The sequence below is a fragment of the Giraffa tippelskirchi genome, chromosome X, assembly GCF_054371585.1.
Source record: "Giraffa tippelskirchi isolate mGirTip1 chromosome X, T2T-mGirTip1v1.2.pri, whole genome shotgun sequence".
Lineage (NCBI taxonomy): Eukaryota > Metazoa > Chordata > Mammalia > Artiodactyla > Giraffidae > Giraffa > Giraffa tippelskirchi.
The window spans coordinates 133,554,053-133,698,231 of record NC_137289.1 but is presented as its reverse complement, the minus strand read 5'-3'; the positions used below and the strand labels follow the sequence as shown (position 1 = coordinate 133,698,231).

General features: G+C 41.4%; 3 protein-coding genes, 1 long non-coding RNA gene and 1 other non-coding gene across 10 annotated transcripts; 3 read left to right on the top strand and 2 right to left on the bottom strand.

Moving 5' to 3' along the window:
* Positions 1-40,850: 40,850 nt before the first annotated feature.
* On the bottom strand, positions 40,851-50,557 carry LOC145537168 (uncharacterized). The gene is made up of 5 exons (XR_014076246.1): positions 50,332-50,557; positions 49,854-49,921; positions 48,584-48,762; positions 45,868-45,937; positions 40,851-42,799 (listed from the first exon to the last, which is right to left on the bottom strand). It is a non-coding gene; the product is annotated as an uncharacterized LOC145537168 (long non-coding RNA).
* On the top strand, positions 47,543-61,719 carry PRDX4 (peroxiredoxin 4). 4 transcript variants are annotated; one of them, XM_081567964.1, is made up of 8 exons: positions 47,543-47,987; positions 54,456-54,573; positions 56,837-56,953; positions 57,648-57,770; positions 59,588-59,718; positions 60,683-60,717; positions 61,345-61,395; positions 61,612-61,719. In XM_081567964.1, the coding sequence occupies exons 1-7, from the start codon at positions 47,780-47,782 to the stop codon at positions 61,393-61,395; spliced, it is 783 nt and encodes a 260-aa protein (XP_081424090.1). In that variant the 5' UTR covers positions 47,543-47,779; the 3' UTR covers positions 61,612-61,719. The 4 variants fall into 4 exon arrangements, with proteins under 4 accessions (XP_081424090.1, XP_081424089.1, XP_081424088.1 ...); XM_081567962.1 differs by lacking the exon at positions 47,543-47,987 and adding an exon at positions 50,691-51,044; XM_081567963.1 differs by lacking the exon at positions 61,345-61,395.
* Positions 61,720-73,672: 11,953 nt separating this feature from the next.
* On the bottom strand, positions 73,673-104,638 carry ACOT9 (acyl-CoA thioesterase 9). 3 transcript variants are annotated; one of them, XM_081567950.1, is made up of 16 exons: positions 104,471-104,638; positions 99,839-99,930; positions 98,662-98,688; positions 97,689-97,734; positions 95,720-95,890; positions 95,438-95,475; positions 90,486-90,569; positions 88,927-89,030; positions 82,649-82,722; positions 76,569-76,636; positions 75,997-76,108; positions 75,754-75,844; positions 75,494-75,579; positions 74,714-74,801; positions 74,412-74,562; positions 73,673-73,976 (listed from the first exon to the last, which is right to left on the bottom strand). In XM_081567950.1, the coding sequence occupies exons 1-16, from the start codon at positions 104,488-104,490 to the stop codon at positions 73,888-73,890; spliced, it is 1,341 nt and encodes a 446-aa protein (XP_081424076.1). In that variant the 5' UTR covers positions 104,491-104,638; the 3' UTR covers positions 73,673-73,887. The 3 variants fall into 3 exon arrangements, with proteins under 3 accessions (XP_081424076.1, XP_081424075.1, XP_081424077.1); XM_081567949.1 differs by lacking the exon at positions 98,662-98,688 and adding an exon at positions 96,306-96,350; XM_081567951.1 differs by lacking the exon at positions 98,662-98,688.
* A 10,906-nt stretch (positions 104,639-115,544) lies between these two features.
* Positions 115,545-115,617, top strand: TRNAE-UUC (transfer RNA glutamic acid (anticodon UUC)). Its single transcript has one exon. It is a non-coding gene; the product is annotated as a tRNA-Glu (tRNA).
* A 24,295-nt stretch (positions 115,618-139,912) lies between these two features.
* Positions 139,913-142,968, top strand: SAT1 (spermidine/spermine N1-acetyltransferase 1). Its single transcript, XM_081567948.1, has 6 exons — positions 139,913-140,156; positions 140,383-140,434; positions 140,527-140,610; positions 142,089-142,190; positions 142,282-142,322; positions 142,449-142,968. Exons 1-6 carry the CDS (start codon positions 140,091-140,093, stop codon positions 142,617-142,619), a joined length of 516 nt encoding a protein of 171 aa, XP_081424074.1. The 5' UTR covers positions 139,913-140,090; the 3' UTR covers positions 142,620-142,968.
* The last annotated feature ends 1,211 nt before the right edge of the window (positions 142,969-144,179 follow it).

Genomic DNA, 144,179 nt, shown 5'->3' with positions numbered 1-144,179 from the left:
CCAGCAGTGGGATTGCTGGGTCATATGGCAGTTCTATTCCCAGTTTTTTAAGGAATCTCCACACTGTTCTCCATAGTGGCTGTACTAGTTTGCATTCCCACCAACAGTGTAAGAGGGTTCCCTTTTCTCCACACCCTCTCCAGCATTTATTGCTTGTAGACTTTTGGATAGCAGCCATTCTCACTGGTGTGAAATGATACCTCATTGTGGTTTTGATTTGCATTTCTCTAATAATGAGTGATGTTGAGCATCTTTTCATGTGTTTGTTAGCCATCTGTATGTCTTCTTTGGAGAAATGTCTGTTTAGTTCTTTGGCCCATTTTTTGATTGGGTCCTTTATTTTTCGGGAATTCAGCTGCAGAAGTTGCTTGTATATTTTTGAGATTAATTGTTTGTCTGTTGCTTCATTTGCTATTATTTTCTCCCATTCTGAAGGCTGTCTTTTCACCTTGTTTATAGTTTCCTTTGTTGTGCAAAAGCTTTTAATTTTAATTAGGTCCCATTTGTTTATTTTTGCTTTTATTTCCAATATTCTAGGAGGTGGGTCATGGAGGATCCTGCTGTGATTTATGTCGGAGAGTGTTTTGCCTATGTTTTCCTCTAGGAGTTTTATTGTTTCTGGTCTTACATTTAGATCTTTAATCCATTTTGAGTTTATTTTTGTGTATGGTGTTAGGAAATGTTCTAGTTTCATTCTTTTACAAGTGGTTGACCAGTTTTCCCAGCACCACTTGTTAAAGAGATTGTCTTTTCTCCATTGAATATTCTTGCCTCCTTTGTCGAAGATAAGGTGTCCATAGGTGCGTGGGTTTATCTCTGGGCTTTCTATTTTGTTCCATTGATCTATATTTCTATCTTTGTGCCAGTACCATACTGTCTTGATGACTGTGGCTTTGTAGTAGAGCCTGAAGTCAGGCAGGTTGATTCCTCCAGTTCCATTCTTCTTCCTCAAGATTGCTTTGGCTATTCGAGGTTTCTTATATTTCCATACAAATTGTGAGATGATTTGTTCTAGTTCTGTGAAAAATACCATTGGTAGCTTGATAGGGATTGCATTGAATCTATAGATTGCTTTGGGTAGTATACTCATTTTCACTATATTAATTCTTCCAATCCATGAACACGGTATATTTCTCCATCTGTTTGTGTCCTCTTTGATTTCTTTCATCAGTGTTTTATAGTTTTCTATATATAAGTCTTTTGTTTCTTTAGGTAGATATATTCCTAAGTATTTTATTCTTTTTGATGCAATGGTGAATGGTATTGGGAAACACAAATTTTATTGGAACTTTCTTTTATAGATTTGAACTCAACTGTGTCCTACCATTTCCAAAGGAAGTAGTATTTCAGACAGAATTTTCCTTTTTGAGAATTGTCTTTCTCATTTTAGAAAACTGAGCATTTTATAAATAACACAAGCGTTGTGGAGGTATAAACTGTAACCATTTGCTACCATCTAGTGGAAATACTAAGTTTTGCATGGAAACATTTTTCATTTTAACAGTCATTCTGTTCTACTTCGGTACTTTCCTCTGATTATTGGTTACATGAATTTGTAATGAATAACTTCTTGATATTTGATCCAAAATTCTTAACATACAAGGAACAAGTGTAAGGGACAATATAGAAAGAGATGAAATGTCTTCTGAAAACACATCACTGCACTTCTTCTCATTTAAAATAAATATAAACTATTTTGATAATCATTCATAAAGTGATCAGAGGGATGGGTCAAGGATCATACACCACCTAAATTTACACTCAAAAGACTTGGTTTTCATGCAAATCAGCATTGTATCTTCAGTTCCAGCTTACTCCTACTCTACATAAAATGTATTTTATTGCCAGACTTTTCCTCGAGTTGTGTCTATGTCATGTAGAGCACGACAAGTATGTATGATCAGATCATGAGCTCTTTACTGCAAAATTCAGGCTTAAATTGAAGAAAGTAGGGAAAAGTATTAGGTCATTCAGTTACCTGCTGTGTTATGTTAAGTCACTTCAGTCACGTCTGCCTCTTTGCAACCCTACAGACTATAGCCCACCAGGTTCAGGCAAGAATACTGGAGTGGGTTGCCATTTCCTCCTCCAGGGGATCTTCCTGATGACCTAAATCAAATGCCTTATGATTATACAGTGAAAGCGACAAATAAAATTCTAGGGATTAGATCTAATAGAGTCCCTGTAAGATAAGAATATACTTAGTTTTGTAAGAAACTACCAACCTGTCTTTCAGAGTGGCTATACCATTTTACACTCCCACCATTAGTGAATCAGAGTTCCTACTGCCCCATATCCTCATCAGCATTTTGTGCTGTCCCATATCCTCATCAGCATTTCGTGCTGTTAGTGTTTCAGCTTTTGGCCATTCTAATAGACGTGCAGTATTACGATATGTGATGCTGAACATCTTTTCAAATGCTTACTTGCTGTTTGTAAATCTTTCTTGGTGAAGTATCTTTTCAGATCTTTTACCAACTTTTTAATAGTGTTGTTTATTTTCCTATCAATGAGGTTTAAGAATTTTTGTATGTATTTCTTAATTTTTTTTTTATTGGAGTATAACTGCTTTACAATGTTGTATTAGTTTCTGTTGTACAACATGGATCAACTATATATACACATACATATATATTCCCCCCCCTTTTGAGCCTCCCTCCTACCCATTCCAATCCCATCCCTCCAGGTCATCACAGAGCACTGAGCCTCTCTGTGCTATACAGCAGCTTCACACTAGCTATCTATTTTACATATGGTAGTGTATAATATGTCAATGCTACTCTCTCAATTTATCTCACCCTCCCCTTCCTGCACTGTATCCACAAGTACATTCCCTACGTTTGCGTTTCTATTCCTGCTCTGCAAATAGGTTCATAAGTAACATTTGTCTAGATTCCATATATATGTGTTAATATATGATGTTTGTTTTTTTTTCTTACTTACTTCACTCTGTATGTCAGACTCCAGGTACATCCACATCACTACAAATGACCAGATTTTGTTCATTTTTATGACTGAATAATACTCCATTGTGTATATGTACCACATCTTCTTCATCCATTCATCTGTTGATGATAATAGTCTTTTATCCAATGTGTCTTTCACAAATATTTTCTCCCACTCTGTGACTTATTTTCTTATTCTCTTGACATTGTCTTTCACAGAGCAGAAGTTTCTAATTTTACTTAAGTCTAGCTTACCAATTACTTCTTTCATGAATCATGCCTTTGTTCTTGTACAAAGACACCATCATATCCAAGGTCATTTAGGTTTTCTTCTATATTGTATTATATACAATTACAAATGTTTTGTATTACATTTAGGTCTGTGATTCATTTTAAGTTAATTTTTCTATGGCATATAAAGTCTGTGTCTAGATTCATTTTTTTCATGTGAATGTCCAGTTTTACCAGCACCATTTATGGGAAAGACCATCTCTTCTCCATTCTTTGCTCCTCTGTCAAAGAACAGTTCACAAATATTTATGTGGCTTATTTGAGTTCTCTGCTACATTGCAATGATCTATCTGCCTATTCTTTGACCAATACCCCACTATTTTGATTATTATAGCTTTACAGCAAGTGAACTTCCAGATGTTCAAGCTGGTTTTAGAAAAGGCAGAGGAACCAGAGATCAAATTGCCAACATCTGCTGGATCATCAGAAAAGCAAGAGAGTTCCAGAAAAACATGTATTTCTGCTTTATTGACTATGCCAAAGCCTTTGACTGTGTGGATCACAAGAAACTGTGGAAAATTCTGAAAGAGATGGGAATACCAGACCATCTGACCTGTCTCTTGAGAAACCTGTATGCAGGTCAGGAAGCAACAGTTAGAACTGGACATGGAACAACAGACTGGTTCCAAATAGGAAAAGGAGTACGTCAAGGCTGTATATTGTCACCCTGCTTATTTAACTTATATGCAGAGTACATCATGAGAAATGCTGGGCTGGAAGAAACACAAGCTGGAATCAAGATTGCTGGGAGAAATATCAATAACCTCAGATATGCAGATGACACCACCCTTATGGCAGAAAGTGAAGAAGAACTAAAGAGCCTCTTGATGAAAGTGAAAGAGGAGAGTGAAAAAGTTGGCTTAAGGCTCAACATTCAGAAAACTAAGATCATGGCATCTGGTCCCATCACTTCATGGGAAATAGATGGGGAAACAGTGCAAACAGTGTCAGACTTTATTTTCTTGGGCTCCAAAATCACTGCTGATGATGATTGCAGCCATGAAATTAGAAGACGCTTACTCCTTGGAAGGAAGGTTATGACCAACCTAGATAGCATATTGAAAAGCAGAGACACTACTTTGCCAACAAAGGTCCGTCTAGTCAAGGCTATAGTTTTTCCAGTGGTCATGTATGGATGTGAGAGTTGGACGGTGAAGAAAGCTGAGCGCTGAAGAATTGATGCTTTTGAACTGTGGTGTTGGAGAAGACTCTTGAGAGTCCCTTGGACTGCAAGGAGATCCAACCAGTCCATCCTAAAGGAGATCAGTCCTGGGTGTTCATTGGAAGGACTGATGTTGAAGCTGAAACTCCAATCCTTTGGCCACCTCATGCGAAGAGTTGAGTCATTGGAAAAGACCCTAATGCTGGGAAGGATTGGGGGCAGGAGAAGGGGACGACAGAGGATGAGATGGTTGGATGGCATCACTGACTCGATGGACATGGGTTTGGGTAGACTCCGGGAATTGGTGATGGACAGGGAGGCCTGGCGTGCTGTGATTCATGGGGTCACAAAGAGTCGGACACAACTGAGCGACTGACCTGACCTGATAGCAAGTGTTGAAGTCAGGTCGTATCAGGTTTTTGACATTGCTATAATCTTGCTATAAACTCTTATTAGTTCCAGGAGCTTTTTTGCCAATTATTTTGGATTTTCTTCACAGAAAAAAATCCACTCAAGTGGGAAGAGAAGCTGGGGATAGAGTTGTCCTGCAGAAGCATCAACTGTGTTTTCCAAGACTGACACAAGCTTGACTTGTATCTTCTGCAGTTATTGAGATATAGGAAATAATGTCTGACTCATGCAAATAAAGTCAAGAATCTAAGGTTGAAAATGACAGGCCAGAATGTACAATGAGAGAGGTGACTTGAAACTGAAGTGCACTTTCACCACATACAGAAAAAAAGGTCTGTATCTTTCATGGTTGACATGAGAACCCCATGAAAGTGAGTGTACTCAGATTCCCTTAAAAAGAAAGCAGTGAGTAAGAGCACCCAGAGAGGCAGATGACTCCAATAGGCAATCTGAGGTCATTTTAAAAAAAAACTCTAAGGTGCCTGTAAGCACATTAGTTAAGGATTTCTTCCATATTGCAGAGCTCTAAAGCCTCATTACAACATGACATACCATGTGAGCATACGCTGTTCACTTTCCCCTCTCGAGAGAGAGACCATCGAGGGCATTTACCAGGAGGATGTGTAGATGAAGACAGGAAAGGCAAAAGAGATAAACTGTGTCAATCTTGCATGTATACACCATCTACTATATTTAAAAAACTCAAGCAGACATCAGCTTGGAGGAGGCAGAACTTCCCAGTATTCAGGAATGTAGCATTTTAATTATTATACTACACTTGGCCTCTAAGACTTTGGAAGCAACCACAAGATGTTTGGTGACTGAAGAATAACCACCCAGTTATAGTCATTGTCTAGAGGTTTCCCACCAAAGATGGTAAGTGCCGAACTCCAAGACAGTTCTCAGTATAAGGAGAAGGAGAAGAAAGTAACTTTCTCTTTGCTCTTATCAAAGGAAGCTGCACAAAGTGTGGGTTATGACCTATTCCAAAAAGAAATCTTCTTTTTTGGATATTATAGAAAGTGCCTGGCTTCCATTTACCTCTAAATGTTGCAGAGTGACAATATCAAAAAATTTTACAAAAAGATGGCTTTCTTGGAACAGGCTGTGTAAACAAGGACAGATAGCTTAGGAGGTCACCTTATCTGTGATACAGGAGATGGTAATGCTGATTTCAGAGTTCTGATGTTCAAACGAGAGCCGAGAATAACAATCAGTTCAGTTCAGTCACTCAGTTGTGTCCAACTCTTTGCGACCCCGTGGACTGCGGCATGCCAGGCTTCCCTGTCCTTCACCAACTCGCTTGCTCAGACTCATGTCCATCAAGTCAGTGATGCCATCCAGCCATCTCATCCTCTGTCATCCCCTTCTCCTCCTGCCTTCAATCTTTCCCAGCATCAGGTTCTTTTCCACTGAGTTAGTTCTTCGCCTCAGTTGGCCAAAGTATTGGAGCTTCAGCTTCAGCATCACTCCTTCCAATGAATATTCAGGACTGATTTCCTTTAGGATGGACTGGTTTGATATCCTTGCAGTCCAAGGGACTCTCAAGAGTCTTCTCTAACACCACAGTTCAAAAGCATCAATTCTTCAGTGCTCAGCTTTCTTTATGGTTCAACTCTCACATCCATACATGACCAATGGAAAAACCATAGCTTTGACTAGATGGACTTTGTTGGCAAAGTAATGTCTCTGCTTTTTAATATGCTGTCTAGTTTTGTCATAGCTTTTCTTTCAAGGAGCAAACATCTTTCAGTTTCACTGCAGTCACCATCTGCAGTGATTCTGTAGCCCAAGAAGATAAAGTTTCTCACTGTTTCCATTGTTTCCCCATCTATTTGTCATGAAGTGATGGGACCAAGATCCCATGATCTTAGTTTCAGAATGATGTTGTTCACTCTTGTGATAAGTCCGTGATGATAACATCTCCCAAGAGTGACCTTGGAGCACATCCAGCATCTCCTCCCTCCCCTCACTGGCTACTTGGCCTAATTTGACCTTCAGGTTCTTACCTATGTTTCTCTAAAAGGGCAGTGTAATCTTATCAGTTTCCAAGTAAAGGAGATAAAAAGTCACATGGAATAAGTTTGTCAAAGGAAACTAAGTTGCTAATAGCTCACACCATATGGGTAAAACAAGGGGATGGGGCTCCCTGAGGTACCACCACCAGCACACACTAGAGTTGAGATCACGCTTCCTGCTTTGGTGTCTGGAGACCTAATATCACAATCCAAATGGCAGAAGCAGTACAAAAGCAGGGAACTCAGATTTCCTAAACTGAAAAGCTCCACTCATTGGTTGCCAGGATTGAATTAATACCCTTGGCTATTAAAATCAATAACCAAGAGGACTTCCCTGGTGGTCCAGTGGTTAAGAATCTGCCTTCCAATGCAGGGGATGTGGGTTTGATTCCTGGTCAGGCAACTGAGAACCCACATGCCACGAGGCAACTAAAGCCGTGTGCTGCAACTGAGGAGACCCAATGCAGCCAAATAAACAAACAGTTTAAAAAAAATCAAAAGCCAACAAATAATCAAGCCTTTTGGGGGGGCCTTTGAAAATACAAAAGAGGCTCCTAGAGAACACCAAGAGAATCTACGTACTCCCCACGTGACAGGTGTGGGATAAGTTTGGACAGATTATCCATATGAAATTCTCTTTGAGAGTAACAAGGAAGCACTGATTCCAGAGAGAACCAAAATATTCACATATGCAGCAGAGTCTTCATGCACCCTGACCATAAAAGAATGAGAGGAAATGAAGGGATACTGGCTTCCTCCCACTTTTGAGGTAAGTAAACTGGATGAAGAAGTGCTCTTGAGTGTCTCCAATGAAGGTTCTAGTGGGTGAAGGTACCCCAGGTCTGATATGTCTCTGAAAGCCTCTCTTCCTAGGATGATCTAAGTGACACGTCCACAAACATAAAGTCAAAACAAGAAACACCAAGTATCTGATACTCTACAGCAAGGTTCTAAGGTGCCTTACCCAAAATTTCACCACAAATGGTTCAGCTGCCATTAGCCCACTGCACATACTTCTTGGATATAAAGACTTGAGCTGAAAGGAGGAAAAGCGTTTGGAGGCAGTTGTCAGTGTAGTAGATATTTTCTTCCAAATGCTGACTCTAGGCCTCCTCCCTTTGCCTAACTTTGTAATTAAACACTCTATTTATTTAATAAATAGGAGGTACCAGCTGAGGAGAAGTGGACAACAGAGGATGAGATAGTTGGATGACATCACCGACTCAGTAGACATGAGTATGAGCAAACTCCAGGAGATAGTGAAGGACAGGGAAGCCTGGCATGCTACAGTCCATGGGCTTGCAAATAGTCGGACACGACTTAGTAACTAAACAACAAAGAAGCTGGGGATTAGCCACGTTTAGAGCCCAAATTTATTTTCTAAATTGTGTGCTCCACCGGGTCTGAAATACTGGTTGTCTATTTACCTTACTCAGTCATCTCTGAGAATCTGTGCAATATGGAATGATATGGGGTGTGAATAATCCAGGAAAAGTCTCATGAAGCTGCCAACTACTGATTTTGTTTTCCTTTGATGGTGACACCATTGTCTGCTTGCACATATAAACCATAGTCCTAGTAGGAATCCTTGACTATTGTTCCATTTGTAACACAGGTGAGGATGTCAGTGCCACTCTTTGTAAAAGTATCTATGGACAGAGGGACACTTGAGAAGAGGTTAGGGTATCAGGTCTAGTTTTCCTGGCTATGAGATATGGAGATCTCTTTTGTATTTGTGTGTGGCTGTCACTCTGGGAACATTTAGCCAGCCTCCCTGATCTTACATTCTGGAATTACTACATCTTATTTTGGGGCCAGATTCTGAATTGAAGATGAATGACCATGCCCTGTGTGGTGGTCTATCCAGGTGACCATGGTGCGTTGGCAGGTCAGGTCTGTTGAGCTTGAGGATCTTACTGATTTTCATCTTGGGAAGGTCCTTATCCATGTACTTCCACATGGAGCACAAAAACAGGTGTGCATCTTGTTGTTCAGTCACTCAGTTGTGTCCAACTCTTTGCAACCCCATGGACTGCAGCATGCCAGGCTTCCCTGTCTTTCACCATCTCATGGAGCTTGCTCAAACTCATGTTCATTGAGTCGGTGATGCCATCCAACTACCTCGTCCTTTGTGGTCCCCTTCTCCTCCTGCCCTCAATCTCTCCCAGCATCAGGGTGTTTTCTAAGACATGCATCTTGGGTCATGTGCAAATTACTTTTATCTCCAGGGGGGCTGAGACCAAACTGAAAACTCATAGGAGACTGCCCATGAGTGATTCAAAATATAAAAAGGTGCATTTGGGGGGATACTTTTCCAGGGCAAGCACAATGGCCTGCATCTCCACTTTTCTTTGGGGTTAGACAGCTTCCTCACTACAGCCCGTCTGCCTTAAACTTGGCTGATAAGTCAGTGAATCTGACCAAGCATCCCCAGGGACCTCGGTGCAACAAAGTCACCAAAGGCTAAGGTGCTGCCACGGTATCTGCATCTGAGGCAGCTCCCTCTGGAGAGTGACTGGGTAGTTTTTCCTGCATGTCTGAGACACTATTAGAGCCCAGTTGGCTTCTTTCCTAAACAGACCACTTTCACATAACATGGACATTACAGTACAATACCTATTGCATTGGTCTTCTCATTTGACACCAATGCCACAATATGGGAGACACTGTGTAACAATCTTTGTCCTTGTTTTGTTACTTTCTAGATGTACACTAGCACCCACTAACAAGCCAGCCACCACCTCGCAAATAGGGTTTATCATGTGGCAGTTCAGACCAGGACCATGAACAAACCCCCAAAACTGCCACTGCCTAATGGACCCAGATGTTTGCCACAAGTTCCATTCTGCATAAATGTCAGGCACTGACAATTTCCGTAAAGATATGCTCCATGGATGACAAGCCCGAGTGGAAAGGTGGTCTGTACAGCCTGATGGGTAGTTTCTAATGCAGGATGTTGATCAACTCCAGTGCTTGTTAGGTAATTGTATGTAATGGGCTGAGCTGGATCCTCATGTAAAACATGACGTGCACCCAATATTGAATGAGGTTATCATATGGCCTGCCCCCTTTCGGTTTCCTGAAGCTTTTAAGGCCATTTGTTTTTCAAGAATAGACTTGGGGATTCCTTCTAGACACCAATCACATGCTTTCCATGAAGTTATTGGTGGCTTTCCAATAATACTTGCCAGATTAACAATCCAGCTCTGGTTACTGGGATGTTGCTCCATCTCTCTGAGGCAGATGGTAGGCTACCCTTAGTCCTTTAAATCAGAATAATATCATCAGGTAAGGGTACTAAGACCCCTGATGAGGTTTCAGTCTTCCCAAGGTCTCAGTCTATCCTCTGATAAGAAATCATTAGAAGACTAAGGTTGTCATGGAGCTGCAGAGTAAACAAGCATTGTCCTCTCACCAGACAAAAAAGCTTCAGTCTTCAGCTTGCAGTGGCATCTGAAGAAAGCATTGGCATGTCTACCACTGCATACCCTTCAGCCTATGCACTAGACTCTCTGACACCATGGTATCTGCAAGGGTAAGGAAGACTACCACTACAGTGTACTTAGAGTAATCCACAGTGAGGAGTCAAGAACCACTGGCTAGACACAGGATGATTATTGAACAGTCTAGATTATTTAAGCACCTTCATTGCTAATAGTTCCTTAAAACTATTGAGAACTTCGTTTAATCAGCCCCAAATCCCACTGTTCTAATTGTGGCAATTATCCATTGGGAGCATTCCTTACAATTCAAGAGAAGAGTTATACATTCTTAATATAGTTCTTTCTAGAATCCATTCAGCAGTATCAGTTATAGCATCTTGTGTACACTGGCCCAAAACAACCTTCCCATAAACTCACATCAGTCCACAGTGCAATCTTAGACTTAATTATACATCCAAAGTAAACTTCTGACTGAGCCTGTGGAGGGTTGTAGGCACCTAGGCACCACAGTGACTTGTGCCTCAGTGTCCATAAGGGTTGAAAAATGTGACAACTTCAAGTGCCATCAAGTCCCCAAAACACTTTGACCAGTGCTTTATGCCTTCAGTTCCAATTAGAGAAGGAGAACCCACAACCTTGCATTAGACCTGTTTGTCCTTGAAAACAGAGCAGTCTGAGTAGAAAGGTGGTGCTGAATGTGTTAGATGAATGTCAGGCAGAATAGCAGAGATATCAGAATAAGGCCTAAGTCCTCTTGACCCTTCTCCTATTAAGAGCAATGCAGTCATGGCCAAACTGGCTTGCAACATGGGGTCGGTCATAGAGAATGAGATGATCACCCACTGTCCTCCAGATAATTGGCAAGGTCCCTCATCTGCTAGTCAAAAAGGAAATCTCTATAATCTCACTGGGCTTTTACCCAAATTCGTCCTTAACATCACTTCTTTCCAATTCACTTTAGGAACAGACCTTAGCACATTTTGACACAACCAACTACCTCCCATCACCAAATACATTATCAATGAGGCTGGCTACTGTCCCTCAGATCCTGTTCCATCCTTGGACACACAACCTTCTGAGTCTCGCCTGTATTTTTGCAAAAGGATTTTGTGTCCTTATCAGCCTCCAGGAGGAGGGAGTTTAAAATTGATAAAGTCAATTTGGCAAAATCAAAAACCCATGTAGTGTTGCGTCTTGTAGAGAGAGAATTTCACATAGTAGACACAACTTTTTATGTAGTAGACACAACTCCTGTCTCAGGAGCACAGAACATGCAAATGCATAGAAAACAGAAGCTGTTCTCTAAATACTTGGGAAATTCTGTGTGTGAAATCACGTGGCCCTCAATTTGGTTAGAAATTGTAAGTCTCCCTCTGGTAGGCAGTCAAGGCCATAAAGAATGACACCTTCCACTTCCAATCAACTATACATCATGAACAGTGAAAACTCTGGACACCAGAGGAATTTTTTCTGATACACTACAAACATTCAAAATTCAAAAATATAAATTTCAATGCCAGTGACACATTATTACAGAGTGGAAATGGTAAGTAGCTTGCAGATATCTTAGTGAGATAGTAACTTTTAATTTTTTACCTTTTCACTGTAACTTCTCTCAGCTGCATTCAGACACATTTTTCAGAAACGCATGTCATAGATATTGTCACACAGACACTACAACACAAGCTTATAATAGGACATCTACTTTCCTCAGTTAGAAGCCCAAGGGAAAGAGAGGAAGAAACAGAGGGGAAACAACTGACACTCAGAAGGCCAGGTTGCTCATACTTTAGTTCACTCCATGGTACAAAGACACTTTTCTCAAGAACCAGGTACCACTTAGCCAGGTTATTTCAATCCTAACTCTTGCTCAACCAAACCCCCCCAGCTTTATTCAAGAAGCAGCATACATAGATACAAGAGAATCTATCTTACTGCCAACCTAGCCCACACACCTTGGAAAAGGTTGGACGGTGGGAGGACCCTGATGCTCTGCCCTCACCCACCCTATAGATAAGGGTGTGCTGCCAGCTCCAAGAGAGCTGGGCCTCTCAGAAACTGGCCTGCACTGCTCTATGAGCCAGGAAGGTCGTTATTCCTCCTAAGCCACTGCTGCTCTGACACCAGGTCAGGAGAGTTTCATCTCAACCATTGACTCGGCCAGGGTATTCTTAGGTGCCATGGATACACAGAGGCCTTATCCATCCTAACGTGGAATATACGTACAGTCCCCTAGCGGGGGAACTCTGTCACCCCTTTCATCCACCACGCAGGTGACACTATGTGCTAATAGATGCTGGGGAATCTAATTAGGCACTAACCAGGCCAGTATGGCCTCTTGTCTAAAGGCGGGGCAGGTTGGGTGGGGGTGGGGGGGCTTTGTAATTTTATTAACCACACATTCAGTGCCAAAGTTGTCACTGAAAGCACCAAGACCAAGACCACAGAAAAGGCTCAACTTATTTAAAACACAAAAATACAAAAAGCTTTTGTTTATATTTTGACACTTCAATACTTAAAAGGATAGCAAAAATAAGAAGGAAGCAAAAATTCTAGCTCTCCATGATCCACGCCCTACCCACAAAAAAACGACTAACAGGGTAACCAAAGTGGATGAATGACCTCAATGCAGGTCGCAGGACACCAACTTGGGGAGGAGATACCTCTAGACTGCAGCGGCAGATATGTGAATGCATGGCTTGCAAGTGAACTGTGCTTCTGCCACGTGCAGAGAAGTTCTGTGGTTTCCATGACCAACGTGAGAACCCAATGAAAGTGAGAGTATTGAGATTTCCTTAGAAGAAAACGCACAGAGGAGAGGCATAGGAGGGGTGGAACCACCACCAAAGTGTGAGTCTAAACAATTGAGGGGCTCAAGGGGACACGAGCGGCAGTTCAGAAGAAAGGCACAGGGCAGCATCCCGCAGCCCGAGGTGCCTGGAGGAAGTTCAGAATGTGCCCATGAGTGCAGCCCCTCAGGTTCAGCATTGTTCAGTTGGTGGCAAACTGCACCCCATAAGCAAAAGGCTGTGTTCTCCACAGTCGACACGGAGACCTGCAGAAAAGTGTGTGTGGGCACCCCTCCACTCTTGGGAGACACAGGAAGGCTACCTGAGTTCTGATCCAAGCAAATGACAAGCAGCTTCAGAAAGCTGGTCTTATCGCCCCTGGTGCTGGGAAACCTAGGAACCAGTGTCTGACTTGAGCAAGTGAATGCCACACCTGGGGCTGGAGCTGCCCCAAGACCACACAGAAGAGCGGGTCTGGGAGAGCAGACAGACATGGCCTCACGGTGCCCAACACGCAAACCTGGGCACCTACCAGGCCTGTGGCCAAGACTGGGGCAGCTGTAAGCCCGTCATGTCACATCAGAACAAAAAAACTGAGTGAGAAATGGGAAACTTTTGTTTGCCAAAATAGATGACCACCCACGCTTGCAAGCTGGGACTAACCAGCCTCCTGAGCTACTGTGTGTTCAAAAGGCAATGAATGCCAAGTCTTTTTAAGGGGCCTATAAATACACCAGGAAAGCCACATGCCTATACACCCAGGTGTGAATGCTAAGGGATAGATTTGCACTGGAGCTGATAATGTGATATAAAAATCCTTTCTGAGAACAACCCAGGATAGAGCACAAGGGGGTCAAAATACTGCATGAACTCTGACAAGTCACAGAACAATGGAGTGAAGGGACACTGGCTTTTCCTCATCCTGAAATGTTTAGAGTGGGTAAGAAACAGCCACCATTCCTCTAGTTAAGAGTGCAGTGAGAGAAGGTGCTCCAGATCAAACATGGCCCTGCCGGCCTGCCTTGTAAAAGATTTTGAATGCAAAATGATGTCAGTAGAAATGTTTGGAGAAGCTCCAAAGGCCAATATGATAAATACCAAGAACCCCATATTCTCAGGTGAGTACTTCAACATCTTACTAAGTTCTTAGCAAACTGGTTTGGCTGGCACAGATGCGCTAACATCCTCAGGAAATGAAAAGTGAAGTGGAAGAAGGAAGAAAGATATTTTGGACAGAACTGACAGAGTGGTAAGCATTTCCTACCTGCCTATAATCCATGTTTCCTTCCTTTTTATTCAACCTTATAATTATACTTTCTATTTTAATGAGAGCTATCTGCAAGGGAACTGCCACATTTAGAGCCCAGTCTGACTTTCTTGAGTGTGTGCTCCACTGGGAGCTGAGCATGGCTTTTCCACTTCATGTTTTTTCTTTAACAATCCAAACCATCCTTCAATGGCACTTGCTGTCTGGAAATGACATGGGGTATGAATAGTCAATAAACTGTCTCATGGAAGTCCCCATTACTGAGTAGTTTTTGTCATAAAAGTGGCATCATTTGTTTGATGAGATCTCACTGGCACATGCAAGAAAAAGGAAAAACACGTACAGTCCACTTAGCACTCCTTGTATAGATGCCCCATCTGGTGTGCATGGGGTTGTTGGGTAATAGTCATCAAAGGGATCCACCACAGTCTACGCCAATGGAAATCCTCCAAGAGTGCAGGGCCCTGGCCTGTACACTCTCCATGGGAAGTGGAAATCACCTTCCACTCAACTGTGCAGCTGGCGCTCTGGGCACATTTGCCAGGCTTCCTTGGCCTCATGTGCTGGAATCACAAGGAATTGATTTGGGGACAGGGCCTAATTTGTATATGAATTACCGTTGTTTGTGCAAAGTTTATCTGGGTGGGTGTGGTCTTAATCTGGGCAGTGCAGATTTGATGAGCTTGTTGATTCCACTGATTTTCATCTTCAAGCTGTCCTTATCTATGTGATGGGGCATGAGAAGGAGGCACACATCTTGTGCAGTCTGCTGATAGTGTTCACTATGACAGAGGCAGAGACTGGAACTGGGCATCGCCCTGCCAGGCACCAGTGCCACTGTCCACACATGGGCACATACCCAAGAACCAGTCACAAATGGATGATGTACATTTGGGGAAGGAGGATGTGCTCAGACAAGCACCACAGCCCAGGCCCACCCCCTGAGCAGCATTCACTCTTGTTCATGAACACGCGCAAGCAGTATTCCCTGGGGTCATGTGACTTCCACTTCCAAGCACACCCCACTTGCCAATAACTCAGTGGATGTGACCAGGAAGCCCGTGGAGGCAGACAAGGCGACACACACATGGCATCTTACCCAGCCCCATCAGGTGGGTGGATGGGTACTTTTTCTCATTATCTCTTAGACACCATCACTGCCTGCTTTATTTCTTTGTGGATGTACTACTTTCACTTTAAAATGGATGTTTCTTGGGCAATCCTTATATTGTTTGCATTCTCATTTGCATCACATCACATTGTCATGAATTTAAATTGTAACAGCTTGCTCTTGCTTTGTGCCACTCTCAATGTCTACCCACGTGCACTAAAAAGGCAGCACTAGTCTGTCAAATAGGATGTATCAAGTGGGTAGTTTGAAGGCACCACCAGGAACCAATTCCACAGGGTGCCATTGCCTGATTGTTTCACACAGGTTCTAGTCTGTGTAAAAATCAGACTAGAAAAAAGTGACTAAAAATTTACATGTTCTCAAAAAATGCTCTGCCAGGTGACTCTGCTGTGTGGAAAGGTGGTCCATACAGTTGGTTGGAGAGTTTCTCGGGCATGTTGTTGGCCAACATGCCTGACTTTAGAATAATCTTATGTCATGTGCCAGGAAACATCCCCATATGGTATATGAATTGCATGCAGGAGGAAACAAGGTTATCATGTGCACTACCAGACTTCATTTCTAGATATATTAAGGACATCTGCCTCATTTGAAAGAAACCAAGGATTATTCTCTGGGTATAAACCCACATGTTTTGCTAGAGTTAGACATATGTGGGAAATCAATGGCAGTGTTTATGTCATCTTAGGGCAAATGATGAACATGGGTTTTAATCTGAGTCCAGTGAGGTAAACTGGCTCTTATCCCAAGGAGGAAGAGGGCTCTCAGGAAAGCAGTGGCATGTACACCACCATGTACATGGCCTCCAGTCTACAGAATGAACACTGTGATTGTTATGATTTCTGGAAATTCAGGTTCAAGGAGGATTACTGCCCCTTGAGTGGCACAGTGGATATATGTAAGTCTCATGATGGCAAATATGCCTTGAATCTCTGATCATGGTAGGATCTGAAGAAAGCATTAATACATCTACCACTGCACACCAGGTCCTTCAGTCTGGACAGTGGACTCCATGACTGTTATGATGTCTGGAAGACCAGGGTGGGTACAAGGAGGATGGCTGCCTCCCTGCTCTTGTGGTATGACACAGCGAGATGTCATGTACCATTGGCTTGTTTCACTGGTCATTCAAGGCTACTGAAGGTTGGGATCGTCTTTCAAGCACCTCTGCCTACATCAGTTCTTTGATCAGTGTAGGAACTTCCTTTCACCAGGATACCCCATAACCCGGTATCCCTACTTTGCTTACTTATACTTCCTTGGCTGTGCCAAGAAATCCTGGAGGACTCCAAGTTGTCTACTTGTCCCACTGCCATGGTTCTATTGTGGCATGTCCCCACTGGGACTGTCCCTTACACAGCTCTTCCTGCAGTACACTCAGCATTACCAGTTATAACATCTTATGTGTGTACTGACCTGAAAAGGTGCAACTATAAACACATATCAGTCCATTATCCAGGGTGAAGAGTATTTCTAAATCCAGTCAAAGTGAAATTTTGACTTCACTTTGGGACAAAGCACAGTGACTTGTGACCAACTGTCCAACAGAGTTGTAAAGGTTTGGTAACCTGGGTGCCCTCGTTTTATACATTTTAACCAGTGCCTGAAACTTCTGATTCCAGTGAGAGAGGGGCCTTGACTTTATCAGAGGCCACTTTGTTTTCAAAAGAACAAAGGTCTAGCTAGAAGGGTGGTCCTGAAAGATTTAGATGAACAAAAGTCTAAACAGATGAGATTTCAGGAGATTTTAATCAAAACACCTGCTTCTGTAAACATTTTTTGTAAACAAGTAGCAGAAGCTACCAGATCTGTAATATCTACCTTCACACGATGCTGGGATGAAGTCCTACAGGGTCACACCCACATGACATGCACCTTGTCTTCCTGGATAGCTCAGAACTCATTCTCTTTACTCCTTGCTTCCCCCTTTCTGATTGTGTCTAGTTTTCTCTGGATCTTCTGTTTTCACTCATTATGCTGAGTGATATCTATAAATAATACAGTGGCTCTTGAACTGAGGAAGGACCCCAATCATTGAATGAGATGAAGGAGAGCTGGGCAAGGAGAATCCTCATCCCATTTCCACATATTCATCTTCCATCTGTCTGGTTTCTGAAATTATATCTGCCTATGAATGGCCATGGAGAATTTGCAGAATCTCTTCCCTCCCTTTTCACAAGAGACTTGACCTGTATTGATCTATAGGGTCTCACAGTAATTTTCCAAAAGAGCATTGGCAACTTGGCAGCTTCTAGGTGAGGTGGCTAAAAACACCATAGAGTAAATTTTTCTAAGAAGTTGGGATCCAAATGGCCCAGGTCATGGGGAGCACAATCCAGGTCAACATGGAGACAGGATCCCTAAATGCTACCACTCCACATGCTTCCAGGCAGGGTGCCTAGTGACCCAACATGCAATCCATGGAAGACAGAGAATAAATGCAGGGACCTGATATGTGCCATGCTGAAGGATTAGATGTACCATCAGCCTAGAAGAGATAGAAAGAATACACAAAGAACTGTACAAAAAAGATCTAAATTAACTGGATTACTACGATGGTGTGGTCAGCCACCCAGAGCCAGACATTCTGGAGAGTGAAGTCAAGTGGGTCTTAGGAAGCACTGCTGTTAATAAAACTAGAGGATGCAACAGAGTTTCAGTAGAACTATCCAAAACCCTAAAGGAAGATGCCATCAAGGTGTTACATTCAATATGGGAGCAAATCTGGAAGACCCAGCAGCAGCCACAGGACTGGAAAAGGCCAATCCTCATCCCAATTCCCAAGAAGGGTAGCACTAAAGAATGTGCTAATCATCTGACAACTGCACTCATCTCCCATGCTAGTAAGGTCGTACTTAAAATCTTGCATGCTAGGCTTCAGCATAATGTGAACCAAGAACTTCCAGATGTCCAAGCTGGGTTTAGAAAAGGAAGAGGAAACAGAGATCATATTGCTACATTCGCTAGATCATAGAGAAAGCTAGGAAATTCCAGAAAAACATCTACCTCTGTTTCTTCGACTACATCAAAGCCTTTGACTGTGTGGATCATAATAAACTATAGAAAGCTCTTAAAGAGATGGGAATATCAGACCATCTTACCTGTCTCCTGAGAAACCTACTATATGCAGGTCAAAAAGCAACAGTTAGAACCCTGTATAGTACAACTGATTGGTTCAAGATTGAAAAAGGAGTACAACAGGGCTGTCTGCTGTCACCCTGATTTGTTTAATCTATACCCTGAGCACATCATAAGAAATGCCAGGCTGGATGAGCTACAAGCTGGAATCAAGATAGGCGGGAGAAACATCAACAACCTCAGATACGCAGATGATACCACTCTAATGGCAGAAACTGAAGAGGAACTAAAGAGCCTCTTGATGAGGATGAAGAATGAGAGTGAAAGAGCTGGCTTAAAACTAAATATTTAAAAAACTAAGATCATGGCATCCAGCCCCATTACTTCATGGCAAATAGAAGGGGAAAAGGTGGAAGTAGTGACAAATTTCCTCTTCTTGGGCTGTAAATCACTGCAGATGGTGACTGCAGCCATGAAATCAGAAGACAGTTGCTTCTTGGCAGGCAAGCTATGACAAACCTAGACAGTGTGTGAAAAGCAGAGACGTCACTCTGCCAACAGAGGTCCAGATAGTCAAGGCTATGGTCTTCCCAGTGGTCACATACGGTTGTAAGAGCTGGACTGTAAAGAAGGCAGAACGCCAAAGAATTGATACCTTCGAAATGTGGTGCTAGAAAATACTCCTGAGAGGCCCTTGGACGTCAAGGAGATCAAACCAGTCAATCTAACGGAAATCAACCCTGAATATTCACTGGAAGGACTGATGCTCCAGTATTTTGGTCACCTGATGTGAATAGCTGACTCATTGGAAAAGACCCTGATGCTGGGAAAGATTGAAGGCAGGAGGAGAAGGGGACAACAGAGGGTGAGATGGTTAGATGGCATCACCAACTTGATGGACATGAGTTTGAGCAAACTCTGGGAGATAGTGAAAGATGGGGAAGCCTGGCATGCTCCAGTCCATGGGGTCGCAAAGAGTCAGACACAACTTAGCAACTGAACAACGAACATGCTGGGTCTCACCTATGCTTTTCCAAAAAGATAAACATCCACCAGAGGAAGAAGTTTAAAATCCATGGAGTCAATCTGCCAAAAGAAGGTGGTATGAATCCCTAGTGTAGCATTTGTCCCTAGAGAGACAAACAGGCAATTTTTGCAGCAGTTTTGAAGAAGCAACAACTGTTCTCTCAGGAATATAGGATCTTGGAGTGTGTGAAGGACAGCAATTGTTTGTTTTCTTTTGTTTTGTTTTTGACTACACATGGGATTCTGTGTGTGAATCCATTTAAATAATTTCCAGTATTATATCTGACAAATATGCCCTCAAATCTGTTGTGACCTGTACCTCTTCCCTCTGGTGGGCATTCAAGGACATTGAGAATGACACTGGTAACCTGCCAATCAACAAGACACCATTATACACTGAAAACTTTGGACATCCAAGGAACCATCCTCTGATACCACAGGAACACTCAATAGTTCAACATGCAACACAATCCAATTACACATTAGTACATGCTGCATACAATGAATTGGCTGGCAGGCTTCTTAAGAACAAAATCACTTTTAACTTTCTATCTTTTCACTAGTAGTTCTATAGCTCCATTCAGACACTTTTCACAGAAAAACAAATCATGTATACATTTTACATACATATAACATACCAGGTTATAGAAGAGCATCTACTCTCCTTGGACGTCCAGGAGGTAGGGTAGGGAAAGTAGGGGGCGCAACTGGTAATCTCTGGCTTGCACATACTATCAGCCACTCTTTGGCCACAACAGATGGACTTTTAATAGCTAAGCACCAATTGAACAGGTGATTCCAACTTACAGCCTGCTGCCTAAATCTCCAAAATTTTTTCCAACAGACAGCATCCACTATTGGGTTCCAGAGAAATCTATTTTAACCCTATCCTGGCCCACACATCCTGACCATGGTTGGACAAGGGGAGGACCATTACGATCACACCTTACACACCATGTAGACAGGAATGTGCTACCAGCTCCTGGGAGCCACACTCCTCATAACTTGGCCTGTACTGTTCAAACCTTGGCCAGATCCAGAGGAGCCCTGAGCTCTCCTAATCTGCTTTTGCTGTGCTGTTAGCTCAGTGGAGCCTCATGTCATCCACAGGCTCAGCCGGGATCATCATAGGGACCATAGATGCCTGATGCCCAATTTCTTGTCCATTCTTACATGGAGCAAACTGTCTGCTAGTGTAGGGACCCTCTTATCCCTCTCACAGCCACTTAAGTGAGAGGATGTGATCCCAGACTCTGGGGAATCTATCTCAGCCATTGACCTGACCAGCATGGCCTTCCGTCTAATACAAGAGTACCATAACTTTGTCAGACACACAATCGGTGCCACATTCAGGATCTCACTCACAGAGACACGCAAAGCCACAGAAGAGTCACACTTACTCCACTAAAAACATTTTTAAAGGTCCTTTTATATTCTGACACTTAAATATTCACAAACACAACAAAAGAGAATGAGGTAAAATTCCAACTCCCCGTAATCCTTAAGCCAAACAACAACAACAAAAAAAAACACACAGTAAGAAAATGAACAGAAGGACCTTGGTACAAGTTGTAGCACACCCACTTGTGGAGGGCTTCCTTATACACTGCAACTAGGTGGTTTTCCACTCTACCACTCTGTACCCAAATGAGGGCAGGGCAGACATTCCCGTGGGAAATTGCCAAGGGAAGATGAGAAAACTGCCACATGAGGGTAAGAGCTAGAATCACTGATCCAAGTGCAAGAGCTTCAGAAGGCTTCACTGGTGTTCTCTGGTGACACAGGTTTGGAATCTAATCATGGAGAGAGAAAAACTGGGGCTGCTCCACCAGTAGGGACAAAGCGGGCTGCCATGGGAATGAACTGGAGATGAGAGTGTCCCACGTCACAGCTATGGTGCTCAATTGACAGCATTCTGTGTAGACCTACGGTGTCTCTTCAGTATCGTTAAGAGAACTCTGTGGCCTTAGCAGCCTCTAGGAGAAATGGGTCAAAATCTCATGGAGTCAATCTATCCTAAGTAGGTGGAGCTGTGAGTAGTCTGTGCTTGTGAGAGTTCAAGAGCTCCAGCCAAGGGCCAACATGAAGACAGGTCACTCAAAGAGCAGTCACTGACAACTGCACAGGCATGGCCTGGGGTTTCCCAGCTTGGTGGTGAGGCTGCACGTGTGGAGCACTGACATATCACTACACAGAAGACAGAAGGAGCATGTTGTGAAGAACTGGTATTCACCACAATAAAGTGCTAGCCCACACTGGTTTGGCAATCTGGGCTGTGGCAAGTCTTTTATGATGCTTTAACCAGTAAACAGAGGAAAACAACAGAATGGGAAAGACTAGAGATCTCTTCAAGAAAATTAGAGATACCAAGGGAACATTTCATGCAAAGATGGGCTCGATAAAGGACAGAAATGGTATGGACATAACAGAAGCAGAAGATATTAAGAAAAGGTGGCAAGAATACACAGAAGAACTGTACAAAAAAGATCTTCACGACCCAGATAATCACGATGGTGTGATCACTCACCTAGAGCCAGACATCCTGGAATGTGAGGTCAAGCGGGCCTTAGAAAGCAAACAAAGCTAGTGGAGGTGATGGAATTCCAGTTGAGATATTTCAAATCCTCAAAGATGATGCTGTGAAAGTGCTGCACTCAATATGGCAGCAAATTTGGAAAACTCAGCAGTGGCCACAGGACTGGAAAAGGTCAGTTTTCATTCCTATCCCAAAGAAAGGCAATGCCAAAGAATGCTCGAACTACTGCACAATTGCACTCATCTCACATGCTAGTAAAGTAATGCTCAAAATTCTCCAAGCCAGGCTTCAGCAATACGTAAACTGTGAACTTCCAGATGTTCAAGCTGGTTTTAGAAAAGGCAGAGGAACCAGAGATCAAATTGCCAACATCCGCTGGATCATCGAAAAAGCAAGAGAGTTCCAGAAAAACATGTATTTCTGCTTTATTGGCTATGCCAAAGCCTTTGACTGTGTGGATCACAAGAAACTGTGAAAATTCTTAAAGAGATGGGAATACCAGACCACCTGACCTGCCTCTTGAGATATCTGTATGCATGTCAGGAAGCAACAGTTAGAACAGGACATGGAACAACAGACTGGTTTCAAATAGGAAAAGGAGTACGTCAAGGCTGTATATTGTCACCCTACTTATTTAACATCTATGCAGAGTACATCATGAGAAACGTTGGGCTGGAAGAAACACAAGCTGGAATCAAGATTGCCGGGAGAAATATCAATAACCTCAGATATGCAGATGACATCACCCTTATGGCAGAAAGTGAAGAAGAACTAAAGAGCCTCTTGATGAAAGTGATTTTGGGCTCCAAAATCAATGCTGATGGTGATTGCAGCCATGAAATTAAAAGACACTTACTCCTTGGAAGGAAAGTTATGACCAACATAGACAGCATATTAAAAAGCAGAGACATCACTTTGCCAACAAAGGTCCGTCTAGTCAAGGCTATGGTTTTTCCAGTGGTCACGTATGGATGTGAGAATTGGACAGTGAAGAAAGCTGAGCGCCGAAGAATTGATGCTTTTGAACTGTGGTGTTGGAGAAGACTCTTGAGAGTCCCTTGGACTGCAAGGAGATCCAACCAGTCCATCCTAAAGGAGATCAGCCCTGGGTGTTCATTGGAAGGAGTGATGTTGAAGCTGAAACTCCATTACTTTGGCCACCTCACGCGAAGAGTTGACTCATTGGAAAAGACCCTAATTCTGGGAAGGATTGGGGGCAGGAGGAGAAGGGGACAACAGAGGATGAGATGGCTGGATGGCATCACCGACTCGATGGACATGGATTTGGGTGGACTCTGGGAGTTGGTGATGGACAGGGAGGCCTGGTGTGCTGCAATTCACGGGGTCGCAAAGAGTCGGACACAACTGAGCGACTGAACTGAACTGAACTGAACCAGCACATGAACTTGCCAGGTCTTTTTAGAGAGAGGGGCCTTAATTTCAACCACAGTCTCCTTTGCTCTTGGATAGAAGAAGGTCTGTCTAGAAAGGTAGTTTGAAAGCTTCAGCTTAACAAAAGTCCAAATAGCCAAGCTGTCAGATTTTGGAGAAGGCAATGGCGCCCCACTCCAGTACTCTTGCCTGGAAAATCCCATGGATGGAGGAGCCTGGTAGGCTGCTGTCCATGGGGTCACGAAGAGTCGGACACGACTGAGCGACTTCACTTTCATTTTTCACTTTCATGCATTGGAGAAGGCAATGGCACCCCACTCCAGTACTCTTGCCCAGAAAATCCCATGGACGGAGGAGCCTGGTAGGCTGCAGTCCCTGGGGTCACGAAGAGTCAGACATGACTGAGCGACTTCACTTTCATTTTTCACTTTCATGCATTGGAGAAGGAAATGGCAACCCACTCCAGCGTTCTTGCCTGGAGAATCCCAGGGACGGCAGAGCCTGGTGGGCTGCCGTCTATGGGGTCACACAGGGTTGGACACGACTGAAGTGACTTAGCAGCAGCAGCAGCAGGAGATTTTAATTATAACATTTGCTGCCTAAAGCTACAAAGATTTTCAACAGGTTGCCTACACTATCAAATCTGGAAAATCTATCTTCAGAGGATGCTGAGATGAAGGTATACTTGATTATACCCACAATAATGTGCCCTATCTTCCTGGCTCTCTCTCAATTCACCCCCTTTCTCCTGTCTTCCTCCTTTTCTGTTTTCATCAAGTATTCCCAGAATCTCCCCATTCTCACTCATTAGGTTTACTGATATCTATAAAGGATGCAAGGGCTCTAGCAACCAAGATAAGATCTCAACCATTTAAGGAGATTTTTAGGGAAGCTGGACAGGGAGAATACTAATGGAATCCATTTCCACATACTCATCCTCTACACATATGCTTTCTTCCTAAATTAGTTCTGAGAGCAATGACCATGGAACACTTCTAGAAGCTCAGCCATCCCTTTCCAGCATCAACTTGTCCTATAAGAAAGGCAAGGTCTCACAAGTATTTTTCAAAAGGACATTCTAACTTAGCTGACTTCTAACTAGAGAAGGAGGCAACAGCATCATGGGAACAATTTGTCTAAGAAGCTGGGACCACACTGTCCTGTCCAAGGGGAGGTTGGACCCAGAGCCAGCACTGAGACAGGAACTGTGTCTGGTGGTCTAAGGTGCCACCACCCCCTCACCTGCAAACTTGGGATGGGGATTCCTCACCTGATACCAGCTGGCATTAGTCCATTTCCTACTAGAATTATGAAAAGGAGATATCCTTGGCAGTCCACTGGTTAAGATTCTGTGCTTCTAGTGCAACGGACATGGTTTCAATCCCTGGTCTGGGAACTAAGATCCCACATGCCTCATGGTGTAGCCAAAAAACATATTTAAAAAAGAATTATGAAAAGCTGAGGTAGAGGAAGGGGGAAAAAACTTGGAGGGAGTTATCCATGTAGTAGGCCTTTTCTTCCCCAACCAGAATCTGGGCCTCCTCCCCACATCCTCAATCCCATTAAACATTCAATTTAAATGGGAGGTACCTCCTGGAGGAATGCCACATTTAGACCTCAAACTGACTTTCTTAAGTGTGTGATCCACTGGGAGCTGAGCATCTGTTGTCCATTCTTTTTTTTTCCTTAAGAATTCAAGCCATCTTTCAATGGCATCTGCTGCCTGGTGATGACACAGAAAATAAATTCTCCACCGAATGTCACATGATTAGTCCACTGTTGAGTATGTTTTACTATAAAAGGGACCCCAATGTCTGACTGCATATGGTCAATGAATCCAAATAAAACCATAATTCAACCATAAGTCCCTGTATAAAATTCCCCCGTCTCCTGTGCACATACAAAAAGTTGGCAGAAACATTGTCAGAAAAGGGGCTGACTGCAGTCTGTGCCCAGTGGTAATCTTGAAAGGAGAGTATAAAAATTCAGGTCCAGTACCTCTGTGTATGGGACCTGGAGATGCTCTTTCCACTTGACCGTACAGCTGGTACTCCAGCACACTTCCAGACTTACTTGGCCTCAGGTGCTGGAATTGCAGGGTCGTGTTTTGGGGCCAGGTCTCAATTTGTAGATGGATTACCATTTCTAGTGCATACTCTATCCAGGTGACCAGGGTGCCAACCTGGATGGGAAGCATCTGATCAGCTTGTTTACTCCAACCAATTTCATTCTCAAAGTGATTCACGCACATCACATACGGCACAAATAGGAGATAAACATCCTGTGAGACTGGCTGATGATATCTGCTACCACAGAAACTAAGATTTGATCATCCAGTCACCATGCTGTCAGGTGCATGTCCACACTGTCAGCCCACGGGCTCCTGCTCAGAAGTTAGTCACATGTAACAAGGTACGTTTGGGGAGCTATTTTCCTGGGTGAGCCCCACAGCCTGCAGGCCATGCAGGCAAGCTCTACCAGTTGAGCAGACTGCCCTTTTCCAGGCTCAGGAGCAAGTGGTTTTCTTTGAGGTTGTACAGTTTCCACAGCCCACCTTGGTCTACCTGCCTTTAGTTTAGTGGATACGTCCGTGTATCAGACCAGGCATCCTCAGGAGCCTGGGTGTACAGAAGCCATCAGAAAAGTGGGGTGCTGGCACCAGCTCTGCATCTCAGTCACTCACATTTAAAGAGATTTCTGGACACTTTTTCCTGGCCCTCCAAGGTACCATGAATGTGTGGCTTTACTTCTTCTACAGATAGACCACTTTCCCATAAAAACAGGTATTTCTTGAGCAATACCCATTCTGCTGGAGTTCTCATTTGGGACTCATTTCTTCATGAGAGGTGAGCTATGGCATATCAACTCCTGCTCATGCAGTGTCACTCTCTCAGTGTCCATCAGAACGTACTAACAAGTCTGTCAAATGGGGTATATCTAGTAATGGTGTCAGGGAAGTACCACAAACAAATCCCAGAGGGGGGCATTCCCTAGTAGCCACATCTTTTGCCACAGGTTCCAGTCCACATAAATGTCAGTCTCTGACATCTTCTCTCAAAACACACTGCACAAGTGATTTGCCCAGATACAAAGGTTGGTCTGTATACCATTTTAGAGTTTCTACAACAAACTGGTTCAAAATGGCTTCAGGTAATTTTTATAATGGAAGGAACAGGATCCCTATATGGGATATGCGTGTGTGCTTAGTCACTCAGTTGTGTCCAACTCTTTGCAACCCCATGGACTATGGCCTGCCAGGCTCCTTTGTACATGGAATTCTCCAGGCAAGAATACTGGGGTGGGTTGCCATTTCCTTCTCCAAGGGATCTTCCCAATCCAGGGATAGAACATACGTCTCCTGCATTGCAAGCAGATTCTTTACCATTTGAGCCATCAGAGAAACCCATATGGGGCATGAAGTTCATCTAAAACCGATCAGTTTATCATATGCTCTATCAAACTTGGTATTTCAGAGGTTTTTAGGCCATCAGTTTTTCTTGAATAAGCTCAGAGAGAATGTTATCTGGGTACCAGTGTACATGGTTCCCCAGAACTATATCTAGGTGACTAGCCACTGATTCTTCTCTCAGAGTCAAACTTCCCACACTGGTTACCCAGATACTAGATTGTCCATATAATGAAGACAATACATTGGCTTTAGCCCTTCCATCAGAATAAATATCATCATTTAACCATACCAGGACTGCTCTGGTAAGAATTCAGTTTTTTGTAGGTCTCAACCAATCAACGGTAAGAAATCATGAAGTGCCCCAGGGTACCTTGTGACAGACTGGAAAACATATATTACATTCTGAGCTCTGTAAAGGCACGTTGCCTCTGATCATCCAATTGCAATGTAATTTGCAAAAAGCATTAAAATGGCCAGTGCTATATACGACTGGCACAGTGAACTCTGTGACCATCATAATAACTGGAACTACAGGAGCAAGAAGAACTGCTGCGGAATTGTGCTTGTAGTGATCCACATTGTGGCATGAGATACTACTGGCTTTTCTCATGGGTCACACAGGGGTATTATCATGTGGTATGTTCTCTTTAAGCACCTCTCTCTTCATTAGTTTCTTGATCAGTGTGTAGAGACCTCCTTTCACCACTCTCCCCCCAAGGCTTTACTGATATCTCGTGGCTGAACTGGGGAAACCTGGTGGGCTCCACACTGTCCATTCATCCCACTACCATTGTCCTAATCGTGGCATTTTCCCTATTGGGAATATCCCTTGCAATCAAGAGAACAACTACGTATATTTAACATACATCTTCCCACAATACACTCAGCAGTAACAGCTATAATATCTTGTGCGTGCATTGGTCTGTAAGGGCCCACCCTTAAACTCATATCAGTCCATGCCTAATCTGAGAGTTATTTCCTCAAAGTAAATTTTGACAGTGTCCATGGGAGCTTCAAGGCACCACAGTGATTTATGCCTCTGTGTGCATAATGACTGAAAGCAAACTGAAAAACAGGAGTACAGTTAAGTCCCCAACACACTCTGACTTGTGGATAAAGCCTCTGATTCCAGTTAGATAAGGTCTGGGGTTTCAGTCCTTACTCTAGACCTGTTTGTTCTTGAAAGAAGAAGGGTCTAGGTAGAAAGTTGGTGCTGATTTTGTTAAACAACCATGTGAACAAGACAAATCTAAGCGCGGTTTTCAATTGCTCTTCCTGTCAATACCCAGAGACCCGTGATTAGACAGGCCTGGCACGTGGAGTTGGTTGTTAGGTGAACAGGTGATTTCCACTCCTTTCCCTCCAGCACAGCCGGTAGGGCTCCCTCATCTACTACCTGAGGAGGAAGTCTCTACCATCTCACTGGGTATTTTCCCAAACCAATCCTTCATGTGCCTGCCTTCCTGCTCTGTGTAGGAGAGAGTTCAGTACCATATAATGGATCACCCTTGAACAATGGGGAGGATTTTATCAGTAGTCATAGCCATACAGAAGCAGTTTCAATTTCCCAGGAACACAAGTAAGTGGACAATAACTAAGGAATATTTTTCTTAGATTTATGGGGTTCTCCATGTTTTACATCTAACTCAAATCACTTACATGATACAGCAGGGGTCTCAGGAAACAGGTGAAGAATCACACGCCCCTCAGTCACTAAAGAATTTAGCAAAACGATCTTTGCACACCAATGCTGTGGACACTATGATGTTAGTTATTCTGCTGACCTATTTTGAAAGGGTAGAGGATGGGCCAAAAAGCCCCACATCTGAAAAGACTGTGGAATGGATTCGAATTTGCCTCACGATGACCTTGAAAGGGAGACAGGAAGGTGAGTGGGACACAGCAAGGTGATCTGTACATTCAGGTGAGCTATGCTTCAGGTTTTTCGCTATGTGATCTCAGGAATGTTTACAGAGTCATCAGGGCAAAAATGCAGAGCCAATGCCCTACACACAGATAACACCAAGGAGCTTCTCCACCTGGGACACCTGTGAGTCATAAGATCACTAAATTCTTGGAGGAAGCCTGGACTGTTCTTCACCCACCATGTGTTTCTCTGTAATACTCAGATTGTATGACTGGAGACCCACAATGGGTTATAAGGTGAGGAATGATGCAATGGAATGAATGTATGTGTACCTCTACCCTCTCCCCAAATCTGTAAGTTGAAACTCTAACCTCTAATGTGATGGTATTTGGAAATGGAGGTTTTAGAAAGAAATTAGGTTTAGATGAGATCAGGAGGGAGCTGCTTCATGGGATTTGTGCCCTCTGAAAAAGAGGAAGAGATGCCACAGCTCACTCTGCACCATGTGAGGACACAGTGAGAAGGCAGAGGAGCCTCACCAGGAACCAAATCTGCCAGAACCTTGATTTTGAACTTCCCAGCTTCTATAAGCATGAGAAATAAATTTTGTTGTTGAAGCCACCCATTCTATGATATTTTGTTATAGCAGCCCAAGCCAACTAAGATGAATAGATGGATGATCTTAGTAGAGCAGCTTCAGGAGGCTTCACTCATGATCCTGGGGTTCAAAGGACAGAGGAACAAGTGTGTGACTCACACAGGAAATAAGCTGGAGCTGGGGCTGCCCTTGCCAGGAGGTTCAATAAGAAGGCTGACTTTGGCACACCCGTTTATCTCCACCTCCTACAGAAGAGAGGTTTTTGTTCTCCATGGTGGACATGTGGACCCTGAGACAGGAAATGTGATAGGATTTTTCTCTACCCTCATAAGGGAGGGATGGCATATAATGCAGATCACCAGAAAGCTTTTCTTATGTCCTGTGGAGTTTTTGAAACTCAGGGATAGTGTCTGAACTACACAAGTAAAGTCAAGAACCTGGGTCTGGAGCAGCCGCTGCCTGCTCCAGTCTTATTTGGCCAGTGCCCAAATCTATCCTTTAATACCCTTTCTTCCTGGTCCTGGAGGAGCAGACCTCCCTTCATCTCTGCGTAATTGGCCATCTCTGATCAGGAGGGAGTATTTTATCTGTGGTCATGGCCACCCGTCAGATGGAAGCAGGCTCAATTTACTGGTGAAACAGATATGTGGGCAACAACTATGAAATGCTTTTCTTAGACTCATGGGCTTCCCTCCCTTTAAAGCATCTACTCAAGTCAGCAGAGATCCCAGAGACAAAAGTCAAGGATCACATGCCTCCTTATCACCAAAGGACTGAACAATATGGTCCATGTGGACACTACAGTGTTTTCTATTCTGTAGCTATGACCAGGGACATGGCAGGGGGCAGGCAGCAGAAAGGGCCAGATCTAAAAAGATTGTAGAGCAGAAGAGAAAATGCCCCATTAACAACCTTTCAAAGGAGATAGGAAGACGAGTGGGACACCGCCTCAGAGGAATTTCTCACAGGCCTCCCATCCTCTTACATTCCAGGATTATCTCCAGGGATTTTGTTGTACTCAGATGAGCTGTACTTTAAGTTTGCCCTTGTATGGCCCATATGGATATGTGCAAGGTCACAAGGGCAAATTCAGAGCTGATGTCCTACACATGGATAATGCTGTGGGGCTCATTCTCCTGGGACACTCCTAAGTCCTAAGATCACCCTATTCTGCAAGGAAGCTGGTTCCAGCCGTCACCCAAAACGTGTTTCTGTATAGAACTCTGACTTACATAACTAGACACCCACAGTGGACATGAGGGGTTGGACGACTGACAAAAAGAGCAAGAGCATCATTCAATAAGCTTCACTTGTTTATGAATGCTTCATAATAAGCATTGTTCATTTCACTACAGTGGGAGGAATACGGGGACTAGGATCTGACTCATGGAGGAAGAGAAGTTAGGGCTGGAGGTGCCCCTGCAAGAAAGTTTAAAGGTGAGCTGATTAGCCAGTGAACTGCGATTCTACCTCCTGTGTGTGCTCCATGGAGGACATGTGGGCTCTGAGGGAGAGAGGAGTGTGATGAGCTTTTGCTCCATCTGAAGCAAATGACACCCACCTCCTCTTCAGGAGCTCACACATCACATCCTCAGGAAAGCCTTCCTTGACCGACACTGCACTGGGCCAAGTCCTGTGTCCTGTACTAGAAACCCTTACAGCAGTCTGCATGTGTCCTTCAGAAAATACAGACTCCATATCACTACACAGTTACCTACTTCAATGAGCATTCCTGAAGTTTCGAATGACGCAACTAGAATTTTAAGCTACTCAAAGGCAGAAATATGTCTCTTTGATCAATGTGGCCTTCCAAATAATAGTACCTGAGATATAACAGGCATTCAAAAGTGTTCCCAAAATTAAGTAGTTAAGATAATATGCATTTTCAATGTCTTGATTTCTATGATCATGAATAAGACACAGCATGAAAACCTAGAAACATATAAAAAATAAATGCAATAGTGCCACAATTCTGGACTGTGGGACACAAGACAGAGGAAGACCCTTGGGGAGGAATGTGGTTCCTGGGGCTCCCTGCAGAAGGTCTTGCATGTGCTCCCACAAGCCCTTAGGCAGGCCAACCTCTTCTGTGAGGGTATCTGTGATTTCTAGCAGTATACAGGCTCCATCACCAGGGGAGATCATCAGATATCTGACGAGACCAGGGCGCATGATTCAAATACATAAACAACATCTGGATATGCACCCACTGGGCAAAAATTGGGGCCACAATGAGTGAAGGTGCTGGGGTCAGCCACATCCCTGAAAGCCTGTATTGAGTAAGACACTGAACGTACACCCTCTCAGGGAAGACCACAGAAAAAGCTCCTAAGGCCAAGACAAAAAAAAGACAAACAGTCCCAGAACCTAAAGTGAGTGTTAAGCTACCTTGTAAGGAAATAAGTCCACATGAATTCAGTTCTGTTTAATTCAGTCGCTCAGTCGTGTCCAACTCTTTGCGACCCCATGGACTGCAACACACCAGGCCTCCCTATCCATCACCAACTCTTGGAACTTACTCAAACTCATGTCCATTGAGTCGGCGATGCCATCCAACCATCTCATCCTCTGTCGTCCCCCTCTCCTCCTGCCTTCAATCTTTCCCAGCATCAGGGTCTTTTCAAATGAGTCGGTTCTTCGCATCAGGTGGCCCAAGTATTGGAGTTTCAACTTCAACATCAGTCCTTCCAATGAATATTCAGGACTGATTTCCTTTAGGATGGACTGGCTGGATCTCCTTGCAGTCCAAGGGACTCTCAAGAGTCTTATCCAACACCACAGTTCAAAAGCATCAATTCTTTGGCACTCACCTTTCTTTATAGTCCAACTCTCACATCCATACATGACTACTGGAAAAAGCACAGCTTTGACTAGACAGACCTTTGTTGGCAAAGTAATGTCTCTGCTTTTTAATATGCTGTCTAGGTTGGTCATAACTTTTCTCCCAAGAAGCAAGCGTCTTTTAATTTCATGGCTGCAGTCACCATCTGCAATGATTTTGGAGCCCAAGAAAATAAAGTCTGTCACTGTTTCCCCATCTATTTACCATGAAGATGCAGATGCCATGATCTTAGTTTTCTGAATGTTGAGCTTTAAGCCAACTTTTTCACTCTCCTCTTTCACTTTCATCAAGAGGTTCTTTAGCTCTTCTTCGCTTTCTGCCACATGAATTACCTATCACTCAAGTCAGGTATATGAAATGGTCTAGTTGGGAAGAGGAAAGAAATTTTAGAAAGAGTTGTCAGCATGCTGGAAATTTCCTCCACACTCATGCAGGAAGAGCAAGCAACATTTACTGCTTGCCGCAAGGCCATTGACAGAGTGCTTTGGAGAGATTGACTAATATTAATGTAGGTTAAGAGGAACTGGGCAAGCTGATAAGAACAAAGGCTCTGGACCCAGAAGACCCACACTGGGGAGCTGGCTCTGACACTTTCTAGCACAGTGTTCTTCCCTAAGCTGAATCCCCTGATCACTAAACTAGGTGGGTAAGTTAAACTACACCCTTTCTGGGTCTCTCTAAGGTCCTGTGGTTCACATCAGCCATTCCAGCATTGAGACCTTCCACATCGTTGTCTTCTGGACCTCTGGGATGCTCATTCCTGACTTTTGACTCTGCCCTCTAACTAGAGGGCTCAGTTGCCCCATGGCATATGGGGTCTTCCTGGACCAGGGATCAAACTCGTGTCTCCTATATTGGAAGGCATGACACCAACACAGTCTTCAAGGCTTCAAAATTACCCTCTTAGGGAAGTGTTCCTTGATGACTTACTCACCCACTCTGAACCCACTGGAGAATAAATCCTATATTCTTGCTATGGACCCTCACAGTAGTCCACAGTTTTCTTTCATAAAAAAGCATTTTAGTTTTATAATTATATAATATTCCTATAAATTATTAACAATACCCCCAAAATTTGTTCTTTAAAAGAAACATATCTCTTTTGTTAGTGCTGCCTCCTAATAATAGTGCCTGGTACAAAATAAGTACCAAAAAGTATTCTGGAAATTACATACTGAATATAAGATTGAGTCTTGGTAGATTAATGTGTATGATTGTGATCAGGACAGAACAATCAAATATAAAGACACAATACAAAGAACAAATGGTTCAGGAATTCCTGGTGGTCCAGTGGTTATGACTCAGTGCACTCACTGCTGGGGCCTAGGTTCCGTTCTTGGTCGAGGAACTAAGATCCTGCAAGGCGAGCGACCGCGGTCAAAAAAAAAAAAGAATAAATGGATAAGTGAGAAAATAGCCCACTGTGGACCAGGTAATGGAGAAAGGTTTGGAGACATATGGAGTTCACAGAATCATATTCCCTAAGTGTCTGTCTTCATAGGGATTAAGGTCTGCTCCACAAGTCATATTTCAACTTTGATTTTTTAAGAATGTCATAGAAAAACACATGTGCCTGACCAATAAGGAACACTAGACAGTAGATTCTCACAAGTGGGAGCTCTCACTCTTGCTCTTTCCCCTAAATGTAAATGAAAATTTTGTTTGGAATCTGCCCTTCGCCCTTTGTTCCACCCCTCCCAATCTTGACCACAGATACAAACAACAGACCATCAGAAGTTGTCCATATTCAACTAGAGGCTACTTTCAGAGTTCAAATGGCCCACAGCACACAAGTTTAAGACAAACACTTGTGAATCCCAGCTTCATGAGCCTTACCCCACATTCTTTTGAACTCCTACATTTTTACTGAATCTAACACTTGAATTCTATAATTAACAGAGCTTCAGAATTGTATTAAGATTTTATATTTACCATTTATTTCACCTTCAATATGCAGAGAAGTTATTAAAATACCTCCCATATAAAAGTAAAGCAACTGAGGCACAGAGAGATTTAATGTCTCTCCCAAGGCCACCAGCAAAACAAGCAGAACCTAAAACATCTGACTCCAAAAGCAAGAGGAAGGGAAGGTCTCACATCAGATAGAGTTGCCATCCCATGTCCTAAGCAGATAAAACTCCCCTTTTCCAGTTATTCTGAGAATACAGCAATACACAGGCACTACCACTTTACCTAAAAGAAGTAAAATGCAGAAGGAAATGCACTTATTGTACCTACAATTAATGGTGTAGCAAGGGAAGGAGGTGTGAGGCAGCCATGTTCGTAAGTGTGTACTGAAGAAGATGTAGAAAGCAACATGTCCTCAGGGCTTCCCTGGTGGCTGAGCAGTTAAGAACCCACCCTCCAATACAGGGGACACTGGTTTAATCTCTGATCTGGGAAGATCTCACATACCTCAGAGAAACTGAGCCCATGCACCACAACTACTGAGCCCATGCTCTAGAGCCTGTGTTCTGCAACAAGAGAAACCTGCCTGCCACAACTAGAGAGAAGAGCATGCACACCAAAATGATGACTCAGCACAGCCAAAAGAAAAAAGAAAGCAACATGTCCTCTACTATAAGAGATATAGAAGAGACTCCAAAGGACAAAACATTTAATGTCTAATATAACCTTTAAAGTGAAGTGCTGGGCATCGTGCCCCAAAATGATCAAAACTGGTTCTGCTGGCATTATGCCATGACCAAATGAAAAGATATAAAATAGTTTAGTTGGAAGAATTATAAAATTTTCAATGAGTTGTCAATGTGGTAGTTACATTTTGCACCATCATGACTCTAGGCCTCCTTACTCTGCTTCTAAAAGACATAATTCAACATTCTATGTAAATGGAGGTTCCCTCCTGGGGAACTGCAACATTTAGAACTCAAACTGAGTTTCTTAAGCATGTGTTCCACTGAAAACTGACCAGCAGTCATCTCTTTTGCTTCTTCAGTTTCTTCTATGAGAATCCAAGCCATCCTTCAGTGGAACCTACTACCTGGCTATTCAACAGAGCATCAAAAATCCAGCAAACATCCCAAGATAACTCAAAATGCTGAGAATTTCTTCCTTTAAATCAGGCATCCTTGTCTGACTGTATGCAGTCAATGAATCCCAAAATAAAGCAAAGCCTATTACAGAAATTCCGAGTCTGCTCTGAGAATGGGTTTGACAATGCCATACTCAGAAAAGGTACCTACTATGACCCGTGACCAATGATACACTTGAAAAGAGAGTAGGAACACCAGCTCTAGCATTTCTGGCTATGGGATCCAGAGATCCCTTTTACTCAACTGTGCAGTTGGCACCCTGTACATTTCTAGGATTCCATGGATTCATGTGATGAAATCTTGTTTGGGGCCAGCTCCCAAATTGTACATGGATTACCGTGCAGTGGGCACTGGTCCCAACCTGCAGAGGACATGTCTGATGAGCTTGTTGATTCCACTGACTTTCCCTCAAAGGGTCCTTATCCACGGGTATGCATATAACACATGAACAGATGGTAGGCATCTTTAGCATTCTGCTTATAATGTTCACTCCAACAAAGGCTAAAAATTGATTATCCTGTCTTTCAGCTGCCAGCCACCAGGTGGTGGGCTGGACATTACCAGGACATTAACTTCTACCAGCAGTCAGGAAAAATGTAGCAAGATGTATTTGGGAGCTTATTGTCCAGGAAAAGCACTGCACCTCCAAACTCTACTAATTGAGCAGAATTCTCATTGCAGTTACAGCTGTAAATGGTTTTCTTTGGTACTGTGCAGCTACAAGGGTTCACAATACCCACTAGACTTTAATTTAGTGGATAAGCCCATCAACTAGACCCAAGCATCCATAAGAAACTTGGTATCCCAAAGCCACCAAGTAGCCTGAGTGGTGACCTAAATCCGTCCATCTAAGAGGGCCACACCTGGACGGTGACTGGATACATTGTCCTGCAGCTATGAGATACCACCAAAGCCCACAGTTAACTTCTTTCCTTGATGTGCCACTTCCACATAAACGTAAAGGCGCATTGGGTTCTATGAGATTCTCATCTTACCAATCCCTTGACAGGGATATGAGCATTTAAAAACCCCTGCTATTGCTTGTTGCTCTCTTGATGTACATCATCACTCACTAACAAGCCAGTTGGTCTTTCAAATGGAGCATGTCCAGTTGCAGTGTCAGACTAGCCACAAAAACAAAAGCCCAAGTGGCAACATCACCTTGACCTCCTCAAAGAGAGTGAGCTGCCAATATTAGATTTTATATTTATGACAATTTCGGGAATACTTCTGAGTGCTGCTGGTGGCATTAATAGACCATAAGCTTAATAGCTTCACAGATGGATGAATGTGAACAATGACGTACTAGGAAGGGAAGACAAATGCATTATTTCCTCATCTGAGTGGCTGCTTCTTAATATGTAACTGGCTAATCTAGTACCAATTACTAAGAAGTTGGACCAGCTCTCTAAGGCAGACCATCTGCCGCTCTTGTCCCTTCTAATCTAAATAATGTCATCCATGTAATGGTACCAAGACACCTGTGATGAGGTTTCAGCCTTCGGTGCTTTTTGACCTATCTAATAATGAAAACCTTCAGGTCTCATCACATTACCACATTCATGTATAATGTGGTCTGACCCATGAAGCAGACTCCAATCGCATAGGTTCAGTGGTATTTGAAAAAATCATTAGCATCTCCATCACTGCACACAAGAGCCTTCAGTATGCACAATGGAGTTCTAGAATGTAATGATATCAGAACTACAGAGACAAGGAGACTGCTGCCACAGAACTTGTAGTCACCTATTGAAACAATGAGGCATCAAGTACCCTTCACTGTTTTCTCTGGCTATTTAGGGATACTGTAGGTAGTACAGCCTCTTTAAACACATCTACATTAGTTCCTTGGCCAATGTAGAGACCTCCTTTGACACACCTCTCAAATCAGAAGCCTAACTTGCTTTATGGAAACCTCATGGCCAGGCTGGGGCAGCCAGTGGGGGCCCCAAGTTGTCCACCTGTCCCATTACTACTGTTTTACTGTGGTACTTCCCCAGTGGGAACACCTCTACAATGAAGAAAAGAATTACACATACTTAACACAACTCTCCTCCATCCAAGCAGTACTGGTTACAATAACGTGTGTGTGTGTGTGTTGATCAGCTGTGCATGTAGAGCTGGACTGGGCATGCCTTGCACTTCCACCACGTGCACAAGAAAGGCCCTTGTTTTTTCCTGTCCACATGTAGGTTCTAGAGCAGTGAGTGATTTGAGCATGCATTAAAATGAAAGCACCAAAGAGGAGCCTTTAAGGGGAATAAAGAGAGCACAAGTGGTGAGTCACAAAATTCATGGGTCAGGCACGAGTCTAGTGCCCAGTAAGAGGACAGGCACATTCCTGAAGGCCTGTACTGAACGGGGTGTTGAACACATGCCCTCTCAGATAAAACATTTGACAGAGGCTCACTTATGCATTAAACTGTGTTCTCAAAACTCACATGTTAAAGGTCTAAGCCCCCTGGTACCTCAATGTAAGGCCGGATTTGGAGACAGGGTCATTACTGAGATAACCCAGTGAAAATGAGGCCAGTAGACTGGCTCTAATCCAATGTGTCCTAAGAAGAAGAAATGTAGACACAGGCACAAGTCCAGGGAGAACACCACATGAACATGAAGACAGCCATCTGCAAGCTGAGGGCTTGGTCCTGGAAAACCCCTTCCCCTCACATCTCTCAGAAGGAATGAACTTTGCCAAAACCTTGGACTTGACTTCCAGCCTTCAAATGATACAGTACATTGCTGTTGTTTAAGCCACTCAGTTGTAGCACTTTATTATGGTGGCCCTACAAACAATTACAGACTCCAAAATGAAAGTCACTCAGTCATGTCCAACTCTTTGTGACCCCATGGACTGTACAGTCCATCGAATTCTCCAGGCCAGAATACTGGAGTGGGTAGCCTTGCCCTTCTCCAGGGGATCTTCCCAACCCAGGGATCGAACCCAGGTCTCCCTCACTGCAGGTGGATTCTTTACCAGCTGAGCCACAAGGGAAGCCCACAGACTCCAAAGACCAACACAATAAACAACAAACACCTCCATATTCTAAAGTGAGGTACTTTTCTAAGAATTTATCCATTTCTTTCAAGTTGTCCATTTTATTTGCATATAGTTGCTGATAATAGTCTCTTATGATCGTTTGTATTTCTATGTTGTCTTTTGTGATCTCTCCATTTCCATTTCTAACTTTGTTGATTTGATTTTTCTCCCTTTGTTTCTTGATGAGTCTGGCTAATGGCTTGTCAATTTTATTTATCTTCTCAAAGAATCAGCTTTTGGCTTTGTTGATTTTTGCTATGGTCTCTTTTCTTTCTTTTGCATTTATTTCTGCCCTAATTTTTAAGATTTCTTTCCTTCTACTAACCCTGGGGTTCTTCATTTCTTTCTTTTCTAGTTGCTTTAGGAGAACAGTGTAGAGATTCCTCAAAAAATTGGAAAAAGAACTGCCATATGACCCAGCAATCCCACTGCTGGGCATACACACTGAGGAAACCAGAATTGAAAGAGACACGTGTACCCCAATGTTCATCGCAGCACTGTTTATAATAGCCAGGACATGGAAGCCACCTAGATGTCCATCAGCAGACGAATGGATAAGGAATCTGTGGTACATACACACAATGGAATATTACTCAGCCATTAAAAAGAATACATTCATATCAGTTCTAATGAGGTGGATGAAACTGGAGCCTATTATACAGAGTGAAGTAAGCCAGAAAGAAAAACACCAATACAGTATACTAATGCATATATATGGAATTTAGTAAATCAGTAAAGATAACCCTGTATGTGAGACAGCAAAAGAGACACAGATATATAGAACTGTATTTTGGACTCTATGGGAGAGGGCCAGGGCAGGATGATATGGGAGAATGGCATTGAAGCATGTAAATTATCATATGTGAAACGAATCGCCAGTCCAGGTTCAATGCATGATACAGGGTGCTCGGGGCTGGTGCACCAGGATGACCCAGAGGGATGGGATGGGGAGGGAGGTGGGAGGGGGGTTCTAGAAGGGGAACACATGTACACCCATGGTGGATTCATGTCAATGTATGAAAAAACCAATACAATATTGTAAAGTAAAAAATAAAATAAAATAAAAATAAAGCGAGGTACTGGCCAGCTTGCTAAATAATGGACTCAAATGGGTTCTGTCACCACTAGCCCACTACCCAACACAGAGATATAAAAGAGTTGAGGTAGAAGAGGGAGAAACGTTACAGAGTTGTCAATAGAGCAAATGTTCATGTCGACACTTTGGTTGTTGTTCAGTCGCTAACCTGTGTCCGACTCTCTGTGACACCAGGACTGCAGCACACTGCCACACTTCTGAGGGGAGGACAAATACTATTCTCCCCTAGCTGCAAACTGGTGACAAAAGCTACATAAAAGCTAACTGATGCCCATGGGGGTTGAGAAACACAGGAACTAGCATCTGGCTCACACAAGTAAAACCAAGTGGGCAGGTCTGGATGTCCTTGGGAGAAAAGACAATAAGCATGCCCCTGGGAGTGAGCAGCATTTCCACCATTTACAGAAGAAAGATCTTTGACTTGCTCTTCTCCCTAAGCTCTTCTCTATCTGGGGACTGCGCTGGTGGTGGCCAGGGATGGTAACAATGAGCAAGTTGGTCAACTGGGTAATAGATGGAAGATAAAAAGGCAGAAGTGATTTCAAAATATGAGAGAAAAAGAGGCCCCCTGAGAAAACCTACTAATGCAAAGTTCAGTTCAGTTCAGTCACTCAATCGTGTCCGACTCTTTGTGACCCCATGAATTGCAGCATGCTAGGCCTCTCTGTCCATCACCAACTCCCAGAGTCTACACAAACCCATGTCCATCGAAGTTGGTGATGCCATCCAGCCATCTCATCCTCTGTCATCCCCTTCTCCTCCCGCCCCCAATCCTACCCAGCATTAGGGTCTTTTCCAATGAGTCAACCCTTCGCATGAGGTGGCCAAAGTATTGGAGTTTCAGCTTCAACATCACTCCTTCCAATGAACACCCAGGATTGATCTCCTTTAGGATGGATTGATTGGATCTCCCTGCAGTCCAAGGGACTCTCAAGAGTCTTCTCCAACACCACAGTTCAAAAGAATCAATTCTTCGGTGCTCAGCCTTCTTCACCGTCCAACTCTCACATCCATACATGACCACTGGAAAAACCATAGCCTTGACTAGACGGACTTTTGTTGGCAAAGTAATGTCTCTGCTTTTAAATATGCTATCTAGGTTCGCCATAACCTTCCTTCCAAGGAGTAAGCGTCTTTTAATTTCATGGCTGCAGTCACCATCAGCAGTGATTCTGGAGCCCAAAAAAATAAAGTCTGACACTGTTTCCACTAATGCAAAGAACCCTGCATAAATGGTGGTAAAGAAATTCACAGAGGAGATGATTCTGCAAGAATAACAAGAAGGTTACTAAAGAAGACAGCTGAAAGCCATCACATCAGTGGCAGGGTCTGTATGCACCCTGACCATTCAGAGAAGGATGAAAGGATACTGGATTACATGCACATTATACCCCATGTTATACTCCTTAATTACTCCCAAGTTATCCCACTTTTCTCACTTTTTTCCCCTTTGTCTGCTTTCTCTACTTCTCCCCAAGTCTCCCATGTCCCCATTCATTATGACAAGTAATAGCTACACAGAATGCAGCAATTCTCTAACTGAAGACAAGCCCTCAATAATTCAAGGAGAACTTCCTAGGGGTAGTTGGGCAAGGAGAATTACAACAGAATCCATTTCCACACGCTTATTCTATATGAATGGTTTTCTAAGTTAGATCTGTCCACCAGTGAACATCAAGTACATCCAGAATTTTCTTCCTCCTCAGAATCATCTTGTCCCACCTTGACCTACAGGATCTCATCTATATTTTCCCGATACAACACTGACATTATCACACTTCAGGAAAGGGAGTCGAAAATTTCAAGAAGTAAAATGTCAAAAGCATCTGGGGTCCTAATCACTTAGTCCACATGAGAGCTCAGGTTAAAATCAACATGGAGACAAGACGCCCTTGGAGGTACTGGCATGCCATGGTTCAGCCACTGTGGAAACACATTCTGACTGGTCCTCAGTCAAACACACAGTTGATAACCAGCAAGTCTAGTACAGGTACATATCCAAGAGAATTGAAAATACATGTTCACACAAAAATTTATCCTCAAATGTTCAAAGCAGCATTATTCATAATAGCCAAAAAGTGGAAATACCCCTAATATGCATCAGCTGATGAATAGATAAACAAAATACAGCATATATTTGCAATGAAATATTATTCACCCATAAAAAAGAGTGAAGGCAGAATACAGAGAATTTTTATAGTAGTAAAAATACTCTGAATGGTATCTTAACAATGAATATATGTCATTATACATTTCTTAAAAGCCATAGAATGTATGACACCAAGAGTGAACCCTAAGATAAATTATGGACCTTGAGAGACTATGATGTGTCAATGTAGGTTCATCTTTGGTAAAAAAAAAAAAAAAAAAAATTAAAAAGGTACCACTCTGGTGAGTGATGTTGATAATCAGTTCAGTTCAGTCGCTCAGTCGTGTCTGACTCTTTGCGACCCCATGAATTGCAGCAAGCCAGGCCTCTCTGTCCATCACCAACTCCCGGAGTCTACCCAAACCCATGTCCATCGAGTCAGTGATGCCATCCAATCATCTCATCCTCTGTCGTCCCCTTCTCCTCCTGCCCCCAATCCTACGCAGCATTAGGGTCTTTTCCAATGAGTCAACTCTTCGCATGAGGTGGCCAAAGTATTGGAGTTTCAGTTACATGGGGGAAAGTACATGGGAAATCTCTGTACTTTACTCCCAATTATTTTGTAAACCTAAATGCTCTAAAAAAATTAAGTTTTTAGAAAATAAGGAATAAATAACTAACTTGTGCCCCATATGGACAAACCTTGAAAACATTATGATACATGAAAGAAGTCATTCACAAAAGACCAAATATCATATGATTCCTTTTACAGCAAATGTCCACAACAAGCAAATCCTTAGAGTCAAACAGTAGATTAGTGGTTGTCAGGTGATGGGGAGCAGGGGGAACAAAGAGTGACTGCCAAGAGGTGTGGGGTATCATTTGGAGGTGATGGAAATATTCTGGAATGAGATAGTGGCAATGGTTGCATAACAATAAATGTACTAAAAACCACTAAACAGTATACTTTAAAATGCTGATGTTTACGTATGTGAATTTTATTTCCAACAAAATCTGCAAAAATAATGATAAAGAAAATTTATCAATGCCATTGTCACTCACTGTTTATGTGGGTCATGAATCCAGGAACTGCTAAGCTAGATTCTTCTAGCCCAGTACATCCCATGAGGCTGCAGCTGAGATGCCACCATAGCTGCAGTCATCAGAAGTGACTGGAGCTGGAAGATCTGCTTCCAAGCTGGTGCTGTCACAGGCTGGCAAGGTGGTGCTGGGAAGTCCTGGGAGGCCTCAGTTTCTTCCCACATGAGCCTCTTCAGAGGTCACTGGAATGTCCTCATGACTGTGAATGACTTTCCTAGAATGAGAGAGGGACAATTTTGCTACCTCAGGCAAATGACAAAAAAGTTGCAAAAAAGTTGTGTCTCCTATAGGCTGAGGATCACAGGAACTAGTGTCTGCCTCACACAAGTAAATTCAAGAGGCTGGAACTAAACTGTCCCTAGCAGAAGAAACAATAAAATGGCAGCCTGAGATGAAACTACACTGCCCACAAATGCAGAGAAATTTGTGTTACCAGGGAACATACGTGGATCCCACAAAAAGACAGCAGCGTGAAACTATCATAAAAGGAAAAGCAGCGGGGGAGGGGGCACCCAGGGGAAAAGAAGGATCCCAACACAGGGGTGGGTCACAAAAGCCAAGGGACTGACCGAGAGTCTAAGTGGCTATTTAGAGGGAAAACACTGGATGTGGCAGAGACTGCATTCTGAGGTCCCTTAAGGAACCTGCCAATGTCCCTGGGACAGTCACACAGGGATTTCCTCCATATCACAGAGCCCCAGGTCAGGCTACAAATTTGTCAACCATGAAAGGGTGCACCCTTCCCCCACAATCCTCACACTAAGCTCCATTATAGATCCAAAAGAGTGTGTGGTCAAATTTACATGTAGACATTTATGTTACCAAGGACTAGTTATCTGAGTGCCCTTGGAATTTCAGCTTGATAATAGCAGGACTTTATTTTCTTGGACTCCAAAATCACTGGAGATGGTGACTGCAGCCATGAAATTAAAAGACGCTTGCTCCTTGGAAGAAAAGCTATGACAAACCTAGATAATATTTTATAAAGCAGAGCCATTACTTTGCCAACAAAGGTCCGTCTAGTCAAAGCTATGGTTTTTCCAGTAGTCATGTATGGATGTGAGAGTTGGACTATAAAGAAAGGTGAGCACCAAAGAATTGATGCTTTTGAACTGTGGTGTTGGAGAAGACTCTTGAGAGTCCCTTGGACAGCAAGGAGATCCAACCAGTCCATCCTAAAAGAGATCAGTCCTGAATATTCATTGGAAGGACTGATGCTGAAGCTGAAACTCCAATACTTTGGCCACCTGATGCGAAGAACTGACTCATTTGAAAAGACCCTGATGCTGGGCAAGATTGAGGGCAGGAGAAGAAGGGGACGACAGAGGATGAGATGGTTGGATAGCATTACCAATTCAATGGACATGAGTTTGAACAAGCTCTGGGAGTTGGTGATGGACAAGGAAGCCTGGCATGCTGCAGTCCATGAGGTCGCAAAGAGTCGGACACGACTGAGCGACTGAACTGAACTGAATAGCAGGACATATCTCCTTTGTTATTGCTTTCTCCTAACTACAGTGTCTGGCACAAAGTGGGAACTTAAAAAGAATTCCTGATCCCTACTTCACACCGTATACAAAAATTAACTCAAAGAGGATCAAATACATAAATGTAAAAGCTGTAACTATAATAAAACAGGAAAAAAAACATGGGTTTATATCTTTATGACCTTGAATTAGGCAACAGCTTCTTAATATGATGCCAAAACAAAAGCAAGGAAAAATTATAAAGTAGATTTCATCAAAATTAAAACCTTTTGCCTCAAAAGACACTATCAAGTAAGTGAGAAGAAAACCCAGAGAATGGGAGAAAATATTTGTAAATCATACATCTGATAAGGGTTCAGTATCCAGGCTATATAAAAATCCTTACAACTCAACAAGAGAAAGAAAATACAACCCAATTATAAAATGAACAAGAGATTTAAATAGACATTTCTCCAAAGGTGATATACATGAAAAGATGTTCAACATCATTAATCAAAAACATGGTACAATACCACTTCACATCCACTAAGATGACTATGACCAAAAAAAGAACCAGTGTTGAAGAAGGTGTGGGGAAACTGAACCCCTCATACACTGCTGGTGTAAATGTAAAATAGAATGGCTGCTGTGGAAAACACTTTGGCAGGTCCTCAAAATGTTAAACATAAAGTTATATAGCCCAGCAACTCCAGTCTTAGATAGATATCCAAGAGAACTGAAAACATAAGTTCACATAAAAACTTGTACATGAATTTCATAGCATCATTATTCATTTTAGTCTAAAAGTATCAACAATCTGAATATCAATTTGTGAGTGGGCAAACAAAATAGATATAACCATACAATGTAATATCATTCAGCCATAAAAAGGAACAGAATATAATACATGCTAAAACATGGATGAACCTTAAAGCTATTAAGCCAAAGTGAAAGAAGCCAGATACAAAAGGACAAATATTGTATCATTACTTATATGAGGTATCCAGAGTAGTCCCATTCAGAGATAGAAAATAGAATGGTGGTTTCCAGGAGCTGAAGGGAGGGTAGAATGAGGAGTTACTGCTTAATGGGTACAGTTTCAGTTCAGGAAGATGAAAAATCCTGGAGAAGATGGTGGTGAGGAGTATACAACAATGTAAATGTACTTAATGTAACTGTGAAGGAGGAAACAGAACAGGCTCTGTCTTGAAAGTAGGACTCCATCTTGGGCCAGACTGTGGACTTTGAGCTGTATGCCCAGTATCTATGGAAACGACAAACCAACTGGAAAACCAGGCCCCCAGAAGGAAGAGCCCCAGGGCTCGCACCTAGACTCTCTGAAGCCTAAAAGAACACCCTAATTATCTGTGTAACCAAATAGAATCATACATTCTATTATGCTTATTGGGGGATGACCACAGGCCTATTGATAATTGTCCACTGTTAACTACCTAGGCTTAAGGCGTATGAATCATGAGTTAACTTTGATTGTATCTTTCTTTTTCCTTTATTCAGACTAGTTTCAGGGAACCTTATACACTTAGGATATATAAGGTTTTCACAAAAACTGGTCGGGGTCCTTGGCTAAGAGGAGACTCTGCCTTGGACTGGCGGGTGTAATAATAAACTGCACTCCACTATCTGCATTGTCCTTCTGAGTGAGTTTGTTTCCCAGAACGTGTGGCTACAACAACTGAACCACATATACATTTAAAAAGGTTAAAACAGTATTATGCTATGTATATTTCATTACAAGAAAAAATGAATGAAGTACCAATAAAGCTACAACAGAGATGAACCCTACAAACATACTTACATGAAAGAAGCCAGACACAAAAGGACACATGCAAGATTCCATTTATATGAAATGTCCAGAATAGGCAAACCTATAGAGAGAGAAAATTAGTCATAACCAGGACCTAGGGGGAAGGGAGAAATTAACTAACAGGAATGAGGCTTCTTTTTTGGGGTGATGGAAATGTTTTCAAATTAGATAGTCATGAGCACAAAGTACAACACTGTGTCAATACTAACAACCACTGAATTTATTATGCATTTTTAAAGGATAAATTATATGTTTAGCGAATTTTATCTCAAAAAAATTTTTGGACAGTAAGTCTTCCCCCAGACTGAGGAATGTAAATCCAAGATAGAAACCATCCTTTTTATGACCTTGACTCAGAAGTCATAAAGCATTCCTCCTGTTGTATGCATTAGAAGTGAGTCCCTAAAAAAAAAGAGTCGCTAAACAAATATCATATAGTAATGCATATATATGGAATCTAGAAAAATGGTACTGATGAATCTATCTGAACCTATCTGCAATGCAGGAATAGACACAGAGAGAATGAACTTGTTGATATAGGCGGGGGGTGGGGAGGGAGGGAGGAGAGGGAGGGATGAATTGAGAGTGTAACATTGACATATATACACTACCATGTGTAAAATAGATAGCCAGATAGCAGGAAGCTGCTGTGTGACATGGGGCACTCAGCTCAGTGCTCTGTGATGACCTAGAAGGGTGGGGTGGGGGGATGGGGTGGGACGCTCAAGAAGGAGGGGACATAGGTATACTCATAGCTGATTCACACTGTTGTACAGCAGAAACCAACAAAACATTGTAAAGCAATTATCCTCCAATTAAAAATAAATAAATGTTTCTGAGACAAAAAAAAGAAAGAAATGAGCCCCTAAGTCTGACTGATGTTCCAAGTCAGGTTTTACACTTATATCATGAAACTCCTATCATTTCAGTTTCAAAACATGGGGAAGGTATTAACAACTCCCATCTACAGATGAAACTTAGGCTCCCCAAGGTTAAGTTCATTTCCCCAGGCCACAAGGCCAATAGGTGGCAAAGCTCAGATTGGAACCTAAATACAGCTAAGTCCACTACTTGTGCTCTTAACCTCCATTACTGGTGGTTCTTAACCAGACACATCATTTGTGAAACCATACATGGTTGAGAACCAGCCCCCTCAACATCACTTAAAGCAGCAGTCCCCAACCTTTTTGGCACCAGGGACCAGTTTTGTGGAAGATAATTTTTCCATAGACCAGGTGTTGGGGATGGTTTCAAAATGATTCAAGCACATTACATTTATTGTTCACTTTATTTCTATTACTATTACATCAGCTCCACCTCAGATTATCAGGCATTAGATTCCCAAGGTTGGGGACCCCTGATTTAAATCATTATTTCTGGGGCTTGGTTGTACATTCAAATGTCTTTAATCTCCCCAGGTGTTTCTCTATACACAGAACCACCTCACTGTCTGATGGTTTTGTATTATTAACACGGGCAGCTGATGCCAGCTGGATGGTGAGCGCCTTGGGGCGGGGCCAAGGCCCCACCCCCCACCCCAAGCCTCCTTGTGACTGCCACTGTGACAGCACAATGTCTGCCTACAGGTGGCAGGTCATCATTGGACAGGATTCAGAGCAACTGCCACCCAGAATGTTAGCTACCAGGGGATTCCAGTGAGTGGAGCACAGTTTGTGGCTGGGAGCTGGCCTACCTGGCCACTCTCACCAGTGGGCAGGAGGTTCACTGGGGCCCCCTTTGGTGGGCAGCCCTTGTTGCCAACTTGGGCACCTCAGCTCAGGCCATAACAGAGGTGTCAGGGAATAACTATCCCCAAGCTTTCTCTCCCAGTTCCTAAATTAAGAGAGCCAGCTCAAGGCCTAGAATTCACTAAGGCTTTGTGGCTGTTTGTCCAACGATCAGCATGGAACACCGAAGCCGACCTCGGGGCGCTGGTCTGAACAGAGTCCCTGGAACTCAGCCCCGAATTCCCCGGGCCCCAGTCCCCTTCCATGTGGAACAGGAGGCCAGAGGAGAAGATGAATGGGAGGTTCGAGAGCTACCTCGTCCAAGAACGCCTACTCCTATCGACAGGCCACTACAAAGTGAAGAAATGACAGACAACGTTATGGGTAAGGACATGCTCCCCCCTAACCCCCTCTACCACCCTCAGGAAAAGAGAGGTTACTTTCTCCTTTGCCCACAGGAAACAGGTCAGGAAACAAAAAGCAGAGCATAAAATGGGTGGGACTGGGGAGAGGGATGAGTTTGTTTCCTATTTGCCTCAAAGGGTTGTCTGGAGGAGTAAGAATACAACATGTGAAAGCAACCTTAAACTATGACAGGCTATCAGGAACAGTAGATGCTATTTACAAAATCGAGTGTATACAATAGCAAATGCTCAGCTGCTCCAGGTGCCTTGGGAATCCAGGTAGATTTTGACCCCAGGGAGCTGACAGTCTGAAGAAACAGAAACTGCTGGAAGGCTTTTGTGGGAATCAGGAAGATGACAAGAGCTCACAGGAAAATAGAATGAGGACATAAAAGCTACTGATGGCTTACCTCTTTCTGGTGTGCGCATTGTGGGTCTCCCCTCAGTTCTCATCTGCCATCTTAGCTAATAGGTGAGTGATGGGGTTACTTGTCAGAAGATGGAACAATACCATGCCTGGGAGAAAGGGTTTTGTGGGAACTTAGCAAGTCTTGATTTTAAAAGAGTAATACACACCTTGAGACAGTCTCAAATCACCAAACTGTGACTTTTTCTGCTTGAGCTTCTTCTTTCCCACTGAAAGATGATAATTGATCTCAAGATACTGCTTTTCAGGTTAGACCTTTCTTCTCCAAACTCTCCCAGGACTTAAGAGGGCTTACAACTGGAGTCATGGTGCTGGTTCACCCAGCTCACTGCAGGAAAAGGAGAATAAGTATCTGTTGTGAAGTGAAAGTTGCTCAGTAGTGTCTGACTCTTTGCGACCCCGTGGACTATACAGTCCATGGAATTCTCCAGGCCAGAATACTGGAGTGGGTAGCCTTTCCCTTCTCCAGGGGATCTTCCCAACCCAGGGATCGAACCCAGGTCTGCCACATTGCAGGCGGATTCTATACCAGCTGAGCCACCAGGGAAGCCCTAAGTATCTGTTAGAGGTATAAAATCAGCTTCCCAGTTGGCTCAGTGATAAAGAATCTGCCTGGCAATGCAGGAGACATGGGTCCTATCCCTAGGTCGGGAATATTCCCTAGAGGAGGAAATGGCAGCCCATTCCAATATTCTTGCCTGGGACAAGAATTCTGTCCATGGACAGAGGAGCCTAGCAGGCAACAGTCCATAGGGTCACAAAGAGTCTGACACGACTGTGCAACTGAGCGCATGCGAGCACGCACACACACACACACCAAGGCATAAAATTTCAGAGGCAGAAAGGTTACTTTGGGGAGGGGGTGACGGATGGTAGTGAGGCTCCCGTAGGAGAGATGTGCGCAGAAGAATAAGAGGGTCTAAAACAGTGCTGACCAGTCACCTGCTATGTCGGGAGCGCAGTCTCCCTCAAAGCTTTGTGGAAGAGATGGGCCTGGAAAGATGAGGAGCACCTAAAACACTGCTGAGGGTGAACAGGAATGGCTGGGAGAGGGGAGGGTGGTCTAGGAGGGCAGGAGACCCGCCACACAAAATCACAAACTCACAAAATCACAAACTAAGTTGGGCTTCGCTGTGCGGCTTCGCTGAGCACCCTGGGCTTGCCCCCCAGGGCGCAGGCGCAAATGCTTTCAGGTGAGAGTGGAGAGTGGCGAGGAGGGGCTGACAGACTGTAGGGGCCAAGGGCCTTTAGCACCTAGCCCGTTGTTCTTTCTGGGTCCTATAATAGGCAGAACTAGTTTGGAAAGGGTTGTCACAGGGAATAAGGATATAACATGTGAAAGCAACTTAAAACTGACTGGCAGCTGGGAACATTAGGTGTTATTCACAAAATCAAAAGCTTACAATGGCAAATGCTCACCTTGTGCCAGGTGCCTTGGGAAACAAAGCTGAATTCCACATCGATTTTGATCCCAGGGAGCTGACAGTCTAACAGAGGAAAAGAGAAACTGTCGGATGGCTTCTGTGGGATTCAGAAAGATGACAAGAGCTCGCAGGAGGCTAGAAGGCACGCCGAGGGGCGGGGTGGGGGTGGGGGGCATAAAGAGTGCGGAAGACTCCTGTAAAATGATGGGGTAATTGTCAGACGATGGAACTATACTGCGCTGGAAGAAAGTTTGGTTTTCTGGGAACTTTTCAAGTTAAAAAATAAGACACTTTTGAGGCAGGCTTAAGTCACCAACTGCCTGTTTGCCTTGCCTGCTGGAGAAGAGTAAATGGTTAGGCCTTTCTTCTCCAAGTTTTCCCAGGATTTACAAACTTACAAGGGCTTCAACTAGGGGCGGAGGTGGGGGGAGTCGTGGTGTTGTTGGCAGACCACTTTAAGGAAAAAACGGTACCTGTTAGAAGTATAAAGTGCATGCCGTTCAGAGATAAGTTAGTTTCACTTTTTTTGGGGGGGAATGGCGTGCAGTGGTGAGGCTTTGTGGAAGAGACGAGCTTAAAAGGCCGTCTAAAGACGTGTGAGGGCGGGAGCGCACGAGACCAGTCGCGGCCGCTGTCGCTTCTCAGAGTTAGGCAAAGCGCCCTGCCTGGGCCCGCCCCAGGGCGCATGCGCAAACGCCCGCAGAAGGATGAGTGGGCGGGGCTGGCGACCACGTGGCTGGGCCGGCTCCCGGAGAGCCCGGGAAGCGGGCGGCTGGGGGAGCGGAGGGGCGGGGGAGTGAGGAGGTGGGGCTGGTCTCGCGAGGCCGCTCTTGGGCTCGAACGGGCGTTGAGCGCGCGGTTGTAGCTGCCTGTCGGCGGGAGAAGTAGCGTTCGAGCCAAGGGACGTGCGACTACGCTCGCGTGGTCATGGAGGCGCCGCCGCCGCCACCGCCGCCGTTGCCGCTACCCGCAACGACTCTGGCCCCTGGCCGGAGCCGAAAGCTCCTGCTGCTGCCTCTGCTGCTGTTCTTGCTGCGGGCCGAAGCTGTGCGGGGCTTGGAGGCGGAGGAGAGGCCCCGAACCCGCGAAGAGGAGTGCCACTTCTACGCGGGTGGCCAAGTGTACCCGGGAGAGGTGTCCCGGGTTTCGGTCGCCGACCACTCCCTGCACCTCAGCAAAGCCAAAAGTAGGTGGTGCCCCGCCACGGCGGGGTGACCGGTGGCACTCAGAGGTGGGGAGGGCCAGGGGACACATGTATCCTGGTTACAGTGGCTACCCGGGGGCCTGGCTTGGGCGGCATCTCCTGGGCTACCTGCGGTCCCGAAGGGGGAGCTTGGTTCTCCTGGCGGGGGGGATGGATGGGGTTCCAGAGGTGTGAAGAAAGGGATGGGTTCCACTGATCAGATTTTGGAGGAACTAGTGGTTACCCCAAAAGCCGCAGATGAGGGAGAGGGTGGCCCTGGTCCTGGGCTTGCAGGCAACAAGGATGTTGTGCAAACTAGAACACTTCCTCAAACATCGCGAAGTGCCTGCAGCGCATCGCGTCTGTTTTCAAGTGCGATTTCGGAGAATAAAGCGCTGATAAGTTGAATAACGACTCACAGAAAGTTTGGATCAACAGAAAAGTAGCTAAAGAAAATGCTCAGGAGAGCAAACGTTTCATTTTGTTGTTGTTGCATCTTACAAAGAAAACTATTAAAAGCCACCTTCCCAGAGACCTATAGAGTTAATGGGCATCCTTTGTGTTTCTCAGAAATGAAGAGCTTGTTACAGGATGTATTTTGGAGGCTCTTTGTAGGGAAATGTGGAAACGGAGGTTAGAAGTAATGCATTTGGGTTGATGATAAACCTCGTGGCAAATTTGTGTCATGCCAGTTTGGCTTTTGATTATTTGCATTTCTGTGCAGTGTACACAACTAATGGCCACTTTCAGAAAAGACACGTCAGACTAAGTGGATACTGAGAAAATTGTGGCCTGCTGCATCTGGATGTTAAGATTAGCCAAAAAGAAGTGGGTAGGGGCTAAAGGATAAAGAGTGTCCCTTGCTTGCTTTTAAATAACCTGCTTTTCCTACTGACCATCTGGCATTCTGAAGATGTGTATTTGGCTTTTGTGGTCCAGTTACAGCATGTTCCTTGCCCATGCTCAGTGAAAAAAAAGCAATGCTTCACAGTTATGAATCCCCAGTGTTAAATGGAATGTTGATATGCCTTAGGATGGAGTGGGAGTGATAAATGAGAAAAACTGTTTTGCCTCCTTAAACATCTGCAGTTCTTTCCTACTGCAAGTTATCTTTAGGTTTTTGTTTTTTAAAAAGCTAGTGTTGCACTTTCAAAATCATATTTCCACGTCTCATTGCTTTTACTTGCCTCGGAAGATATTTTGAAATATGTTGAGTGTTTCCTGGTATTACATATATTTCCCATAACATGCCATCCAAGTCTGCTCATGGAAGTAATAAGATTTCCCTCTACCAGCAGACCTTTTCAAATTTTAGGTATTTGCTACATTTCATCTAGAATTACAGGTACCTTCACTCAAAACAGAATATTATGGAGCTATTAAGTTCATACTTTCAGATAATTTTTAGTAACATGAAAAATTATTCATGATCTAATGCTTCCTTTTTTCACAAGTGGGATGCAACAAGATCCAAATTTGTGTTTAAAAAGACTAGGAGGAAGGACATCAAAATGTTAACAGTAGTTAAACAGATGGGTTATGGAGAAAGGGAATTTAAATATACTTTATACTGCTCTCCTTTTGTTAATTATTATGATTTGTATTTGGGACAATTTTTGGTTGTTTTTTTGTAAGAACATTATTTTTTTTTCTTTTTATTTTAATTGGAGGCTAATTACAATATTGTGGTGGTTTTGCCATACATTCACATGAATCAGCCATGGGTGTACATGTGTTCCCCATCCTGACATGCGAGTGGTTGCTTTGGGAATTCCATTTATAGATCTTAGCAAACTGCATTCTCTTTGCTCTATAAACTGATGACAGTTTTTTTATCACTTCAGTTTGTAAATCAAGAACCCAAAATTTCCCTCCCAAAAAAAAGAAAAAGAAAGGCCTATCTAGGTACAGTCAAGGATATGAAGGCATGCCTTTCCACCACCTTGCCAACATTGTTACCATTTAACAAACCTTTACCAATTTGTTAAGCCTAATAATGATAATAAAGCATTCCATCAGTGTCTATAAAAAAGAACCCAAAGATCAAGATTTTCAGAGCAAAACTTTTCAGTTTTATTGGTTTTCCCAATATGCTAAAATCACCATGGACTATCATTGTAACACATTATTACAACTATAACCTCACACTTGAGTAGTATTTTTAAGTAATATATATAAAGCATATATAGTTCCATATCCTTCTGCTACCTAATTCTCCCTCCTGGCCTTTACCTAATCAGATCAGGATGTTTTTGTGAGATAGGCTGCTGGCTCAAGATAAGTAATCACCTGTTATGCATTAACTCCACAGAGAAATTAATCTTAAGTGTGTCTCTGTTTTCAGAGTTATCTATAATGCTACTATGCAAAATATAATAAATGCTATTATAAGCCTTACTTTCTAGAAACCTTAGTCAAACTTGGAAGCAAGTGTTGCTGTTAATGTATGTAATGGTTCTGAAAGTTTAAGTGCTAACTAAATGTGTTAACAGAATATCAAGGTACATTATTATCAGAACATGTTGGCTAGAACATGTTGACTTCCAAGCATACCCTAACAAGAGAGCAGCATGAACTACTCAATTTCCATTAGGTCACTTGTTCAAGAGGGTCTCCTCTTTCAAAGCCTGGAAAATAATCCTATGGTCTAGGATTTTATACTTCTGACCTGACATATTTGCAGATTTCCTCTTCCTTGAATGTAGCAGCAGGTCCTCCGTGTATATTCAAGAAACCGGACAAACACTTAAATTAATACATCTGGAAGACTGCCATTAGGGAACGGAAAATCTAATTATTTGAAATGTGGGAAGCTGATTAACTTGGAGGAACTATAGTGAAGTATCCTGTAGGGTTTAGTGCAGGGATAGAATGTAGGGGGTCTGTGAGCATGAATAGGAAAAAGAATCTTTATTTTCACTAATCTCCAGCTGAAATACAGCAGTTCTTTCCATTATGAACATCAGCAACAAACCACCTTAGCCTCAGCAGTACTCATTTGTAGTTGTTGCCAAGTAGAATCACATATATTTCATACCATTATTATGGATGCTGCAGGTATCCTGAAACATCATTTACACTCATCACAATCTTGAGTAGTTACTAGATCACTGCCAGGTCTTGCAGTTTTAAAGTGTTAAGAAAAAGGACACAAATATTAATATATCACCAGTTTTTCTTTATAGTTTTGATGATTGCATTTCAATGTAATTTATTTCCTTTGAAATTCTAAATATTCTAAATATTTTACACATTCAATAACACTGCAGAAGTCCATCTGCATCACCAGACTGCTAAAAGAGGTCCAAAGATTTCCTCCGAAGCCTTGGTTTTTAGTGATGTCCTAAAGATGTCCTTCTGTCATCCCACCAACCTTCTCATTGTTTAAGAACATCATATATTTTTCTTTCTTAGTTTCCAAGCCAGCACCTTATTGGGAAGGAACAGCTGTGATAAATGGAGAATTTAAGGAGCTCAAGTTAACTGATTATCGTGGGAAGTACCTGGTTTTTTTCTTCTACCCACTTGATTTGTAAGTAATCTATATCATAGCAGCTAGTAATACCTCAGTCATTATTAATCTTTGCTCAGGAACATCATATAGTTAGAAATTTCTTAGCACTTGTTCCTAAAGGGCAACCTGAGATGAGTTTTTCTCAAGAAGGTAACATCTTGAATATATTTCAGAATCATAACCCATTGACCCCAATGTTGTATACTTATATATGTGTGATTGTGTTAATGTAATGTAATCATTAGACAAAAGCCACAGTTATATTCATTAAACTCTATTTACTAAGGCAAGAAAATGAACTGAGAATATTTTAGAAAGCATTTAAATAGCAAGACTTAGGCCACAAGTCTGTTTCTCTGTTAATGTGAATATTTATAAGGCTTTTTCTCTGGTGATACCATTTAACTTTGGTTTTATTATTTTTGTTCTTTGCTGCATGTTACTTTCCTGTGATTTGAATATTTTCCTGAAAATACTGGATATGTTTAAGGAATAACACCTATTAACATTAAGTATGATTATGGAGGGGGTTCTCTTTAACTCTGACAGCACTTTTATAGGTAGAAAGTTGACTCAAAGTAAAGATTCTTGGAGTTTTAGTCACACTGAGGATTTAATTTTGAATTTTTCAAATTCCATGAAAATGAAAAGATACCAAAGAGAGTTAGCCCAACTTTGATCTTTTCTGTTTGAATATGTTTTTGGGTTACAAAAAGTAAAGAGATTATTCTGTCTGTGCCACTGTATACTAAGTTCCTTTCTCCATTAGGAGTAATCTAGAACTATGTAAATATATTTTAAATTTGTAGGAGGATATACTTGCTCATACCTTTACGTCTATAGACCGGGGGCAGCAAATTACTGTACAGGGCCAGATAGTAAAAATTTTGGTCTTGAAGTGATCTTCATTGCAACTACTCAACTCTGCCATTATAGCACAAAATAGCCACAGACTATAATAAAGGGGTCTTGTACTCCATTGAAAGTTTATTTACAAAAAACAAGATACGCTAGATTTTGGCCTGTGAGCTAAAGTTTGCTGACTCCTACTCTAATCCAAATGGAATTCTCATAAAAATGTGTACATTGAGACTGAAACAAACCATGAATCTGCATAATATGTAATCTTTTAAATTAGTAAGAACTTCCTTCTTTCTAATCAATTTGTACTATGGCTTGACTAACTAAAATGTGTACTATAACTTAACTTCTAATAGAAACCCGAAGTAGACATTTTAATGTATATAAAATGATAGGCCTTCTAAATTCATGTTGCTGTAAAACCAAAAAGCAGCACACATATTAAATATATATGATGCTAAACCTGAATTTTGAAATTAGCCTAACATAGCAGACAAATAAGCTATTTCTCCAGTATTATTTAAAACTCCCTAATGAATAAGACATATCTAATTAGAGCATGATGTTAGCAGTGGTCTTCTGGAGCAAGTAGCTAAGAGAGCTTCTGCTGTTTGCGTGTAATGCCAGCCAAACTGGACCTGGTTAGAGAAAGAAGAATCCTGGGACATTTGCCACAGTCTGCAAGGAAGAAAATCAGAATTGTAACACTTCGGGTTTCTGCCAAAACTTTTATGCTGGGCCAGTAAGAGAAGGAAATGGCAACCCACTCCAGTATTCTTGCTTAGAGAATCCCACACACAGAAGAGCCTGGTGGGCTACAATATGGGGTCGCAAAGAGTCGGACATGACTGAGCAACTAACACACACACAGTATATCTCTAGGTAACATTTCTTGGGATAACAGAAAGGAGGACAAGGGCCAATCATTCTTAGCTTTTGGAAGATATTAAAAATTCATTTTATAGGCCACATTTCCAAGGACATAATCTGGATTAGAACTGTCTTCTTGCATATGGCAGTCCTCCACTCGAACAACTGAAACATTTGAAAAGCTTATATTGGACTGTGGTAGGAACCTGTCCCCTAAGTCTATGTTTTTTGAACTTTCTTGACCATGACACACAGCAGGAAGTCCATTTTTCATTGCTGCCCTATACACTTACACGTGCATACAAGGTAACATTCAGTCTGTATGCACCAATATAAAGTTTATCAAGACATAATTGAGAACTCTATATTTTTAAATTCAATGATATTTGATCCAATGGCCATTTTTTAGACTACTCCATCTTGAGTAGGTTCATATATAAAATTGTTCTTAATGTGCATTTTTATATACTAAAGTGTTTATAAAAACAAAATCATTTGAAACTAAGTATATGTGTATTTTGAGAATAATGATTTTTTTTTTTTATTTCAGCACTTTCGTGTGTCCAACTGAAATCATCGCCTTTGGTGATAGAATTGACGAATTCAGATCAATCAACACTGAAGTGGTAGCATGCTCTGTTGATTCACAGTTCACCCATTTGGCCTGGTCAGTATCTTAAACTTAATATTTATAGGGAAAGAATAGACATACTCTTAAATTATGGGCAGACAACTCTTAACATGACAGGAATATAGTTATTTTAAGACAGTTCAGGAATAAATTTATCTGAGAGCTGCTAGTTCAATGAAAGTACAGTAAAAATGTTTAAAGATTTTATAGAACATTTCTAATTTTGGAAAAAGTTAAATTCAAAAGATACAGGGACTTCCCTGGCAGTCCAGTGGTGAAGAATTCACCTTCCAGTGCAGAGGGTGCCGGTTCATCCGCTGGTCAAGGAGCTAAGACTCCACATGCCTCACAGCCAAAAACCCAAAACATAAACAACAGAAACAATATTGTAACAAATTCAATAAAGATTTTTAAAATGGTCTGTACCAAATAATTATTTTTTTAAAGATGTAATATCCACAGCAAAAACCACTGAATTCTATGATTATGATGATAAATTAAATAACCTTAACCTGGAGAAATAAAATTTTTTTATATTTACTTTCTAAGAAGCAATGATTAAATATTTTAATTTATTAAACATGAAAAGATGTTCCACCTAATTGAAAAAAATTTTCAAGTAAAATGACAAGAGATGCCATGCACATGTTTGTGTGCATATGCAAGGAGTGTGGACTATTTTAATATATGCTGTTAACTTAACCCTCAAAGGTACATTTTCTGTTAACAGGATTAATACTCCTCGAAGACAAGGGGGACTTGGGTCAATAAGGATTCCACTTCTTTCGGATTTGAACCATCAGATCTCAAAGGACTATGGCGTATATCTGGAAGACTCAGGCCACACTCTTAGGTAACTTTGAGTGGTTGTACATGATGACAAATATAAATATATTTGTAATCCTACTTGAAATGGAGTTAGAAGATACAAGGTTTGATCAAGAAATATTTGTTCTACTTTCAAAAATGTTGTAGATACCATTAAAAATAATTGGTGAGTGCCTGACTTAAACTATGTGAGTGTCAAAGACTGTTAGAACTGGAAAATTCTAGAGGTCTTCAACCCTGTCATTTTACATAAAAACAGATGCAGCATTCCAAGAACTTAGCCAAAGTGACTTTAGTTAATTGCAGAACCCAGACATGAACCCAGGTCCCCAAACTTTCTGTCCATTTCTATCTCTTTTCCAAACTGGCTCGAGTAATAATTTTTCTAAATACAAGTATCATAGTATTTAGCAAACCTGTGCCTCTGGAGTAGGAAAAATTAAGGATATATTTTACTTAACAGCTCTCATTGAGTTACCTGAGCTAATAACTGCTGATAGAATTCTTAGAAAAAAGGGCAGCTTCAGCTTGAAATACTTGTAATTTTCTTATAATCATATTGATTTGCTTTACAGTGCTAATAGTTCTTTTAATGTTTTATGTAAAGGTATCAGTATTTTATAATCTTGCATTTTTTTAGAACAGCTTTATTGAGATATAATTCACATACCATACAACTCACCCATTTAAAGCATATAATTTAGTAATTTTTAGTATTTCACAGTTGTACAACCATCACCACAATCAATGTTAGAACATTTTCATTGCTCCAAAAAGAAATCCCATACCCATTAGCAGTTACTCCCCATTTCACCCAGTCCCCCTCCCCAGCCCTACACAACCACTAATCTACTTTATGTCTTAATAGTTGCCTATTCTGGACATTTCATATAGATGGAACCCTACAATATCTGCTCTTTTATGACTAGCCTCTTTCACTTACTGTAATATTTTCAAGGTTCATCCATATTGAATCAGTGTATCCCTGCCAAGTTTCTTTTTGTTTTGTACTTGTCAAGTCTATAATGGTTTCTGCCTAGCGATTATTACTAACTCCCAAAGAATAAATATGCCACTAAAGACTGAGGCACTTTTCAAATTGAGAATTATTTGAACATTAACCAAGTAAATTATCTAATATTAGCAAGCACAGCAAATGTCTTAGTCTCATAGTCTACCAAAGAAGCAGTTCACACAATCAAAAGAGAAAACAGAAGCTACAATTTGCTACCAAAGAACAAGCAGAGTTTGTTTTTATGTGGAGTGTGTGGCTATGATGAGTGTTATGGAGGCAAGGTCAAAATTTCCAATCAGGTTCACTTACTTCAAAACAGACTTGATCACCTTTTATGAGAATTTTCAATTGTGAAAGTAGTATGTGAAAGAACACAAATATGAATAGTAATTAACAATTTTACCTAAGTTTGACCAAGTTGATCTGGTCTAAGGAGACTGAGCCCTAGTAGGTTCAGAAGTTGAGTTACTCATTCAAAACAAAATTTTAAAGTATTGTAGAATAAGGCTTTGCTATGCAGTTTCATCATTTGCAGTACAGTCCCAAATCTAGTACATGTGAAGATTCAGCTGGTAATACTACAGTACATTTCAAAGACAAAAACAAAATTTTAATGCTACCGTTTAACAGCTATAATCCCAAAATACACAGTAGATAGGTGTGGGTATAGAGGTGTGTGCATGTACATACCAGTCAAGTAGGTAGGTAGTATGTTTTTGGTTCTGTATAACATCCTTCTGTTTGAGCGGTACATGGATTCACAGTAACTAATATTTGTCTTAACTGAGAACAAATGTCCTCAGCTTCCCCATTCTTCTGTTTTACAGAGGTCTCTTCATTATTGATGACAAGGGAATCCTAAGACAGATTACTCTGAATGACCTTCCCGTGGGTAGATCCGTGGATGAGACACTACGTTTGGTTCAGGCATTCCAGTACACTGACAAACACGGAGAAGGTGCCCTTTCCTTCTGTCATAGCCTTTGGATTTTTTAGTTTGAGAGATAGTAGCATAATATGGTTTCTTACCTTAAAAAAGTAATTTTGATGGTTCCAGAGTCTTCCAACTGTTCTCAAATTATTAGATCTTTTAAGCAAATCAAATTTTAATTATTAATATGAAAGTGCTTTAAACAAAATATCACTAATATATTCTACCTACTGAATAGGATAGAAAAAATATTATTTTCATAGTCCTTTTGGATAATCTCAAAGAAAAGTTTCTGCTACTGTAATTTTTCCTATTATGTTTCTATTAACTTAAAATGTGCCAGCCAATCTGGCCATATCTAGTAATGTAGGTTTTATTTATGTTTTACATTATTTAATTTAGCTTTTTTCTTCAAGGTAATTCAGAAATCTTTGAGGTTATTCAGTAACACACTAGTAATCTATTAGTTCACCATTTCACTCCAAGTTTTTGCAGTAGCCAAATGGTAAACATCAGATTCTTCTTAAAATAGAACGTATGTTATATATTCCTTTCAAAATATAACTCAGTGCCTGGGTCAGGGTGCTAAAACAAACAGTGAACCATGGCATCATGACCAAATACTGCAGGGCACAGAAGGTAAGCTTAAGGGAATGTACATTTGAGGAATTTTGCTTTACCCAGATCTTTCAATTCGCCAGATTCCCAAACTTTCCAACTTTACTAGAGGAACACTCAATTTGATTTCTTCTGTTATAAATGTAACTAAACATGACTGAGAAAACTGAAAAGTAGCTGTCTGCTGATAAGCTCCAGGACTAAAATTTCTTGTTTCAAGCCAGTAAGCTAAGTCAAGTGTTCGGTGGCCTAGAAATGTTCTCATTAATATAGGTTCTATTTTCAGTATCATTTGGAAAAAGAAAAGCTGAGAGTTGCTAGAGAGAATTGAACAGTTTTTAAACTGTCTTTTGCCAATTTTTGTTCCTTTCAGTCTGCCCTGCTGGTTGGAAACCTGGTAGTGAAACGGTAAGTCAAGTTCATTTTTCTGTTAAGGGGATGGCTGGGGCCAAAAAGAAGCAGCCAACCCTACGATAATCGCTGTAACACACTTGCCTTGATTTTGTAAGTGAAGTCAACATTGCTAGGCAGAACTCGTAAAAGAAGTACAGGCATTCTTTGGACTGTAGGGAGAGTAGCTGAAACTGGGAAAGCAGAATATGGGACTTGATGCTCTGGATTTTAAAGCCAAATATTCAGAGAATTATATCATTTAAAAAGCAGAAGGAGGGAAGCGGTAGAGACTTCTTAAAATAAATTCAGGGCAAAGAGAACAGTCACAAGAAAAATTTTTCAGTGTATATATTAAAAGCTTTAGAGAAAATCTGGCTTAACTGACTGAAGCTAATGATTCTCTCCTTGTCATATGAAGGAAGATGAGACTGAAATTTCAACATTCTTTCATTTAGTGAGGCTATATAGAGTGTTTCTTTTACTTTGCAGTTTGAGATTAAAAGGTTACACCCTAGACTGCCAAAAAATCCATTTGAGCTCTTTGCCCCCTTTTCAGGTTGTAGCATACCATCACTTCATCAGCAGATTATTTTACAAATGCATTAACAGCTGTAGCCTTGCTCCCTTAATGTGTTTAATTAGATCAAACCTGAAGATGCCATGAAAGCCTGGTGGCCAAGAGAAGAGTTATAAGTAAGTTTGGGAGTGCTTGAGTACAGATGTTAATTCACTAGCAGATCACCTGCCTTCTAAAATAGCTGAGATTAAAATTAGCAGGTAGGACAAATCCAGTTTTTCCTAAATATATATAATTTGGTATAGGAAAATAATATTTACCTTCTTTAGTCAAGAAACGGGCAACTATTATCAGACTACTGATGATGTACGTTGTCTTCTTTTCTTCAACAGATAATCCCAGATCCAGCCGGAAAACTGAAGTATTTCGATAAACTGAACTGAAAATACTTCAGGTCACGATGCTTGAAGCTTCTCAATAAAGCTCACTGTGTATTACCACATTGTGTTACAGTAGTAGTTTCTCGAATATTACAAAAATCCATGTCAGGAGCCAAAGATACTTAGTGTCATTAGACACTGATGCCAAAAGATAGGCAATTCTCTATCTTTCCAAAACATGAAATGTCAGATTGACTCAACTAGTAACAAGAGTACTATCTGACATTTATGGAGTACATGCCATGTGCCAGGCATTGTTAGGAGTTTAGGTGCATTTTTTTCGCTTAACTCTCACAGCAACTCTTTGAGTTCTTATTTCACAGATGAGGAAGCAGCTAGCTTACAAAGGTAGAATCAGTCTTTGAACCCAGATAGGCTAATTCTAGTTTGGGGGCTCTTTACATTACTCTGTGGCTCACCTCTGAGGGCAGTAGGAAAGAATAGGTTGTGAGCACAGTCACCTTCCACTGTGTCTGGTAGAGACGGTGGACCCCAGACTCTGCTCTGTACCCAGCATAAAGCCCTTTGGGTTCTCTCTTTTATCTAAGTTTACATTTTCAGCTTGTACCAAAATTATAAGTAAGAAATATTTGTGTTTAGTTTACAATGGGAGTTCCCTGGGGGCCTGGTGGGTAGAATTCCAGCCTTTCCCTGCCATGGCCCGAGTTCTATCCCTGGTTGGGAAACTGACATCCTGCAAGCTGCACAGCATGGCCAAAAACAAAAAAAGGCATATAGTTTAACAAAAGTTGAATCTCTAAACATAATGTAACCAGCTATTCACAAATGACCACATATAAAGCTGAACTCCAGTGCTACTTCATCACCTGAATATGGCAATGGCTTTTTTTGTAGCTTTTTTTTTTTTTTGGTTCCTCCAAGCTCTCAAGCAAGGGGCAGAGTTTAAAATTATATTTCTTCACTTGTTTACTTTTTTATAGTTAAGTAAGTTTTAGGGGCCATTGTCATTTCAAGAATACTGTATCTGGGTCTTCAAATTAAAATTATACATGAATGAAACTGTTTCTATACCTAAAGGATATATAAAGGATATATGTGTACACTGACTCTGCTTGTGTTTTTTTTTTAATAGAAACTGGAAATTATTTTCTATATTTAGCCTATCATACGGAATTGATCTATATGTATGTGATTTGAACTATGGTTGATTTACAAGTGTCACAACTTTAAAAACATAACCCCTAATACATGTTAAACACCATTCACAAAGCCCAGATGTGTCAGTGGGCCTGTGGTTTGTGTAGAGATGGAAACGGCAGGGCAATCCATCATTTCTCTTGGGTGGACAATTTACTATTATAATAAGGGAAGCACAGGAGACCTATTCCCAAACATGCAACTTCATAATCTACAGTCAGTGGTTCTCAACTGGGCACAATCTTCCCAGAGCACAGATTGATGTCTGAAGATGTTTTTGGTTCTCAACTATGGGAGTGCTACTGGCATCTAGTGGGTAGGTTCAAGGATGCTGCTACACATCCTACAATGCACAGGACATTATCTGGTCCAAGATGTCAATAGTAGCAAGGTTGGGAAACCATTCTCTAGGGACAGTTGCCAACAGATTAAGGAAAGGAGACCAGTAATAGTTTAACTACCTATGAAGCAGGAGGACAGACCATGCCACGACAGTAGAAGATTATCCAAAATACTAGGTCAAGAGGTAGCCCAAAGTTTCTATAAAACACTAGGCAAAGTCTTTTCTGTGTATGTATGTGTATACACACACACACACACACATACATACATACACCATATGGGCTTCCCAGGTTGCACTAGCAGTAAAGAACCCACCTGTCAATGCAGGAGATGCAGGTTCAATCCCTGGGTCAGAAAGATCCCCTGGAAGAGGGCATGGCAACCCACTCCAGTATTCTTGCCTGTAGAATCCCACAGACTGAGGAACCTGGTGGGCCACAGTCCATGGAGTCAAAGAGTCAGACACGACTGAAGCAACTTACATACAAGCACATACATCATATAGGGCTTCCCAGGTGGCACAATGGTCAAGAATCCACCTGCAATGAGGGAGACCCAGGTTTAATCCCTGGGTTGGGAAGATCCCCTGAAGAAGGGAATGGCTACCCACTCCAGTATTCTTGCCTGGAGGATTCCGTGGACTGAGGAACCTGGCAGGATACAGTCCATGGAAGTCTCAAGAGTCAGACACAACTGAGAAATTAACACTTGCACTTTTTTCATACACCACATATATGAACAACATTAACATATATATATTTATGAATAACATCTGTAATTCCCTGCTTCTCCCTCAAATCTCTGATCTTCTGTTGGCTACTCCCCAGTTGAGCCTAGCCAGTGTTCTGACCTCTGAAGTGCTCATGGCGGCCCGCCCTTTCAGGAATTTCTTAGTCCCCAGAAGCTCATGCAAGGAATCATTCCTCATTCCCATCATTTCTTCCATATCCAAGGACACATCTAATCCAACATAGTAAAACTTTGCATCTATCAATAGATTTCCAGGTTCTATATTTTGTTCTAAAATATATTAACCACTATTTTATTAATGGTATTTTTGTACCTTACCCTCCCCATGTGATGTTATAGAATGCATTCTTGTATTTTGTTACCTATGAATTACGTCACTAAAATACCTCTGAATAGAGGTATTAACATGAATGTGAAGAAACACATACTGCAGGCAAATAGCTCCATAAAGGTCTCCATGCCAGTGGTGGTGGGGGTGTATAAATACTAATATGTTTGTGTGTATACATACATATACATACACATGCATACACATATGCATACATATACATATACACTTCTATAAAATCATTAACTTTTTTACTTAGCCTTTAAAAGGAAATAAAATATTTATCGTAGTATAGTATACTACTATGTATTTAGTACAAGATAGCAAAGCAACCTTTTTTTTTTACGTATCTCTGGAAAATTTAATTTGGACCGTATTTTCTTTTGCTGAAAACATCAAATATTTCCATACATTCTGGGTTCCACAACTTACAAAAGGGCAGTGGGTTTCCTGCAGTTACATACTGTACCCAACTTTCTATAGAAAGATCAGACATTTTCTAACCTTGCTTTTGAATATTGTCTTTAAAATGCTTCAAAGCAACTTTTAAGAGTTCCACTGTTAACAAAATAACACAATTTGTGCATAATATTGTACACTTAGGTAAATTCCTTAAAAAAGCTTTTTTAAAGATTCACCATACTGAGGCTTAAGCTTATAATCTTTTAAATTAACAAATTAAAAAGCCAAGTCAAATATCCAAATTCACCTAAATCATGCATCCATTCACATGGAAATTATTTATGACCTGCATACATGCAAGGTACTTTGCTATGTAATATGAATAAAAAGATATGGCACAATTCCTTCCCTCAAGAAGCCCAGTTTCCCAAATAAGGATGTAAAAAATCAATCAGTGAATAAATCAGTGAATCAGTGAAAAAGCAGAATAAATGCTAAAAATGCTGACACTTGTGTTGGCTCCAAGGCCGGTATGAACAACAACAAGGGAAGATAGGGATGAGAGAAGGCATCACAGAGGAGGGGAAGTGTAAGCCCATTTCTTCTTCCTCCACTGCCAGTATACTGTCCTTATTTAAAAAGGCAGTACATGTGACCCAACCTCGAGAGACTAAGCGCTGACTGGTCTCATGATCATCCTCTCTCATGACTGGCTAGAGTTACGGGTCGAATGTGTGGCCAAGGATAAACGAAGGTAAGAATTGAATCTTCAGACCTAGGTTTAACTTCAAGCTCTGGCCATTTGTACAGCTCAGCCAGGACATCAGAAAAACGATTTGCAAGTTCTCTATCAAAGGGAGTTAGGTTGCACTGTAACCCAAAGGCCACGAGATGGCGCCCAGCCAACCAAAAGCCCCCTGTCCTGAGGTTTCTGCCCAAGCCCCCCACCCCACCCCCTTTCAGGATAAACTATTCAGAGCAACAACTAACCCAAACAATTTTTGGAACACTGTTTTCTTTTACTTGGCCAGGCAGCACAGCATGTGGGATCTTCGTTTCCTAACAGGGATCAAAGCACCCCCTGCACGGGAAGTGTGAAGTCTGAACCACTGGACCACCAGGGAAGTCCTTGATTTTTGTTTTTTAACCAATCTAAGAAAAAAAAGAGTATCCCTGTGGCTCAGACCGTAAAGAATCCGCCTCCAATGCAGGAGACCGAGGTTTGATCCCTGGGTCAGGAAGATCCCCTGGAAAATGGAATGGCATCCCACTCCAGTATTCTTGCCTGGAGAATTCCATGGACAGAGGAGCCTGGCGGGCTACAGTCCATGGGATCCCAAACGGTTGGAAATGACTAAGTGACTAGCACATACAAGAAAAAAAAAGGGGGTGGGGGGAAACCCTTAAAATTCAGACCAATTCAAAACCAAGTACAACTCAAGGAAACATCTTAATCTGTACTGAGTACCCCTCCCATCAATGACCATGACCCAGTTAGAAGTACATTTTACACTGTGACCTAGCACAACCATGTGTGTGTGTGCACCATGCACATATACAGCAAGTTTCACATGAACTGTTATTATGTGTGACGCATTCTTTTATTTTTGTAATGTTTTCTACAACCCACTAAATTACATGACCTATTAATGGGTCACTTTTTTTAACAAATGCATATATATAGATCAAACCAGTCAATCCTAAAGGAAATCAGTCCTGAATATTCACTGGAAGGACTGATGCTGAAGCTGAAGCTCCAATACTTTGGCCACCTGATGTGAAGAGCTGACTCACTGGAAAAGACCCTGATGCTGGGAAAGACTGAAGGTGGGAGGAGAGGGGACGACAGAGGATAAGATGGTTGGATGGCATCACTGGTGACGGACAGGGAGGCCTTGTGTGCTGCAGTGCATGGGTAGCAAAGAGTTGGACACAACTGAGTGACTGAACTGAACTGAACTATGTGTGTATATACAAATAAAATCAGGATACAATAAATGCCTGGGATATCAATACTTTGTCATATGCAATTTTCCTTCCATTATGGTTTTGTTCATTTGTTTTAGTCATACGATTCCCTCTATTAAAGGTACATAAGTTCCATGACACAGAAATAAAAATATCCTACCCTTTCTTTCATTTACTATAATCCTTTCTCTGAGGTATTTATCAATGCCTCTGGCTTACTGAATGGTTTTGAGAAGGCCTTGGTTTATTCTGAAGCTCCATTTTTTTTAGCTTACACATCTTAAATGGAACTTGATTTTTACATTATGTGCAGTACTGGCATTAAAATTTTTCACTAACCGAACAGCCAAATCAAGTGGAGGAAAACAGGCCTAAATCAGGAAACTGTGGATGAGAAAACTGCCTCTCCTTTTATGAAGAAGAAAACAGAACCCAGAAAGATGAGCTCCCCACCCCCACCCTATCCTCTGAACAGGCTGGTTGCAGACACAGGCAAGAATGCATAGGTATGGACATTTGGGCCAACACCCCTCCTCCCACAGCACACTGCCTGCCTGAAAACCCCCACTGGACCAAAGGACGCCAAATCCACCTCAGATTGATCCCCTTAGACCAAAATAATCCCATGATACAACGGTTTTATCTAGAAGTAGTGACTCTTCAAGCGTCCTTAAATCCGTTTTTGAACTTGCCAAATCCCTATTTTTAATCTCTCTTTACTATTATGTATTTTAAAATAGTTCATTATTTGTTGCCAAGGAAGGGAGAGAAAACATTCACAGGTCACTTTAGAGAGTCAATCACAACTGTACCAAAAGTTTGTCTCTAAGAGCAAGTTAAATGCCCGGGGGCTCAGTTATCAAGAATCCACCTGCCAATGCATAAGACATGGGTTCGATCACTGATCTGGGAAGATCTCACATGCCACAAAGCAACTAAGCAAGCCCATGCACCACAACTACTCAGCCTGTACTCTAGAGATCAGGAACCACAACTACTGAAGCCCACACATCCTCGAGCCCATTCTCCTCAACAAGAGAAGTTACCACAATGAGAAGCCCGTGCACTCCAACTCAAGAGTAGCCTCAGCTCGCTGCAACTAGAGAAAAGCCTGCTCAGCAATGAAGACCCAGCACAGCCAAAAATTAGTATTTTTTAAATGTCCCAAATAAGTCAACCATCCTTGTCTCTTATGGTTGAGGCCCAATTATATTCCAATGCATATTTACATATATAAAAATCACAAGTTAACTCTTATCACACCAGCTGAGAAAATACTATGTGGTAAAGCTTCTAGACATAGTGTGGGTCTACAGCACCTACTCCTACCTCTATACAGTTACAAGATGAGCTGTGGCAAGTTACTTTCCTCTCTCTGTCTTTCATCTGAAAAAGTGGGTAATAATGGTATTGACCTCGAAAGCTGATTTTAAGGATTAAGTGAGAAAATACATTTTGATGTCATTAGTGCTAAGAATCCAATATGTATTGCTGCTGCTGCTGCTAAGTCGCTTCAGTCGTGTCCGACTCTGTGCGACCCCATAGATGGCAGCCCACCAGGCTCCGCCATCCCTGGGATTCTCCAGGCAAGAATACTGGAGTGGGTTGCCATTTCCTTCTCCAGTGCATGAACAGGAAAAGTGAAGTGAAGTCGCTCAGTCATGTCTGACTCTTAGCGACCCCATGGACTACAGCCTACCAGGCTCCTCCGTCCATGGGATTTTCCAGGCAAGAGTACTGGAGTGGGGTGCCATTGCCTTCTCCGCCGTATATAAAAATTTTATTTTATGATGATTACATCTTGTGACTGATATTTTGCCCCACTGCACATTAGTATTAATATGTTAATACAAGTTGCCATAGGGTTCTATATAACCAAATAAAGAATCCGTGCATGCATGCTCAGTTGTGTCCGACTCTTTGTGATCCCATGGACTGTAGCCCACCAGGCTCCTCTGTCCATGGGATTTCCCAGGCAAGAATACTGGAGTGGGTTGTTAGTTCCTCCTCCAGGGGACATTCCTGATCCAGTGATCAAACCCATGTCTCCAGCTTACCAGGCAGCTTCTTCACCACTCAGCCACTGGGGAGGCCCCTAAAAAACTGGTAATTATTTCCAAATGTTTTCACATTAAAGCATACATCACTGAATTTGAGCCTGAGGCTCTTGTACAGAAATTGAATAACACAAATTTGTATTCTCTGTATCAGAATGGACGCAAATACCTTATAAACTAACCTTCACCAGCTTCCTAATGTATTTCCTTCTGCCTTCCTCTTCACATCTGTAAATGGGGCATAATGCTAGAAGATTGTGTGTATGCTTAGTCGCTCAGTTGTGTCTGACTCTTTGCAAGCCCATGGACACTAGCCCGCCAGGCTCCTCTGTCCATGGGGATTCTTCAGGCGAGAATACTGGAGTGGGTGCTCATGCCCTCCTCCACGGGATCTTTCCAACCCAGGGATCGAACCCAGGTTTCCCACATTGCAGATGGATTCTTTACTGTCTGAGCCACCAGGGAAGTCCAAGAATACTGAAGTGGGTAGCCTATCCCTTCTCCAGAGGATCTTCCCAACCCAGGATCGAACCAAGGTTCTTTACCAGCTGAGCTACTCAGAATTTTTTTTAAGTTAAATGCACTGTTATGTGTTAATGTTTTATAAAATATCAGCAGTGACAGCAAGAAATTACACTCCTGCTCAGTTGGTAAAGAATCCACCTGCAATGAGGGAGATCTGGGTTGGAAAGATCCCCTGGAAAAGAGAAAGGCTACCCACTCCAGTATTCTGGCCTAGAGAATTCCATGGACTGTATAGTCCATGGGGTCACAAAGAGTCAGACATGACTGAGTGATTTTCACTTTCAAGATAAAAAACTTATAACCAAGACTGGGAATTCCCTGGGGGTCCAGTGGTTAGGACTCCCTGTTTTCATTGCTGAGGGCATGTATTCGATATCTGGTCAGGGAACCAAGATCCTGCTAGTCATGTGGCGAGGCCAAAAACCAAAATAACTAAATAAGTAAACATAAAAAAAAAAGCAAGACTGCCAACACTAGAAAGTGATAAAGTCAGTCAGATGTAAAATGCTGCTCTAAATTTGTTTTTAAGATACATGTATATGTATGGCTGAGTCCCTTTGCTGTTCACCTGAAAGTACCAAAACACTGTTAATTGGCTATATCCCAATACAAAATGTCAATGTATGGCAAAAACCACTACAATATTGTAAAGCAATTAGCCTCCAACTAAAATAAATAAATTTAAATAATTAATTAATTTTAAAAATTATAAAAATAAATACATGTGTTAAGAAACATAGTACTAATACTTGATTCTCCATGGCAAAAAAGGGCATAATATTTTCCCCCTTGGACAATATACATAGGCCTCTTCAGGCTACAAAATACAGAGTATAATCACGGCTTTGTAAAAGCTATTAAAACACCTAATATGTTCCATTTATTCATAGGTATTAACAATGACAACAAAGTCCTTAATCAAATAAGTTTCACAAAAGCTGATTTAAAAAGTTAAACAGCTGTTCTAATGGCCCTACTTTTCGAAGTCTTTTGTAAGTTAATATGCATTATAAACTACCAGAGGAGGGGTATTTGATGCAGTGCCTCCCAATGTTTCTTGTAAATAAAATATTTATAGGAAATTTTATAGAATCTCATAAATTGTACTAAACTGTTTATAACATAAACATATAAAATGTTTATCAAAGAGCATCTCACCAGAGTTCAAGGACTTCACCCAGGAAAGAGAGCTGGATGCTTGGAATTAGTCAGCCTCATTCCACCCAGCCCTAGACACCATTGCTTTTTGAAACCATTTTTTTTCTTACCAGCGACCTCTCAATCATTCAACTGGTAGCTTCTTTCCAGTGCTCACCTTTGGGAATTTCCATGACACTATGATCACTCTTCACAGAAATGACTTTGAGAGGCAGGATGATGACACAGTTAGGAGCTAGGAATCTAGCTGGTTGCTCATGGAGCCCATAAGACACCATATAAGAAATTCAACTAGCCTGTTCAGAGAGGCCTGGCTGGCCCCCACCCATTCCAGCAGCCCCAGCTGATGGGCCAGCTGTTCTATCCCCAGATGAGCTCCCGATTGAACACAGCTGCCTGAGTGATGCCAGTCAACACCACAAAGAGCAGAAGAACCTCCCAGATGAGCCCAGCCATGCCACAGAATCAAATGTGTCTTTGAAAAATGACAAGTCTTTTTCTCTGCCCATACTCATAGAAATGAAAAATAAAATGGTGAATTTCCTGGGGTAGGAGTGGAGGGCAACCTTCAGTTCTTCAGGAATCAAGTTACTGACTCTATTCACAGAGAGGAGAAGGAGCATAAAATACAGAGAATGCAGGTAGCAAAGGGAACACATAGCCACGTAGAACACTCTGGTTACCACAAGAAATGGAGCCACAGCCTCATGTGGACACACACAACACAGTGCAGAGCATACTAATGTGAAGTGAACTCTTTTAAGAAAACTAACAATAAAGACATCATCCTTGAAGACTTCCCAGTGAAGAACTACCTGAGCAAAAAGTAAGAACATGGTAATAAATGCCTGATGTAAACTGGGGATATCTCCACATGGACTACTCAACATAAAACTATGTCCCACCCATGTTAGGAAGTTCTGCGCTAGACCAGCAGCAGGGCTGGTACTGGCTGGAAGTCCGATATTCTTTACAGAAGAGGGACAAAACACTGAACACCGAGAACCTACGGTGTATCCTTCAGAGTTTGCTTCATCTCATCTTCTTAAAGTCCTGTATTAAAAATAAAAATCTCTAGCTCTTATAATATTAAAACTGTTACTGGTAGACAACATAATTTGACTTAAAATCTGATATCCAAAATTACTCAAGTTATTTAACTGAAAAAAAAAGCAATACTTAAAAGTTCAATCTCAGTAGAATTCAAAGAAAGCAATTAACAAATGTCATTTTTCACCTATTGAAATGGCAAAGATGTTTTAAAACTAAAGGATAGGGACTTCCCTGGTGGTCTAGTGATTGAAACTTCACCTTCCAAAGCAGGGGTTCGGGTTTAATCCCTAGTTGGGGAGCTAAGATTCCCACATGCCCAGTGGTCAAAAAACCAAAACATAAAAAACAACAGAAGCAATATTGTAACAAATTGAATAAAGACTTTAAAAATGGCCCCCATCAAAAAAGAGACTTCCCTGGTGGCTCAGATGGTAAAGCATCTGTCTATAATGCAGGAGACCTGGGTTCAAACCCTAGGTCGGGAAGATCTCCTGGAGAAGGAAATGGCAACCCAATCCAGTATTCTTGCCTGGAAAATCCCATGGACGGAGGAGCCTGGTAGGCTACAGTCCATGGGGTCGCAAAGAGTCAGACACGACTGAGCGACTTCACTTTCTTTCTTTCTTTCCCCATCAAAAAAAAAAATCTTAAAAAAAAAATAAAAGTAAAGGTTAGAATTCGGCCAAATTCAGGAAAATTGCTAATAAGTTAAATGAATGCATACAACTGCTTGAGAGTTACTTGAAATACATATTCAAAGTCTTGTGCATACTATTTTGACATACAGATCACTTATCAACAATTTTCCAAAGAAAACAACTTAAGAATTAAATGTTTTAGCTTTAGGATATTAACTGCAACATTTCTCACAACAGGAAGAAAACTTCTTGCAAAAGCTTCCGTGTACAGCAATAAGTGGTTAAATGCATAATGTACAATCTATATATCAGCATGCAGTGGGTCTCTCAACTGAACTCTGCTTATTTACACATTCAGACAACTCTGCAGGGCTGTCCCTTCTTCCGTCCAGGCAGCTCAGGGACCCCACCAGGTTATAGGCAGATCTGCAAAACGCAGCGCTGAAGGGCCAGGTGAAACTCAGGATGGCAGTATTGATAATATAGCTCAGGGGGCCGGGGACGGGAGAAGGAAGACAGATGCAACCAAGCTTACAATGTGGCACACACTGGGTGCCATGAGTCCAACTGCCCACCTCCAGAGCAGTTGTTTGTTCCCATGACTATTTATGCCAGAAGTACTCATTCATGTAACTGTGGTTTCAATAAACATTACATTAATAGAATTTTTTTAAGTACTACAGCCAATTCAGAGGCAGAGAGCCAAGTTTGTGACAGCCATTCTAGAACCCACACTGTTTCTTTCCTGGGAACATCTTTTCAGAGGTGACTTTTTTCCCCTCTGTGCAGCCTGGTTTTTCTCTCTTCTGTATTTGATCAACTTCACATCAAAGAAGAAACTGGGTCTTGGCCACAGACTCATGGGAACACATCCTTGGGTTCCCAGGTGGCTCTGTGATACTGGGCATAGCCTCCCTTGCTACATTCCCAGAAAGCAGTACCCTGTCCCACACTACCTGGTTATGAATCCCAGCAGCACCATCGACCAGCTGAAGGAGCCTGAGCAGGTTATTAACCTCTCTGTGCTTCAGATTCCTGAGTGCCCGAACCCAATGAGTGTGTTACACAGCCTACCTCATAGTGTTGGTGAAAGAAGCAAATGGGCACTTCACACAGCACCTCTCTAGCACAGGGCAAGTGCTCCATAAGCATAAGCAGCTGTTATTACCATTACTGTTCATATTTTTTCATCAAAGATTCCCAGCCCCTAGCAGAGTGTACTAAAGAGCTGTCAGGTGAATGGAGGTAGGAACATTTGGTCCTGCATCTCCTGACCTAGACCATCTGTGAACTCCTCTTGGTATGGTTTCCGATCTAAAGTGCCCCACAGATTCTTACAAATACTGTGTCTTCTGTTGAATCCCTTCACTTCAACTTTTCATCTGTCCTCTGCTAACAACAAACCTGGGAAATAGAGTTAAATTGCAAAGGAATCACATAGGGTAGATAGGATTTAAACAACATAGGGGAACTGCAGTACAGGTTAGGTTTAACAAATGCCCTCCAAATGCCTGGGCAGGAAACCATGTAGACTGACAGTTTCAATATGTGTAAAAAAAGGTAGTCCAGCCACATAAAAAGACATTCTGCACTCATTTCCTAAGCAGACAGGAGGCAACATGGTAGCTTCACAATTTAAATTCTTAAAAGTATTTATTATTCAATAATTCTTTCTCCTTCTGCCCCACCCAGACATTTCTCGTTCCTCTTTTCTGACCATCCTAAAAGCCAAATATATCCTTCATTTCCATGGAAGTTGAGAATAAACACTGAAACCAATACACTCGCTCAGGCCTTCATACGGCACTGTGTCAATGCAGGGTGCTGGTCTTCAACAAGCGCAGTCTTCCTAGGGCTCGACCACGTAGTCCCTTTTCAAGGTCACTGGTGTACTCATAGATTTGAAATGCCGCTGCCCATCTAAATACAACATGGACTCTGGAACACAAGAGAGAGCACCCTGGAGAAACCTAAGAAAATTATTGTACAAACACAAGACCACCTGGGAACCCTGGGACAGCAATGGGAATGCCAACTTGACACCAGGCATGCAATGCTGGGCCAGAGAACAGGCTGCATACCCCAGAGAGTGGGCCTCAATTCCAGCCTTTTGGCAGGACCAGTCCTAACCACCAGTGGCTGCTTGCACTGGCACCAGCCCTTCAGACAATGGCCAGGCAGGCAGAACAGTAATGGCCACCTAAGGGCCATGAGGCACCCTGACCTTCATGGCTGCAGAATCTCAAAAGCACAATCCCTTAAAGACATGCACTCGGGCAGATGGGCATCAGAGTACTTCTTACAACAATCTAAAAGGAGAAAAATACCTTTGAAAGTTCCCCTTGTTAGGGACAAGCAGTCATTGTCACTTACCTCCATATGTTCTGGGGAAAACCAAGGGCACTTCCTTTTCCGACATGAACGTGAAATGAAAGACATTGGTGGTCATATGCTCTTTATCCTGAAGAGAGGCCACCTCACTGTGAACTCTGACTTGAATGTAATTCCCCTGAGTAAAGCAGACCTAAGTGATTAGGGACATGATAGTTAGTCAGTTGCATCAGGAAGAGGGAAGAAAGCAGTCATAAGACAAATGGTGGCTTTAGAATACAAAAGCCTCTCTTTTAGGACCAAATAATAAAAGATTATATTTCCCTGTCTCATCACACACCTACCTGCGCAGAAAGAAACAGCAATGATCCCACCTCAACAGGTTTCTGAAACATGATATCATCCACGGCAACTATAAACGGTCGGGAACCACTACCGGGGAAAGATAATACTTGGGGTCAACTGCAAAATTCAGATGATCTCTAGTTTTTCCCTAATAATCCTCTAAAGCAACTTTAAAAGATCAAAGAATAAACCTAAAGGAGGAGGAAATAATCACACCAGTAAGGAATGGTAACAGATGACACTGTGACCAGATCAGTGCCAAAATCATCTTTTCCCTGCTGCATGTCATCACCCCTTTTTCTCAGCAGGCCTTTAATGTACTAACTGACAGCATCAGAGCAAGAGCCTTCTAAAATGAAGATCAGGAGGAAAAAGAGGGTGGGACGAATTGGAAGAGTAGCACTGACATATATATTCTACCACATGTAAAATAATAGCTAGTAAGAAACTGCTTGTAACACAAGGAGCTCAGCTTGGTGCTCTGTCATGACCTAGAGAGGGAGAAGGGGAGTGGAGTGGGAGGCTTAAGAGGGAGGGGATATATGTATACTTATAGCTAATTCATGTCATTGTACGGCAGAAACCAATGCAACATTGTAAAGCAATTACATTCCAATAAAAAATTATAAGTAAAAAACAAACCCATCTGGAACCAGTGTAGTATTTATTTCAAAACACTGTATATTACCAAACCCATTCAGACTGGTCCAAAATGTTTCCCTGAGTGTGGTAGTATAAACAGCTTCTCAGGAGTTAAGACTACCTTAAATCTAACTCACCCAAAGTTACAAGCAGTAGCCCATCCAAGTTCATATGCTTTCCTCATAAGGAAACCACCAAAGATTCGATTGAAAATGTTTCGCTCCTATAGGACATAAGATAAATATTAATAAATACAAGCTGTGACTATTCAAATCTACAGAATAAGGAATTAACAATGCCAGAGAACAGAGGACAGTTGAAAAGCGGGTCAAATCTTAGATGCGAGTCATGAGTCCTAGTTATCCTGTTTAGAAGATTATTCACTAAGTTCCAATACCTGAGGGTGGCAAATATCCAAGCTCTTGAGTTTTGAATTCTCCATCCACACTGCATTAGGAGGCAAAACTCGACTTCGAAAACTTACAGTCCTGTGCAAATGGAGATTGAGGAAACCCTGTCAATGCCATAGCTCTGCTGCAGAAAAGTAAAATATTTACAAACAACACCCAATATGTTCGAGCAAGTGTAGTTCTGGAGAAGGCCTACTTTCCCAACCCACAATCTAACCATCCTAACTTACTTTGGATCCAGCGTGTTAAGAAACATCTCATGTATGGTTGTCCTCTCCTCGGCAGTGGGGGCCATTTTCAGTAACGACATGGAGCTGAAGGCGACCCTTCTCCCCTTGTTCACTGCAACAGGGGACAATAAGAGGGATCAGAAGCGCCACACTATAGCACAAGGTTCCTGTCCAGGGCTGCCTAGGACCCTATAAACACAGTATTTCCAGATTTTGAGAAGCCCACTGGAAATTGTACATTTATCCCAGAAAAGGCTGCTGAGGCTACATAAAACTTCCCGTGATTTTTTGCTTTCAGATGGAAATCATATCAACTCAGTGTGAGATCACTTATAATCACCTTGACCTACAGCCCCAACCAGCAGTTATTTCATTAAGAGACAACTCACATTTCATCAAAAGTGAGAAAACAAATTACTTAATATTGTATGATCAATAAAATTATTCAAAGAATGGACTCTTTGGACACTTGACTGGTATGAGGAGTCCATACATACTCTTAAATAATTTCCTCTGCAACAGAGTTAATATGTTTTTTTAAATTATATCTTATTATGAACAAATTAATGTACATTCTCCCTCGCGAAAGAGCTCTTCTTCCTCTGGGCTTTCAAGAGTGAGTGGATTTACAAAGGCCGGCCTAAAGAGAAAAAAGAAAAAAATTTTAAGACACGCTGTTACCTAAAAAAAAAAAAAAAAAAACTGAAGATTTTCATTTTAGGTAATGCTACTGACAGCTTCACATAAGAGCTCTGGAACAATCAGGGGAGCCTTCTGGACAGACTTATCTGCACACTAGAAAGTTCACATTGTAAAAAAGGATATGGCCACTTGTCAAAATGTTTCACCTGACTCTAATTATGAGGAAATAGCCAAAAACAGGTTGTATAAATTCTGTAAGACAACTGGCCTGGACTCTTCAAAAATGTTCATGTCTTTTCCAGGCAATCAACATATTCAATCCCTATCAAATTACCATGGCATTTTTCACAGAATCAGAACAAAAATATTTTAAACCTGTATGCAAACACAAAAGACTCTGAATAACCATAGCAATCCTGAGAAAGAAAAACGGAGCTGGAGGAATCAGGGCCCTCAACTTCAGACCATACTACAAAGCTACAGTAATCAAAACCATATGGTATAGGCACAAAAACAGACATATAGATCAATGGATCAGTATACAAAGCCCAGAAATAAACCCATGAATTTATGGTTAATTAATCTACCACAAAGGAGGCAAGAATATATCATCCATGGAGAAAAGACAGTCTCTTCAATAAGTGGTGCTGAGAAAACTGGACAGCTACATGTAAAAAAATGAAATTAGAACATTCTCTAATACCATACATAAAAATAAACTCTAAATGGATTAAAGACCAAAATGTAAGGCAAAGTACTACAGAATTCCTAGAGGAAAATATAGGCAAGATACTCTGACATAAATAGCAGCAATATCTTTTTGGATCTGTCTCCTAGAGTAATGGAAATAAAAACAAACAAAAAAAGAAACAAATGGGACCTAACTACCCTTATGGCAGAAAGTGAAGAAGAACTAAAGAGACTCTTGATGAAAGTGAAAGAGGAGAGTGAAAAAGTTGGCTTAAAGCTCAACATTCAGAAAACTAAGATCATGGCATCTGGTCCCATCACTTCATGGCAAATAGATGGGGAAACAGTGGAAACAGTGGCTGACTTTATTTTGGGGGGCTCCAAAATCACTGCAGATGGTGATTGCAGCCATGAAATTAAAAGACACTTACTCCTTGGAAGGAAACTTATGACCAACCTACGCAGCATATTAAAAAGCAGAGACATTACTTTGCCAACAAAGGTCCATCTAGTCAAGGCTATGGTTTTTCCAGTAGTCATGTATGGATGTGAGAGTTGGACTATAAAGAAAGCTGAGTGCTGAAGAATTGATGCTTTGAACTGTGGTGTTGGAGAAGACTCTTGAGAGTCCCTTGGACTGCAAGGAGATCCAACCAGTCCATCCTAAAGGAAATCAGTCCTGGGTGTTCATTGGAAGGACTGATGTTGAAGCTGAAACTCCAATATTTTGGCCACCTGATGCGAAGAGCTGACTCATTGGAAAAGACCCTGATGTTGGGAAAGATTGAAGGCAGGAGAAGGGGACAACAGAGGATGAGATGGTTAGATGGCATCACCGACTCAATGGACATGAGTTTGAGTAAACTCCAGGAGTTGGTGATGGACAGGGAGGCCTGGCATGCTGCGGTTCATGGGGTTGCAAAGAGTCAGACACAGCTGAGCAACTGAACTGAACTGAACTGAATCAAATGTAAAAGCTTTTGCACAGCAAAGGAAACTATAAACAAAATGAAAAGACAACCTACATACTGGGAGAAAATATTCGCAAATGATACAACTGACAAAGGATTAATCTCCAAAATATACAAACAGCTCATATAGCTCAATATCAAAACAAACAATCCAACAAAACATGGGCAGAAGATATAAATAAACATTTCTCCAAAGAAGACACACAGATGGCCAAAAGGCACATGAAAAGATGCAAAACATTGCTAATTATTAGAGAAATGCAAATCAAAACTACAATGAGGTCATCACCTCATACAGGTCAGAATGGCCATCATCAAAAAGTCTACAAATAGTAAATGCTGGAAAGGGTGTGGAGAAAAGGGAACCCTCCTACACTGTTGGTAGGAATGCAAATTGGTGCAACCACTATGGAAAACAGTATGGAGGTTTCTTAAAAAACTAAAAACAGAGCTACCATATGATCCAATGATCCCACTCTTGGGCATATACCTAAAGAAAACCATAATTCAAAACGATACATTCACCCCAATGTTCACTGCAGCACTATTTACAATAACCAAGGCATGGAAGCAACCTAAGTATCCATCAACAGGGGAATGGATAAAGACGATGTGCAAAGAAATAGAGGAAAACAATAGAATGAAATATTATTTAGCCATAAAAAAGAATGAAATAATGCCATCTGAAGCAATATGGAGAGACCTAGAGATCATCATACTAAGTAAAATAAGCAAAAGACAAGTATCATATGATATCCCTTATATGTGGAATCTAAAAAAAATGATACAAATAAACTTGTTTACAAAACAGAAATAGACTCACAAACAGAACACAAACTTATGGTTACCAAAGGAGGAAGTGGGGAGATAAATTGGGAGTTTGGGATTTACATATACACATCACTATATGTAAAATAGATAAGCAGCAAGGACCTACTGTATAATACAAGGAATTATAGTCAATATTTTATAATAATTATATGGGAAAAGAATCTGAAAAAGTGTATCTATATATATAGAGAGAGATACATAACTGAATCACTTTGCTGTGTACCTGAAACTAACACAGTATTGTACATCAACTATACTTCAGTAAAAAACTTTAAAAAGTCAATGTCTTAAAAGACAGAAAGTGCCAGGGCGATTGTTTTAAGGGGAATTATTTAAAGAAACATTATAACATATAATGTGTGCTTAGTCGCTCAGTTGTGTCTGACTCTTTGTGACCCCATGGACTGTAGCCCACCAGGCCCCTCTGTCCATGGAGATTCTCCAGGCACGAATACTGGCTTGGGTTGCCATACCCTCCTCCAGGGGATCTTTCCAACCCAGGGATCAAACCCAGGTCTCCCACATAGCAGACAGATTCTTTACCATCTGAACCATCAGGGAAGCCCCAACAGCATATAATACATGGTCCTTAATCAGACCCTGACTCAAGAGAAAAGGTTATAAAGAATATTTTAGGGACAACTGGCATGGTTTGAATATGGATCAAATATCAGAAACAATAATTGTATAACTATTAAATTTCTTGGATATAATAAAGTTGCTGACGTTATATAGGAGAATCGCCTTATTCTTAGGAGATACATGTTGAATTATTTATGGGTAAAATAGTCTCAACCTTACTCCAAAACAATTACATGAGGAAAAGTGTATGTATTTGTATTTACTGAGAAAGGGCAAGAGTAAGGTAAAAGTGGTAAAATGTTAATTTGAGAACTTAGGTGAAGGGTATATGGGTGCTCATTGCATTATTCTTTCTACATTCCTGTAGGTGTCAAATTTTTCAAAATACACACAGAAAAGGGATAATCCCTCACTATGGTAGAATTCAAAGGTTGGATGAAACAAAAATGGAAACAAAAGTACTGAAATAGCAGCTTGGAAAATTAGAATGCATCAGCTGGGTGAGAAACTTTAATGCCTTCAGTGCTGGAAAAGGAGCCCCAGGTCAGCCACTAGGAGCAGCAGGTCAGCTGGAAGTGGCTGGAGGAGATAGAGAAGACAGGTGGATACTTCACTCAGATAAGAGTCACCAAGGGGTTTTTTGCTCTTAACTTGGGTCTCGAAGTCAGTTTTCCATGCAGCAAAAGAGATTTCTCATTGAAGACTCCTAACTCAAATTTCTGAAACAAATCAGACTTCTCATAGGCCTCCAGACTCCATCCTATACAAAAGCAATCCTATAACGTTCCCTTCTACCCCACTCCCACACACATAATTAAATAGTTTTTCCCAGTTTGAATGTCTTGGGTGTAACTGGCACTAGGAACCAAGAATTCAATGTAAGAAAGAAAAGATAGGGAATAAAGCTTTAAAGTATGTATAGCTAAACTTGACTTGGAAATGACAGTATAAATTTATGAGGTTTTTTCTTTTTAACATACATTCAAGCTCTGTCCACCGAAAAAGCCTAGAAACAATGACAAACTAATAAAAACATATAGTTCTAGTGCCCAGATTTTGGTGTCTAACTACCAGTTTCCCATTAAAAGGAACCTGAGGACTCCTTGGAGAAATAGCTGATAGCAGGCCTGGGGCAGGAAATGTATAGGATAAGTTCAAGGTATCTCATTGTACCAGAGAGCAGAAAGTTATCAAAGACTAGGAAATGTAAAAATAGCTCATCACAGGAGGCAGCTTAAAGGAGTTCCCACTGACCAAAGATATTCATTCCAAGGAACAGGAAGAACAATGGCTGCAATTTACTGAAACATATTTACTATATTAAAATTCATGAACTCACAGTGATACTTTCTTAAAAAGCAAAAAAGGTAGAAAAACTGTCATCACTAGCTAGTAAATGTGTAAATAAAGGAAATAATGAAACATTGATCCTGACTTTCCTTGACAAATCAAACTGCCCTAGCTGGTAAAGGCAAAGTCTTCTTTACAGATCTCTGGCTAAGAAATACAGAAAGAATGTCAGAATTTGAGAATCATTTTATATCCTCCAATGAAAATGATTAAACTGCTAATCAGCAAGGGAGATTAAAAGCACTGAAGGAAGGCTGATGGGAAACTAGCTATCTGTAAGATGTACATGGGAGACATCTTTACTGTACTACACCTGCGGATTATTGTTGATCATAAGAGTATAAACTGAAGTGCATAATGGAAAGATCAGTCTGTTGCTACTTGAACACATACACTAATCTTACCTTTATATATGAGTGGGAAAATCTGACATGATACAGTACAGAGACAGCATCACCTAGGAAGTGCTCTCAGCAAATACACTGAATTCAAATCTAACTAAGCTTTTAGATCTAACATCAATTTACAGAAAGTATGAGGGATAGTGAAACAAGTAAAAAAAAAAATACCATGAAGAAGCAATGAGACAAATCCAAAAAGTGAGACACTGTATAGAACAATGAATCTGGGCTTTCACCCACTTCATGAGAAGGGGTAAAGGACAGGTGGGTGCACACAACCATTCCAGACTAACACAGGCTGAAGAGATTGCACAATTTTATGAATACACTAAAAGCCATTAAACTGTACACTTTCAATCAGTGAATTGTATGATATGTGAATTATATCTCAATAAAGCTGTGAACAAAAAAAGCAGACTTAAGAGACATAAAAATCGAATGCAGTAAGTGGACCTTGTTTGGATCCTGATTTAAATAAATTATTAAAAAAGGAATTGGGGAAAAAGTGAACATGAACTATCAGAATACATTAAATACTTACTATTATTTGTTAGGTGTGCTAGTGGTAATGTAGTTGTTCAAGAAAATATCCTCATTTTTAAAGCAATGCCTACACTAAGGTATTTAGAGGCGAAATGTCATTATATCTGCAATTTACTTTAAAATATGATAAAGAAAATAATATACCTCTAAAAAAGAAGCAAATATGGCAAAATGTCAAAACTCTTAAGTCTAGGTGATGGTATCCAGAAATTTATTAGTCTTCTCTTCAGTTTTCACATATCTCCAGATATTTGAAAAATATATTTAAGGACTTCCCTGTAGCTCAGATGGTAAAGATTCTTCCTGCAATGCAGGAGCCCTGTGTTCAGTCCCTGGGTCCAGGGACTGGAGAAGGGAATGGCAATCCACTCCAGTATTCTTGCCTGGAGAATCCCATGGACAGAGTAGCCTAGCAGGCTACAGTCCATGGGGTTGTAAAGAGTCAGACAAAATTGAGTGAAATTTATTAGATCTAGAATAAATTTAGAAATTTAATTAAATCTAGACATTTATTAAAGTTTTCTCTCCAGTTTTCAGACATCTCCAGATATTTGAAAAAAATATATTTTATATTTTTCAAAGAACAGGAAAAAAGAAGGAAGAAATAGGTAAAAAAAAAAAAAACAAAAAAACAGCGATTACCCTTTATTTTCCGAATCACGAGCCACCATTACAAATGTCGCATCCAAAACAGGAGAAAATTCATTGCCATGTAACTAGAGAACAAAGAAAAGAAAATACAGATGTAAGAAATGCATTTAGTGGGACAGGGAGGCCTAGCGTGCTGCGATTCATGGGGTCGCAAAGAGACGGACACGACTAAGCAACTGAACTGAACTGTGAAGACCTAGTACAATCTTAACAGATACTGGAGCCTTCAGAAAAGGGTGAAATTAGCAAAAGAGGATGAGTGCATTCATTAATCACCATCTGCTGACATGCCAGAAACATGACTAGACTCTGGTGGGTGGTAGGGAGTGACAGCAAGATCAAGGAATCTGCGGTCTAGCAGAGAATGGAGACACCTCCAAAACCCAAACAGTGCACAGAGTGAGAAGGCCTGGGATGGGCACAAGCTATGGACCTTGGAGCTGTATGACTGGGACCCAGGGCAAAGGTCGCAGAGGGACCTTATGCATCACCATCACTTAAGTGCAACCATCTTGCAGAAGGCTGGCTTTCTTCAGGCCTATCTGTCCTCCCAAAGGCACACACAGCCAGGCAGACCTGCCATTGCTTACCCATACATTCAAATTTTCTGGAAACTCGAGTGTGCCAACTACTAGGATGTGCCTGTTTCCGTAGCCCAGCACAGGGGCTTCCAAGAAGGGATAAAATGAGTGACAATTCTGTGGATTAAGCTAAATATGTACAACGCAGAGTTCATCAAGATTTTAAGGTATTTGTTTACCCCCTAGGAGTCTGTACTTCTGGAGAAGGCAATGGCACCCCACTCCAGCACTCTTGCCTGGAAAATCCCATGGACGGAGGAGGCTGGTAGGCTGCAGTCCATGGGGTAGCGAAGAGTCGGACACGACTGAGCGACTTCACTTTCACTGTTCACTTTTATGCATTGGAGAAGGAAATGGCAACCCACTCCAGTGTTCTTGCCTGGAGAATCCCAGGGACGGGGGAGCCTGGTGGGCTGCCGTCTATGGGGTAGCACAGAGTTGGACACAACTGAAGCGTCTTAGCAGCAGCAGAAGCAGCAGTCTGTACTTCCAGGAAAGTTATATCCTCAAGTCTTAACGTAACCTGGGGTTATAGTTGGTTCCATCCTCAACAAACCTCATCACTAGTCCTCGTGACCAATATCCATTCAACCCCTTATGAGCCCTCCCCTTCAACTTTGGGAAGAGTCTCCCCCATATTACTATGTCCCTGTCCTGTTCAAACCTTCCAAGAGTTCCTCCTTTCTCCCACATCTGTTCTAAGCCTGCTGGAAAGCCTCTGCCACGGAGCCCAGATTTCTCTCCAGTTGTTCACCAAACATTCCCCTCGTGCCTGCACCTTTTTCTCTAGCCACAGCTAACAACTTGGAGGTCCTGGAATGTCCCATTTTGTCACCTGAGCCCCTCCCCTCCACATCTTTGCCTGGTACCTTCCTCAGGGCAGCATTCCTCTAGATACTCTTCCCCATCCCCTACTCCCCAGAGTTGATCATTCCCATCCTTTTTTTGCCACCTAAGTGGAAACAAAGGCCTCTTCTGACAGTGGTTCTCAACATAAGCTAGGAAGATATCACCCTCTAGGGGCATCTGGAAACGTGCAGGGCTGGTGATGGTTGCCATGAGCTGAGAGACATTACGAGCGCAGCACAGGTAACACTTCACAATGCAGGGGAAGGTCCTCCAGAACAAAGAACTCTCCCACGTACAATGCTAATAGTGTCCCTGTTGAGAAATAGTGCACAGTACTTAATTTGTGCTTAGTCGCTCAGTCGTGTCCAATCTTTGTGACCCTTTGGACTATAGCTCACCAGGCTCCTCTATCCATGGGATTTTTCAGGCAAGAACACTGGAGTGGATTTGTCGTTTCCTCCTCCGGGGGATCTTCCTGACCCAGGGATTGAACCCACATCTCCTGTGTCTCCTGCATTGAAGGTGGATTCTTTACCACTGAGCCATCAGGGAAGCCCATTTAATTGAATATACCATAAAGATTTACTTACATGTCTGTCTTCCTACTGCACCGAGAGCTCCTTGAGGACAAAGACCATTTTTATTCACATTTGTATCCCAGCAACTGGCACAAAGACTGGCAGACAGCAGATACCCGATCAATGATTGTCAATGAATGAACTGAGGCAGCTAACTGTTGAACACTACTAGAGTGTGAACTCCGAGAGTGGAACTTTCTCTGTTTTGCTCACTGCTATATACCGAGCACAGATGGCACACCCCATATATCACTGCAAAGTCAGTGTTAAATGTTGGCCATCAGGAAGTGGGCTAGATGACTCATTCCCAGATCTCCTTGGGGATGCGCACATAGTCAAACAGAAAAAAACACATGCGTACAGAGCTCTGTAGAACAGAGGATAGCAGGAGCCAGAAGAGAGGGACATGGGGAAGGAACAGGTACTATGAGCTGAAAGGATCAGGGACAGATTGGAGCATGAAGTGACCCGGAAGCAGAGGTGGAATGGGGATATGGGGAGCCACTGCCCAAGAAATCCTGGCAAAAGGAAAATGTACACTACGATACTCATCCACTCACCTACTGTGTAATGTTCCAGTTTATTATAATCAATGTGCACTAGGGCTAAGCATCATGGATGCAAAACAAACACCTCTATTCTTAGGATGCTCAAGGTCTCCAGTGGTGTGCTCTAAGAAAGTGTGTGAACCAGCCACCAGGTAGGTTGGTGCTGTTTATGGAGCATCTTAGATCCTAACTGGTGTCTCAGATGGTAAAGAATCAGCCTGCAGGAGACCTGGGTTTGATCCCTGGGTCAGGAAGATCCCCCGGAGAAGGAAATGGCAGCCCACTCCAGTATTCCTGCCTGGAGAATTCCATGGACAGAGGAGCCTGGTGGGCTGCAGTCTGTGGAGGTCACAAAGAGTCGGACACAACTGAGCGACTAACACTTTAGATCCTAACTAGTCAAAGGAATTTAGACTTTGAACCACAGATAATGGCCATTGAAGGGTTCTGAGAAGGGAAGTGATGTGACTGAAGATCGGCTGTGGAAGATATATCTGGTAGATACGTGTAAAATTAAGACAGAAGAGACTAAAGGCAGGCAGAAAAATTAAAAGACAGCTAAGATGCTCACACAAGAGGCAGTGAGGGCTTGAATGAAACTCAGAGGCCAGGGGGAAGGGGAAGCGAGGACTCTGGTGAGAAACAGTGGTTGATGAATCTGCAAGACTTAGCAAAAGGTTGCATGGGACAGGGAAACATTAAAGCTTTCACAAAGGTCTGGAGCTGGGAGAAACAGGAGGGTAGGAAAGGGGAAAGCGAAGGAGAATCAGGATTGGAAAGGAAGCTGACACAGTCTGAAACACACTGGACTTGGGAGACAGCAAGAGTACACATGGGAGAGAGATCTATGGGAACCCCAAAAGGGAGGTCTGAAGGTCAAGCCTAGAAGAGATCTGGAACCATCTCCATAGCAATGATGACAAATTAACATAATTGGCAACATTTGATTAGTGGCTACTGTGGTTAACCAAACAGCATCTCAGAGAGGGCAAGAAATCTGCCCACAGTCACATGGCTAAAAAACAGCAGAGTTAGGATTTTTTTTTTGGCCCACACCATGTGGCATGTGGGATCCTAGTCCCCCGACCAGGGATCGAACCCATGCCCCTTGCAGTGGAAGTGTGGAGTCTTAGCCACTAAACTGCCAGGGAAGTCCCAGAGCTGGGATCTGAACCTACATTTAGCCAAACCAGAGGCAGGGTATCTATTGCCAAGCTCCCTCTCTGGAATAAAAGATCACTTAAGGCAAGAGTTATTCATCAAAATGGCCAATGAGAAATGCAAATTCAAAACAAAACTGTATTTCTGACACTGATTTTTCACTGGGTCTCTTCCTAATAATTCCTTTATCTCTTTTTCAACCTATTTGTCCAAGATTCCTTAGAAAGCAGGTCTTATGCCAGGAATCCACTGTGAATCAACCATTAGGACTAAGAAAGGAAGTGAACAAATCATAGCACTATCCCCAACAACTTCGTTTGGTTTTAAAAGCAGTATTATTATTATTTAAAAGCAGCAACAAGAGAGTTTTAAAAATTCAGCTGTTTACATACAGTATCAAATTTTAAAAGTACCTATTTTGTTTACTTAACTTAAATGCAGAGTACATCATGTGAAATGCTGGGCTGGATGAAGCACAAGCTGGAATCAAGATTGCTGGGAGAAATATCAATAACCTCAGATATGCAGATGACACCACCCTTATGGCAGAAAGTGAAGAAGAACTAAAGAGCCTCTTGATGAAAGTGAAAGAGAGTGAAAAAGTTGGCTTAAAACTCAACATTCAGAAAACTAAGATCATGGCATCCGGTCCCATCACTTCACGGCAAATAGATGGGGAAACAATGAAAACACTGACAGACTTTATTTTCTTGGGCTCCAAAATCACTGCAGATGGTGACTGCAGCCATGAAATTAAGACACTTGCTCCTTGGAAGAAAAGCTATGATGAACCTAGACAGCATATTAAAAAGCAGAGACATTACTCTACCAACAAAGGTCTGTCTAGCCAAAGCTATGGTTTTTCTAGTAGTCATGTACGGATGTGAGAGTTGGACTATAAAGAAAGCTGAGCACCAAAGAATTGATGCTTTTGAACTGTGGTGCTGGAGAAGACTCTTGAGAGTCTCTTGGACTGCAAGGAGATCCAACCAGTCAATTCTAAAGGAAATCAGTCCTGAATATTCATTGGAAGGACTGATGCTGAAGCTGAAACTCCAATACTTTGGCCATCTGATGCAAAGAACTGAGATTGGAAAAAACCCTGATACTGGGAAAGATTGAAGGCGGGAGGAGAAGGGGACACAGAGGATGAGATGGCTGGATGGCATCACCAACTCGATGGACATGAGTTTGAGTAAGCTTCGGGAGTTGGTGATGGACAGAGAAGACCTGCAGTGCTGCAATCCATGGGGTCGCAAAGAGTTGGACACAACTGAGCGACTGAACTGATTTTGACAAAATAATTTTAATTACTGCAGAGCAACCTTCAGACTTTTTCCAAAAGGTGAAATGCTTCATAATTTCATAACAGAAAAGAAAAATGTATCTGAATGATAGATCCATCTAATACCCTGATATAACTAAGTTGTTCTTAGATAAGTTTTCACAATGAAATGTTAAACATACTCTGAATTATTTGATTTCTGTACTATTATCTTCAAGGTACCTTTTCTTGACAAATTTCTTCATCTCTTTTTAAAGAAATATTTATTAATTTATTTGGCTATGCCAAGTCTTAGCAGCATTTGAACTCTTAGTTGCAGCATGTAGGATCTAGTTCCCTGACAAGGGACTAAACCTGGGCCCCCTGCATGAGGAGCACAGAGTCTTAGCCACTAGGCCACCAGGGAAGTCCTTCATTACCTTATAATAGCTGTTCTGACTTGTGCTCATCAGAGAGGCTGTTCCTAGATGCTATACTAATCTAAGTGACTGTTACGGGTTGAACTGTGTCCCCCAACAAGATATGTTGATGTCCTAACCCTCAGTACAGGTGAAGGTGACTGTATTTAGACATAGGGTTGTTGCAGATATAATCAGGTAAGATGAGGTCACACTGGAGTAGGTGGGCCCTTAATCCAGTATTATTGATGCCCTTATAAGAATAGAAGAGACATAGAAACACAAGAGGAAAATGCTATGTAATGAAGAAGAAAGACAATGAGTGTTACAACTACAAGCCAAGGAATGCCAAAAAGCCAGCAAACCACTAGAAGCTAGGAAGAAGCAAAGAAGGCTTCTCCTATACAGGTTTTAGAGGGAGCATGGTCCTGCTGAGACCTTAATTTTGGATTCCTAGCCTTGCAATTGTAAAACAATTAATTTCTGTTGTTTTAAGCCATTTGGTTTGTGGCACTTTGCTACAGCAGTCCTAAGAAACTAACAGCGACCAATTCCATTTATGTTTAACAGAACTCAGACTGTTGTGAAATTCTCTGGGGTAAAACCAGAAACAAGTACTTTAATATGGAGCTAGATATGATTTGAAAATAATAAACACTAAGCATAAACACCAAATAATCTGTCAGTCTTTGTCCAGGAGGATACTAATACACCATCCGTATGATGTGAACTTGAATTGCTCTTCTATAAGTGGAAAACTTATAAAACTATACACCTGTCTATGGATAGATAGGTTAAGTAAGCTTTTCTTTCACTGAGGCTAGCTGGCTGTATTAGAAAAAGGGGGCAGACTTTGGGCACAGACACACCTGGAACATATGGATCTTCACTTCCATAGATGTCTTCCCAACCCAACTAACATGGCCACTGAACTTGATGTCCTGTTCTGGGCTCAAACTCTTCTTACGCATATCTACAAAACAGAAAATCAACCTGAGCACAAACCATACTCCAACTTTTCTGTACTGTAAATGGACATATTTCATTTGAAATTTTCATAAATTCCACTATATTTCTTTTTTGTCTTGAAAACTAAAAATATTCCTTTTTGACATACTGAAGACATGTGTATGTCTTTCTGAAAAATAAGGCAATGCAAAGAATATAAAAAGTGAAACCAGAATCATGCAAAACCCTTCCACTCGAAGATAATCATAAAAAACATGTTGGTAATACAAGCAACTTCTGCAGCTGAATTCCCGAAAAATAAACGACCCAATCAAAAAATGGGCCAAAGAACTAAACAGACATTTCTCCAAAGAAGACATACAGATGGCTAACAAACACATGAAAAGATGCTCAACATCACTCATTATTAGAGAAATGCAAATCAAAACCACAATGAGGTATCATTTCACACCAGTCAGAATGGCTGCTATCCAAAAGTCTACAAGCAATAAATGCTGGAGAGGGTGTGGAGAAAAGGGAACCCTCTTACACTGTTGGTGGGAATGCAAACTAGTACAGCCACTATGGAGAACAGTGTGGAGATTCCTTAAAAAACTGGGAATAGAACTGCCATATGACCCAGCAATCCCACTGCTGGGCATATACACCGAGGAAACCAGAATTGAAAGAGACGCGTGTACCCCAATGTTCATCGCAGCACTGTTTACAATAGCCAGGACATGGAAGCAACCTAGATGTCCATCAGCAGATGAATGGATAAGGAAGCTGTGGTACATATACACAATGGAATATTACTCAGCCATTAAAAAAAATACATTTGAATCGGTTCTACTGAGATGGATGAAACTGGAGCCCATTATACAGAGTGAAGTAAGCCAGAAAGAAAAACAACAATACAGTATACTAATGCATATATATGGAATTTGAAAGATGGTAACGATAACCCTATATGCGAGACAGAATAAGAGACACAGATGCATGGAACAATTTTATGGACTCTGAGGGAGAAGGTGAGGGTGGGACGTTCTGGGAGAATGGCATTGAGACATGTGTATTGTCATATGTGAAAGAGAGCACCATTCCATGTTCGATGCATGTGACAAGGGCTCAGGGCCGGGGCAATGGGATGATCCAGAAGGATGGGATGGGGAGGGAGGTGGGTGGGGGGTCCGGGAAGGGGAACACATGTAAACCCATGGCTGATTCATGTCAATGTATGGCAAAAACTATTACAATATTGTAAAGTAATTAGCCCCCAACTAAAATAAATAAATTTATAAAAAAAAAAAAAAAAAAAAGAAGAGAATAAAAAAAAAAAAAAAACATGTTGGTACATTTTCCTATGCATATACATATATATACATAAAAAATTCCTCCATAAAAGGAAAATATTTCCTCTAATATCAATATTTTATAATTACTAAAAATTCTAGTATGCCAAGAAAATAATATCACTTACCAATCTTGTCCACCAGGGCTGTAACTATCGATAAAGGAGACATCTTAGTTGAATGAAGTTTGCTGTGCATGTAGCAAATAAGAACTGTAGGAAAATAGAAGAGAACCAAATAAAGGAAAAAGCAAAATTATTTTTTAATGTTCACAATTCACTCCTTGAAATTCATAAACAGTCTTATCTGGTTTTGAAGACCCAATTCCCCATATCCCACTAGTGGTCATATCCTAGAACCAAAGATTTTGATACATTAATGAGATCTAGAAATCCTCTCATCTGACTGTCCATTGAATTTTAGCTCTGATGAGGAAACTGAAGCCAAAGCCCAGGTCTACCAGGTGGCTTATTATCACTCAACCGAGGTATGGTGCCTAAGTCAGAAAAAGACCCCAACACAGGAGTCTGAAAACATCAAACTTCTTCAAAAAAGAGAAATAAAAGACAAGGACTCACCTACCTGTTTTCCTCTTGACTCTTACCAAATCATGAAGCTATTATTTGGCTTAGAGCTCTCCCTCCTTCCCCATAATACCCTCGGCTCCTACACTACCCCGTGGTGATCTGTGTACTTCCCATATTTTAACAAGTATGTACAGGTGCCAAGCATCACTCTATGTACCTTACAAATATCAACTCATTTAAAATTGTAGTGTACTTCTTCAATAGCATCCCTGCCTACCCTATGACTCATTCCAATTTGTATCATCAACCCTCAGGACTGGGTCTGTGCTCAGTATCTGCTGAGTAACAATAAACTCTTCCATTCATGCACCTGCTAAAGGATGTACTGGGAGGGGGATGAGGAGCGAAAAGCAAGAAACTCCATTTGCAAACCTTTATGGTACCCAGAAAGGAAATTGTGAGTGTCTGACCTACGGCACATTAGTGGAAATGAAGACAAGAGAAAAGATCCAAGAGCTAAGAAGAAGGCAGGTTTGACAAGACTTGAATTAACTCAGGTATCTAACTTGCATGAGTGAAGACGATGTACCATTCACTGAGAAAAAGGATATACACAGGAAGAACAGAGTGGACTATTTTCAACACACTGAATTCAGAAAGTCCATGGCAGATGGACTTGAAGATGGCCAAAAGACAGGAGGACAAACTGGTCTGCAACTCACAAGAGCAGGCCAGGAAACGTACCTTATGTAGCTCCCATACTATAGAATTGATGCTTTTGAACTGTGGTGTTGGAGAAGACTCTTGAGAGTCCCTTGGACAGCAAGATCAAACCAGTCAATCCTAAAGGAAATCAACCCTGAATATTCATTGGGAGGACTGATACTGAAGCTCCAATACTTTGGCCACCTGATACAAAGAGACTCCGATGCTGGGAAGGATTGAGGGCGGAAGGAGAAGAGGATGACAGAGCTTCTCTTGTTGTGGAGCACAGGCTCCAGGCGAATAGGCTCCAGTCATTGTGGCACGTGGGCTCAGTAGTTGTGGTGCACGGGTTTAGTTGCTCTGTGGGATGTGGATCTTCCCGGACCAGGGATTGAACCTGTGTCCCCTGCATTGGCAGGCGAATTCTTTACCACTGAGCCACCAGGGAAGCCCCCATTTTTGATTGGCTTCTTTATCTTTTTCTTATTCATTTGTAGTAACCCTTTTATATAGTTTATTATTTTCTTCATTCTTCTTTTGGGTTACTTTTTCTTGCAGACATGTGCTAGGGTTTTTGTTGTTGTTGTTAGTAGTGTCTTTGGTCATATGGGAGTTTTTCAATTTAAAGCAGTCAAATTTAGCAATCCATTTTGAACTAAGAGTATTACCAGGTGCAAGCAGGTTTGGAATTTTTATATTTTCATGGTGAATTTTTCCTGTTCTCATGTTTGTGCCTCTTTATACTGGTTTTTATTTAAGTACATTTTAATGAAATAAATACAGCTAAACAGGAGAGGAGAAGGGGATGACAGAAGATGAGATGGTTGGATGGCATCACCAACTCAATGGGCATGAGTTTGAACAAACTCTGAGAGACGGTGAAGGACAGAGAAGCCTGGTATCCATGGGGTCAAACACGACTGAGCAACTCAACAGCAATACTGAGAACAACTGAAGCACTGGGATTTGAGATTTATAGAGAAAGTGCATCTCTATCAACAACAAAAAGGGGCAGAAGACAACACCCTGGAGATCAGCAACATTTAAAGGATCAACAGAGAAAGAGGAAGCTACAAAGGAGACTGGGAAGTAGCAGCTTGAGAGGTAGGAGGAAATATCGGCAACGCCCACAGGTGAGTTCAACATTGTCAGGAGCTGCAAAGGGGTCATGTATGCCGAGAAGCACCTGTGAGATCACGCAGTAAGGCAGCAACAGAGTGCTTGGCATGATCAGCTCAATGACACAGAGGAGCAGAAGCCAGAACACAAAGTTAGCTCTCAAGTGAGAGGGAAAGAAAACTGGAGAGTGCTATAAGGGAAGGGGAATTTACCTATTTTTCATTGTAAGACTCAAGAGCCTTGAATATGTTTAGAAACTGAGGGAAAAGTGAAGTTGAGCAAAGGCTTGAGATACAAGGGAGAAAGTGTATGTGATAAAAGGCGAGTTTCTTGAAGAAAGGGATAGAACGGTATTAAATGAACAAGTAAAAGGGACTAGCCGTCTACATGAGGTGATGAAGAAAAACAGAATAGTGGCAGGGGAGTTTGTGTATTTAAGCTAAGCATTAGTCACTCAGTCATGTCCAACTCTTTGTGACCCCCCCGAACTGTAGCCCGCCCGATTCCTCTGTTGATGGAATTCTCCAGGCAAGAATACTGGAGTAGGTAGCCATTCCCTTCTCCAGGGGATCTTCCCAAACCAGGTATCAAACCAGTGTCTCCTTCACTGGCAGGCACTGCAGGCAGATTCTTCATCATCTGAGCCACCAGGGAAGCCCATTTATTTAGGGATACCTAATTAAACCAAAGTCAAGTGAGTGTGTTTGTGTGTGTGAGAGAAAGAGAGAGAGAAAGATCTTTTTTTAAGAGCCAGTAAGAATTTTTAGGGCTTCCCAGGGGGCACTAGTGGTAAAGAACTCGCCTGCAATGCAGGAGACAGAGGAGACACGGGTTCAATTCCTGGGTTCAGAAGATCCCCTGGAGAAGGAAATGGCAACCCACTCCAATATTCTCGCCTGGAGAATTCCATGGACAGAGGAGCCTGGTGGGCTACTGTCCACAGTGTCGCATAGAGTCGGACACAACTGAGCAACTAACATTCACTAACTTATGAATTTTTAAGCAAGTTGATTAATTTTAAGAAAAACGTAGCTAGGTGTAAGCCCAACAATGGATTTACGTCTCTATTTTAAAGATTAATAGAGCCTTTCTTTAAATGCTTTCCCAACAGTTCAGTCCAAAGGCCATTCAATAGGAGCAAGCAGCACAGCCCCAAATCGAGTGCTGAAGCCCAAGTGGGGTCAGGAGGACACGCTGGCCCAGCATGCTGCAGCCAGAGCACGATGAGGAGGGTGACCTGCAGAAGGTGACCTGGTACAGAGCAGCACCCCAGCGAGGTGAGGGGAGCATCCATGAGGATTTTGAGGTGGCAGTCATATGAAACTGGCTATATACAGGGGAACTGATCAAATAAGTAACTATATTCTGGATAATGGAACCAGCTGGAGAAGGGAATTACAAATGTGAAAAGGGAGGAATGAAGAATGAACCTGTGGCTGGATGAGAATTGGGACTATCAGTATGAACCCTGGGTTCCAACAGACAGACAGACAGACAGAGATATAGACAGATGGAAAGAAGGAAAAGAGATAGATAGGCAGGCAGGCATAAATGTAAATGAACATGTATGTGCATATATTCCCCAGCTCACATACTAAAAGGGCATTGGAATAGTGATACCCCAGCAACGATGACCACTCCAGCACCCAGATCTTGGTTTCTCCATTAAAAAGATCCAGGGCTCCTCAGAGATTTGGCTGATTCCAGGACTGGAGAACAAAAAGTAGAAATGAGCCTAGAAGATCTTGTGCCAAAAAGTGAGGAAGTGCTCCAAGAAAGAAAAAAACAAAAAAAACCCACAGAAGTCAGCATGAAGGGACTGAAACAGTCCTGGGACAATTTGAACATCAAAACAGACAATAGAAATACATTCTAATCCATTCAGTAACATAGGAATCCCTGAGTCCCTATTGAGTTTAAAATAATTGATAGAAGTCTGACAAGGAATGGGATTTTCACAAGTCCCAACAAGGTACTTATTAAATAAAAAAGGGAAAAGAGTAAGTTTACAGCAAAGAAACCTGGCAGACACCACCTTCACCAAGGAATCAAAGATAACTAACATCACAGGAACAGGACAAATTAGAATTATGCACTACCTGCTAAGATGCAACACAAACACAGCATCCCTTCTGTGTCACTCCAGTCGAAGATGCATGTCCCAAATCTAATCTTGGGGAAGCATCAAACAAAACCAAATTAAAAGAAATTCCACAAAATAACTGGCGCATAACCTTCAAGAGTATCAAGGTCATGAAAGTCAGGGAAAGACTGACAAACTATCTGTGACACAACAACTAAATGCAACATGTGATTCAGAAGTGGATCCTCCTGCTATAAAGGACCTCTAGCCAAAGTTGAATGGGGTCTGAGGATTAGACTGTCTAAACATCAATGTTAATTTCTTGATTTTGAGGGTTACCTTGTAGTTATGAAGGAGAATGTTCTTGTTTGTAGGAAACACATGTGAAAATATTTGGGGGTGATGTGTATCGTGTTATCAACATACTCTCACATGATTCAGGGAAGAACAACTTCTTGTTCTCTGCCATTTTTTGGTAAATTTAATTAAATAATTATGACAATTCAGAATTAGTAGATGCTATTCTTTTTCTGCTCTTTTAGAATATCTTCATTTGCGCAAGTTAAAGAATAAAAAGACCCTTTCCAGCCAGAGGCATCACTGTATTGATGTAAGTCCCTATTCAAAAATATTAAAATATCAGTACCTCCTAGGCTGTCAAGATCCTCAAGAATCCTGCCAAACCTGTGAAATAAAGAAAACTGTGATGAAATTAAAATCATGATGATCACCCTTTAAAAAAAAATAACACATCATGGGGTGATAAATATCTACTAAAATTTATTATGGTGATGGTTGTACAATTCTCTGAATATATTAAAAACCAAAGAATCACACATTTTAAATAAGTGAACAGATCTCAAAGTTATAACAAAGAAAGGAAATAAAATAAAAACAAATGGCACAAGCAAAAATAGTGCCGTGTTACCTTACGGTGTTTTGAACAGTCAAATATTTCTCTCGTAATTCAGGCTGACTGCCCAAAGGCAAGAGAACTTCAATGTAACTGTCTTTCATGGTCCTAGGAGGCAGTCCTTTTTGTGACTTAGCCAGGAAACTATGAAGTAGTTTTCTTTCCTCCATTGCTTTCACATGGTCTCTGAGAAAAAAGGATACAAGCTCCATGAAACACAGGAACCTGCTCCCCCACAACTTCAGTGCTATACAGGCCAGTCAGACACCATGAAAGGAGGAAAGAGCAGGTCTGGACCTACCTCATCTCCTTTTCCTTCCCTCCCTTCCCACCTGCCACTTGGTGAAATTAAAAATTTCTTTTAAAATTTCTCAGCCTAGTAGATAAGAAAAATACACTTATAAGTGATACAGATATATCCAAATGAACGACACATTCACCCTCATCAAAAAGTGTATTCAAAGAATAGAATCTTGGAAACCAAACTAAAAATACAGAAATGGACATAATAAAAAAAATATATATATATATATATATTAATATATATGTAAATGTGCTAAAGAACAACATGGCCACTGAACTCCATATTCCCATTTCTCACCTGGATAAGTCTCGTTTTTTCTGTGCCCCAGCTCTCTCTCTCTGCCTTCAATTTCAGGAAAGAGAGATAGAGGAGGAAAAATGGAGTATATCCAAAAGAAGTTTGGAAGGCAGACCAAAAGATAAAGAGGAAGATAATATGAAAAGGAGACAGAAAGGGAAGAAAAAGAAGAGACAATTAAGGTGGAAGAGAAGAGACACAAGGGGATAGGGAACTAAAATGTTCACAGTATCATTCATTAAGCTGTCTTTCTAAGCTTACTTATGAAGTATAATTGCCAGAAAAGTGGAGCCTACAAATGGAACCAGGTAAATCCAGAATATGGAACATTCAACAAGACAAATGGCTTGGCCTCTTTAAAGTTAAACTCGTAGGGATAAAAAAGGAGGCAGGGGTAATTATTATTCTACATTAGGGGAGACAAGAGAGTCATAAGCATGCAATTGTTTACTGGATCTTGATTTTTATTAAAAGTTATAAAAAAAATATGTGGGGAACAATGGAGGAATGCTGAATATGGATAAATAATATACTATTAGGGAACTACTGTCAATTTCACCACATGAGAGAACATCTTACTTACTGGAGATTTACAACTGCTTATTTTGTTACATAGGAAAATATATTTATTTATTAGAGATGTACTGGAGCTGAAGTGTCATGAACCTATATAGCCAGTATATGTAAATTGGTAAATTGGGAAAAATGTTCCTAAGTACCCAATTCAGATGGTGGGAACAAAAGGTATTCATTTTTTCCACTTTTCAGTAAATTGAAATTTTTCATACAATGAGATAAAAAGAAGTCATTAGGCAATTTTTATACCAACAATAGATTATTATTATTGTGCTTTCTCTTTATCTCATTTTAGCCTCAAAATTCTGTGCACCAAGAGGGATACTACCCTATTTTACAACAAGGAAATACTGAGAGATAAAGACTGTATGGGAGATCTGGTTAATTGTGAACTCATAAGAAGCAATGAAGAAGTCATGATGCATGAAACAAATGAACCAGGAAACTTGGGTTCAAGTTCCAAACCCCAGTACGCAATCGTTCAGTGTCTGAGTTTCAGTCTCATCATGTGCAAAAAAGGAACAGAAACATATGTCATAAGCATGTCCTAAGTTTCACTGACAATCAGTGAGGTAATATACCTGAACGCGCTTTGAAAAATGTAGAGTACATGTAAATTACATGATTTTATGACAACAAATCATCAACTGATGAGTATGTTGGAATGTTGATCTTCTCCCCCAAGTGAAAAAAACCTCTCAATTCATTTCTTAACAATGGGTTTCCCCCATTCCTACAATGCGAGCATCAACTGAGCCTGGCATACCACTCCAGGGATAGAAGAATGAATGAACACAGAGTGCATACCTCCAGTTTGTGGATGCTCCTACTATCTCCCGCAACTTATCTCGAACTGAAACAAAAATAAAGAGGTCATTCCATGAAACTAAGAATGTGAGAACTGGATTACGGCCATGAGCTCCAGAACTCCAAAAAGTGAGTCATGCATTCAAAATCTTCAAAGAGCCATGAATTTCCATTTAATGCCATAAACAAACAGCTCAGGGAAGGGATCAGGCCTCTGCATCCCCAAAACTTGAAACAATTACTGTTTCCTCAGTGCTGCTGCTGCTGCTAAGTCACTTTAGTCGTGTCTGACTCTGTGCAACCCTATGGACAGCAGCCCACCAGGCTCCTCTGTCCATGGGATTATCTAGGCAAGAATACTGGAGTGGGTTGCCATTTCCTTCTCCTTCCTTAGTGCAGAAAAGAATATCTTGTGTCAATCACTGGGATTTATTGGGCTGGCCAAAAAGTTCAGGTTTTCCATAAGATGATATGGAAAAACCCAAACTTTTTTCCTTATAAATAAGCAGAAAAGGGTAACTACGATTATTCATCAGATGAGGCTGTGTATCAGCGTCAGTAGGAGTCCCTTTATGATGAAGACATTATGAACAGAATCCCAGCCTATCTTCTCATAGGCAGTGGGACTAATATCAAAATTTGAGTCTCACTCTAATTGATTTCTCATACATTTATATTACCCTAAATGTTAGAAAAGTTGAGGCAAGGAAAATGAAGCAAAAAAGGAAAGGTAGGCATCACCGACTCGATGGACATGGGTTTGGGTAGACTCCGGGAGTTGGTGATGGACAGGGAGGCCTGGCGTGCTGCGATTCATGGGGTCACAAAGAGTCGGACACGACTGAGCGACTGAACTGAAAGAAAGCAATTTAAGTTTAGTTAATGCCCATTGCCCCAAACTGCAAGAATAAATTAGTGCAAAAAAAATTTAAGCACTTAAAAAAAGAGTTGATACCAATTACCACACACACACCATGATTCACATGTACAGGTGAACATGCTATAAGGATAAAGGGGAAATAAATTAGATTAAACAGTAGTTAGTCAACATTAAAAAATAAATCTATAGGATTTTAAATAATGTTTTGAGTTCATGCATTGTTATCTAGCATTTTAAAATATACATTCTGGTTACAGAAAATTACCTACAGCAATCCTTGTTCCTTCAAAAACTAAGTTGATCAAAACCAAATATGGTTAGATGAACATGCATTTTACTTTTCATGAAAAAGTGGTTGATTTTTCTATCAAACAACTGTTATAGCAAATTCCTTGGTGGTCTAGTGGTTAGAACTTTGACTTTCACTGCTGGGGCCTGAGTTCAATCTCTGGTCAGGGGACTAAGATCCCGCAAGCCACACAGTGCGGCCAAAAAAACCCAACTGTTATATACCATAAATTAGCTCCAAACTCTAATTACAATTAAACCATAGAGTACTGTGCCAAAAATATCCATTAGTAAATTAGTCTTATTTCTGACTTTTTTTTCCTCCCAAGTCCTTTAAATAAAATAATGGACAGAAAGTATCCCAAATAGTACACAGATTACTGATGCTCAGTGATAAAAAATGATTAATATTAGTTTATAATGAGTTTAAGAAGAGAGGCAGGTGCTGAGGGCCAAGAAAACAAAGCAAATTTTAAATTCTGTATATATATATATACATATATATATTTGGATCCTTTAAAAAAGCCATAATTTTCATTATAATGAATATTCCTACACTGACACAGACATCCATAGTTTGCATATTGTATTAGTAACTGAAACTAACTTCGATTAACCATAGATTAACAGGATACCTCTAACAAAACTACAGACTAGGAGTCTTTAGTTGGTACAACTGAAGGGCCTGTCTCTTGCTCATGAATTACATCTTTTTTCCATGCCTTCTCCTTCAGTACCTACACAGAGGATATAAAAATCATTTAACTAAAAGCTCAGTCCCTAAGGCTTGCAGGAACCAAAGGTCAAGTTCTGAATATGATTTCTACCCAAAGCTATCCTGGTCATTTTATAAATGAGAAGCTTAAGAAAAAGCAACCTTTACTATGCCTCATTTGCCCTTACTGTCTATGTACATGCCTCTCAAATAAAACAGGTTTTTTTTTTCCCTATACGGGCCTAAAAGGTAAGTATTCATGCTTGCCTTCACGGATGTGGAAGACATTCTCCGGGTTCTGTGGTTCTTGTGTCAGTCCTCTGCTGGGAGCAAGCAGCCCCTTGCTCAGGGTACAAAGCCTATAAAACAAGAAGAAACACACTTAGAGAAGGTTCCATGGCTTCTTTCCTCGCAATCCCAAAAACCTGTGCCTCCTCTGGAGCACTTTGCCATTGCACACTCTTAGTAAATACTGTCTTTACAGTGTCTGCCTTTGTTTCTCAAGTGTATGTATATTTGCTTATGGGGCTACACCATAAACCATCTCTCCAATGAGAGTAAATTAGGTTAACAATCTACAAAATAAATAAATAAAAGATATCGAACAGGTTTCATGGTTCTAACTTATCAGCTTCAGAAGCCCAGAACCTATTTGGTAAACAGCTGAGTAAACGAAGAATATTTATTTTGTTATTGTCATACCATACTTCCTCAATAAGTAAACTAAACCCAATTAAAAGTCAATCAACTTTGAAAACAGAATTAACCCTTTCCAGGGTTACTCAAAGAGAGTATTTATTGTACTTAGGCAGAAATTTCCTACTCCCTAATGGAATAAAATCCAAGATATTCACCCAAATATGCTTAACCTGTTCCCCCCAAACAAGCTGTTTAACTTGATTTTGGGTAGTACATAAGTTTTGACTCCTAACCACACACTCTGCTATCAGAGATAACACATACATAGTATCAGGGACTGACAGACTGATCTGTTGAGAGCCCAGTGGACTAAGGCAAGGCATTGAAAACGTCAAGAACCCCAGATATTGTTATTCATTCCAGCTCAAGTGACTAGTAAATTCTTACTACCTAATGCCAGGTTCAGTAATAACTAACTTCTTTTCTTTAGAGTCCAAATTTACTATGGATTTCTCTTCTGAATTACAGCATTCACAAAGGGTCTCTGACTAAAAATATCTGGTAAAATCTCCATGTAGTTTTCAGCATGTGCTACTAGAACAAATCCTGGTCCTTTCACCAAGTCAACTACTCTAACTGCAAATACAAAAAGGAGCACATGCTCAGTGGCTAAATTAACTCCTTAGCTAGCCAGACATCACACTGTCTTTGATATGCTCCCCGCGCATCCACTAAGACCAGAATGCTTCCTAAAGGGTTCGGGTTTTGGTTTTGTGTTTATTCTCCAATCACACAGCTAACAAGACTCTATCTTACACAGTTTTGGTTTATCTTTTCCCAATAAATTTTCCATTTCTGTATTTTTATATGTGGATTAACATTTCAATCTTCTTATTCTTGACCTTCTAATTTGCATTTTCTCAGAACATGAGCTGAACTTTTTCACTATTTCACTTTTTGTATATTCTGTAGGTTCAAACCCCTCACTTAAGGAAATAGAGCATGTGGTCTTTCGTTCTGCCATCTCAGAAACTACTATTCTGCAACTGAATATATTGGGTTTTAAAAAGCACACTGGAAAAAGCTAAAAATCTTCCATTGTCACTATTAGCTGGAAGAGCAAAAAATCATGCCCTCAATACATTAACTCGGAGAAGGCAATGGCACCCCACTCCAGTACTCTTGCCTGGAAAATCCCATGGAAGGAGGAGCCTAGTAGGCTGCAGTCTATGGGGTCGCTAGGGGTCGGACACGACTGAGCGGCTTCACTTTCACTTTTCACTTTCATGCACTGGAGAAGGAAATGGCAGCCCACTCCAGTATTCTTGCCTGGAGAATCCCAGGGACGGAGGAGCCCGGTGGGCTGCCGTCTATGGGGTCGCACAGAGTCGGACACGACTGAAGCAACTTAGCAGCAGCAGTAGCAGCAATACATTAACTGGGAATAATAATAGATGCAGTAGATGATCGCAATATAAGAAATGAGATCTGACTCTTGAGTGGGTAAATACTTCAAATACTAACAGGAGCTATACAACTCATCTCACGTATTTGGGTAAATACACATTTATACAAGCATTCTGTCTTGTTCCTTAAGAAGCAGCATTTTCTGCAGACTGAGGAAAACCATCTCATTCTGCCTGAGTGAAGAGTGGTATAGTATACAGAGGTTAAGAGCCTGACCATGCTGCTTGTTAGCTGAGTGACCTTGAGCAAGTTACCTAACCTCTCTGAGCTTCAGTCTCCTCATATGTAAAATAGAGAAGTTAACACATGTTAACCTGTGAGGGGCATGCCTAGTACATTGACAAGTCCTCAAAAAAACATGAGCTATTCCAGAAAGGCATGCTTCTTCAAAGTATCCCCTAAAAGTCAAAAATAACCAGAAGTTTGGGAATAAGCCAGGCACTATAATAGACCATCTCTGAATAGAGTATCAAATGGAGATAGTAAAGAAAGGAGTTGATAAATACAGAGAAACACCTGGGTCAAATTATTTGGAAAACTGTGGTCCTGGTCCTGCAGCCCTGCTCTTTGCATACTGCCATAAAAAATGTGGAAATACATCCCTGTAGCACAACAAAGGCCTAATGTGAATATTCTTTTAAAAAATCATTGATTATACTAATCATGTATCGGTATAACAAATTTCTATACTCCTGTGAATATTCAGTGTATTGTAACTTTTCACTACAATTTCATCTTGCCCCTACTGATAATCTGATGAAACCTGTGGGCCCCTCATGCCTAGTACCTGGGATGGGGGGATATATTTTATTGATACACACAATTGTATATATTATTACAGATGGTTCACAGACCACTCCCTTTTGACACCCCCACAGGCCCCTAGACTTAAAATATTGTGATTCAGATCAACCTCCTGGAAAAACTAAGGCCCAAAGGAATTAGATGACTTTTCCCCTGCCAGTCAACTAGCACACTGTATAGAGCCAAGTTCTTCTGATCCCTCCTCACCCCCACACACACACCACACATGTAGGGAAGCTGCTCTTTTCATAACCCCGGGCTACTTCTCTTTATTTATGAGACACTGAGATGGGGGGGTGGGGGTGGAATGCTTCAACCACTGCCTAACCCCTCAGTTACTGGTTTATTCCCCAATAAGCCCTCTGGAGTCTTAACTACAGCAAAACCTCTAGGCCTTTAGAAGAAACTGTCAAGAGGCCTCTAGAAGAGTCAGGCCCTAGGACTCCGTTACTGAATCTTCCCAATGAAAGGAAACTAAGGAACCCAACCTGTCCATGGCGACTGAAGGGAGTCACCAAAGTCACATGCAGGTGTGAACAGAAGTCTTAGCTGTTCTGGGTTCCAAGCTTAGGATGGGTGTCTGGGCAGAGTTTTCAGTACAAAACCAGACAATGACACTCACAGGCCCTCCACTTAGGAAAAACGCCTCAGTTTAGAGACTAAACAAATATAAGTGACTCTTCGACTAGTAAGGGGAAAAAAAGAAACTACAAAAACCGCCCACCAGTCAAATAACCTAAACATGCCAGACAGTCTGTATTCATTTATGTACCCTCACTAGACACTAACAGAGTACCTGCTTGAGGTTCTACAAGAATCAGAAGAAAGGAATGGCAGGTATACAAGGAGCTCACGGCAAAAAAAAAAGAGGACTTCTGAATGGGGGAAAGGAGAAATCAAGGAAGGTTTCCTAGGAGAAGGCACATGGACAAAACCCTGGAGATTGTACAAGGCCTGTCACATCATGTCAATACAAGCTAAAGGCAACTGTAGTTCTTCTCCTAATGACTTTCAACCTGTTTTCAAGCAGAAAAACAAAGTTAATGAGAAAATGAGAGACAGAGAGACGCAAAGAACCTTTTTCAACTGACAGCAGGGTCCACATGGACAATGAGAGAGATTCAGGGCCCCCAAGAGAACGGCTGGGGATCACTGTCACTCAGAACCACTGTGGGCCACACCACGGGGGCTGGTACACCTGTAGCAGGATGAATTCAGAAGCTGCAACAAGTGTCGGCCCCCTGGGACACAACCAAGCAGAAAGATTGTGGAACAGCTGGAGTGCTCCGGTGCAGTGGGTTGGGGGAGAGACAGACATGCCCTGGAGCCTAAAGCCTTAAACCGTCACTGGACAAGCTGGGAGGATGACTTACACAAAAAGGCATCCTCCTTGTCCAAGTGGCCCAATCAAAGCCACTCCCCCACCTGGCCTTAGGGTCTTGCTGCTCAGTAAAAGTAAAGTTCAATCAGCACCAGGGGACCTAGTCACACAGTTCTGAGGTCCTGATAGGCCGGAAGGTACCCTTCAATCTCTACCCACATTACAACACACTCAAGTCAGAGTCCAAGTCTGTCAAGCACTTAACCTTAAACATGCTCTGCAAAGAAGCGTAGAGGGCTATAAAAGTAATGTGCACTCCTAAACTCTAACCTTCCGACAAGAGGCTAACTCCACACTACATCCCAGATGAGCAAAGAGAAAGGAATGTCAGGGAACGCCCAACTTCCTCCCTTCAAGTGTCGCTTCACTTTTATCATCAAACTCCGGGCAGAAGACGCGCAGGTGGGGGGTGCGGTGCCCCACCCGAGGCCGGCGGGGTCACGGTACGTTAGTGCCCTTCCCTACCCCGACCCTATTTTCTGCCCATAAGCCCCCGGCCTTAGTTCCGCCTGCTGCGGCCTGCTCCTTCCGCCCGGGCCCGCTAGGAGCGCCGAGGGAGAGAGTGGGCGCCCCTGGGTCGGAGCCCCGCCAGGCTCCCGGCTACCTACCGCAGCGCCGCTCGCCTCATCGCGCTTGGCCGCCGCTGCACGCGTGACTACAGAGCCGGGCCCCACGCACCGGTCGGTGGAGAGAAATTGAAGCAATGGAAAGCGCGAAGACAGAGAGAGCGCTCGGGCGCCAGACCCGACCTCACCCGGACCGCACCCTTGTACCACAGCCGCGGAAGGGGGCTGGGGGCGGGGCTACGCAGTGCGGGAGCGAAGTCTCGCTGTCCACGGACGGGGCCTCGTTTCCCGGGGGCGGGGCCACGCTGCGCCTGCAGCCCCACTCATTGGCGAGAAGCTGGAATCCGTCTCCCTCCAGGTTTCCGGTCAATTAGCAGCGCCGGGAGTGTTGCTAACTACGACACTGGCCTATCACATCTACTGTGGATAAAATGCACCCGGCGGCACCGGAGTGTGACGCCGAGGCTAGGTTCAGCCGCGTCCTTGGAGCTTGTCTCCGTTATCCCCTCCGGGCCCCACCCTCTGGAGATGCTGATTTAGTCAGAGGTAAAGTTGGACACGACTTGGCGACTGAACAACAGCATCATCATCCTGGTGCAGTATGTCTAAAGGCGACCCAGGTGATGCTAACGTTAGCAAAGGTTGAGAACTCTGCCCTCCAGGGGAAAAAAAATTGTTCCTTTTCTAATCTCGGTCTGCCCCCTAGCGTTTGGCAGTGGGAGATCTTGGCCCGCCGGGAGAGATACAAGGCCAGAAAGTTAAGACGATGTTACCCTAGTCTGTGATTCTCCATTTCATTCAGTGAATACTTGTACAGCTGTTTGCAGTGTGCAGGACGCTGTAGATTCTGAAGATGCAGCAAACTAGACAAAACTCCCTGCCCTTAGGATGCTTACCTTATAATCATCAAGCAAGTTAGCAAATTGCATCGTTTCAAACGTGATAAAGCAGTCAAAGGAGGAAAGAGAAGAAGGAAATGAGAAGGGATCTTTCCAAAATATATGCACGTCTTGCTTTGTCCTTGAAGATGGTAATTTCCTATAAGGCAGGGTCAATATTGTATGCTTTTTCTGATACCCCATGCTTACTAAAAATTTGTCAGTTTTAATTAAGCTGGCTTTTAAAAAAAATCAGTTTATGAATTACAGATGGACCATGGTATTTGGCTTCCTCTTTCCTCTCCACCTAACTTTACCTGCTTTTATCAGTTCCACATCCAGATGATGGTTAACTCCTGAAATACCACTCTCCTTTTGGCCTGCAGGGATCTCGCCTTTCTTTTTGTTCATATTGTCCATACCTTTCCGGTGATGGTTTTGTTTTGCTTTATGACAGTTCTACTGAAACAGAGCAGGACCCTATAGGGCCTTACCAGGGACTGATTACCCCCACCCTCACCATGTCCCCTGCCTCTCATTTGTAGAAAAACTTTAGCCTCATAGCTCTGCCCCAAGTTCCATGGAGCAAATTTAACTGGAGAAGTGAGAAAATACAGAAGCAAAGGAAAACAGTCAAGCAAGACAAAATAATATTAATTTAGCCATAAAGCAAAGTCAAGGACTTTTAGTTACTCCTCAAGAGCTATTGGGGCTTCCCAGGTGGCACTAGTGATAAAGAATCCGCCTGCAATGCAGGAAACCCAGATTTGATCCCTTGGTTGGGAAGATCCCCTGGAGGAGGGCATGGCAACCCACTCCAGTATTCTTGCCTAGAGAATCCCATGGACAGAGGAGCCTGCCAGGCTACCGTCCATGGGGTCACAGAGAGTCAGACACAACTGAAACAACTTAGCACATAACACAAGAGTGACAGATAAAATCCTGAGCCATATCCTTGATTTTTTTTTTTGCAGATACTAAAACCCCCACCTGAATGTTGATTACAAGCACTTAGACCCCAGATCAGTTGGAACCAGAAGGCTGACGATGGTTAACTCCCAAAGTACCACCATTACCTCACTGCCAACCAATCAGAAGAATGTTCACACACTGATCAGGCACCTACAATGTCACCTATAATATGGCCTTTAAAGACCACTTTGGGCACCTTGCAATAAACACTATACTTCCCTTCACCACAACCCGATATCAGTAGATTGGCTTTACCAGGAGTCAGGTGAGCAGACCCAGGTTTGGTTTGGTAACAATACTTCTTTGTACTCTACCATACCTAACATGGTGCAATAAATATTTTATAAAATTACACTTTCTTGTTGGTTTTTACTTGAACTTTTGGTTGAGGCAATAGTAAGTTCAGGGAGAAAAATTAAGTGCAAGAGAATTTTTTAGGTTACATAGATTGGAGAAGGAAATGGCAACCCACTCCAGTATTCTTGCCTGGAGAGTCCCAGGGACGGCAGAGCCTGGTGGGCTGCCGTCTATGGGGTCGCTCAGAGTCAGACACGACTGAAGCGACTTAGCAGCAGCAGCAGCAGCAGATGATATAATGATAGGTAGGCATAGCTTATAATTTTGTGCAATCAAGTCACTTTCTAGCCAGACACATTCTCATCAGCCTGTAATCAGTGTATTGTTGTTTAATCATTCAGTCGTGTCTGACTCTTTGCAACCCCATGGACTGCAGCCCGCCAGACTTCTCTGTTCATGAGATTTCCCAGCAAGAATTCTGGAGTGGATTGCCATTTCCTTCTCCAGGGGATCTTCCTGACCCAGGGATCAAACCCAAGTCTCCTGCATTAGCAAATGGATTTTTTACCACTGAGCCATCGGTGGTTCAGTGTATAAATAGTGTCATTTTGGGCTGGAACAGCTAGACCCAGTGACTTGATGCCATGAAGATGCTTTTTCTCCATCACTTATCTTTGCTTTACTTTGTGCACAGTTTTCATTCTTTTTTCCCTATATAATGCCGTCCTCCATATGGTCAAAGCAGCTCCTGAATTTTACATTTTACAATCACAGCCACATCCACATGCTTGGAGACTGACCCCAAAAATCTGTAGCTCAAGTACAAAAAGTCCTGAAAGAGGTAGACCCAGGTGGGATCAGGTACACACCCCTAGGCTGGTCAACTGTGGCAGCAGGGCAAGATCACGTGACTGGCTCATTTGACTTACAACCTCCTCACCCAGGCCCCTGGACACGTCACAGTCTACTCATATGGCTATCTTCATAAGTAGCCATTCAAATGGGGATATGGAGCTCTCCTTAGAAAAGGAGTACAGAGCAATCAACCCCATAGATATCTCACCGTAGATATTATTTAAAGAACAAAAAAATCATCTCATCATCGCTTAGCCCACTTCCCTTAGTTCTAACCTCAGGGAACCCCTGTTAAAACCCAGTCAGTCCAGCATTCATCCACATGTCTACAATTCTCTCAATTGGCAGCCTGTGTAAAATTCTTAAAACAGCTCAGCAACCCTGATATCTGTGTGTGTGTGGCGGGGGGTTGTACATTTGGTATATGCCATATCAGATTGTGGGTAGCAGGGATAGAAGGGAAAGTGGTCACAAAACCAAGCCAGGAAACAGGCAACAGTTGTATAGTGGTGAGAATCACTGAAGTAACAGATGTTCTACCCCACATTTTTGTTTCCTGTTATTCTCCACCTAGGCTTCCCAAGTAGCGCAGCAGTAAAGAACCCATCTGCCAAGCAGGAGATGCAGGTTCGATCCCTGGGTTGGGAAGATCCCTTGAAGGAGGAAATGACCACCCACTCCAGTATTCTTGCCTGGGAAGTCCCATGGACAGAGGAGTCTGGCGGGCTACAGTTCATGGGGTCACAAAGAGTTGCACACAACTGAGCAACTGAACAGCAGCAGCAGCAGCTCCAACAGAAGTAAAACCCAGGCTAGGCAATTTCAAAACAGTGGTAGTTTTTATCACTTTTCTTACCTTTCCTGAGCTCCACTTTTACTACTGTTCATCAAATCCAAGTGTTGAAAGGTTTATGTCTTCAGCAATGCTCTTTTCTCTCTAACAGTATCCTCTTGCTTAAAAATGGCAAACATGTAAAACATGGCATACTATTAGTGACATGGGATCAGAGGGTCTCTTTAGGCTGGGACATCTTCATTTCAGAGTGTCATCTTCAATAAAGATGTTTTTCAATAAAATATAACTTAAAAGGTAAAATTACAACGGGCATCTCTCCTACCCATACCTAATCTATCATTTTTCACCTTGTCATGCCCACCCTCCCACCCACTTCACCCACTTTCTCCAACAAAGTCAGTTCTCTTCCATTCATTTCTCCCTCTGCATCTTATTTATCTCCATTCTCTTTCATACCAACTTTCCATCATTTTTTCATATCACCTCAACTGCTACCATTCCAGCTGGGAAATAGAGCCTCCCTTCAGACCCCGAGGCAGTCCATTCAACTGGGCCAGTGAAGTTGGCCAACCCTGCCATTCCTCAGCCCAAGGAAAATCAACAAGTACCTCCGATACAATTACAGCTGCACCAGATGCATAACATAGAGGGAACAAAGCTGTAAACATACTGCACTATCACTGCAAAAGTTCATGCTTCAGAGTTTCAAAACTGCAATGAGGATTTGTATATTTTAGAGATACTAAAAATCATGCTGTTTGAATTTACACATTTTTTCCAGTATAAATGTGTATCTTGTGCTATTTGGAGATGGGGCCACACAAACACAGGATGGTGCCATTAGTATTAGCTGACTTTATCTTCAGAAACAGTGACATTATTCTAGCAGTTTATCTTTATGTGTGATCTTTATGGGATTGTTAGCCTGCTTTGGTCTGTTTATATAAGTAACTCATTAGCACATTGCACAGGTCACCACATATGGCTTGCGTTTGGCCTCATCTGTGGAGATGCAAAAACCATGCCTGGAGAGAGCAAAGATCCCTATTTTACTTCTAAAAAGGCTCTTCAATGGGGCCATTTCTTCCTTGACTCCAGTTCCTACTATAACCCACAATTACTCACTCCCTGTGTATTGTTCAGGCTCCTCCATCTCCCTCACCCTGTCCCTAGCAGTTCCTGTAAAAATTCCCTAAGGAGATAAATATATATTTCTGAGGAGGTATAGGTATAGATCAAGACGTAGATATAGATACATAGATACTGTCAAATATAGCACATATAGGGACTTCCCTGGTGGTCCTGTGGCTAAGACTCCATGCTCGCAATGCAGGGGGACCAGGTTCCAACCTCAGTCAGGGAACTAGATCCTGCAAGCCGCAATTAAGAGTTCACATGCCACAAGGAAGATTGAAGATCCTGCATGCTGCAGCTAAGACCTGGTGCAGCCAAATAAATAAATGTTAAAAAAAAATAGCACAACTAAAACCACCAAATTGATAAAACAGTATTTAATAAGACTTTGCTGTGCATATAAAAACAGTTCTCAAACTGGGAGCTTCCAAATTCAAAGACTGATATGAAGCTCATGGGAAAGTGAAAAAGAGAAAGTTATTAACATTTATGATCACTGGTTATTACACTGGGGTTATAGATGGTAGTGACTGCTTAGAAGTGATTATTTCATACCACTTTTAGGAAGGTGACTTTAGTTTTGTTACAATGGTCAGAGGCATTTATAAGAAATAATCTAAGTTAAGTTGCACTTATGTTCATGAAAAAAAGCTAGACTCAGTTTTGCTTCCATGGCTTCTATGGTTTTGTCTGCTCAGGGAATCCTCAAGTCTAGTCTCCATTTTGTATTTATGTTTAGGAATTCCCCCCTTTTTGGTCCTTATCTCAGCAAGTTAAGAGTGTGACCAACTAGTTTAGCACTGCTCTTAGTGACCACTGTTGATGCAGCCAGGCTGAAGCATCACACATTCATTGTTTGCAATAGCTGAGTCATCAGGACAGAGTCACGTAGTTGCTGTTACCAACAGCTGCATCATCACAGACCTGGGAAGTCAGGTCACTGAGTTCTTCAAGTTGTCTAATCCTGATGGATATCATTTGGTGTATGAGAGGCTGCCAAAGGCATTTAAAACCCATAACAGCCAAGAATTTTTCAAATTCTCCAGGGCAGAGATTCCCAGGAGCTAAGATTTAACCAACTAAATTCAAATGGGTTGTAACCAACTTCAACCTTTAGCTTTCTGAGTCAATCTATATATCTAAAATTTTTTTACATAGGCACAACATGATGTATTAGCAATCATATATCCTCATGATTACTTAGGATGGGATGAACATGAGGGTATTTTGTATTTTAGCTCAGGAGGTGGTGCTGTAGGTACACTTCCACCTAAGTTAGGCCCCTATAGGATGTGAGCAATAAGGTAGTTTACTAAGAGGCATTTCTATGGAAATAAAAGAAAAAGAAGGGTTACTAGTTCAAGCAAATTATAAATTCAGTTTGTTTGGGGAGCAGTCAGTTGAGAACATTTCTAGATTTGAATTTGAAACATCATTAGCAGGTGAAATAAGGATGGCAGTTTCAATTTGGTCAGTTTTCCTGGTTTGCAGAATGTATTTGATGTCATCAGGTATTCCATTGAACTTTCTTGAGTGGTCTATACAGCAACAAGCATGAAGGCTGTCCATACGTGATCTATAGTAATGATTTCCCTGAAGCTTACAAGTAAATAACAAAACCTCAAAGACAATTAACAGGACTAGAATCTGATCATGAACACAACATACTTTTCTATACTTAACTGATAGGAAAAATACCATGATAACCATAGTTTTCTACTGAAACAATTTTTTCCATAGTCATTCCATTTTTATCAAAGATATTTATAGTGAAACTAATTTATTTATAAAATAAGTCATCTTGGGACTTCTCTGGCTGTCCAGTGATTAAGATTCCATACTTCTGTGCTTCCAGGGGGCACATGTTTGATCCCTGGTTGGGGAACTAAGATCCCACATGCTGCATGAGAGGAAAAAAACTTTAAATAAAGTCATCTCATTAAACTTGGATTGATTATTTACATAAATGTAATAAGTAATAGTAATTCATAGAATAGTAATTCTATGCAGATTCTCAAATATGACATTTCAGTCAAAGCCTTGGTAATATCCAAGGGGCTTTACTGGCTCCAAACTCAACTTTGTTGTTGTTTAGTTGCTAAGTTGTGTCCAACTCTTTTGTAACCCCATGGACTTCAGCCCGCCAGGCTCCTCTGTCCCCGGAATTTCCCAGGCAAAAATACTAGAGTGGGTTGCCATTTCCTTCTCCAGGGGATCATCCTGACCCAGGGATTGAACCTGTGTCTCCTGTGTGGCAGGCAGATTCTGTACTACTGAGCCACCTTTGCTTCCTTAAAATTGTCTGGTAATAAGGAATTTCAGATTAGGCCTTTAAAGTCTCTTTAGGCTAAGAAGCCAAGATAAGGACTTGTTTAATTACACCCTGCTACAAGAACAAGTTCTTATTGGCTTTATATAAAGACATAGACTGTCAGAAAAATCAGAGGGTTTTTTTTTTTAAGTATTTATTTATTTGGCTGTGTCGAGTCTTAGTTGCAGCATGTGGGATCTTCATTGGGGCAGACTTGCTCTCTCGTTGTGGTACACAGGCTCCAGAGTGCCCGGGCTCAGTAGCTCTGCAGCATGTGGGATCTTAGTTTCCTAACCAGGGATCGAACCCACATCCCTTGCATTGCAAGGCAGATTCTTTAACCACTAGACCACCAGGGAAGTCCCCAAAATAGGAGTATTTTAATAAGAGTTTCTGAATTGTTGAGGGATTAGGTAAAAAAAAAAAAGACAAAAATGTTTCAATAAGTATACTTTATCAAATTGCTGTCATGTTATGAATAGCTTAAAAGAGAGGAACAAAAGGGGTCTTTTAAATCTGGAAAACAAAACATTAAACAACCAGCAATATTTCAAATGAAGTCATAAAAATTATAATCATCTTAATCAGTTCATTCAGTCTCCTATTTTTAATTTTTGTTTGCTTCATCTTAGGTTAGTAGCTTTATGAATCAATCAGTTTTCCAGTCGAGTCTTAGAAATTCCTATCCAGTGCAGTGTTAGTATCTTAAAGTTATCAGAAACCTGTATTCTAGAGTACTTGTTAATGTCTTTTCCAAGAATCTCTTTGAAGATGAAGCATTTTTGCTGGTAGATGATTATAAATGCTTTCAGAGAGGAATCAAGAGAAAAACAATAACTATGAGTGACAGAAGACTTAAAAACCAGCATGGTTAACAATCTGGTGAGAGGCCACCAAAAAATGAAGCAATTGAGAAGCAAACTATTATTTTATGCATACATTATTATAAAATAATAACTAGAATTTTGATTGATCATATTATACCTAGACATATCAGATTTTTTGGAATTTTATATAATTTCTAGAACACATATTAATAATATATACTATGTAAATATAATCTAAGAAGGACAAACATTAATTTTTATTTGACAATGTTTCCTACAGAAGTTAATATCAAGTAAGCCTAAATAAACTGAGATTTCTCTTTCATAAGGAGAAAGAGCAAATCTTTTGCAATCTTCTAAGGGCCCTCCAGAAAATCCCAAAGTTAGTTTGCGGTCAAAAAGACTTCATTCAGAATTTGATTTGGGGAAGTTTGTTAAAAATGTCAAAAGATTAGAAATAATAGTTCATCAAATACAAGCATAAGCCACTATGAAATAATACTTAGTTATCCATTCACCAAAGTGACAACTGAAAGATTTCAAAGGCAAATATACAAAGTTAGGTAGATGCAAAAAACAAAAAGCAAAACAAACAACAACAACAAAAAAACCTTAGCTTTTAAAACTGAAAAGACTCTGTTTTCCTAATTAATCAAAGATCTGACAAAGACAATTTGGAATATGGGAAATATTTCCCATGACAGAGAATCCTTGTTTCCTAGGCAGGTTACATTAAAGGTAAAGAAAAACTTATCATAATATTTTATTAAAAACAGACCAATAATCTAAGAAATTTTTGTGATTTTAAACTCTGGTGTTTTATTTTAAAAATCCCTGTATAAATCTATTCAATTTAGCTAGCTGTAACCTCACAACATAAAATTTCTTTTCCACAAACCTTTTGCATCTTTCTATATCCATTTAGGTTTTGTCTTCTTCTTTTTCCTTTTTTATTCTGAAAAAAAAAAGTGTATTTTAGACATTACTCTTTATCCTTAACAAAACTACATCCTATATTCCTCACATACTCCTCAAATAAAAATACATCCCACTGTAGATCAACTATACTTCAGTTTTTAAAAATTTCAAGTTCAGGCCTCATAATAAAGATTACTTTGATGTTTCATACTCCTAGAATCAACAAAATTTTCACTATCATATTGATTTCTTCCAATCAATGTGAGAGAGAGCAATGTCAGTTTTCCTTTCTTTGAATCAAAGTGAAAAAATGCATGGGCAGAACAGTTTAACAAATAATGTTCTTGTGCTGTTGGCTGTCAAAGAGTTAGAGGGAAAGATAAAACCAGCCACCAGCTCCTCTTCCCTGCAACACACTAATCCACCAGCTCAAGTAGTTTTGTGTCCTATTCACTTGTGCAGTAATTATTGCTTGTATCCATGCCATGCAAAAGCGGTCTATTATTTTCAGGATGTAGAACACATCTCTACATCCTTAGCAAGGAAATGGAAGAGCCAGTCTCATAGTGAATGAGTAATTTGGCACTTGGAAGGGATCTATATACTTGAGTTTAGACAATGAATTTAATTTCCTTATGCCAGATATTCAGGGCTTTATGGACAATGGATAGAAGCTGTGTTGACAGAATTAAAGGCTATGTGACTGTGACAAAATTAAGAATACTCAATTCTACTGTGTTTTGGAATTTGAAGAGAGAAGAAAAGCATGTAGAAAAAATATGCAAACACTTACTGAAAACTGTTTGCTCTTTTTTTTATTCAAATATTTTATGGAGTTGTTTTTTATGAGGAAATGGAATAAACCTGTACTGATTTCTTAAATCTGATTTTCTTCCCTTACTTTGTATACAAAGTTGTTTTCCTTCATTCTTCATTGTTTGTAGTAGCTCTAATTTTACACATTGTTTATAAATTTTAACTATGAGTAATCTTTAACTTCCCAGGAAAAATTAGGAAGCAAGCAGTAGTGAGCTATTTATCACATATTTAGCACCTCATAGTAAAATAGCAAATTTATAAAAACATAATTTTGTAAATTTGTATTTTTAGAAATATGCTTTTCATAGTACAATTTTATTGTGGTTTTAATGTGACAAAAGACATATTTATTAATAGACTCAAATATCCTTTGTCTCTGTAAAAATTAAGAAAAGTAAATAAATTTAAATTTATGTTCAGTGATCAATGTCTCAGTATACTATCTTATTTGGAAATGAGTTAGATATAAATATTAATTATTTAGCTTAGTATAAACTTTTATCTTATTTACATTTATTTAAATTACTTGTTTTTAACAATTGTGCTTAGATTAGACATCAAACAGCTAGCCATCATCTTTAGTTATTTTGTAGCATAAAGATAGCATGAGCTTATTTGACAAGTAAACAAAGGTAGAAAAAGTTATATGCTTGCATTACATTTAATAATAACAATTCCAAGGAGAAGGAAGTGGCAGCCCACTCCAGTATTTGTGCCTGGAAAATCCCATGGACAGAGAAGCCTGGCGGTCTATTGTCCATGGGGTCACAAAGAGGCCAACATGACATAGCAACTAAACAACAATATCTGTTAGTTAATTTGGTGGGGGGAAGTTCTTTTGCAATGTACTATGCTTAAAATATCTTACAATTTTATTTGTCAATTATACCTCAGCAAAGCTGAAAAAAAAATTTAAATTTTAAGGGAATTCCCTGGCGATCCAGTGGTTAGGACTTCACATTCTTGTTAGTGAGGGCCCAGGTTTGAACCCTAATCAGGGAACTAAAGTCCCATAAGACCCACAGTACAGCCAAAAAAAAATTTTACCAAATAAAACTTTTAAAATAAATGCAAAAAAATAAATAAATAAAATAACAATTCCAAAAAATATGCTTGTTTTTATTAAACCAACAAACTTAAACTACCTTTATTTCATCAAGTGTTTTTCTGATCATGTGAACTTGAAAACAATTGGGTTAGAGTTTCTATTTCTGAAAAGTTTTAGGAATACTTAATTTATATAAGCACTTATTTCTCTTTAAGCCAACTAAATAGAATTCTTTTAAAAATATCATATATACATGGGAATTCCCTGGTGGTTCAGTGATTAGAACTTGGCACTTTCACTGCCGAGGGTCCAGGTTCAATCCCTGGTCAGGGAACTAAGATCCCATTAGTCACGTGGTACAGCCAAAAAAAAATCATAAATACATAATACACGTACATATATGGATCTACCTAAACAAGTAGACAGATACAGAGATATTATAGTTTTCATTTTTAAATTTTAGCTATGTCTCAAGTATAATAATACGAAATGCAAAAGAATCTGAATCCAAATTGTGTTTCTGGCCAACAGACTAAGTTAAGGTTACCTGTTCAGATGGCCAAAGTTTTTTTTAACTATAGACTATGTGTGTGTGTGTGCGTGCTCATTATAAAAATTCTTTTTAAGAAAAGCTATTTTTGGAGTCAGTTGGTCTCTTAGAAACTTCTGCATACCGATCAAAGAATATTTTCCATTGTCTCTGAGAAGTTTGTAATCCTCTTTTCAAGGGCACCCCTTAAAGTAGACTATGTTATCTAAGTTAAGGTTTCCCCAAAGTGACCACAATAATTCTAAATTATTCTTTGTAAAGTTCACTCATTTTGCCAGAAAGGCACAGGATTCTGGCCCATAGTGGTTATACATACAAGAAGCGGGAGTCTTTAAGGGGGGAGGAGAATGAGATTTAGACAAGGTGGAATCTATCTCTGCCTTTAGATTCCCTGAAACAATCCATGAGGAGCTCAGTAATCCTACTGCTGCCTAAATTCCAGGGAATCACAGGTTTTCTCCCCTTACAGACAGAAGGGTGACTTACCAAGAAGCTAGAACAAACAGAATACAGGTATTCATGATAAAGTTGGAGAGTTCAACACGCAAAGAGAGCAGCACTCAGGCTGACTGCAAGGTCGGTGAGAAAGCACTGGGCTCCTTGGGTCCTGTGGGTACCAGCACACGGTTGCTCACTGGCTTCAGAGTCGTTGAAGGTCTTATTTGGATCCCACTTCTGATGCCAGAAAACTGTCAAAAATCCAGAAATAACACAATTAAGATTCCCTGGTGGCTCAGTGGTAACGAATCCGCCCGCCAATGCAGGAGATGTGGGTTTGATCCCTGGGTCAGGAAGATCCCCTGGAGGAGAAAATGGCTACCCACTCCAGTATTCTTGCCTGGAAAACTCTATGGACAGACGAGGCTGGAGGGGCTACAGTCCATGGGGTCACAAAGAGTCAGACATGACTGAGCACACATGTACACATATAACATAATTAAAACCACCAAATCAATAAATAGTATTTAATAAGAGTTTGTTGTGCACATAAAAACAGTTTAGGGGCTTCCCTGGTGGCTCAGTCGTAAAAAAAAAAAAAAAATCCTCCTGCCAATACAGGGGACACAGGTTCAATCCCTGATCCTGATAGATTCCACATGCTGTGGAGCAACTAAGCCCCTGCTCGACAACTGTTGAGCCTGTGCTCTAGAGCCCACATGCTTCAAATACTGAAGCTTGTGTGCCCTAGAGTCCATGCTCTGCAACAAGAGAAACCACCACAATGAGAAGTCCATGCACCACAACTAGAGAGTAGCCCCCACTTTCCGCAACTAGAGAAAAGCCTGTACAGCAACAAAGACCCAGCACAGCCAAAAATAAATAAATAACTTTTTAAAATAAAATAAAAACAGTTTGGGACTGGGAGCCTCTAAATTCAAAGATGGATATGAAGCTCGGAGGCATTAAATTACAGCAGGGCTTATAAAGTGAAAATGAAAAAGTTATTAACGCTTACAATGACTGGTTATTACAATGGGGGGGTCAAGGTGGCAGGGGGGATTGGTTAAAAGTGATTACCTCATACCATTTTAAAGACAATAACTCAAGTCTCTTTTATGATTGTCACAGGCATTTACAAGAAATGACCTAGGTTAAGTTTCACTTACTTTCATGAAATAAGCTAGATTTAAGTTGAGCTTACTGGCTTAAATGGTTTTGTCTGCTCAGGGAATTCTCAAATCCCGCCTCCATTTTGTATATAATTTTAACCACACGCACGTGCACATGCACACACACACATACTAAGAGCAATCTGCATCAATGGACTGAAATAAATGTCTTGGACCAAGTCTGCCAGAACATGGGTTTGCTCATAAAGGGCACACATTCAGGGCCCCTGAAGGTACTGCAGTCTTAGTGTTAGGAAACTAGAGAAACAGTGTCACTCACTGGAAGCCCAAATTGAATACTTCAGTGACTGGAGCTGCTCCAATTCTAACTGAAGTCTGTGGCTTCCAGTCTGGGACTACAAGGGTTAAGAAACACTCTGAGTGAGGGAGTGGGTGACAGGGAATCAGAGAGGAGTTCACTGTTGATGAGACATGCTCATCAATCATTCCTGGACCAAGAAACCCACAGAAACCAAGCTGCTTTTGGAGCTGCCTCCTCCTGCCTGCAGTGAACCTGCAGATGCTCTGAATACCAGAACCGCCAGCCCACACCACCGAGAACTAACGTCAGCCAGTTCCAGTCTTCACCAGTTCCTGAGCTTCCCCTCCCTCGTGCTGACGCCATCATGATCACGTCTCCTCCCCACGTGCCTCCCCTCTTCCTCCTTCGTCACCAGAGACACACATAGAGAGTCAATGACATTTGAGGGACTAAGAATGCAGAGATGAAAAATGCACAGTCCTGCACAAGGAAATGCAAACAGCCTAAAAGAGAGAGAACCGGAAACAAATCTATATAATATGACATTAACTCTAATGGAGGAATATGCAAAATACTTCTGGTACAGCAAGAGTGAATTGTTCCTGGGCAATGTGATGTAGACAGTATTTTCCTTACCCACTATATTTGTTCCCTATTGCTGCTGTAACAAATTACCACAAACTATGTGAGTTAAAATAACACAAATTGATTATCTTACAGTTCTGGATGTCAGATGTCTGACACAGGACTCAGTGGACAAGGTGTTGGCAGGGTTGTTTTCCTTCCTGGAGGTTCTAGGAGAGAATTAATTTCAGAATCCCCTGCAATCCAATTCTGCAGATGGTTTTTAGTTGGCCAAGAGGCTCGTATAGTCTCAGTCAGAGAAAGTAAAGATAATGAACAAGAGGAATTTTTCTGATGAATTCTATCTTGCTGCTGCTGCTAAGTCACTTCAGTCATGTCCAACTCTTTGTGACCCCATGGACTATAGCCCACCAGGCTCCTCTGTCCATGGGATTCTCCAAGCAAGAATACTGGAATGGGTTGCCATGACCTCCTCCAGGGGATCTTCCTGACCCAGGAATTGAGCCTGCATTTCCTGCATTGCAGGTGGGTTCTTTACTGCTGAACCACCAAGGAAGCAAATTCTATCTTAAGTTCTTTAAAAGTAATCAATAGAGCCAATATATTAATTTAATCCATTTATTAAGCACCTACTATATGCCAGGTGCTTTGCTGGGTGCTGAGGCTACAACAATCAAACAGAGAGAGTTCCTGACCCCTAGGAATCCACCACCCAAAGAGAAAAAGTAGAAACGTTATCAAATGCACTGTGACAACTGTTCCAATGAATACTGTGCCATAAGATCTCAGAGGAAGCAATATAAATAATGCATTCTGCTGGGAGGGAGAGTTGGAGGAGTCTTGTTGAGGACATAGGATAGTGCCCCGTAGAATCACAAGAAGAGGTGCATTTGAGAGTTCTTCCCTTAGGCAAAAAGAGACTAAACTATCCAAATTGAATTTTCCAGTTTCATAAATAAACTTTATAAAGAGGTTAAGAATGTTTTCCAAGGAGTTAAATGGGAATGTTTGTTGTTTTTCTGTCTTACATTATCTCACATACCTGGCTAATTAAAATATGTCATTTTAATTAAAGGTACCCATGGAGGGTGGCCAGGTATCAATGTTATCAATGTACCCACAGCCCAGCTGCTCATTTCCCAACAAGCGAGTTCCCTGGGTGACCTAGCAGTGTCACTGTCATGACCGACCTAGTTGAAACTTATGTTGGAGGCAACCAGGGCTCTGTGTCCTCAGCGGAAGTGAGTTGCACAAGCAAGATAACCCTTTTGCTGCATTCTCAGAGGACTTAGTCCCACACCCAGGGAGAAGTAATGTGCCTGTCTCAGTCAGGATGGTTCTGAGCTAAACCCCAGATTGCTGAGGGAGATTCATGGCTTGCTAACATGAACTTTGTCCCTGGATGGACAAAGCTCCAAGCCATCTCCTCCATATGTTATGTTTGCTCAAGTCAAGATGCATCTATCAAGTGCCTACTCTATGAGAGAAATCCTGCTTGATGATAGAGCCATAAGACTGAAGACAACAGTCCGTGCTGCAGAGGGGCTCGTATGTGGCTTCCTGACTCATCTCACAGATGAGGAAACTGAAACTGAACTTTCTGGTTTCTTTCTCTGGTCTGCTCATGCTGTATTCCCTTTACCGAGTACCTTACTTCCTTCCTGTATTCACAGAGCCCAACTGAAGTTCTACTTCTTCTAAGAGGATTTCCTTACTCTGTAATCATTTACTTTCTCTACATTTCTATTTCACTAAGTTTGTATCTGGCAACTTATTACTCCAATGATATTGCAAGCTTCTAGAAGGCAGGAGTCATCTTTTAAATTTCAAACCTGGGCACATAGTTAACTCTCAACATCTAGTCAAGATTTAACTGATTGGATAATGGAAACCAGCTCTCGAGCAGTAGTAGGAGGAGAGGAATGGTAAGCAATGTTCCCACCTTTTAAAGGCTGGTTTGGTCCTAATACAGCCTTCAAAAACCAGCTGCACTGGGCTTAAAGAACCTTCCATAAGAGCATAACATAAAAATGAAAGGGTCCACATTATAGACCATATTCACAATTTATCCAATTAAAGATTGGGTCCACTGCAGTAGAAAAAAAAGATGATTTATTATAGCCATGCGCACACGTGCTAAGTCACTTTAGTCGTGTACAACTCTGTGCGACCCCATGGACTGTAGCCCACCAGGCTCCTCTGTACATGGGATTCTCCAGGCAAGGATACTGGAATGGGGTGCCACGTTCTACTCTAGGAGATCTTCCCAACCCAGGGATCAAACCCGTGTCTCTTCTGTCTCCTGCATTGGCAGGTGGGTTCCTTCCCACTAGGGCCACCTGGGAAAGTGAAAGTGACTCAGTCGGGTCCGACTCTTTGTGACCCCATGGACTAAACAATCCATGGAATTCTCTAGGCCAGAATACTGGAGTGGGTAGCCTTTCCCTTCTCCAGGGGATCTTCCCAACCTAGGGATCGAACCCAGGTCTCCCACATTGCAGGTGTATTCTTTACCAGCTGAGCCACAGGGAAGTCCAAGAATGCTGGAGTGGGTAGCCTATCCCTTGTCCAGATGATCTTCCTGACCCAGGAATCGAACCAGGGTCTCCTGCATTGCAGGCAGATTCTTTACCAACTGAGCTATCAGGAAAGCCAACAATGTAAATGTCAACCTCAAAAGTTAGCCTCCCCAACATCCTAAATTTAATTTAACCAATTTATTATCCATGCATTAACCTAAACCCTTTGAGACTTTTTTTTGAGGCCAACAGCCTTGTAGGATTTTAGTTCCCCAACCAGGGACTGAATTGGGCCCTCCTCAATGAGAGCAAAGATCTTAACCACTGGACCACCAGGGAATTCCCCACTTTGAGACACTTTTAAATTAAAAATAACTTTTTTCTTAATACCATAAAGGAATGTTTTTTCCTCCCTCTCCCAGCCCTATCCCTAGGGTCTGGCATCTCCTAGGAAAGCCTGATTAACAGAAATAGGCATTTAGTAAGGAAAGAGACAGCAACTCCTTACAGCATTACAATGCCTGAAAGGACATGAAGGTTGGCAGTGGGAAAGGTCTGACTTTTCATAACCATGATAAATGGACTCTTTGTTTTCTTTCCTTTTCTACCTACTTGTAGGATTCAAGCCCAAGGAAATTTAATCCTTTTCTGACCCCTGGCCTGCCTCATCCAGGAACTGGATGACCAACACCTTGCTGAAGGCTATGGAGTGGAAGACGAATGAAGGGCTGGGTTTTACCCACAGGCTGGAAAAAAGGCAAGTCCAGTACTTTCTTCTGGTCTCTTGCGGAAAGGCTGGAGTGGACATTGGGTCTGGGTTGTTTCATGTCTATATTCTTTTCTCTTGTTACAGTAGTGTTTTCCCCCTGGTACTTCAGCAGAACATTTCCCCTTGTAAACTAGGTTCTGGGAAAGGGAAAGGGAGATGAAAAGTAAAGTAAAGGAGGAGCAAAAGCCCTGTCATGAGCCTATGGGGGGCAAAAGTTCGCACTACCTTCATACCCCTCTTTTGTCCTATAGTCAGCCAGAACCTGGCACATTGTAGGAAGGCATCTGACAGTGATCTCTCTCACTGAAGAGAAGATATCATTGAAGAATTCCAAAGAACTCACAAAAGAGAAGTGGATTCCCATTAGTAGAACCAGAAAAGCTTATCTAGAGTCTTGAAGGTTTAGTCTTATTTACTGGCTCCTAAATTTGGCACAGTGCCTGATACCTTGTAATTATATAATAATATAGATTGATGAAATGACAAAACAGCAGTGATAGCTACCATGTGTTGAGTACTTATCTCAGTGCCTAACATGTTGAAAATCTATAAAAAATATTTGTTGAATGAAGAGGGAATATCAGGAAGGATAGTGTTATTTATTGAGAACTAATTGGTCAATTATCTTATTTAATCCTCACAAAAACCATGTTGTTGTTGTTTAGTTGCTAAGTCATGTCTGACTCTTTGTGACCCCATGGACTGTAGCCCTCCAGACTCCTCTGTCCATGGGATTTCCCAGGCAAGAATACTGGAGTGAGTTGCCATTTCCTTCTCCAGGGGATTCTCCTGACCCAGGGATCCAAACCCATGTCTCTTCTGTCTCCTGCATTGGCAGGCAGGTTCTTTACCACTGAGCTACCAGAGAAGCCCTCACAACAACCATAAGAGATCAGTATTCCCATTATTCCCATTTTACAGATAGGAAATATCAGGATTTAGATGCACAATGAGTAGTATCCTTCTCCACCAGAGGGCACAGTTTTATACCCTAGACTTGCCCTGAAAAACTGATGGTGTGAGTAGATCTGGGTAAGTAGACTCATGTCCTCAATCACATATAATAGCAGTCGCTGCTAGAATTGGGGGATCCTGCACAGAGGACCCAAACCAGGAAATGAGAAGGCATCTAGAAAACTAGATGACCATAAGGCCTCAAATTATATTCCTCAAGCTTCCCCTCTCATGTTCATATTCAGCGCTTTCTAAGCCTTCAGCCAATTATCTCTCCCTTTCTGGTTTGTTTCCCCATGTGGACAAATGTATTCTACATTTAATTTTTACTTTCATAAATTATAAAGGCTTCCCTGTCCTTCACCATCTCCCAGAGTTTGTTCAAACTCATGCCCATTAAGTCGGTGATGCCATCCAACCATCTCATCTTCTGTCGTCCCCTTCTCCTCCTGTATTAGCTGTATTTATTTCATTAAAATGTACTTAAATAAAAAACCAGTATAAAAATAAAGAGGCATAAACCTGTGAACAGGAAAAAGTCACCATGAAAATATAAAAATTCCAAACTTGCTTGCACCTAATAATAGTCTTAGTTCGAAATGGATTGCTAAATTTGACTGCTTTAAATTGAAAAACTTCCATATGACCAAAGACACTATTAACAACAACAAAAAACCCTAGCACATGTCTGCAAGAAAAAGTAACCAAAAAGAAGAGTGGAGAGAATAATAAATTATATAAAAGGGTTACTACAAATGAATAAGAAAAAAAGAAGCCAATCAAAAATGGGGGCTTCCCTGGTGGCTCAGTGGTAAAGAATCCACCTGCCAATGCAGGGGATACAGATTCAGTCCCTGGTCCAGGAAGATCCCACATCCCACAGAGCAACTAAGCCCATGCACCACAGCTACTGAGCCCACATGCCACAATGACTGAAGCCCATTCACTTGGAGACTGTGCTCCACAACAAGAGAAGCCACTGCAATAAGAAGCCCATACACTGCAACACAGAGTGGCCCCCACACAATGCAACTAGAGAAAGCCCATGCACAGCAATGAAGACCCAGCACAGCCAAAAATAAATAAAATTTTTAAATGGATAAATGTCATGGATTGGCAAACCAATAGAAGAAAAAATATGACCAATAAACACATGAAAAGATCAATATCATATTAATCTAATTCAAACCACAATAAGATACCATTTCATACCCATTATACAAGCAAAAACCATGAAGTGAAATTACCAACTGTTGGCGAGGACAGAGACTGCTAAGAATTCTCTCTCACTGCTAGTAGAAGTTGTAAACTGGCCAAATCACTTTGGAGAACAATTTGGCTCTATTTCATAAAGTTGAACCCAAATATATTACCCTTTGACTCAGCATTCCAGTCCTAGGGAAATACCCTATAAATTACTGCTCCTATACTCAAGGACATATACAAGAATGCTCATAAGAGCATTGTTGGAAAGGGCAGTGGAAGCAGGGAGGACACAATCTAAATGTTCATCAATACAAAATTTTCTTAACTTTGAATCCTCTGAGGATGAATTTGAATCCAATTAGTTCATAATTTATGGCATGAATCACAGTTTCAAGGTTAGGACTTCTTTTTTTGATAGATCAAAATGTTTATAATTTAATATTTCCTTCCTGTATCCCTTTCATATATATGAATAACTCTAAACATTAAAATGGGGAAAACATGCACTGCTGGGGTATTAACTGGAGAAAACTCTGTGGCTGTCTCCCACAATGGCTCACAAGAAGGTTGAAATACCTTGTTGAATTTACCATGGTTTAGGTACTGGCCCTCAGATGTGCAAGTCAGAAACCTGATTTGTCACTTCACTAAAGGTAAATCCATGTCCTTATGTGGACTCATATTAACCAAGAAATAACCATGAAATAACAATATCAACTTTGTAATTCATAATGAGATGTAAGACTGCCTGGGGCACATGAGAAATCTAGTTATAAACAGAAAATTTACTGATGAGTATGGAATCAGTTGCACTAAGCTAAAACAGTCACTAGACTGTAAGCACCATGAAGGCAAACATTTTCTTTTTGAAGGCAAACATTTTTGTCTGATCTTTCCAATGCTAAAATTCCAGAGACAATAACAACAAGTGTTGTTAACACATTCAATAAAAGTGTGTTAAATAAATGAATGAATAAGAAGAAACTTAAGTATCCATCTCCACAATATGCAAAAACCAATCTCAAGATTCAGCTACTGGAGTTCTCACATCAAGGTATTCCTGTTCTAGCACAGTGCCAGAGCAGGAGATTTCAATTCTGGCATCTGAGATTCTTTACCTGTGCTTCTAGGACTGATCCCAGTAGACACCTTTAGTTACCTACACTACAGCCATTTCCTTCTAATTTCTTGCTAGGAACATTCCAATTCTGTTCTTGGCAGCAAGTGCCCAACCTCAAAGAACAGATCACCATTCATCTTGCCCAAACATATCATCTGTTTCCCTTGCCAAATACTCAGTGTCCCAGCCTCCCTCGTAGCCATGGTTAGCCATTACTCAGTACTGTTATTAGGGAAATTAAATGCAGGTAGCCTTGTTCAGGCTTCAGAAGCAGGGGAGCCAGCCTCTGACCAACTTCTGACCTTGCATGGACTATATGCCTGCCTGCAAGCACACCAATTGTTACCAGCAAGGTAGATAAGATAGGAGTGGGTCTTGGAATCTCTTAAGCCCCTGAGAGCCTGGCCAGCCCCCCAGGGTCTATTGAAATCCTGTAACTCACAAGGTGAAACAAACAACATTGTATAAGTTAAAGAAAAACCAGAGCTGCATGTCTGCACACAAACTGATGATATCAGTTTGTGGCCTGGGATTATAAGTGAGAGCCTCCAAAACTGCAATTTGAAGTCTCACCCATTGAGTGGATGTACCACCCAGGACCCTTTCCCAATTGGGACTCCAGATTGCTATTAACAAGGAATTTCTCAGCACTGTTCAAGTTTGGATGTAGGTTGTCGGCCCAATTTCGTGATATATATGCTGTTACTTCTCTCTATTGTTCCTTTTCTTTCAGTGATTGAATATTGAGATTAAGTCAAATAATCCTCTATAAAAAACTGAAATTGTTCTGTGTAATGAGTGGTTTCTTTTGTTAACAAATTAAAAACTTTGGGCAAAACAACAGTCCAATAAGACATTAAAGGAAGACTTCTGGAGTATTCTAGGAAAGATACTGCTTTCTAGATAAAAACAGAGCCTCAGTTGGAGAAAGATTTTTGCTCCTGACCTATCCTCCCTGCTTAGGATGCTGATGTGAGGACATGATGCTTGGAGCTATTATAGCGGTTTTATGTTCATGAGATAAGTTGAGGATAATTGGCAGACTGGAAGGGTTTTAAAAGCCTAGGTTCTCTATAACATGGTTAATTGCTGAACTAGCCCTGGAACTGGCTACCTCCAGTCTTCTGAATTGTTTTTTAAGTTTTTATGACTTACTCTAATTAACTGTTACTCTAATTAACTGTTAGCTGTAGTCAAAAGCATTCCTAACTGATACAGTGATCAAGTTTGTTAAAAGATGTACTTTTTCACTTTCAGTATGTTAATACATTCAGTCAGTTTATAGTCAAATATTAACTGGCCTGGGATACAGTTTGAATATCTCTGCTCGATTTTTAATTTCACTTTCAGAAGCTATGCTAATTTCACTGATTTCTAATACCACTACACCAATCATGCAACCACCAACTGTGACAGCGCTAAGCACCTCATGTCTCCTTTCCCACACTCTTCTGCCTGATATGCTCTTTCCTTCAAATCCTTCCAAGTTGTGCCAGGTCACTGGCACTTCTGAACCAAAATAATCTCTGTCATCATGATAAACAGAACTGATTTCAACACTGAATGAATCAGAATGTAGCTGATGTTATCATCAAGAAAAGCTTCTGAATTCCATTTGTGGGAGTCTGGATACAGAGGTAAATAAAAGATGCTTTGGGTATTTGCTTTGGTGATTTGTTGCCTGATAGGTATAAGATATCAGAAACAAGAGGAGTTCTACACTTCTGTCTGTCCCATCTGTTCTTTATTCCTTTTTTTTCCTCTTTTTCTGTCTTCCCTTGTATTATTTTGTATGAATCTATTTTATCCCTTCTATTGACTTACTCAATTTCAGACTGTTTCAAATTTGTTGAAAATTACAAACAAACATATCCAAGAATCCCAGTGAATACCAAGCAGCATAAACACAAAGAAAACCACATCATGGCACTACAGAATCAAATTTCTCAAAACTAGTGATACAGAGAAAATCTTAAAGTTAAGACTAATCTCTGGTTTTTCATCAAAAACCGTGCAAACCAAAAGACAGTGGAACAACATCCTTAAGGCACTGGAAGAAAAATACCATCAACCCAGAATTTTATATCCAGTGTAAATTGTGTTTCATTGTTATAGATTCCTGAAGATAAATGAAGAATACTTAACCGCCATTCACAGCTCTTTAACAGCTTTTTGTTTTTAACCATGGAGTCACAGACTAGGTACAGAAAGAAAGAATGGGACAATGTTCTATCTGCTGTCCTGCCCATATTCTTAGCACTATAACTGCATAACTTCATTCTATTTGGTATAACATTAAAATATCTGTAAAAAGGAGAAGGAAAAAAAGTTGTGTAAATTAACATGTTCTGCATAATGCCTTTTCAACCTTTTCTCCTATTTCCACTGTTTGTCTCTTTAAAAAAATCTCTGCATGTGGTTTACAGTTGGAGTGTTAATTAGGTCAGAGAGAGGTTCACTTCTAGAGACAGGATTGTAAATAATTTATCCTGGATGCTGTGTTCTGGATTGGACCTTGTCCACATGATGTCTGGCTAGGCAGATACAAAAAACCCCAGGAAGAATACAATAGGCATCACAATACTGATTACCCAGCCTCTGTGATGATTCCATTGGAGCAGACCTCACTGGTTGGCAAACATTAACAGAATCATTGCACATTTATTATTCATGAGGAAGGTGAAGCTTCATGACAAAGGTCAATGAATAAGAGAATAATCCCTGTGTAAGGCAGGATAAAAATTGGCTTGGGACAAATCTTTCTCTCTCCCCATTGGACCATTCACAATCATTCTTCCTCATCCAAAAATTGTTACAGTCTTTATTTTACCAAATAGACAAAGGAATAAACATTTCGAGGTCAGTTCTTCTGATCCCTCCCTACCCTACGCACACCACACATGCAGGAAAGCTGCTCTTTTCACAGTATTCTAAGTACTTCACAAAGGGCTTTACAACAGCATTTAATATTCACAATCTTAGGAGGAGGAAACAATTATTATTAACTCCATTTGACATACAAGCACACTGAGATATAAGAATCTTGTCCAAAATCACACAGCTGGTAACCAGCAGTGCTAGGATTTGCATCCATGTCTGCTGGGCCTCAAAGATCCCTGCTTTTTCTGCCACACAAGTGCACTCAGCTCCATCTTCCAGTAAGTACTTACTGAGGCAACTACCTTTTGACTTCACGCCAACAAGCTGGCATTCTCAAAGTCACTTGCTTAGATGAGAAAAACCACTCTTCCTGTCAGGTGATTGAGATGTATTCTACCTATGAGAGAAGAACATAAATGAAGAGCTGTGGACCATTTTCAAAGTACTGGGACAGCACTCATCTCAGAAAGAAGAATGCTATTGTGATGCCCCAGATTCAGTGACCAGATGTTCACAGAGGAGTCTTCCGTGAGAGAAAGTCCTATGGTCTCTGGAATTCTTCTGTGAATGAGCCTGGCTGGAGGCAGCTTTCTACAGCCTCTTATGGATGGCAGGGATCTCCCCAGCAAATTAACTGTTTCTAGTTGTCTCAGTGGGGGCTCCTGATCCATACTGCAGAGTCTTACTTATCAGTTCCATTCTTGGGATGGGGACATGGGTACAAGACAGAGAAAGAAGGTTTACAAAGAGGAAGACACTGGGGAGACTGGAACTGTCAAGAGTGTGCATTCCTTTTTGTAATTAAAACAAGGCATGTGCCATCTGCAGCAACATGGATGGACCTAGACTTTGTCATACTGAGTGAAGTAAGTCAGACAAAGAAGGAGAAATATCATATGACATCACTTATATGTGTAATCTTAAAAGAAATGATACAAATGAACTTACCTACAAAACAGAAAGAGACTCACAAACTCAGAAAATGAGCTTATGGTTGCCGGGGAGAAGGGATAATAAGGGAGATTGGGAAGGTCATATCATATACACACTGCTATATTCAAAATGGATACCCAACAAGGACCTATTGTATATGTGCCAGCCTGGATGGGAGGGGAGTTTGGGAGACAATGGATACATGTATAGGTATGGCTGAGTCCCTTCACTGTTCACCTGAAACTATGACAACATTGCTAATTGGCTATACACCAATACAAAATAAAAAGTTTAAAGTTTGGGAAAAAATAAATAAATAAAACAAGGCATGTGCTAGTAAAACTTAATTTGTAAGAAGTGGACCAAATGTGTTGAACGTTTACAATTTTTCACCTGAGCTCCAGCCTTAAGACAATGTTTGTTTTCAAATTTTCCATTTTTCCAGAAGATCTATGAGGACTATAATTCCACAGTGGTGTAGTAAAAGATCTCTTGACTAAGGGTTAGGAGACTCCTGTTGTATTTCTGACTTTGCCACTTTCTAGCTGTGTGGAAAGTACCTTGGACAAGCACTTAACCCTCTCTGGGCTTCAGTTTCTTAGCTATTAGGTAAGGAATTTGGACTAGAGAATCGCTAACATTCTATGCTTCTATGATAAGAGAAATCTCAACAACACAGGTTGGAGGCCTTCAGAGGAAAAAAAAAAAAAAAAAAACCTATTCTCCCAGATTATTCATCCAGGGCAGCTTTACTTAAATTATTTTAGGGACTTCCCTGGTAGTCCAATGGTTAAGAGGCTGCCTTCCAATGTATGGGACACAGGTTTGATCCTTGGTCCAGGAAGATCCCACATGTCTCGGAGCAACTAAGCCCGTGCGCCACACCTACTGAAGCCTACATGCCCTAGAGCCTGCGCCCTGCAAAAAGAGAAGCCACTGCAAGGAGAAGCCTGCACCAGTAACTAAGAGTAGCCCCCACTCACTGCAACTAGACAAAGCCCACATGCAGCAATAAAGACCCAGAACAGCCAAAAATCAAGAAATTAATTAAATCATTTTTAAAAATTTTTTAGTTTCATTCCCTGTTTTCCCTGAAGCTCTGGAATGGAAATGTATAAATCACCTTAAAAAAAAAAAAGAGCAACAAATATCTTTTTTCCCACCTTTGGAGAAATGTCTATTCAAATCCTTTGCCCATTTTGGGGAGGAGGGGTTCTGAAATTTTTATTTTATTTTTTTAATTATTTTATTCAAGTACTTTATTTTTTTAAACTCATTCTTTTGTATTGGGGTATACCCGGTTAACAATGTTATGATAGTTTTAGATGAACAGCAAAGGGACTCAGCCATACATATACATGTATGCATTCTCCAAAACTCCCCTCCCATCCAGGTTGCCACATAAAACTGAGCAGAGTTTCATGTGCTGTACAATAGGTCTTGGCACCAAATATCTTTTTAATTCATCAGAATTTAGATGACAAAGTGGAACATATGTAAAAATAGTAATCAGTTCAGTTCAGTCACTCAGTCGTGTCCAACTCTTTGCAACCCCATGAACTGCAGCACGCCAGGCCTCCCTGTCAATCACCAACTCCCGGAGTTTACCCAAACCCATGTCCATTGAGCTGGTGATGCCATCCAACCATCTCATCCTCTGTTTTCCCCTTCTCCTCCTGCCCTCAGTCTTTCCCAGCATCAGGGTCTTTGCTGCAACTAAAGATCCCACATGTCACAACTAAGACCTGGTGCAGCCAAAATTAAACAAACAATCAAACAAAAACCTCTCTCTTGCCAGGCAACAAAAGCAAAACATAACAAATGGGACTACATCAAACTTAAAAACAACAAAAGAAAATGTTTAAAAACTTCTGCATATCAAAAGAAACAACAGAGTAAAAAAAGCAACCTACTAAAAGGGAGAAAACATTTGCAAACCACATATCTGTTAAGAGGTTAACATCCATAATATAGAAAGAATTTCCACAGCTCAACAATAACAACAACAAACAACTTGATTTTTAAATGGGCAAAGGACTTGAAAAGACATTTTTCCAAAGAAGATATTTAGTTCAGTTCAGTTCAGTCGCTCAATCATGTCCAACTCTTTGTGACCCCATGAACTGCAGCACGCCAGGCCTCCCTGTCCATCACCAACTCCCGGAGTCCACTCAAAGCCATGTCCATCGAGTCGGTGATGCCATCTAACCATCTCATCCTCTGTTGTCCCCTTCTCCTCCTGCCCTCAATCCTTCCCAGCATCAAGGTCTTTTCAAATGAGTCAGCTCTTTACATCAGGTGGCCAAAGTATTGGAGTTTCAGCTTCAACATCAGTCCTTCCAATGAATACCCAGGACTGATCTCCTTTAGGATGGACTGGTTGGATCTCCTTGCAGTCCAAGGGACTCTCAAGAGTCTTCTCCAACACCACAGTTCAAAAGCATCAATTCTTCGGCACTCAGCTATCTTTACAGTCCAGCTCTCAGATCCATACATGACCACTGGAAAAATCATAGACTTGACTAGACGGACCTTTGTTGGCAAAGTAATGTCTCTGCTTTTTAATACGCTGTCTAGGTTGGTCATAACTTTCCTTCCAAGGAGCAAGCGTCTTTTAATTTCATGGCTGCAATCACCATCTGCAGTGATTTTGGAACCCCCCAAAATAAAGTCAGCCACTGTTTCCACTGTTTCCCCGTCTATTTCCATGAAGTGATGGGACCAGATGCCATGATCTTAGTTTTCTGAATGTTGAGCTTTAAGCCAACTTTTTCACTATCCTCTTTCACTTTCATCAAGAGGCTCTTTGGTTCTTCTTCACTTTCTGCTGTAAGGGTGGTGTCATCTGCATATCTGAGGTTATTGATATTTCTCCCGGCAATCTTGATTCCAGCTTGTGCTTCATCCAGCCCAGCGTTTCTCATGATGTACTCTTCATAGAAGTTAAATAAGCAGGGTGACAATATACAGCCTTTATGTACTCATTTTCCTATTTGGAACCAGTCTGTTGTTCCATGTCCAGTTCTAACTGTTGCTTCCTGACCTGCATACAGGTTTCTCAAGAGGCAGATCAGGTGGTCTGGTATGCCCACCTTTTTCAGAATTTTCCACAGTTTATTGTGATCCACACAGCCAAAGGCTTTGGCATAGTCAATAAAGCAGAAATAGATGTTTTTCTGGAACTCTCTTGCTTCGATGATCCAGCAGATGTTGGCAATTTGATCTCTGGTTCCTCTGCCTTTTCTAAAACCAGCTTGAACATCTGGAAGTTCACGGTTCACGTATTATTGCTGAAGCCTGGCTTGGAGAATTTTAAGCATTACTTTACTAGCATGTGAGATGAGTGCAATTGTGCGGTAGTTTGAGCATTCTTTGGCATTGCCTTTCTTTGGGATTGGAATGAAAACTGACCTTTTCCAGTCCTGTGGCCACTGCTGAGTTTTCCATATTTGCTGGCATATCGAGTGCAGCACTTTCACAGTGTCATCTTTCATACAAATGGCCAATAAGCATATGAAAAGACACTCAACATCACTAATAATAGGAGAATCGAAAATCAAAATCACAATGAAGTATCTATCACCTCACGCCTGTTAGGATGACCACTATAAATTTAAAAAAAACAAAATAACAAATGCTGGTACAGATGTGGAGGAAAGGGAATCCTGCACTGTTGATGGGAATCAGAAAATTAAATACAGAACTACCATAGAACCCAGCAATCCTACTTCAGGGCACATATCCAAAATAATTGAAAAGAGTATCTTGAAGAGATATTTGCACACCTGTGTTCACTACACCATTACTCATAATAGCAAAAAGGTGGAAGCAACCTAAATGTCCACTGATGGATGAATGGATAAAGAAATGTGGTATATGCATAAAATGGAATATTGTTCAATCTTTGAAAAGAAGGACATTGTCAAAGGCTACAACATGGATAAGCCTTGAGGACATTATATTAAATGAGATAAGTCACAAAATGATACGGTATGACTCCACTTATAAGAGGAACCTACAGTAGTCAAACTCAGAGACAGTAAGTAGAATGGTGGTTACCAGCAGGCTAGAGGAAGGGGGGGCTTCCCTGGGGGTTCAGTAAAGAATCTACCTACAATGCAGGAGACCTGGGTTGGAAAGATCTCCTGGAGGAGGGCATGGCAACCCACTCCAGTATTCTTGCCTGGAGAATCCCCATGGACAGAGGAGCTAGGTGGGCTACAGTCCATGGGATTGCCAAGAATTAGATATGACTGAAAGACTAAACACAGCACAAAGCACAGAGGGAGCGGAAAGGGAGTTTTCAATAGGTACAGAGTTTCAGTTTTGCAAGACAAAAAAGTCCTGGAGATCTATTACATAACACTACGCATCGCTAGTTAACACTACTGCATCATACACGCAAAAATGGCTAAGGCAGTAAATTTTATGTTTTGTGGTTTTTTTCACAATAAAAAAATGATTCTATTTTGCTAGCAGACTGCTCTAGACACTCTCCGTGCTGGCCTGATGAAGTAAATGGCCATACTGGGTAAGCCCTCATTACAAGGAACTGCAGGCAACTTCCAGAAATCATGAGTGGCATCAACTGACAGGCATTAAGATGCTAAGACCCTCGGTCAAGGAAATGAATGAATTCTGCCAGTGCTAATGACTTGAGCTTGCAAGTGGATTCTTCCTCAGCCATGCTGCCACATGAAAATACAGTCCGGCTGACACCCTGAGCAAAGGACCCAGCTAAGCCATGCCTCAACTTCCAAACAACAGAAACTGTGATGATAAATGCATGTAATTTAAGCCACCACGTTTGTAGTAATGTGTTATGTGGCAACAGCTAACTACCACAAAAGTGATGGTATAACACAACTTGCTTTCAAATAACTACCTTTCTGTTGTGGAACCATGAAACAAAGTGTCCAGGTTAGAGAGCAAAGGCCATTGGGACAGCAAGACCAGTCTTAGCTTTGGAATATGTCCATGTCTTTGCCTAAAAGTCACTCAGCCTCTATGCCTGGTTTCCAGGGGGCAATCCCTGTGGATTTACCACAATTGCCAATGTTCCAGCCTCCTGACAAGGAGCACTAGAAAGGAAGAAAGGAGGCATGATCATCTCTCTTGAACTTCAACCAAAGGGTCTCAATGGTCTCTCTCCAACACAATTTTTTATGATCCGCAGCAAGAGCTACATGGAAGGCAAGAGTGACAGCCTGGGATGGATTTAGGCTAGGATGGCAAACACATTCCATCTTATAAACAGATAGGGGCAGCTTGGGATGGCTTCTTGCAGCAGGACAATGTCTCTGCTCCAGTCTTCTGATACAGCTTTTCATTCCCAGCCTTGCTATAGATATTCCTTGTGGCCAAGGTCAGAAATGAGCACAGCTTGGCATGTTCCTGGGAATTAAAATATAATCACCCCTATTTCTGCATATTCCCAAACAGCATTTACCACCTCCAATCTCCGTCGCTGGCCAAGGAACATCTTAACTCCACTTCTTTCTATGGTGAAAGCAATGGACACTTTCTGACCATCTGGTTCTCTCTTCCTTCCATGTGTGTGTGTAGTAGTGGTGGTTTTGAGGAGAGGGGGAGGTGACATCATTAGAGGTAGGCAACAGCAGTGATTGAGAGGATATAGGCCATCTGAGCTGTGGCTATGGAAAGCCAGAAACCCTAAGGTAGTCAGTCTTTCCCACAAGTCAAAGTCATTGTCTCATACCTCCATATCTTCCCAGGTGTGCCAGCAGAAAGGAAAGCACTTTCTTGGTGCCAATGAGAAAAGACTCTGACTGATATGGCTTGGATCACAATATTGACCAAGGGAGTGGCATGTTCTGATTAGCAGCTCCCTGACCAAGAAAAGGGCTTCCCAGGTGGCACTGGTGGTAAAGAATCTGCCTGCAGGAGACAGAAGAGACAGGAGTTCAATCCCTGGGTTGGGAAGATCCCCTGGAGAAGGAAATAGCTACCCCACTCCAGTATTCTTGCCTGGAGAATCCTCCATGGATGGAGGAGCCTGGGAGCTACAGTCCATAGGGTCACAAAGAGTTAGCACACACACATGACCAAGAAAAATCATCTAGCTGTGTGTGTGTGTGCACTAAGTTGCTTCAGTTGTGTCCAACTCTTTGTGACCCCATGAACTGTAGCCCACCAGGCTCCTCTGCCCATGGAATTCTCCAGGCAAGAATACTGGAGAATGGTTGCCATTTCCTTCTCCAGGGGATCTTCCAGACCCAGGGATTGAACCTGTGTCTCTTATGTCTCCTGCACTGGCAGGAGGGTTGTTTACCACAAAAGACACCTGGGAGTAGGGGGAAATAATTTTTCAAAAGCAGGAAATGCTGTTCTGAGGAACAAATATCCGCCCATCACAAGCTGTGATCTTCTCTCTCACTCAATATATATTTCAGGTGGTACCACAAGGTCCTGGGTCCTGTCATACCTGTGCTTTTTGCAATGAGCAGTGAATTCTCCTTCTGCCTAAGCCAGTTAGAATGGGGTAACTTCACTTGCAAACAAGAGGCCTGGTTAATACCTCGCTTATTACTGACCAGGCTCTTTCAACTGCAGCCTAAAGTCATATAATACTTGACATTTACAAAGAGAAGTCTTACACTTTTCATGGTTTACTCCCGAAGATGGAAGAGCTTTCCATGTCCTAAATTGCAATTTCTCAAAATGAAAGGTAAGGTAAAGAAAAGAAAGGAAAGTATCTTGGCCAGTAATTCAACTACATATCAATAAAAAATAAATTTGAAAAAAAGAAAATTTTGTCCCCAAACAAGATGCTTTCTTGGAGTTGGTTGTATTTATTCATTGATCATTCTCACAGGTTATCACCCACCTGTTACGTAGCAAGAAAAACACCCTCTGAGAAAGATCTATTACAACCTGTGGAACACAGATATGTTACCAAAATTTAGATAATTCAAGCTAGAATGAGCACACCTGAAGAGTCATCTCAAATTACACTTTCAGGTACTAAGGACCTGAAGTTTTAGAGTGTTTCTCTGGCTCCAGATCAACAAAATTACATTTCCGCTTACCTAGTAATTTCACTTTTAGGAACCTACATAAGAAAACAATCAGAAAGCTGGGCTAAAACTTGGATAAAAAGATGTTTATCAAAGTATTATTTATCACTGGAAAAAAAAAAACACCTGAGTCTTCAACAATAGAATGGTACAATAAATTGCACACAATGCAACTCTAAGGAGTCATTATATATATTTAATTTAAATACACTCACTGACACGGAAAAATACTCTATACTATTAATAGTAATAATGCTAACAATTATACCAGGTGCGATGCTGGGTACTTCTTTTTGTGTGTGTGTGGGGGGTGCACACCACACTATTTGTGGAATCTTAGTCGCCCAACCAAGGACTGAACGCCAGGCCCTTGGCAGTGAGAGTGCAGAGTCCTAACCACTGGACCACCAGGGAATTCCCACTGTGTACTTTATATGTATTACTTTGCTTAATCCTCACAACAATTACCATATGAAGGATACTATTAATATTTTCTCATTACAGATGAAGAAACAGTGACTTAACAAGGTTATGTAGTGATGTAATCACACAGATGGGGAGTGTGTAAGGACAAAGCTGCAATAGATAAGAAAGTGAAAGTGAAGTCGCTCAGTCGTGTCTGACTCTTTGTGACCCCATGGACTGTAGCCAACCAGGCTCCTCAGTCCATGGAATTTTCCAGGCAAGAGTACTGGAGTGGGTTGCCATTTCCTTCTCCAGGGGATCTTCCTGAACCAGGGATCGAACCTGGCTCTCCCGCATTGCAGGCAGATGCTTTTACTGTCTGAGCCACCAGGGAAGCCCCGTAGATAAGAAGCTACTACACTATTCAGCAGGAGAGGCATTATAGATACATGATTACATTATAGATACATTTATTACATTGGCATAACCCACACAGGTTATTTTTAAAATATTTTTAAGTGAATACAAGCAAGCACAGACCAGTCAGAATGGACACTGCAACCAATCATAATGGAAGCCAGGAGTAAACAACCCAAATGGCCATCTGAGTTCAGTAAGCCTTTGCTATGTAATGAAAAACCCTAAAGTGTAGTGGCTTAAAACAAGCATTCTATTGACTCATGATTCTGTGGGTTGATAACATGGGCTGGGAACAGCGAGAAGGCTTTTCTACTGGTCTTACCTAGGGTCATTTGTGTAGCTACAATCATTTGACAGCTCAACTGGGACTGAATGGTCCAAGATGGTGTCACTTATGTATCTGGCCTTACACATGCACGAGGTCTTTCATCCTCAAGGAGGCTAGCTCAAGCTTCCTCATGTGGCGGCAGCAGCAATCCAAGAGAGAGTGACCAGAAGCTTTACGATCTCTTGAGGTCTTGCTTAGAAGTTGTACACCACCACTTTTACTGTATTTTATTGGTCAAGGCAAGTCACAAAGCCAGTCCAAATTCAAGGAGTGGGGAAACAGACTCCACCTCTTGATGGGAGGAGCTTTCAATGAATCTGTGGCCATTTTAATTCACTACACTGTACATACCAACTTAATATCAGCCCTACCTATGTATGTACATAGAAAAGACTAGAAAGAAATCAGCCTACTAATTGGAAATATTATTAACTTTTTCTATTTCTGCACTTCTCCAATTTTCCTAATCAATATGCATTATTTTTATAAACAGAAAAAAAAACTATGACACCTTCCATAATAGTTTAATAGAGCAAATTGGACAGCTTCACTTTGGCATGGAAATCAACAGAATTCATCCTTTCCTAGTTCTACCATTTCCTAGCTGTGGCAGTTTTGTAGCCCTCTGAGCCTCTGGTTTCCCCTGTTGCAAAGATGGAGCTAACATTAGCTTTTTCACAAGACAGCTGATATCAAATGAAACAGTGACTGTAAAACATCCATGATGTCCCTGGCCGTTTGCTTTCCTGCTACTCTTCTCCTACTCAGACCTCTTCAGTTATAGGAATTATCTTTCTGATAAAGATTAACTCTGGTTGTAGTAAACTACAAATATATCTCTACAGTAAACTGTATGCCCTGAGGGCTTCTTTCAAAACTTAGACCTACTTCATTATAAACCCCCAAGTACCTAGCATAACAGTCAATAAATAGTTGTTGATTTGTTGACTCATTAACCAAATAAAAGTTTTCCAAATGCTAGGAAGTTAACCTCTTTCTATGCAGTTTTAAATTTAAATTCCACTATCAGAAGCAGGTAATGTTGGCCACTCATGGCATCTATCTATTCCTGACAATGGAGAAACCTAACTTGATTCATAAAGAAAATTCACATTTCTTAGGGTTCTAAGCTTGTGCAAAAAACACAATCAATGAGCTTTTTCTAGCCACCTGTTTTTCTGAATGGGCTCTTCTTGTCATAATGGCAAAGTGAAGCATAAGAACATGAAACTGAAACTGGAAAAGCAGAATAAATAGAAAAACATATATTATGTGTTTTAATAACAAACAACCATTACTCTAAAAGACTAAGCAGACCACATTGAAAACGGCCTTGTTTTTGCTTCAAGGAGGCAGTTATTATTAATGCTTAGTTACTGTTAGAACTAATTCTGTAACAAGCTCTCCTGGGTCTTCCCACAACACAAAACAGAGCAGAGGAAGGAAGGGCCTATGTATGGTCATCCCAAGTGCAATGGTGTCAGGAAACACTACCTAAAGTGGCTTAGGCAGATGAGAATCAATGCTATTTTCCAAGATGTTTGAGAAACACATTTTGTAAACTCTCACAATGACTCACTAGGCATGATATCCCCAGAGGGTGGGAAGGGGAGCTACTTTTGCTTTCTTTTCTACCTACAGGATATTGCAAGCAGAGGCAGGGTTATGATGAATGTTAGGGGAGGGGATCATTTGGTGATAATCCAACCTACAGACTGAAAACATTGCAGTCCCCTTTTATGCTTTCGCTCTGACTCAGTCAGGAACCCAGGCTGGGCAGTCAAAGCAGGGCCCTCAGAAGGCCTGTCTGGGAAGGTGGTTTGTAAATAAAAACCTGTATCTGCAAAAGGATGGAGTACTTGCTCCAGTGGGTATAATCCAGGAAGAGCTATAGTCTAATCCAACTGTTCTCAAACATTTTCCTCTCAGGACATTTAAAAATTATTGAAAAATTCTAAAAGCTAACCTTTGAAAATTCTAGAAAACACAAGAACACGCAAACACACCTTCCTTTAGTCACCAAAGCAAGGATATCATCACACATCCTATAAATTTGTAATTACTTCAAAATAAAAAGTTTTAAAGGAGGGGAGAAGTAGCACAGGGAATGAGCAAGGAGGGAATATAACAATTTTAAACAGCAACAGAAGCCAGAAGATAGATGTCATCAATATGCTGAGAGAAAAGAACTTCCAACCTCAAATTCGTTCACAGTGAAATAAATCCTCCAAGAACTTTGGGATAACTGAAAGACATATTTAGATAAGCAAAACAGAAAATGTTATAAGAGCGGACCCTCACTAAATGCAACTCAGAAGGAGTGTACCTCAGGCAGAAGGAAAGTGTTTCCATAGGAAAGCCAGAGATTTTAAGAAAAAAATAAAAACGAAAAAAGTAAGAAAATATTCTGTTAACTCTAAAAATTACCAGCAGAGGGGGAAAGAATTATTGAGGAATCCAAATACCTTACCTTGGGAAATTTTAGAAAACACAAGAACATGCAAGCACACATTCCTTTAGTCACGGGAGCAATAACGTCATCATACATCAGTTCTCTGGAAAATTCCAGCGAAACTAAGAAAGGCAAATGAAACCCTATTATTACTATGAAGCTAGCTAGTTCTGAAATGATCTTGGGATCCACAGGGCCCCCCAGACCACCCTATGCGAGCCGCTACTCTAAACGTCTCATCCCCTCAGCGCTCAAAGCCAGATGTCTCCAAAGAAGAAACTGTAAGTCATTGGTCCAGGGCCCAAAGAGGAACCTCTCTCTTCCTTTCGCAAAGGTCACTTAGGGGACGCCTAGGCTGGGAGGTCGGACTTTCGGGAAGCCTCCACCATGCGCCACGAGAGGGCGCCGCTAGAGAGCTCAGCCTAGCGCCTCGCCGCCCGCACCCCGCCCGCGCGGGCCAGGTTCACACAGGCGCCCGGAAAAGAGGGAGGCGCCCGGAAGAGGGGGCGGTCGCGACCTCATTGGACGAGGCGCCTCCGCCTCATGTCCCGGGGCGGGGCTTCTTCAGGCTAAAAAGCAGAGAGCCCGGTGGCAGGGACGCGCGCGGCTCCAGTTGCAGTGAGCTGCTTGTCTACGTTGTTCGCCGAGGTTCGCCGGGTCATGGTGCCATCCTGACTGGGAAGAGGACGCTCCCGGGAGACGAATGAGGAACCACCTCCTCCTACTGTTCAAGTACAGGGGCCTGGTCCGCAAAGGGAAGAAAAGCAAAAGACGAAAATGGCTAAATTCGTGATCCGTCCGGCCACCGCTGCCGACTGCAGTGACATCCTGCGGCTGATCAAGGTAGCGGGAAGCGCGGTCTCCTCCCGAGGCGGAGTTGGGGTCCTTGTACCCCGCAGGTCCCCTTTTCTCCGCCCGCCTCCCCACAGCCCCGGCAAGGCGGCGCTGCTCCGGGCGAAACTCTGGGAACGAATCCCCTCCCCGCCCACCCCCTTCCCCCGAGCTGTCTGGGCCGGGGCCTCACTTAATTTTCTGCTTCTCTTCCTTTTTCTTATGTGCCTCAACCCAGGAATTGGCTAAATACGAATACATGGAAGAGCAAGTAATGTTAACTGAAAAAGGTAACGCATCAGTGGCGGGGGTGGGGGGGGACGAGCGTCTGAGGGACGACCTTCACCGACTCCAACACTGTCTCTGGTTCCCCTTCTTGCAGATCTGCTAGAAGACGGTTTCGGAGAGCACCCCTTCTACCACTGCTTAGTTGCAGAAGTGCCCAAGGAGCACCTGACTCCGGAAGGTAATCGCCCTGCCCTTCTAGAAGCCGAGGAGACCGAGTGTTGTGTAAGACGTAGAGTCCGCTCTGTAGAAGCACTGACAACACAGGCTGAAGTTACTTAACGGAGAAATTGGCCAGAAATAATAGCCAGCCAGTGTTCAAAGTACTGAAAAGAAAAAATAGACGTGCTGCACTTAATAATAGGGCGGGTTAAAAGAGCTCTTTAAGTATCAGTGCTGTGGAGACCCGGAAGAGTTTGAGCTGTTTATGTAAGTATCAGAATGCGGTGGAGACCCGGAAAAGTTAGGTATAAAGTCATTTGTTGTAAATTCAGTTTCATAAATGGTTCTTGTTTGACCCTAACGTAACCTTTTTTGTATCTGTGTTAAATTACATTTTTTTCTTTAATTTGTCCCAATCTTCAGGTTACAGTCTCTAGCTTCGCCATGTACATGGCCCTTCCGTGTACATGGATGGGCGGGGAGGTAACTAAAAGATCCTTTACACAATAAAGTAGATGATCATGATAAATGAGGTAAGGCCCTATTATCACACACTTAAAACACGGTAGATCAGAAGCTCCAATGTACTCGCTTCCTATTTGGGAAGGACTATAAGATGGCTACAAAGTTTAATTTGAAACTTTTGCCTCCAATTGGAATTACAGACACCTATTAAGAGGAAGTCGGATGCTTTTTTCCTTTTTTTCTTTGTTTTTTTCTTTGTTCTTGTTGTTTTTCTTCCTGGTCATTGTTGAATGGCCAAAAGACAAAGCCAAAGGGGGAAGTTGTTGGGCCTGGTTGGGGGGTGATTAAGGTTTTTTTTTCGTTCTGAGGTCATTTCCTCCTGCTAGAAAAAAAATGAGCAAAATACATAAGGGATGAGGTACTTTCCAGAGGTATGTGGATGTTACAGCATACCTGAGTACCTCTGCCTCTTCCAACTTATATACTGGGGAAAGCAAATTGAAAATGTGTGAATTGGAAGGCAAGTTCTGAAATTAAACCTTACTGTTTTGGCCTTATGTCCTGACCTTAAGGAAGCAGGGTTTGTAAACTACAAATACTTACTATTCTGAACTGCCGTGTAAACCTGACTTACTCCCAAGTCAACATACCAATATATCAATAGGATGTGAATAATGTGTGTGTTTAGTTTAAGACCATAGCACTTTCACTCTGGCAAGTAATGAAAGCATTCTCACTTCCTGAGTGTGAGATACAACAGATTGCCAAGTGGCCAGTCCATGGTTTTAGCCTGGCTTCAGCTAGCTCTAATGTGTGCTTTTTGTGAAAACATGTTCTAAGAACAGTGAGATCATCGAACAGTGACCTGGATTGCACTAGCGTAAAAGTCAGAAGATAGTCCGGTCCAATGGCTACTTATTTTTATAATACGTGCATGTATATTTTTTAAACTTATGAGAGGCTTCTGATTTTGCACCTACAACTTTGACAGATTGTTCTTCATCCATAACTCATGTGATACTCTTATTACAGGACACAGCATTGTGGGTTTTGCCATGTACTATTTTACCTATGATCCATGGATCGGCAAACTGTTGTATCTTGAGGACTTCTTTGTGATGAGCGATTATAGAGGTATGGTTGAGTTCAGGGAGGCTGCTCTAAAGAAATTGGGGCTTGAAGTCCTTAAAATGACTTTTTAAAATGGTACTTCTCGTTCTTTTAGGCTTTGGCATAGGATCAGAAATTCTGAAGAAGCTAAGCCAGGTATGTCTTGGTGTTTGGTTTCCAAATTTGCAAGGGTTACTGGATTATTTGAAGGACTGAATTGAAATTGGGTCTTGGAAAGCAGGCGCACTGTCACTGAGTTCATTTTCCTCCCCCGTGTAACAGGTTGCAATGAAGTGTCGCTGCAGCAGCATGCACTTCTTGGTGGCAGAGTGGAATGAACCATCTATCAACTTCTACAAAAGAAGAGGTGCCTCTGATCTGTCCAGCGAAGAGGGATGGAGACTCTTCAAGATCGACAAGGAGTACTTGCTAAAAATGGCAGCAGAAGAGTGAGGAGTGCTGATGTAGAAAATGACAGCTTCCATTCTATTTTAGAGTAACTTCTCAACTTATCTTGCTTTCTCTCCTCTTTGTAGTGAAATAATAGAATGAGCACCCGTTCCAAAGCTTTATTACCAGTGGCGTTGTTGCATGTTTGAAATAAGGTCTGTTTAAGATGGCAATCTTGTATACAGGTTGGAGTCAGATTTCTCTTTTAACATCTTTTGATAAACAACAGGTGGTATGATAATGTCTATGAAAAAAACTTCATTCTTGTGAGTCATTTAAATGTGTACAATGTACACACTGGTACTTAGAGTTCTGTTTTGATTCTTTTTTAATAAAGTGCCCTTTGATTTAATTATCTGGTGTAAGCATTTTTACTGATTCTTTGTTTCTTAGTCATTTTTCTTGCTGTTGAGTGCAAAATAAAAATGCCCAAGAAACACGATAACTTTACAATTTTTTAAAAAGTTTTTAATCAGTCTAAAGTGTCTGATGGTCAGGAGCTGTGTTGTGCCTGTATTCCCAATGCCTAGAAAGAAGCCAGTTGAATCCCAAGGTTTTACATATAGCAACATATAAAAGATGACTTTCTATTGATGACACTGTACACTTAACCCAACAGAATTTTCACGAGCTTAGAAACTGAGGCCCCACAGTAAAAAAGCCCATTTGTTACACCAGTAAAAGAGGTGGAAATGGGATTCTAAAACACTGGAAATTGGGAGGAAAAAACATCTTGCTCACAACAACCTCATCCCACACAAAACACTAGGCTGAAGGGAAAGTAATAAAAATTCCACATTTTTACAGGAATACGGTAAACTAAAAGGCTGGAGTTAACAGGCTGGAGTTGGACACAGGTACCAGTCAGGGAAATCACCATCCTATTTGGAGGACAAGTTTCTGGAACTGTGTTAACACCACGGACATCTATGCAGAAAAACCACAAGAGTGGTTAAAGCTGCTGGGGATCGCGGGAGAAGTAGCTAAGAGCTTTTTCCAGGACTGAAAATTAAACTCCCACAGAGGGCTGAGGAGGAGACAGATAGGTGAACTCTTTTTTATTATTCATGACACTGACCTAAATTCCTCAAGCTACTAATTCCCACAATAATGAACATGTTAGTTAATAATCACTGTACTGATTTCCAAGATGAATCTTTTCCAAAAGAATTCGTCAGATAACTGAAAAGCAGCACTCAGTATCTTCTGTGTTCTCCAGGAAATAAATACTGGGCTTCTCACTCAAAGGAGGATTTTGGCCTGCATCCCTTGGTTTCAGTCTTTTGTGGCTTCCTAAATTAGAAGGCAGCCATATACACAAGTAGGGTCCTGTACTGTATTTAACAGGAGAGCCTTGGGATTTATTGGTAGCTTAGAGAGTATGTCATGAACACAAGATTAGAGTCAGTTTTCAACCAGGGTCCTGCTAGGCTGGCAAGTAACTATAGGAGAGAAATGCTGGCAAGCATAAAAAGGGTTAACGAAACACAAGGAGCTTTGTGGGGAAAGAAGACATTTTGAAAATTGTGTTTTGGAAAGGGGGCCTCTTTGAGGAAAACAACT

Coding starts and splice junctions, on each gene's coding strand:
- ACOT9 (XM_081567949.1), bottom strand. CDS start 104,490: ATGAGGCGAGCGGCGCTGCG. Junction 74,802..75,493: donor GCTACTGCTTGTAACTTTGG/GTGAGTTAGATT, acceptor TTTCCCCGGTAG/TGGTTCCCGACCGTTTATAG. Junction 74,563..74,713: donor TGCTGTTTCTTTCTGCGCAG/GTAGGTGTGTGA, acceptor CTAATCACTTAG/GTCTGCTTTACTCAGGGGAA.
- SAT1 (XM_081567948.1), top strand. CDS start 140,091: ATGGCTAAATTCGTGATCCGTCCGGCCACCGCTGCCGACTGCAGTGAC. Junction 140,157..140,382: donor ACATCCTGCGGCTGATCAAG/GTAGCGGGAAGC, acceptor GCCTCAACCCAG/GAATTGGCTAAATACGAATA. Junction 140,435..140,526: donor AGTAATGTTAACTGAAAAAG/GTAACGCATCAG, acceptor CCCTTCTTGCAG/ATCTGCTAGAAGACGGTTTC.
- PRDX4 (XM_081567961.1), top strand. CDS start 50,786: ATGGAGGCGCCGCCGCCGCCACCGCCGCCGTTGCCGCTACCCGCAACG. Junction 51,045..54,455: donor GCACCTCAGCAAAGCCAAAA/GTAGGTGGTGCC, acceptor TTTCTTTCTTAG/TTTCCAAGCCAGCACCTTAT. Junction 57,771..59,587: donor GACTCAGGCCACACTCTTAG/GTAACTTTGAGT, acceptor TCTGTTTTACAG/AGGTCTCTTCATTATTGATG.